This window comes from Callionymus lyra, chromosome 2 (genome assembly GCF_982586985.1).
Source record: "Callionymus lyra chromosome 2, fCalLyr1.hap1.1, whole genome shotgun sequence".
In the NCBI taxonomy this organism is placed as follows: Eukaryota; Metazoa; Chordata; class Actinopteri; order Syngnathiformes; family Callionymidae; genus Callionymus; species Callionymus lyra.
In genome coordinates this window covers 15,543,401-15,687,579 of record NC_141819.1, presented here as the reverse complement: position 1 = coordinate 15,687,579, position 144,179 = coordinate 15,543,401, and the positions used below count along the sequence as shown (strand labels likewise).

The 144,179-nt window shown below is 39.8% G+C and overlaps 8 protein-coding genes across 12 annotated transcripts in view; 5 read left to right on the top strand and 3 right to left on the bottom strand.

Annotated features, from left to right (window-relative positions):
• LOC148085465 (nicotinamide riboside kinase 2-like) overlaps positions 1 to 336 on the top strand; it is a 2,617-nt gene extending 2,281 nt beyond the window's left edge. Inside the window, exons 7-8 of one of the 2 annotated variants that reach the window (XM_087782587.1) lie at positions 1 to 3; positions 82 to 336. The exon at positions 1 to 3 is cut by the window's left edge and continues 83 nt beyond it. In XM_087782587.1, coding sequence (XP_087638713.1) covers positions 1 to 3 — 3 coding nt within the window. In that variant the 3' untranslated portion in view covers positions 82 to 336. Of the gene's footprint in view, positions 4 to 78 lie in introns of both variants that reach the window. The other variant, XM_087782586.1, reaches the window with a different exon arrangement.
• A 3,325-nt stretch (positions 337 to 3,661) lies between these two features.
• On the top strand, positions 3,662 to 6,843 carry loxl5a (lysyl oxidase-like 5a). Its single transcript, XM_087781886.1, has 6 exons — positions 3,662 to 4,448; positions 4,698 to 4,806; positions 5,748 to 5,885; positions 6,081 to 6,237; positions 6,299 to 6,394; positions 6,724 to 6,843. Exons 1-6 carry the CDS (start codon positions 3,662 to 3,664, stop codon positions 6,841 to 6,843), a joined length of 1,407 nt encoding a protein of 468 aa, XP_087638012.1.
• A 4,647-nt stretch (positions 6,844 to 11,490) lies between these two features.
• Positions 11,491 to 21,260, top strand: mydgf (myeloid-derived growth factor). The gene is made up of 6 exons (XM_087783678.1): positions 11,491 to 11,717; positions 13,159 to 13,209; positions 13,293 to 13,354; positions 13,672 to 13,753; positions 18,606 to 18,669; positions 20,686 to 21,260. Exons 1-6 carry the CDS (start codon positions 11,556 to 11,558, stop codon positions 20,763 to 20,765), a joined length of 501 nt encoding a protein of 166 aa, XP_087639804.1. The 5' UTR covers positions 11,491 to 11,555; the 3' UTR covers positions 20,766 to 21,260.
• Positions 18,238 to 37,239, bottom strand: LOC148085462 (uncharacterized). The gene is made up of 4 exons (XM_087783677.1): positions 35,923 to 37,239; positions 27,255 to 28,087; positions 22,823 to 22,934; positions 18,238 to 18,429 (listed from the first exon to the last, which is right to left on the bottom strand). Exons 1-2 carry the CDS (start codon positions 36,946 to 36,948, stop codon positions 27,341 to 27,343), a joined length of 1,773 nt encoding a protein of 590 aa, XP_087639803.1. The 5' UTR covers positions 36,949 to 37,239; the 3' UTR covers positions 18,238 to 18,429; positions 22,823 to 22,934; positions 27,255 to 27,340.
• Positions 37,240 to 47,041: 9,802 nt separating this feature from the next.
• Positions 47,042 to 77,456, bottom strand: tnfaip8l1 (tumor necrosis factor, alpha-induced protein 8-like 1). Of its 2 annotated transcripts, none has more exons than XM_087783676.1 (3): positions 77,376 to 77,456; positions 51,535 to 51,814; positions 47,042 to 48,696 (listed from the first exon to the last, which is right to left on the bottom strand). In XM_087783676.1, exons 2-3 carry the CDS (start codon positions 51,804 to 51,806, stop codon positions 48,408 to 48,410), a joined length of 561 nt encoding a protein of 186 aa, XP_087639802.1. In that variant the 5' UTR covers positions 51,807 to 51,814; positions 77,376 to 77,456; the 3' UTR covers positions 47,042 to 48,407. The 2 variants fall into 2 exon arrangements, with proteins under 2 accessions (XP_087639802.1, XP_087639801.1); XM_087783675.1 differs by lacking the exon at positions 77,376 to 77,456 and adding an exon at positions 73,744 to 74,143.
• A 241-nt stretch (positions 77,457 to 77,697) lies between these two features.
• On the top strand, positions 77,698 to 85,724 carry cope (COPI coat complex subunit epsilon). Its single transcript, XM_087783674.1, has 10 exons — positions 77,698 to 77,826; positions 77,978 to 78,040; positions 78,122 to 78,222; positions 79,319 to 79,471; positions 79,705 to 79,758; positions 81,045 to 81,126; positions 81,415 to 81,570; positions 83,796 to 83,864; positions 84,541 to 84,615; positions 85,518 to 85,724. Exons 1-10 carry the CDS (start codon positions 77,725 to 77,727, stop codon positions 85,569 to 85,571), a joined length of 909 nt encoding a protein of 302 aa, XP_087639800.1. The 5' UTR covers positions 77,698 to 77,724; the 3' UTR covers positions 85,572 to 85,724.
• A 1,483-nt stretch (positions 85,725 to 87,207) lies between these two features.
• cers1 (ceramide synthase 1) lies at positions 87,208 to 111,758 on the top strand. The gene is made up of 7 exons (XM_087783673.1): positions 87,208 to 88,263; positions 104,129 to 104,288; positions 106,466 to 106,646; positions 107,518 to 107,679; positions 107,773 to 107,920; positions 108,001 to 108,164; positions 110,134 to 111,758. The coding sequence occupies exons 1-7, from the start codon at positions 88,015 to 88,017 to the stop codon at positions 110,174 to 110,176; spliced, it is 1,107 nt and encodes a 368-aa protein (XP_087639799.1). The 5' UTR covers positions 87,208 to 88,014; the 3' UTR covers positions 110,177 to 111,758.
• Positions 111,759 to 111,802: 44 nt separating this feature from the next.
• ncln (nicalin) lies at positions 111,803 to 119,188 on the bottom strand. Of its 3 annotated transcripts, none has more exons than XM_087783666.1 (15): positions 118,933 to 119,188; positions 117,825 to 118,015; positions 117,150 to 117,294; positions 116,982 to 117,076; positions 116,103 to 116,183; positions 115,916 to 116,019; positions 115,745 to 115,833; positions 115,539 to 115,678; positions 114,362 to 114,588; positions 114,094 to 114,181; positions 113,993 to 114,031; positions 113,744 to 113,907; positions 113,612 to 113,665; positions 113,458 to 113,536; positions 111,803 to 112,769 (listed from the first exon to the last, which is right to left on the bottom strand). In XM_087783666.1, exons 1-15 carry the CDS (start codon positions 119,105 to 119,107, stop codon positions 112,707 to 112,709), a joined length of 1,734 nt encoding a protein of 577 aa, XP_087639792.1. In that variant the 5' UTR covers positions 119,108 to 119,188; the 3' UTR covers positions 111,803 to 112,706. The 3 variants fall into 3 exon arrangements, with proteins under 3 accessions (XP_087639792.1, XP_087639793.1, XP_087639795.1); XM_087783667.1 differs by having other exon boundaries at positions 113,744 to 113,904; XM_087783669.1 differs by having other exon boundaries at positions 114,410 to 114,588.
• Between the last annotated feature and the right edge of the window lie 24,991 nt (positions 119,189 to 144,179).

Genomic DNA, 144,179 nt, shown 5'->3' with positions numbered 1-144,179 from the left:
TAGGTATAAAAAACAAAAAAAAACGATAGTTTTTGAATTGATGAGTGACAAGATTTTAACGGTGTTTGTTTCTTACAGCAGGAAGCCTTGGTCTGACCTCCTGTACACACCATTGTAAATAAAGGATTATTTTTTTTTACTATCATGTCCTTATTGTATCTTGTGTTTGTATATAGAGCAACGATAACTTATGACTGCGTTTTATTGTCTACGTGCAACATTGTGTTAAGTTGATGTGATTGTAGATAATTACCGTTTTGTCAATCGATTTTTCTCCTGGACCATCTATCAATGACTTTTTTCTAATAAAAAGAGAAATGTTTCTCCTGAAATGAGTATCTTGTTTTTATAGATTTTTCTGTGTTCCTTGAGCCATTCTTTGTCAAGGAACTAGTTCCTTTTTTGCTTTTAAATAAAAGTAATGCATGATAATATTCAACTGGCAGAGATGACGGAAGCATCTATGACTTGATCTAGGTTGTGGATGTAGGTCACAGAGGTGCCATCGCACGGTGAAAATGATCTCTATTACACTGTTAATGTTGGCTTTACAACACTCAAAGCCCGGTCACATGTGAACGTATAAAGTAATTATAGGTCACAGTCATTATTTCCTCAGAGGATATACCCTTCAGTGACACATGATGGTGAGCTTACACGCACACATGCTATAAAGGGATCAAGGTCGTCTACATCTGAGTTTTGAAGGTGAATTATAAATGAGTGAACTTTGATGCAGATGATAACATGCTGGTAAATGCATCTAGGTCATCTATTGCAGACTATAAACTATACTAGTGAATGTTCGCTCCAGAGTAACTATATTGTATTTAATGGGTGTTCTATGTTTTTCCATCCCACTGTTTCAAATGCCACCTGATAACTTGCACTTTCTTGCTTTTACAAAGACAATGTATCTTTAAGTGACATCCCTTCAAACCCTGGCAGGAGTCGAGCTTTTGTGCAAGTAAGTTGACTTTTTAGTTTTAACATCCGTCTATGTCAAGTGGTAATTACTAAGTTAGTGGTAACTGTCTAGATGTATATAAAATAAATCCACTGTGACAAACAAATTAAACCACTAAGATTAACCTGTTTTTAAAGATAAAAATTAAATCTAATCTGATGTATTTTAACATGTAATTTTATTTTGATATGGCTCAAAACACTTACCAACTATTATGTAATTACTTATTCGAATCTGTAAATGGTCGATAATATAACAAACTAACGCCTTCGACCTCTATAGTATCGCATTGTCCCAATAAAGGTCACCTTGTCCGTGACAAGCTGGTTTAAATAGACTTGGTCACAATAAAAATTCTATTTATAAGGTTTTATGTCTGAGGTGCGAAAAGTATTTGTGGAGTTCATGCATCTTAAATGATAGAAATGTATTTAAAAGGCATGATTTTTTTCAAATTTTAGCATGGAACACGTGTCCGATTATGACCTTTTTCCCCAGACACACATTTATTTAACTTTTTTTTTTAATATGTTATCAAACCGTATCAGTGAATAGAGAATTCTATAAGGGATTTAAAGAGGATACACGTTTATTTAATATTTCATTGACCATGGTTGATCAATAAAACAACTTTATTTAACACCGGATTAGTGAACTGTTGTTGTATGGTATCAGGGGAAAGGTCGTCTAACATGTGCACGTGTGATGGACAGTGATTGACAGGACAATTGTGCTGACGTTCTAACAGGTGGATGTGGATGAAAACATGACCGCTGCTAAAAGTCACAGCAGTGTGTGTGTGTGAGTATGAAACACACAAGCATGTTCTGTTCAGACTGACAGCATCTGAACGTGTCACTTATTCAAGCAGCATTTAGGTGAGAACAAATGTAATCTAGAAGTTTTCTACGAAAGGCCTCACCACGTGGGTCATGTGACTGAGGAACGCCCATCTTTGGTAGAAACATACAATCAATAAACAGCAGAAAGTTACACTTTATTACCTTAAATCTGGCCCCATATATGTCCATATCTTTCAGACATGTTTGTTTTGAAGTTAAAATTGCTGCTTCAAAAATCGTATTTACTGTTTGTTTTTTATTATTATTTTGCGGGTGTTTTAATGTCGAAAATGTTAACATAAACACAATACATATTTAAAAACAACATTTGTATTCAATCATTTTAAAATCATTATATTATGTTTTGATAATTAATAGTATTACATTTTTTTTTAAATACATCAATCAAATACCGTTTTTTGTCCACTAGATGGCTATTCATGGAAACTCAAATCGAACTTTAACATTATGTACGTTGTGTATAATTTACGAGGAAAATTTCAATTTATCAATTGCGTTTAAAATATCCCCTAACTGTAGTGTTATAAATATATAGTTCTATAGATTTCTTTATTCTTAAAAATACTTATTTTTGGTGAATACAGAGTTTAGCTTTTGTTATTATGTATTTAATTGAACTGCTTAACGATAGTTTCTGTTGGCGTTGGTCTCAAATTGGTCTGATGTTCTCCACCATAGGAAGCTATAAATATATGAAGACGAGTCGAGTGTTCATTCATGGTGTCAGATCCAGGACAGAGAAGATAAGGTCACGAGGGTCAACATGCTGGATGGGTGTGTACGAGTAAAAGATCAGCTGACACTAATGCAAGAACAACCCTCTGAAGCCAACACACTCTGCTTGGAACCGGTCCCTGTAAACCAGGACACACACACACACATGAACACACACACAATTCCTTCCTACTCCAGTTTCTCACACTGAGTCATGGATTCATTGGGAGTGTTTGGACGCTTGTGGTTTATATTTAGAGCTTCACTCCTGTGCTGATTGTGTTTGACTTTGACATTGTGTTCTCATGTTTGACATCAACGCACCAACTATAGAACTACAAGTGTGACATATACAAAAGAATGATGATGTGTGTTTTCAAAAACTCACACAAAGAATGATTCAACATCTATAAAAAAAGATACGTAAAAAAACACAATGGAAATGATTTGTTTTGACTTTTGAATCAATGATACAAGTTATTAGAGAGAATAACATAATAGTCAAATTATTTCAATAATGTTCATTCATGAATAGTTTTTGTAAAAAACAACAAATACTTGTGTAATTAGGTTATTTTAAAACTATAAGTTAAGTTAAGTTTCCACTTCTAGGTTGGAAACAATAGTGGAATGTAAGAACAATATGCATAACTTTAAAAAATAAACACATTTTTAAGAGAATTAATAATAAACGAGGAAACTAAAAATCTAATCTAAGAAAACTTATGAACATTAAACTTTTAAAACTCGACCAATTTCGCAACAGTTCAGACTAAGAGGACGTGCAAGTAAATATACATTTTAAATTTAAGAAAATATCCTGGACAGTTTTACACCGAATTGATTGATCAATTTAAATGTTTTTCCAATTCAAAGTCTGATTTTGAGGCTGTAAGAATTAAAAATGTATATTCAAAGTCCGATGGCAAGCTTCCACAAACGCAGTGACGTAATGTTTGTTTGACAAACTTTTCTCCGTTGCTATAGCTTCACCGACAATGCTATAGCGCCACCATGTGGTCATATTACATCACTACCTTGATCTCTAATACCTCCTCCTCTCACATATAATGTCTGCGCGTCAAACCTCCGTCCACAGAGCTTCTCACCTGCAGCGATGGACAGGGTTGTCCTCCTTCTCCTCCTGGTCCTCAACATCCCGGTGGGTTCTGGTCAGCAGCCCGGGCGGGTCCAGGGGGGTCCCTGGAAGCATCACACCCAGTGGGAGAACAACGGGCGGGTGTTCAGTCTCCTGAGCACCGGGTCTCAGTACCAGTCTCCAGCACAGTCCAGGAAGAGAGCCCAGCTTCTCCTGACCTCCAAGAACAGCCCGGGCAGAGTTGGACCCCCTGTGGCGCTGCGTGGACCCACTCGGAACCAGCTCAGTGGTGGGGTGGACTCGTCGGTCCTCGGTGCTGATGCGGGTCAGTACTTGCTCCCTTCTACAACAGCGGGTCTTCAGTCACCCCAAGTCCTCAGGAACATTAGCAGAACTTTTCAGGAGTTCTCCGGGAGCGGGGTCCCCAGAGGAGGGAGGAGTAGCCCTGGAGGACCTGCAGTCAACCGGGTCCGACCCACGTTGATACCCCTCCAACTTCCAGCCAGTAGAAGAACCGCAGCATCAACAACATCTAGACAAGTCCAACCTTCACCACCACCATCACCCTCAGACATAAGGAGAGAAGGTCCATCCGTGTCCCACACACCTGTGTCCAGCAATTCTGTGGAGATCCATTTCCCGAGGCCCAGACTCGAGACCCCAGGAACCAGCAGTCCGAGGAACCAACACAACAATCATCACAGAAATTCTGTCTTCTACAACATTTACCCGCCAGACCTGAGAAACCAGGTCCAGGGACGTCCTTCACCAGGTCCTGGCTATGGAACCAGGTTCTTCTACAATGGTAAGAAAGTGTGTTCCATCCTTTATGTCTGATGGACAATAATTTATTTGTTGAGGTTTATCTTTTATCACACCTGGACCACTTGCATCCCTGGAGACTGCATGTGTCATTTTAAGAAATACAAAACAATATGTATATTATTTATTAAAAGTTGACATATTTAAACAGTTACCTGAGGTTCTTAAGTATTGATTTAAAAGCATTGTTGTTGTTTTTTTGACAAATGCACAATCCTGTGTATATGTGCAGGTCTTCCAGATCTGGTCCCTGATCCGTCCTACATCGAGGCTGGGTCCTACATCCAGAGAGTTCAGATGTACGCGCTTCGATGTGCTGCCGAGGAAAACTGTCTCTCCAGGTAAACATTTCTTCATCACATTTTTCCTTGTGTTTGAGGCAACTTTGCTTTAAAAGTTTTTTTTTCATAATTTTTGTGAATTTATTCACAGTTTCAATTTGAAGTATTTAATGTATTTAAATTATTGGCTCACTTCCAAACACTATCAACTTTTTTTTTTTTACATTTTTCTGTTCGTTATTTACTTTATTAAAAATTCACATATTATAGGGATTTTTCGTTTTCTTTCTCTATTTTAATATTTTATTTGTTTATTTATTTTACATTTAATAATTTTTTTTCACAGACATTTAGATACAAAACATTTTTTCATATTAAATTGTAAAATAACCTAATCATAATGAAAAATAAATATATATAATATACGCATACATTTGTTATTATGTTATAATGATAATAATAACACATTTTATTTAAAAGAGCCTTTCAAGAGACTCAAGGTCGCTTCACAATAAAATCACATAATACAATAAAATAACATAATAGAATAAATTCACAAAATACATAAAATCACACAATACAATCTTCCATATTATTCATTAATTTATTTTGAAATGCAACAATTTTCAATGCATCTTTTGACATTTTTGTTTAAAGATCCTTCTTTTCTGTGCCAGAATTGACTAGAACCTGCTGAACAATCGTTTCCCAAATTTGGTCTCAACAAAAGCTACTGAAATATGTGTTTCATGGACCGTTCATATCGCGATTGTGCACTAACTCCAGACCTTCTTGGAACCTTCAGCTGTTCCTAGACTAGAATCTGGCAACAACTCAAAGTTCCCCTCTGACCCCCCTGCCAACCTAAAAGTGTGAGCGCTGGACCAGGACTCAACAGTCACCTCAACATTCAGACTCAATCTGCTGATACTTTCATGTTTGTGTGGAGAACAAGCGCAGTCGGAGGAATCAAGTTCTAAAGTCGGCCATGTTTCTTCCAGGTCGGCGTACCGTCCAGGTGTGAGCGACCTGGACTACAGGGTCCTGCTGCGGTTCCCCCAGCGAGTGAAGAACCAGGGCTCGACCGACTTCCTCCCCACGAAGCCCAGACATGAGTGGGAGTGGCACAGCTGTCACCAGTGAGTCTTGACACCCCACTGAATACATGCATCAACATAAACAAACAGGACCAGATGTCTCTCATCCTCACTCCAGTTCCAGAGTCAAACTCATGTATATTATTACACAAAAACAAGTGTAAGAAAAAGGTGCTGAATAACTGTCTCCAGTGCCACCAGGCGCCGTCACTTGTTTGCTCACCTCTGTGTCCACAGACACTTCCACAGCATGGAAGCTTTTAGTCACTATGATTTACTGGACGTCGCCAGCGGACTCAAAGTGGCCGAAGGACACAAGGCCAGCTTCTGTCTGGAGGACACGTCGTGTGACCCTGGGGTGCGACGGCGCTACGCCTGCACTGCACACACCCAGGTAGAACAGGGTATCATCGTTTTTACCTCCAGACATCTGAACTCGTTTTCGTTGACAACAGGGTCTGGGTCCCGGTTGCTACGACACGTATCACGCCAACATCGACTGTCAGTGGATCGACATCACCGACGTGACACCAGGAAACTACATCCTCAAGGTCAGCATTTGTCCGGCTCTGTGGTTGACATGAAGCTGGACTCACTGGTGACAGTTGCAGAGCAGAGATCTCTTGACAAACTACTGTCCATCATGGATGATGACAGTCATCCTCTGAACACTGTCATCAGTGAGCAGAGAAGCAGATGGAGTGCACAAATGCTCCTCCCATGATGCAACACTAATAGACTCAGGGACTCATTCATTCCTTGTGATATTAGACTGTTTAATTCTGGGGGCAGGAGTTTAAAGATGATTCTATTCCATGTTGATCTTTGTATCATTTTTCTTTGTTATTTTTCTTTGATTTATGTTCTTTATCTTTATCAGGTGACGGTGAATCCCTCTCAGCTGGTCCAGGAGTCGGATTATTCCAACAACGAGGTGCGCTGCGACGTCGGATACCGAGGAGGCTACGTTCAAGTACACGACTGCAGACTTCACGAGTGACTTTTATCCATGTTTATATGTCATCAAATACCCTTTGAGTGATATTAACTGACATTTACGTGCACTATTTAATGCATTTACATATTCATGTATCACAAATATAATTGTATATTAGAATTATTCTATTAAACCTGTTGTTTCTATTCATTTCATGAGTTCTCAATAATGTATTGAAAAGGTGGAAAATTGTCAATTACATCTTAATATATATATTTGTTTTCATATTTACCAAAGACATTAAGAATTTGCACATGTTTTTAAAACTAAAAATTCTTATTTTATGAAGCACAAATTCCATTAATTTCGTTATTACAGTGATAACAAAGATGCTATTAATATTTTTGTACCATATGTATTATGACAAAACTATAATCCCTCAAACCTTCTGGAGGAGCCAAGGTCTCAAGCAGACTACTAGATTCAGTATAAGTGACACAATATCAATGTCTCTGTTCTTGATGTGGAAATAGTATCATCAAATGATACAAATAAATGCATTAATTTAATCACTTAATAAAATAATTCCATTTATATTTCTGTCCTTTTTATAAGAGAAACATTTGAAGCTAATATTTTCATACAAAATAAATGAATAAATTAAAAAGCTGGTGCTTGTTTTTGAAGTGAGAATAAAAAGACTTTATTGTAGCTTCTCGTGTGTCTCTGTGTGGAAGTTCATCCTGAGCCTTCATTAAGAGAATTATCTGACATCATTCCACTCGAACAAACATTCCTCGCAGCAGCTCGCTGTTGCCGTCGTGCTCTTTAACCGCCGGTGACTGGACTGAGAAAATATTGACTAACCGGAGAAGTGTCTCGCTCTGTTGACACGAAGTAGATTGATTGGTGGCCAACACTTAATCTGCAGTAATGGTTTCCCCTCGGTTAGCTCAGTGTCTGAGCCGTTACACCAGAAACATTTAAACTGGAAGTCACAAGGAGTTCTTCATGTCTTTTTCTAAAACTACTGAGAAATGTGCCAAATTTAAGGAGCTCTGAGGGGAATAGAAGGAGCTACAGTTAATCTTCTGAGTTTGGTGAAGTTCAACATGGAGATTAAAGTCAATACAAAGGCAAAAAGGAAGAAATCACAGCTGCAATCTGAGGCCCCTCCACCCGCTCTCTCAAGCCCTCCAATCACTTTCTCAAGCCCCTCCTTTGCAGATGGGTATCACTTTTAACACTTTTTTTATTTTCGGATCAATGGTCTACAGATTCTTCTTCTGACGGATGCTTGCTTCAGGACTTCGTCTGTGGATCAGAATCTACTTATGGTTCCACGCACACGGCTCAGGACCAGAGGAGAGAAATCTTTTCAGACTGTTGCTCCTAAGCTTTGGAACGATCTTCCTCTCTCTTTGCGCTTGATGGAGTCTACTGACTCCTTTAAGAAACATCTTAAGACGTTTCTATTTGTTCAGGCTTTTCCTTGAATTTCTCGAACTCCTGTGTTGTTCTCAGTATTATCTTGATCTTTAAAGTATGTACTTTTTTGAGTATTGTTTTGATTGTCTAAGCGCTTTGTGACCCTGGTCTCGAAAAGCGCTATATAAATAAATATTACTTACTTACTTACTTACTTACATCCTCCTCCACGACTTGTCTTATGTTTTATAATGTTATATATATATATGTTTATAATTACTGTCATTCCCAGGCTTCAGAAACTGATTTTGGATTATAAACTCCAGATCGTATTGTGAGACTATTTTCATAAATTAAGAGATTTTCCTCAGTTGAGGAAAACAGTTTTTGGTCAGTTTTATTTGCAGTCTTGTACTAGAGACATGTCTTTGTCAAATATCCAGTTTTCTCAGGCTCAGTTTAACAGACTGAATTTACCATCAATATTTTGTTATTTTTTAAACGTACTTTCAGATATAAATGGACTCAACTAAATCTAAAAATATGTGTGTTTAACACCCCTTATTTAAATAACTATATTTAGGTTATTTAAGTTTGTAATACCATACTCCCTCAAAAAGTCTGCCACTTTAAATCTTAACCGTCTTTTATTTTCCACATCTCTCACAAAACTGTTGCTGCTCTTCAAAGTCTGGATTGAATGTGAGGAGAGTCATGAGCAGAATAATAATTCACCAGAGGACTTCTCCCTCAACCTGCCCATGTGAACTGATGACTACTTGTGACAGACGTCATCAGAGGGAGGAGAGGGGGAGGAAGAGGAGGAGGAGGAGAGAGGTCGCAGTAACAGCAAAAAGAAACGAGGATAAACATGTCCACCATCACACTGACCACAGTCTTCCTCGTGTCCAAACATGGCCCTGGACGCGGGAGGTGAGCGGCCTGAGGCGTGTGACGGACGCTCGCTTGGTGGTTTTGGTCCAGACCGGTGCTGAGCTGTCAGTCGCTCCGGCAGGAGGTGGCGAGGAGGAGAGAAATTCCACAGATGTGCAGACAGCAGGGAAAGCTTCCTGTGTGACATCAGCGGCACCAGGACGAAACCATTCTTATCGAAGGAAGGAAATCTGTGAGGCTCTGTATGCAGAGACACGACTTTCTGATTGACAAGTCATTCGAAAATAACTGCTGACGCTGCACTAATCTGTGCGCTGATCTCACACGCCACTCATCCCTCACATGTAAACAAGACCCTAAAAAACAAGAAGTCCTCCATTTGGGACGAGACTATAGTCGTGATGAGAACAATGGACTCAGATTTTAAGACCACACGGCCCAGATAAAAACCGAATTCTACCTTCAGAGTCCACTCTTATCTTTTCTCAATCCAAGTGTTTACAGTTACAGAGGATTATTTCCTAGAATAATAAAACAATTTAAATTGTTTCAACTCACATCTTAATCTGGAGTGTATTACCGTGTACTCAACAGCTACACATCATTGAAACAAAGAAGTTGAAGCCTCAATATTAAAGAGATTTACCCTCATGCTGCCATTTTTTCTGACGGTTTGTTTACTTACTTACTTGTCCTGTAAATATCATGAATAAATAAATAGAATGTTGACATTTTCTTTTACAATGTAGCATTGATGAATAAGCCAAAGATGAACAAAGAGGATGTTGCTTATCCGGTCATTGTTATTTTTGGATGAAGAAAACAAAATAGAAAGATGCTCTGGAAGGTTTTGTTTTGTGCCCTCGTGTCAAGGGTAGAACGTCTAAAGAAATCCATTACTGTTTGTGTACAAGGGATGGGTATTTATGTTTCCCAAGGGGCCACTTTATATGCTTTGACTGAATAAATAGGAATGAATAAACCATTCTAAATGAGTTTTTGGGGAAAATAATTTAACTGAATTAAACTTAAATACCTAAATAAACTATAGAAATAATGTTAAGTAGTAAGAAATGTCAAAAACATCAAATCTTAAAGTAAATACATTACAAAAGTGATCAAATAATTCACATTTAATTAAGATGTTTTAAATAAAGAATTGAACAACTAATGAGTAATGACATATATGTATTTTTTTTACAGTAATACTTTAATAGATATAACCATGATCAGGTTGTACTATTTGACTGCTCAGCTTTTTTATATTCTTACATTCCTTGTTTTCCTGACCCAATCTATGTCACATTGTCACAATGTCACATTGTATCATCAAAGATGACCAAACTAGTGGTACAGATGCTCAAATGAGGAAGAAGATAAGACGAACCTGTGCAAATGATGACACTGCAGTCTGTGTCTTCAAGTTACCAAAAGGTGTTGTTAGTTTCAGGTCCATGTTCTGTGTTTTTGGGAGGTTTCCCTGAACAGAGACACCAAATGCTTCATAGACATGTAAGTAAACTGGTAAAATCACACATACATGTAGAAATCAAGAACATGTTCTTTTTTTGTCTGCACGTAAAATGCGATAAGGGGCCCAGAGAAACATGTCAAAAGTATCACTTATATGTCAAACATGTACTACTAAATAAGTATATTCATCTCAAAACATTACTTTTTTACTTTCTAAATTCTGAGGACACAATTCAAACATTGACTTTTGGAACAAATGAAGAGAACAATGTCCATATATCCATGTGTACTCATGAAGCTGCCATGTTTTAACAATCATTTGTGTTGTTAAATAGCAAAATAAATGCTTTATTGTAACATATTATGAATGCATGAATGTTAATTATATAATAATAATAATTAATGACTATGGTTTTAACACTGATATTGCGTGTGATAAGCGCGACATCTAGAGGTCATGCACAAAAGTTGAATTCATGATACAATGAATCCCAAATTATCACTAATAACGTTTGTTGTTGTTATTCCACTTTCTTATATCTAAGTTAATTATTTTTTGTAGAACAAATATAGGTCGAAGTTGACGTAAGTATAAAAGATCCAAACAATTGTATTTAAAATTAAAATTAATAGTTTTTCTAACTTAAAAATACCTTTATATATCACCTGTGACTGTAATACATTTTAATTAAATAAAAACGACTAAAACGTATATCCAGTAAATCGTAACAAGGTAATTGAGTAAATTCAATGCGAGGTTAATGATCAACATTTTTGCCTAGCTTAAAATTCCACTCAAAAATAGATGATTTTGACTATTTGTTTTATATTGCCATACATTTATTGTTTATTTTATTTTTATATAAAAGAAAAGGTTGCATCTAAGTGACGTCATCAGCAGTCGACAGTGACGTCTCCAAAGCGAGTGCGTTCTGTGATCGGTCCGACCAAAGATCGGAACCGAGCATAATAAGGACGAGATGAAGGGACCAACCCAGTCTGTTGCCATGTTTCTGTCAGCTGTGCTCGCTTTGGGGACGGTGTCGGTTCTGGTACCGGTTTCTGCTTCTTCGGATGAGAGCAAAACTGTGGAGTTTAATGTGAAACCAGGCGGAGTCGTGCACTCGTTCTCCGAGAGTATCGTAAGTCGAGAGTCTCCTTCACGGTGTTATTTTAGACAGTATCGGTCAGTAGAACGTGTATCGGAATTAAGGTTTATTGTCGCTACAAAAAACTACAACTCGATGGAAATATTTGATGACGTCAGAACCAATCAGCGACTGCTACGTTGTTGCCACAGGGACGCCATTCATTGGCTCTTACACACTGCTGCGTCTGTTTCTATTTACTTTTTTTAATTGAATTTTTTTTTTTTTTACACGATGAATTACTAGTAATGTTTCAACGCGTTAGCTCTGTAATTTCGCGTATAATTATCTTTATTATAAAATAGTTTGAATATTTCCATAATATCTATTTTAAAATATAAATAACCCAATAATACAAATTTAACAATAAACCATTTCCGGAAGGAGACCTCCTGAGGGATCAATAGAGTTCTATCTATCTAATACTACAACTAATAATAATGATAATAATAATAATACCTGTGTGGTTACAGTGTAGTATATTATAGTATAGTATATACTATATAAATCATGTTTAAGAATTCTGAATTTGTCATTAACGCCTCATTTGTGCATTTTTACTTATTATGCTATATTATTTTAAATGCTTTATGAAACCCCCGCAACTTCTATTTTGCACATAAGATACACTTCATTTTGTTTCCAAACATCGTATGTTTACCGTACACCAACGTGACTTTAGATATATATATTAGATATTATCGTTTTTTAATCTAACTAGAGAGTTTGTTAGTCATTTACATTTTAATCTTACAAAATATCAATGTAAGATGTATCATTTGTTTGTATTGGACACATGTGTGTAAAGACACTTCATTTCACTATGATCAAGCTTTTATTTATTATTCTTATTTGACATTTGTGGGACAGTTTATACCTTTGTTAAGTTACTCCCTTTCCTTTATATATTATTATTATATATACAAAATTGCATTTTCTTGTGCTTTATGGGGAGAAAAATGAAAACGTAAAAGTTTAAAATAAATACTTATTCCATTTCTTTTTAGATTAATTTTACCTTTTAGATTGTCCTACAGTAAGATAGTACAGATGGTACCTGTCCCTGCTTCTTACTGAGAGGCTACATGTTTAATACCAGAAAAAATTGTCTCAAAAACCTCCTTAAAACAGACAAAGAACGATAGAATCTGTAGTTCCAACATAATCTTTTATTTTTATTTTATTTCCGGCAAGTGGCTGCTCTAAGCAAGTGCTGCGTCCACATGTCCTACAGGATTTACTTCCGATGAACAGAGAAATAATTTAATTACTTAAAACATCCCGTTTAAATCCTTGTTAATACTCAACAGGCCTGCCAGATGTTTAAGGGTGTTTGTCATCTGTCACCACTGTTTAATTTGGATTAAAATACTACAATTTGTCAGTAGAAACTGAGGTTCCTCTTCCTGTTGTTGTAACTGTAATGTCTTCACAGCGGGAGTACGAGTGCTCCTTCACGTATGCGTCTCAAGGAGGAACCAATGAGGTCCGTGTGCGGCTCTACACTTTCTACACTTTCTTATGTGTGACATTTGTGTGCTAACGTCTCTCTACACCTGTGCCAAACAGCAATGGCTGATGAGCGTCGGCCTCAGCGATGATGACAGGCTGTTTTCATGCTCCGTCTGGAGGTGAGACACACACAGACACACACAGAAACACACAGACACACACAGACACACACAGACACACACAGACACACACAGACACACACACACAAACGACACAAACGACACACTCCGCTCAGCTTCCAGCTCAGTGACCCTTTCAACCAGTGTGTCAGGAGTATAAATCACAGCCATCTGTTTCTGTCCCCCGTCTGTTTTAATTCATCCCATCACGACAGGGCGGACGACAGCTGAAATGAATCTGTGTCCGTGTCCAACCTTGTTGAGTTGTTTGTGTACCATATTTGTCACCGACTTTTTTTTTTTTCTCTTCCTCTCAGGCCTCAGGGAAAATCCTACTTGTACTTCAATCAGTTCAAAGTAGAGCTCAAAGGAACCAAACTTGAATATGCCAACGCTTATGTGAGTATGAAAGACTCATTTGGATTTAAAAAAGAACAGCAAATATATGTTTGCAGAGCCTGCTTTCAAATGAACCTTTAATAAATCATGTTTTCTTACATGACACAATGCTATATAAAACTGTAAAGTATAATAATTATCTTTATTTTCTGCCTAACACAAGGCCAAAACAATTACTAATGTGTTTTTGTTCTACAAAGATGTGTGTACCTCCCAATATCTGCCTTTTTATTGGTACTTCTAAGCCGTTCCCCCACAATGCCTTGCAATATTGAACAGACCTTACATCATATTCTTTGACTGTAATTATGCAGATCTGATGAGTTCAGAGTCACTATTATTTTTTTTATTATTATTCATTAATAATTCAACTCCAAATATAATTTCCCTCCAACTTTTCACTGAGTAGGTAAATCTTATTTAAATGCATGACCGTAATTATTTTTGTTTTAATGAAGCGTGAATTCAAATGAAAAGGGAAAAAAAAACCCTCAGTGTCAAGGCATAATTACGCTTGTTCATATCCTCATGAATAACATTTTTATTCTTCTGTCGTTAATTCTGTGTTTTCCAAACGATGGCTTTTTCTTATTCCATGTTTCCACTGGCTTATGTCGGTGTAATGTGGGCTTTAAAAATGAATTGGTTACCCCTGGTTTAGCTGTAAGAGTATTTTACAGGCACGAGGCATCTCTCTGAATTACTTGGCAACCAGGTGTTTTCCAGAGATGATGAAGTATAAGCACTTAAGAACATTATTAAAAAAATAAATCCTTCGTGATGCAAATGACTCTGAGATTAAAATCTCACGCATCAACTCCTCTGATCCAGTCTTTCTCTGATGCCGTTTAAGACGCCTACTCTAGGCTTTTAGAGTTTTTAATCTAAGCAAGGAATTATTACTTTTATTACAGCTTCCCAACAGGAGTCTCTGAACTGCATATTGTTGACATGGTCGCCATCATTTTATGAAATCACTCATTGGTGGCTTAGCTTAAAGCTGCATCGTGCTGTGGCAAAAATACTTGCTTATCAGTTTTATCTTGCCCTTTAAAGTATATACTTTATTGAATATTGTTTTGATTGTTTAGGTGCTTTGTGACCGTGGTCTGGAAAAGCGCTATACAAATAAAAATTACTTACTTAGTTGCTTAACTTCCATTAGCTGAGGTTTGCAAACAAGAGACCTAAAGTGACATTAGCTATTATAATAAGAAGTGTTGTTTCTCTGTAACTATGTTTGAAAAGTGCGAGGGCAAACGTGTTTGGGCTCCTCAGCTCTTTCTCCTGTTGCGTGATGAGTGGGAGCTGAGTCGGTGTCGGACAGCAGAAAAGCTCGCAGGACTTTAGTGCCTAACAAAGACAAACCGTTGTGTGTTTGCTCCCTTGATATCCCTCGCAGATGCTTCGTGCTTTTCTGTGCGCACCGAGATGAAAGCTTCTCCCAAACGCTGAATACATTTTCAAGTTTTTTTAAGGCGAGTCTGCATAAATGTCCCCGAAAATCAAAGTGAAACTCACAGATGATGAGCAGTTTTGCATAACCAGCAGCGAACAAAGACGCTGCCGTGTAGCTGTCGGGACGTTTCTGACCTGCAGGCTCAGTTTGATGCATCATACCTTTGTTTGTCTGGGGAAAAACTGGTTTACATTGAGAACTGTATATTTTATGTTGTGCACTTAAACAAACTCTACTGTTTAAATACACCAGGGGAGCAGACTTCACTTCTTATGTTAGGATTCTGTCGCTTCGTCCGACGATTGTTGCCGTTAATCTCCCGAATAAATGCTGTGCATGGCTGGTTACAAATAAATATATATATAAGTAGCCAAGCAAGAGGCCCGTGAAGTGATTAGGATAAGAGTAGCAGTCACGCTAATGTAATGGTGGGAAAAATAATGTAATGTAATTTTGCTTGTAGTGCAAGAAGTTTTAAAATGGAGTGGAGCAGGTTTTGATAATAAGATTGAAAGTCTGAAACCTGATTAGCTACTGATTAAAAGCTCCAATAAGCCATAGACGTGACCCTGGTCCAGAAAAGCGCTCTACAAATATTACTTTTACTTTTATATATTACGTTGTGAGATGATTCACACTTGTATTGAAGCTGGAGTCGAGCCTCAGATATAGATGGATGGATGGATGGATGGATGGATGGATGGATGGATACTTTATTGTTCCCCAGAGGAGAAATTAAATTGTCCAGCAGCAATATCACATCCAACCATACAAACATCCATAAATACATGTAAAAACAATCAAAATAAATGCATGAACACAATCGAATAAATAAATAGATACAATAAATACATGCAAACATATAATCAAACATAAATAAATAATTAAAAAGTTGCAGACAAAAAGTAAAAAGTGCATGTCAAGCACGAGGGTAAGTTCTATTGTAGCATCTTATGGCACAAAGTATGTCTTAAAACATTCCGTTCTGCAGTGCATGGAGAGGAGCCTGTTGCTGTGGTTACTCTTCTGAGCTGCCAAGATTATCTGATTCGAGGTCAACAAATAACAACAACACTGGATGGAAATTCAACTAAACTAGATCAACTAGATCATCAACATCTTAAAAAGTATAAAAGTTGAACTTATAGTCGAGTGTGCTCAAGGACATAAAGCCTAGAAAGATAAGTATATTTAACTGACAAGATGTCGTTATATAATGTTTATTAAATTATTTAAAGTTATGGACTATTTATGCTTTTTTTTCTGAATAAAAAGCCGTTTTGGTTCAACTATGAAATTTGTTTTATTTTTTATCAAAATCAAGTTTTCTGCTAAGAACAACAGGCTCAAATGTCAGGTTTAAAACCTCATATGGTGTAGGCGTTTACAGCAGCAATAAGGTCTGGGGAAAAAAAAACACTTTTATTTTTTGAATAAAGAGAAAATACCTTGTCTACAGCTTATCCAGGTATATTGTTCTCAACATGTTCCTACATAATAAGGTCACTGTGAGTTTTAAAGGTTATTTCATTATTATTTCATACAGTGTTCTAAACTTGAGACCCCCCCCCCCCATTTAGAATGTGTTCATTCCTTTTCATTCAGAAGAATTATAAAATGGTGGAAAGAATTACATTTTTTAATGCATTTTCAAAACCCAACACACGCATTTCACGTGCAGTATGTGATTCTGTACTTGCCTTTGTTGTACACTAGGTGGCCTAGAGATCAAATCTGACGAATGTATCTGAAGTACACAATTAATTCTCATTGCCGAGGATCGTCTTTTCTTTTTTGTTTGAATGAATACTTCAAAATATACCTTTTAATAATATTTCCCTCAGGTCTGGATGTCACTGTCAGACTGTAGAGAAGTGTTGCGTAACTGAAGGTTGTCTGCTGTTGACATTACATTCCAAATATAGAAACCTTGTTATGTGCAGTTTCTGCTTTTTTATATTATGGTACAAAAGATATTATGTAATTTATATCATATGTTTTGGTCTTTTTTATTGAATATGATAGAAAATATATGTCAAAACATAAGTTATTTTCCTGCTATAATCCCAGTTCATCTAAAAACATCTTCAATAGATATGGCTTTAAACAGTAATTTGAATATCAAAAAGCTAAAAAAAGAAAAGCTATAATAAAAATAGCCAAAGACATTTTATTCAAATGCTGGGGGCGTTTATACATGCGACCTGAATCTAGATTTTAGTGGATATTAAAATGTTTTGTGGTGCCTTTGAACTCATAATTTCATACACGTTTTTTAAACATTTTATTCATATTCTATTCTTTAGAAATAAAATATTAAATATGTATATCTTTTTAACAGTTTTAAATCGATCGATAAAGGATATACAATTTGTAATTGAATGGTATTTGTGTCAAATATCAGGCTTATCTTATATTATCAACTATTTTGTTCAGGATATTATTATGGGTACATTGACTTAGGTCGGGTTATTTAGTGCGTTTAAGATGAGAAAAGAAAACTTAAATATGTCAGAGGTTTTAGCATCACGACGTGATCAAATTGCTCTTTACTGAACCTGCTTCAGACTCTTGTCTCTGAGCAGCTGGCTCTCCTGTCAGCTGGTTCGCGATTCAGACATTCATTTACCAAATAATTTGCAGAGCGGAGATGTCTGTGAATATAAATGCTGCTCTTGTCTGAAAGGCGTCCTTGATCTAGCAGGGTTTAGTGAAGTAGCCCGTCATTATAGTTGTTCTGAGGAACCTGCCGCTGAAAATTGCTCAGTCGATCGTGATTAACGTCGACGTCGGATCCTGGGAAAAGTTAAATCGAGGCTTTACAACAACACAAAAAGTTGAGGAGTTTCCTAAGAGAGAGAAGTTTTTTCTCTACTGATTTTGAGGAGAATAAAAACACCTCCACTTGCAATTTTCTTCCTTTTCTTCTCATCTCCTTGACCGGTACTTTGTCGCCATGGAAACCTGTCATGTGCCACCGTTCATTTCAGCAAAATGGGCAAGTGAACAAAAAGACAATGCAATCAAGGAAATGTGAAAACTTTATTTCTGTCTCCCGGAAGGTTGATGTGAGAGCTCTTAAGTGAGTGGAGTCACTCGCTGGTGCCTGGGATGCGGTTGTCACGGCAGCGAAGGCAAATGTCTCTGCGTCCCCCAGCAAGGACAGGCCTGACACGCCGTCATTAGCGAGTGATTCCTGCAGCGGCCGCGCTGCGACCTGCGAGCGAGAGAGAGATACAGGGAAGGGGGAAAATAAAAAAAAAAAGGTTGCTAAATGAAATGACAAAGATACCAACAAAACACGCCCACAACTTTATCTCTTTGACCTTCTCCCACATCCTCAACGGTTGTTTGTTTGTCTCACTCTCTCTCTCTCTCTCTCTCCTCCGACAGTCGCAGACAGGACAGAGGGACGTCCCTCTGAAGCCTGAGGAGTTTACTGTGGGAGACTCCACAGGTGAGTGTCACTCCTGCACTCTTTAGTCATTCTCCTTCTCTCACTCACTCACTCCCTGCTGCTCTCTATAGCAGCTGTGAGTGGCTTTTTATTATTTTGTCCCCGAAGCATTAGACATTTTTCTTGTTCAGTTTCTGCACATACCCCCCCCCCCCCCGGGGGCTTCACTTCCACACTGATTAGCGTCGTTTGACAACAGCTCGCTCTGGACGACGATGTGCTCTGACTGCCTACCGTCTCCAGGAGGCTTAGAACCCAGACGCCGCCTCACACTCACACATGACACCACCTGGGGGAGACTTCCTGTTATGATTTATGAGGACACCAGGGACACACGGGAGTGGCGCCCGTGAAGGAGTGACGATGAACAAATTGGACATTAGTGTGACGCGTCGCATAATGACTTTACACAGTGGTCTGGATGTTTGCACTGATCACTCTGAGATGGTGACGACCAAAAATATAGATGTTGTCGTCGTTTGTCTTCACGTGTGGGACAGGTGTCTAAATTAAGATAATGCTGCTCTTAGAAGGACACATAATAAGGGATGCGTTTTTGCAAAAATCCAGCAATACGGTACAAATCACGATACAGGGGCAACGATACGATATATTTGTAGTATTGTCAAGTACTTGACTCTTGTGTTGCATAATTTACAGACCACATGACTCTTGATGAAGTCATAACCCCTTTCTTTTGTTTTGAAACCAAATTATCATACATACCAAATGTATCCTCTCATCCTCAGTCATCACCAAGATTTCATTGTTGGCTGCTGAGGACGTAATGTCTACTACCATCTAGTTTGGTTTCAACACAAAAATGAACAAAGGTGGTGAATATTTGCGTGTTGATTGTATATAGCAAATTGTTGTATTTTCTACACCCTTAATTGATGTATAACCATACAAGAACAAAAAGAAACTATGGTAAAAAATAAATATTATTTAAAAGCACAAAAAAGTATATATTTGTCATCGAAATTGCCATTTAATATATCAAAGCGGTATTTTTAAAAGAAAAAAACCCGCAATATTAAAGTAAATTTTTTTACTTATTTTCTTACACCTCTACTCATAATATAGTGTATTACAGGTTACTGCATTCAAGCCTGCATGTCACTTGAAAATGACTTTGGCAGTGGACAGTGGTCCACATGTACACCTGCTTGAAGATAAAATAAAATGAAATGTTAGAACTGATGGTCATAATGTTATGGCTTATTAGTGTTGGATATGAAGCAATAGGCACCATGAGTAACGACTTAACTGGGTCATAATATCAATGTGTCTCGTGCTGGGACAGATACTGTCGCACTTGTGTTGTTTGTGACTTTTAGATGGATAGACTTTATTAACTGTGATCTAGTTAGCAAGTTGCTAGCATTGTATCATTCTTTGCTGCTCATTACCTTATAGGGGTCGCAGGGGGGGGCTGGAGTCTATCGCAGATTCTATGGGCAAGAGGCGGGGGACACCCTGGACAGGACGCCATTCTGTCGCAGGACACACAAAGACACACAACCATTCACACACACACTCAAACCTATGGACAATTTCCCCGAGTTCCCAATCTACTTCTGTTTGTTTCTGGACTGTGGGAGGAAAGCGGAGTGCCCGGAGTAAACCCATGCAAGCTATAAACTCCAAGAAAGGTCACAAGTTTGCTCCCTCCTGACCTGGAATCGAAAACCGACAACCTTCTTGCTGTGAGGCGATCGCGCCGCCGTTCTATTAAAGATAATAGAAATGCTAATCGTTCTCCATCAAGGCTGGATGTTGAGAATGAAAGAGAGTAAAGTGAGCCAGGAACATTTGGCAGCCTCACACACACCGTGGTTTTTATAAGAATTTAAGTCACAAATCCCTTTTTTATATTCATCACCAGAAGGTAGAGTCGATTTTTGTCTCCGCCGATATTAACTTTGAAGCCGGAATTAGTGGGAAAAACTGCCGACTCTGCAGATTTATCTCCTGCCATTTTACAAATGTCTGACTCTCCTCTTCCACCTGCAGTCACACACAAGGACGGCAAGTTCAACGCTCAACTCTCCAAGCTGACGGCCATCGGGCGGACGCGCCACGACGAGCTGTAACCGTCCGGGCGACTCCCGATGAAGGACGGAGTCGGGAGAGTTCGGCTCCCGGGGCGACAGGCAAACATTTAAGTAGGATAATGACGGGGATGTGTCCTGGGAACACTTTAAATGTCAGCTCATTACATAAACTCTGAGTTGTGAACATTAAAAGTTCATCTGGGAATTTGCTACTTTGGCAACAGAAGACATTAACTGGGACTGAAATTCTTCCAGCAGAGAAAAGACCTTCCCGAGCCGCCCGGCAAATTAACAGAATAATCCATACGGGGCCGAGGATGTATGGAGGGTCGATGTGGGTGGGGGGGGGGTCGGGTGTAGATGGCATATTTAGAGCGGTGTGGGGCTTATCTATCTCCTTTAATCCACATGAAAGTGAGTAATCCTCGGTGTCATCACTCAAACAATTATTCTTTCCTGGAGCTCACGCTGTTCGCAGCGACTTCATCCCATTTTCTAAATAAATGATTCTTCTGATTGATCTTTCCCCGAGAACGCTTGTTGACTCTGTGCTGGCTTCAGAAGAGGATTTAGCGTCAGCACATGGGCGCGATTTTTAATGAATCTCGAGTCGACATCGACACCTCGGGGGTGGGTTTTTCCATCGGCGACAGTTTGGATTCAAGATGTTGAGCTTCGGTGGTCGACCAAGTTCACACCAAGTCAGACACACACACAGATCTGCATATGAAGATAATGTGACGCGATTTAAACTAATGAGCTTTTGAAATGAAGCTTATTCTGTAGACAAAACTAGACATTTCATTCAACTCTTGGCATCTTTAGTATTCTGATGTTCGGGTTATACTGTGTCCAGGTCTGATGATTTTGAAATGATGTTCTCCAAGCGCCGTTACAAATGGTGTCAGAAGTGGGATGGCAGTCGAGTGTCTCTATCCAGAGGTGTGATGGAGAAGCAACAGTCACAGTCTGTGATGGAGAACTGAGACGAAAGGTTCCTCTTACAGAAGACCTGGGAACGAGTGGTCACAGGACTGAGCGAAGGATGGAAAAAAAAGAAGTTTTAAGCCTTTATTTATTTCAACCTGCATGGAAAATAGTCGACCAGCGGATTATCTTTATTATGAAAGAGTCGACATGCTGTGTCTGCATCTGATCCTGGGTTAAGAGGCAGAACCTCTAGAATATTATTGAATTAATTTAGCTTTTTTTTTTTCTTTAAGTTAAACTAATAATTATAAATCATGCTGACTGCTACTTGTTTAATTTGTTACTTCTATTTAATTCATTCTTTGATAAGCTCTTAGTTTTTTGTTTTCAACATTGTGTTTATTAATTAAATACTCACACAAGCTGCATGCGAGATGGTAAACATTTGTCCCTAAAAGTTTTTCTTAAAGAAAATAAAGACCAATCAGCAAATTTAAGAAAACGATAGCTGGATGTGTAAAAGGTGTAAGAAAAGTAATTCATAAATCGGATGTTTTTCCTGGATAAAAGCTGGCAAAACCGTTTTATTTTTAACCGATGGAAAAAGTGGCGTCACACGAGTCAGCGTCTCAGACTGCATTTGATGACGGAGATGCCTTTACGAAGAGACGACTTCCGGAACTGACAAGAACTGGACTTTAAAAAGTGTATAAGGAGAAAACGAGAGCCACTTAGTGCAGCAGATGCTGATTATCTTGTTTATCGAAACCGCGGGTGGGAGAACGATTTGTAAATTGAGCTCGAAGAAAAACACTGAAAATAATGAGTGACATTTGTCCGTCTGAACTGTCGGAGCATTTAAAAACCTAGTCAAGTTCTCTCACATGTTTCTGGTCTGTGGTCGACGCCGCAGAACCTCAGAGAAAACCCCAAGACAAGCACAGCGAATATGCAAACTCCACAGAGAACACTCCCAGTGGGATTTGAACCCTCTTATTTTGAGGTAGAAAAACTAACCGCCGCGCCGCCGTCCTGCCCTTGTCGGAGCCGAGGCCTGAAATCTGCTTCGACATCATTTGTTGAGGCATTTTAAGGTTCGTCTCCTGTTCCACACATCCATCTCCCTCAAATAAACCCAGAAGCAACTCTTGATCTGCGACTCGTACCTTGTTTGTCGGGGCGTGAGGGTCACTCTCTGGGTCGAGGGGATACAGGAGGGGGCGGGGCTTGTTTCCCTCTGAGGCCCCAACAGGAAGTGAGGTCGTCCGAGTGCCAAATCTTTAAAAAAAAAAAGCAGGTTGTTAGATTGTTTTCATTATAAAGAGCCGTCGATCGCGAGGTAATGATTTGTCGTGGGTGACTCGCTCAAGAAACCGTCGCCGAGAATTCCATCTTGTTGTGTCAGTCATAATCTGATTGAACCTCCCACAGCCTCGTTAAAAGAAGAGCATGAAACGAGCAGAGATTGGACGGCGTGTGAAGAGGCATTAAATATTCCCGACGCTGTCAGGCTGAGGCTGACATGCTTTTTTGTTTGTGAGTGTGTGTGTGTGTGTGCGTGACATTTCTGTGAAAAATCGGTGACTTTACTGCCGAGTTTCGACTTCATACAAACTCAGATTCAATCTTTTTCAGCCACGGACGGATCTTTGCAGATGTAATCTGTGCTCCTGGTTCTGACTGTTCAAAACTTGATCTTAACCTGAGAAAAATATTGAAATGAATATTCATTCAACCTTTGGGTTCGTCAGAACTGCAAGTAAAGACTTCAAGAACTATCACATAATTACACGTTTTACAGGTTGTTAACAGTCCAACTACTTTATTGCTATGTTAGTGAATAAATCTTTCCATAAATTACACATATTTATCTTATGTCATAGGAGGTCTGGAGCTAATCTCTGCTGAGGGTAAAGAGGCGAGAGACACCCTGATGATGAATGTTGGATTGATAGATGGATGGATGGATGGGTAAAGTGATGGATAATGGATAGATGAAGTGATAGATGGATGGATGGATGGATGAAGTGATGGATGGATAAAGTGATAGATGAATAATGGATATATGAAGTGATAGATGGATGGATGTGGATGAATGTTGGATTGATGGATGGATGGATAGATAGATTCATACATGGAGAGATGGATGATGGATGGATATGGATGATAGACTGATTGATAGATGCATGGATAATGGATAGATGAAGTGATAGATGGATGGATGGATGGATGAAGTGATGGATAATGGATAGATGAAGTGATGGATGGATGGATGGATGGATGAAGTGATGGATAATGGATAGATGAAGTGATGGATGGATAAAGTGATAGATGAATAATGGATATATGAAGTGATAGATGGATGGATGGATAGATGAAGTGATAGATGGATGGATAGATTAAGTGATAGATGGATGGATGGAGGAAGTGATAGACAGATAGATGGATTAATAGATGGATGGATGGAGGGATAGATGATGGATGGATGGCCCACAAATATAACTTATCGTTTGTAGTTATAATTGTGATTGACAATCAAATATTTGGTCAGACCTCAATTAAAGTACTTCAAAAATCCGAGGTTTAATCAGGTTTGATTCACTATAATTGGTTGTCCCAGCATGCATTGCAGGAGTAGTAACCTACTGTTTTTTGTTACCTTTAATGATGTAATATTTCCATTTCATCATGTTTCTTCTCATGTAATAAAAGTCATACTTGAAAAAATGTTCTTTTATTTTACTGAACTGGTTTGATGCGACTGAACCTCCTGCAGTGATGAAAACACAGAGCAAGTATTTCACGGCTTCAAGAACGTCGTGACAGCGTTGCGTCAGTCGAGCCGTACAAGAGACCATCAGAAATCCCAGCGGTTGGTTTTCAAAACCCTGATGTCGTCCAGCAACACTCGTCAGGTCAACCTTTCTTCTCTTAAACCTTCCATCAACAAGGTTCTCCAGGCGGATAAATGTTTCACCAGATAAATCCCCTCCATTGTTTTATCTTGAGTTCCAGAGATCTTTGCTGGGAGGATCCTCTTTAATCCAGCGCTACGTATGGGGGACGTATATGATGTTGATCTTTGGGGCTTATAGAGATATATAGTCCAGGGATTTACTGCTGTTATGTTAAGCCAGGAAGGAAACTGGTTAATCTTGCAGAAGAGCTTTGGTGGAACATGGCTGAGGAACCTAAAGCTAAATGTTTGATGGAGCAGCAGCACTTTGAACAAGCACATCATGTAAACGCCCAGAACCTCCCACTCTCTCCCATCGGGGCGGACGGACTCCCCGGCGAGCGATGAGTCCGAAGCGAACAGGAAATTTCTCCCAGGATCGCTCGCACGTTAAACACATCACATCTGCCGTCGGTGCAGATGTTTACGGGCAGATTAACCCACTCAAGGTCACTTTCACTGGTCCAGGTTTGCACGACGTCACGTGATATCAAGATGAACTATTGACAGAAGTATTACTATAAAACTTTTTTAAGGTATTTGTTGATGAAAACTACTTTGGTAAAAATACTTTCTGATATAAAGGTTTTTTGGGAGGTATTATTGACCAATTCTAATTTATTGAACTCACTTTATCAGATATATATATAGAGATATATATATATATATCTTTATGAATAACTATTTGAATCAAACTGGCTTTGGTTAGAATCCTGATATTCCAATACAGTAGATTCAGCTAATTATGGTCAATCCTTAAATATTACAAAGGTATAATATTTATAACAATTGAATATTGTTTTGATTGTTTAAGAATAATATTTAAAATTCTATGTAAACTAGACACACGTAAACATGTACACCACTTGCAATTCGTTATCCATCCATCCATCCATCCATCCATCCATCCATCCATCCATCCATCCATCCATCCATCCATCCATCCATCCATCCATCCATCCATCCATCCATCCATTCATCCATCCATCCATCCATCCAACTCGTATTATTTTTCTACATGCATTTACCTGTATTCTTGACATCAGTTTAAGTCGCGTTGATAGTAATGTGCTCAGTGAGACAGCAGGTGGCAGTAACACTTCAGAACTTTGTTCAGCAACACAAGCGAGGAAGAATCAAAGCTTCCGCTTCACCACAGAGAGTGACAACCATCCATTTTTCTACCTTATTGGGGATCGTGGCGGGGATGGAGTCTATCCCAGTTTCTTCGGGTGAGAGGCGGGGGACACCCTGGACAGGATGCCGGTCTTTCGCACGACACACAGAGACACACAACCATTCACACACACGCTCATATCTACGGACAATTTCCCCAAGTTCTCAATCAACCTCTGTATGTTTTTGGACTGTGGGAGGAAACCAGAGTGCCCGGAGTAAACCCACAGCACCGTGCAGCCTGTAAATAGTATTATTATTGTGAAATAATGTTCTAACGTAGTATCCTGATGTAAACTACACACACTCATTTACACCCCTCGCGATTCATTCTCACACATTTTAAAGTTCTACATTTACTTTATGTGTATACTTTGATATTACTTTGTAATAGCGTTGATAGCAATTACCTCAATGAGACAGTAGGTGGCAGTAACACTTCAGAACTTTGTGAGAGAGGAAGAATCGAAGCTTGTGCTTCACCACAGAGAGTGACAACCAACCCTTAAACGTCAGCCCTTCCTTTTTATCAATATTACCCTAAAAAAAACCCAAAAGAAATAAGTTTATCTGCTTTTACTGCTAGTTCAGTATTTTGTTAGCAAACAGATACACATGGTGATCACATGACCTTTGTGTTGGAGGTTAAAATGTGGAGTAAATTTAAGTAAATAATAAAGTAATTAAATTAAATAATGAATAAAGTTAATAATGAATCCTTCATAAAAAAAATGTATCTGTTTTTTGATTTTGTCTCAGACTTAAAGTTACAAATTAATTTTGAATAAATAGCAGAACTAAAGCAAAGATAAATGACGAAATAAAGATCTTTAAGAAGTAACATTTAGATGATAATATTCTTTAAAAAGTACAGCATAAAATTGTCAGTGAGTCGTCGTGATCAGATTCATAGTCTTACTACACGATGATAAACGCGGTGACGGGTCCAGATCGAGGCGCCGCACTGAAGTGTAAATATAATGTAAATGTAGTCTTTCATGTACGTCACGTGTCACACAGGTTCAAACCCCGCTGGAGACCAGCAGTGACTTCCCTCGGCTGAGCTCCGGCATCAATTTACCGAGCGTCTCTCGCGCTGCATCTCTTGACATTTGGAAAAGGAACAGATGGAGATTGTGACCGGGTCGCTCGGACCAGAGGCGGCGGAGTAGATAGGATTTCTGAAACACCAGGGGCCCGGTGAAGGATCCGACGAGTGGCCAGCTGCCCCCCCGCCCACCAACCGACCCCCCGCCTCTCTTGACGTGTCGGGTCAAAGCTGCTCACTTTCCTGCAGCCGGGCCTACATAAGAGCTGCTCTGTGTTCACTCTCGAGCAGAAGCTGAAGCTCCACGACGATGATCTTCTCCTTAAGCTAAACCTCTTCCCTGCATAATTCCTGCTCGACTGAGATCCCACACTTCGGTACCATCGACCCAGACCCTCTCGCCGGCAGTCGTACTCACCGTTGGTTCCGTCTACGACGAGGGTCCTCCTCACGCTCGTGGCCGGTTTCCTCCGAGACGTTCCTTCTCTCGGGACCACCACGTCCTCACACTGTGGTCGAGAGAAGTCTTCTCTTCTCGGGGTACGGGGGAGCCTTACGGGGCTCCTTGTCGGAGAGCCGGTGGTGCGGGTACGGCGGGGGTCTCCGACCTCTGCGGCCAGGCGGCGCTTTTTTGGCGTCCTGCGGGGTGGGGGGCGGTCTCTGGGCCGGCCCCGCCGAGCGGGATCGTCTTTGCCGGTCCAAGGTTTGTGCGGCGTGTGTGGGCGGGCAGCTGGTGGATGGACCTCTGGGGGAGTCTTGGGGGGTCTCTACGATGACAGACGGGGTGAGGGTGGGGGGTGGAGGAGGTCTCGGAGGGGAGGACGGGCTCAGGACGATGGAGGGCGACGCCTCGGGGGAGTGAGGCCGGGAATGGAGGTTCACCGTCAGGGGGGAAAGTCCCGGCGTGGGGGGCCGCACGGGGAGGCTTCTTTGGGTGGACTCTTGAGGTGGATTTTTCAATTTCGAGGGGTGCGGGAGCGTTCTCCCCATTCTGGGCGACCCCCCGACACGACAGGTGAAGCGAAGACCCTGACTCCGGTCCAGGGACAGTCCGGAGGGACAGGCCAGGGCGCGGGGCGGAGAAAGGTTCCGGGTGAAGTCACGTCTCCTGAGGGCGGTCGCGGGTCTCGGTTCGGGCCCTCGGGGGCACGCCGTCTCCTCGCCCGAGCTGCTGTCGCCGCCGCCCGGCCACGCCCGCTCCTCCTCGGGCACGTCGATGGAGGCGGTGAGGTCGTCGATCTGCTGGACCACCTGGAAGACGCAAAGAAACAGCTGAACATGGAGCCGACGTCACGTATTCAGGTCAACCTTCAAATCCTTTTGTTTTTTTTTCATGATTACCGAGCGGAGCGACGCGCAAACTGGAATTGTCTTTTGGAAATTGAAGATGGTATCGGCCGCATGTGGAGGCGAAGCGGAAATAATTTACAGCCACGTTTTCGAAATCACTGACCAGACAATTTTAGTGTTTGAGCGTCAGTTGGACTGAACTGGTTCGACTCTTCGGCTACAGAACGTTCAGGATCAAATGATTGAAGCACGACTGTTGGTATTTGCAAAATAGACAAAACAACAACAATCTTTACAGTCAGATGAAAAAAAAACAAGAAAATAATGAAGAAGTTATTATTATAATAAAAAAAAAAGAAAAATACTGTGCATTGCATGAGCTCTCGTTCATGATTATTTATACGATACACTCAATCAAACGAAAACAACTTTAATGATTCAATGATTGTTTCGCAGGGTCGTACCTGCTTTACTTTTTTATAAAGTTTTGCAATTAAGTTGTGAAAAATACAGCGATATCTACCAAACATCATTTCAATCGACTTCAATTAAACTTACAAGTCTAAGTTGAAACTGTGCTGAAGACGTTTCATCAGAACCTTAAGTAAGTAAAGTAAGTCATTAGTATTCATAGAGTGTTTTTCCAGACCAGGGTCACGAAGCGCTTAAACGATGAAAACAATACTCAATGAAATATATGCTTAAAAGGTCAAGACAACACCGAGACAAACACAAGAGTCTCGGAAATGAATTAAGTGGAAATAACTTTGAAAAGATTAAGAATCTCAGAGTTTCTGATGATGTAATGTTTTCAAACTTTGAAACAGGATCTAACTGGATGAACAATTCAGATTATATTCATTATTGCAGAAACAATCAGACTTTTATGAGATGTTTTGACTAACAATAATTAAAAAAAAACAATATATATATCGGCTGAATTATGCTTTCACTTAAACGTTAAGTAGTCTTGCCTGATCTTATCAACATCAGTTAACGTTCCCAGTTGTGTTGTCTTCGTGTCTTTTCGGTGAATTGGTTGAGTTCTGTGTTTTTAAGTCAAGAACGAATCCATCAAAACCTTCTTTTTTTTTTCTTCTTCAACAGAACAGCAACTGTCTTCAAACAACAACCATTAATCTGTATGAATTAATGCTGAGCCTTAAAGATAATAAGATAACATAAGAAATCAATGGACAAGAAACTCTCACGCTAAAGAAAAACAACTTCAAGTCCAAACAGTCTGCGACGTGTTGGACATAAAACAAACAGAGCACATACTTGTGGATATAAAATAAATCAAGGATCTGCAGGTTGTAGAGAATCTGTAATCTGGGATAATCCTGACGTTACCTCGACCACACGCGTGTGACTTGAATCTTCAAGAACCGAAACGATCTGCTTGAACAAACAGATTCAGCGTCTTTTTCTTCTTCTTCCGTCTCCTCTTCCTGCCTCGACCGACGGATGATTTAAGAACCTCATGACTCACGCCTTCCATCAGAGTCCACCCATGAATCCAGCATGACATCAACAATGTCCTGGTCTGTGTAAAGTCATTTTAAAATCCCTGATTCCATTCACTGGTTCATCCTTCACTTCCCCTCCATCCATCATCAGGAGGTCTGACCTACACCGTCGGACTTCTCCAACTCCAACTCAAGACTCTCCTGCCTTTGATGTTCTTAAGGTTCTTTTTTACAAGGTTTGCCTTAGAACCGGTACCATCTCTTAGATCTTCCATCATCTCAGATCACAGCCTCCCATCCTTCCCTGTGTGTGTGAAGACAACAAATAAAAACTAATCTCTTCAGGAATTGAACCTGAGAATGTAATATTTGAAGTGTACCACCTTATTGAACCAAACAGGAAACAATCATCTCCAGGAACATCTACACAACGTCTCCCAGGTTCTGTGTCGATTCATTAAGATGCCGAGTCGTCTGCAATAAAATACATTCTTTCTGATGTGGACACGTTTGCAACATCAAACAAAATAATTGAAGCGAGATAAAAGGCAACACTCCTAGCAAAAGCTGCATTTGAAAGTAAGATTTAAGGCCACGGAAGAAAAAAGAACGACACAGAAGTGAGGAATAGTTTTCGATGTTATGTTCTGGTTCTGTATTAAAGAAAATCAAACTTCTTCCATTGTGAGGTTCATCTTTTCCAGAGCCATATTTATTTCTACTCTTAATGACTCTGAGGGACATTATAGGACATCAAAAAACACAATTTTAAATTGATTTATTTGTTGTTTTTTTTATAGCGTCAGTTACACTTTAACATGTCTTTTAACACATGATAGAACATGTAATTATAGATATATATATTTTTCCACGTTAATGTAAAGGACATTTTATTAGTCAACCTACTCATAACACTCTGTAAATTCTAAAAATTAAAATACATTTTTTGTCAAATTAAATATTGAAGTCTTCCTCTCCAAGATGCAGTAAGTCTCTCATCATGACCATGTTTTCAACTTATTACTTTATAAAGTTCTCCCCCGTCTGAAATCTAGGCGAACGAGAGGTTACGAGAGCGGAGTCCATTATGACATACGGTGTTTTCCGGACTATAAGTCGCTCCGGAGTACAAGTCGCACCAGCCATAAAATGCATAATAAAGAAGGAAAAAACATTTATAAGTCGCACTGGAGTATAAGTCGCATTTTTGGGGGTAATTTATTTGATTAAATCCAACACCAAGAACAGACATGTCATCTTGAAAGGCAATTTAAAATAAGAATAGAATAGAGGCAACAACAGGCTGAATAATTGTACGGTATGTTACGTTACACGACACAACTGAGAACATGCCTGGTATGTTAACATAACATATTAAGAGTTATTCAGATAACTATAGCATAAATAACATGCTAAGAAGTTTACCAAACCATCCGTGTAACTCAAAATAACTAAAATCCAATGAAATCTTCATCCTCGGTGTCACTTTTAAACAACTCCGCTAACTCCTGAGGTAGAAGATGCGGCGCTTCCTCTTCTACGTCGAAATTATCAACACAGGCCTACAGCGCCCTCTTGCGGTTTATTGTGAAAATAACATGTGAAATGATATACCGGTAATAATGTGTTAATAATTTCATACATAAGTCGCTCCTGAGTATAAGTCGCACCCCTGGCCAAACTATGAAAAAAACGTATAGTCCGGAAAATACGGTAATAATGGCTTCACCCCTCCCTCCAGCCAGCTGTAATCGCCCGCGCTTTGTTTATACAACAAGTCCTTAGGAGGTGGAACATAGAAACATAGAAAACTGGATCCAAACCTCCACCCTTCCACCTCCATCGACCACATTTATCCACCAAGTCATTTGCACATGTCGAGATTCTACAGTGACTTTAATCCCAGCGGAGCTCTGCAGCTTCACAGGAGATTCCGAGGGTTTGACCTTCTCAGGATAAGCGAACCCAGATGAGCGTACGACAAAAAGACACAATATTCATTACCGAGAACGTCGGTGAAATCCTTGTCATCACAATATTCTCCGAGATTATGAGAAAATATTGGGATTTAAATTGTACTTAAACACGTTAGTGGCGAGTCAGAGTCGGCTCACATCAGCACACATTTATTTAAATGCATGCAGCACCGGGAAGGCATTAGTGTCCGTGCTACACACACACACACACACACACACACCCGAGTGGGATGGAGAGATTGGAGGAAATTACACTGGGGAAAATGTTTGACCGATCTCTCCACCTGCTCGGCGAGCGCAGATAAATCCGTGGCCCCTGCTGGACGGGATGAGTTATTGTTTAGTTCTCCGTGTTCAACAACATCCTGCTGATGTGGAAGGATGACCTGCTTTTTGTGGCCCGTTAGTGGAGGCGCTGCCTGGCACTTTGAAGTTCGCCTCGCGCACGGCTGCTGACTTTGGCTGCTTGTTAATGTCAGGAATCACTGGAGATAAAAGAGCCGAGGACCCGCGACTCAGGCTGCGACTCTCTGGAGGGTTTATTAAAAAACTCGCTTTCTGACCCCTTTAGGTCCTCGTGTCGCACGTTTGTTTTCGGGGTGCTTGATGTTAGCGACATGTCCACGTGTGGCCCTATGATGGCTCCTATCTGGACGACTTGTTTTTTAAAGAATAGTGGTCCCCAATCCCTGGTCCGGGGACTGGTACCTGTCCGTGTATCATTTGTTTCTGGTCCGCACAGAAAGAAGCAGACTATTACTGTTAAAGGTGTTTGTTTTTTTTTTTTAAAAAAAGGTCATTTTCTCTGAAGTTACACGTCAAGATACTTATTTCAGTCAAGTTTACTCAACAAATAAACTGTTAACTATTGTTAAAAATGTTTTTATATGAAGGTCCGTGAATATAACCCCAACGTTAAATGGGTCTGTGGTTCTAAAAAGGTTTGCGACCCCTTTCTAGTACATTTATTTCTGTCTTAAACTTAATTTCTAATATTTTTTTAATGTAATTTAATACACATGTATTTATTCATGAAATATTTGTATCTAATTTAATTATGATTAAATCTAATTCTTATGTGTAAATAAAGACTCTTACTCAATATTTATTCTCTTGTATTATGAATTAAATCCCAATTTACAATTTTTTTTAATGGTTATACTGTTCTCCAAAAATTATACATCTCATATCATAATCTTTAAACTATTTATAACCTAAGTTAATTATCTCAAGTCGAATTTAAAATATCTCTAGTGAGGTTGAAAACAATAAATACATTCATTGATTGTTTTTATTGTGATCAATCGACGAGTAACTCCTGTGTACCATGAGACTAACATGGAATATTGGTCCGAACAGTGTCATAACTATTGATGCATATGAAGTAAATTTGATTATATTTTCGACCTTCACTTGTATCTGACATTTATTTCAACAAGATATTCAAGAAAACAACAACAACATTCATGATCTGTCATCGTCCTAAACTTGTTTGAGCGACAATTGTCCGGCGACAGTGAACTTTTGATTTCAAACGTTTGGTAAAGCAGAAATATTAGTCCTTATTTTTACCCGCAAAAAAAAAAAAATCAATTCAAGGATTTAAAAATGGCTCGACTGGTGAGAAGACTTGGCCGTGATCTCTCCGGAATGTTATGAATATTACATTTCAAAGACAATTTCTTCTACTCAGGTAAACTTTTCAACAGGTTTATTAGGAGTGAACAGAACAGTTTCTAGGCTAAAACATAAAAAAATAAAGAAGAAATCAACTAATTCCTCTTTGTTTAAACCTCCCTCTGTGTCTGCAGTGGTCAGTTTCTAACCAGAATATAAATAAGTAAGTAAGTAAGTAATTTTTATTTGTATAGCGCTTTTCCAGACCAGGGTCACAAAGCGCTTAAACAATCAAGATAAAACTGATAACACAACAGGAGTTACAGAAAATCAAGGAAAAGCCTGAACAAATAAGAATGTCTTAAGATGTTTCTTGAAAGAGTCACTAGACTCAGGAACTAGGAACTTCAGGAACCATCAGTAGATTCTGATCCACAGACCTCAGAGCCCGAGCTGGGGTGTAAGGCTGGATCAGATCACTGATGTAAGGAGGAGCCTGACCATGAATAGATCTGAAAGTAAATATGGAGATAACTGACTTCAAGTAAAAGTTAAAGATGCTTCTTATTGGTTTAGGTTTAATTTTCCCAGGTAAAAATCCGACTTGATTCCGTCCCAACAAATCCCCTCTTGAACTCAAATTAATAAATTAATATGGTCTGTTGCTATGAAAACAGGTTCGTAGTTCTTCAAAGTTGTCCCTTCTTTAGTCAAAGTTCAACTTCAACACATCGTGTTACAAGTGAATCCCGTGAACTCTCGGGTCATAATGTAAGTTTTTAAAAACCCGACTTCTTCACGCTCCTGTTGAATGATCTTCTAATTCACTGGAGACTAATTGCTGCCAACACTTCACAAGCTCTCACCTCCTGCATTAGTAGAATCTGATGTGCGAAGATTACCTGGCACCAAGACAAAATGCTTCTTCTGCACTTTCCCTGGGTTATTCTTCTTCTCAGCAGTTATCCTAAATAGATTTAGCACCTTATCGCCTTCTCCAGCTCCGTCTCTTGATTGTGTTTTGCTCACTGATGTCGTAAACGCCGCGACTAAATGTAGTAGAAATGATTTCACGCTGCTCAGCCTTCGTTACTTATTTAAGAATGGGGGCTGCGGCGGAAAAACCAAAGCCAGGCTTTTGAAATAAATATGAACTTCTGGGTTTCGATTACCAGCGTTGCAGGATGACGGGGGTCATCGGCTTCAACTGTGACCGCAGAGATCTTTTTTTTTTATTCGTCTGAATGAGGAGGCGACTCCGGGACGTAAATGGATTATGAAAAGCGTCGGACGTTCTCCAGCTGCGCCGCCAGCAGAACGTGTCCACGAGGAGGCAGCGATGGGAGAACAGAGGATGAAACTGTATCGACTGATGTCATGCCGACACATCATCTCGGAGCTCGAACCAACAAACCTTTGAATTAGCCTGCATGGATCAGAGGGGGGCGGGGCTTAATCATCTTAATGATCTTAATCTTCTACATATTTTAGAGGGTTATCTAATATTAATGAGGATTTAAATGAAGGGGTAGTAAGAGCGAGGGTTGGAATTAGAATTGAAACTAGGGTTTAAGGTTGGGATTAGAAGAAAAGAAAAAAAAGGCTTTAGGATTAAGGCCGGGTCTTAATTTAGAATAAGGTTTAGGATTAAATTAGGATCAGAATTATGGTAACGATTACTGTAAAACTAAAACAAGGGTTAGGATCAGGATTATATTTAGGATTACGTGAAGGATTATGTGAAGGATCAGGATTAGAATTACGACTATGGTTAGGATTACCATTAGGGTCAGGGTTAACAATTAGGTTTAAGACTAGAACAAGGGTTATATTTATAATAAGGATAAGAATTATGGTTAACATTAAAAATAAGGTTAGGGTTACAACTAGGATTGACACTAGAACAGGAGTTAGGATTAGGAAAACGGTTTGGGTTAGGGTTATGATTAGAGTTAGTGTTAGGATTAGGATTAGGATTAGAATTAGAATTAGAATTAGAATTAGAATTAGAATTAGAATTAGGATTAGGATTAGGATTAGGATTAGAATCAGGATAAGGATCATGATTAGGATTTGAATTATTGTTAGGTTTAGAATTACAGTCAGGGCTACAATTAGGATTGACACTAGAACAAGAGTTAGGATTAGGGTTAAGATTAGGGTTAGGATTAAAATTAGGATCTGAATTATGGTAAGGGTAAGAATCAGGATAAGTATCATGATTAGGATTGGAATTATTGTTAGGATTAGAATTACAGTCAAGGTTAAAATGAGGTTTGACACTAGAACAAGAGTTAGGATTAGGAATTGGGTTAGGGTTAATATTATGGTTAGGGTTATGATTAGGATTAGGATCTGGATTATAGTAAGGGTAAGAATCAGGATAAGGATCATGATTAGGATTATAATTATTGTAAGGATTAGAATTACAGTCAGGGTTACAACTAGGATTGACATTAGAAAGGGGTTGGGATTAGATTTAGGGTTAGAGTTACAATTATGATTGAGGCCAGAACATGGGTTAGGATTTTCGAAAACAGTCCTTACTATTGACGGATTGTTTTTAAATGTGAATCTTGTTCAAATGATTTTCATTTCTTCAGACAGTATGCAGAGGAATGAAGAGTGTGTGGGTGGACGGAGGAACTTTCTTCCAAAAGGTGAGACGCACCATTAATGAGATGGATAAGACACAACTTTGTACAATTGAAAAATGAACAAAGATGTATCTTACCTCTTTCATTTCCTGCTGAACACTCCTCAGTGCTGTCAAAACCTGCTCCAGATTAACCATCACCCTCTTGATCTGGTCTCGCACCACTTTCACCTCGCACCCAGGTTTTTGTCTCTCAGTGCCGGTGTTGGGTTTGCTCCATGTTTGGTTTGGGGCCGTGATGTGCTGTGAACTGAGTCTGGGTTTTCTCGGTCCCCGGACGGTCGTGGTGAAGCCCAGGCCTCTCTGGTGAACCTCCGTGGAAAACAGAACTCCGCTCAGCGGGCCGTTGAAAACCTCCACGGGCGGATCCCTTAGCACCGTCAAGTCTCTTTGGCTGTGTGAGGTCCGGCTGATGGTGCTGAAGCTGGACTTGACCCGGTGCTGCCGGTCCAGTAATCCCTGAGAGTCCGGGCTCAACCAGCTGGATGAATGCAGGTCTCTTTGGTGAAGAGTGTGACTGGAGTAGTCCCACACTTTCCTCCTTCTGTCCTCCATGCACACCACAACAGGTGCACTACACTCGGTCTCCTCGCCAAGTGGCGATGGAGGGGGCGGCACCAGTGGGCCGTATTTCCTGATTGTGTTCCTGTCATGCTGGACGATGCTCAGGTGGTTGCCGGGGTCCCTTTCTAAAGCCTGGTTGCCGGGTTTAGACGCGGCGCTGGTATCCACCTCCTCCCTTTTCGGATCAGGGTTCAGGTCCGTATCCTTCGCGGGGCTCCCCCCCCTCTGCTTCCCGAGACCCCCCGGCAGAATGTGATGCCCCCTGAGCACCACCGGCAGCATCCTCGACATCCCGATGCCATTGCAACGACTCTCCGCCTTCTTCAGCTTCTTCCCCTGCAGGGAGAAGATGCCGATCCCCCTGGGTTTCTCCGGCGGGGTCACGCTGTTGGGGAGCTCCGACGACTTGGATTTGTGAGCCCCGTTGTTGAGCCCCAGGTCGCTGCCGTGGTGGGGCTTCAGTGTGTTGCGCAGCCACGGGATGAACTGTGGCGGCTTGAAGCCTCGGTGCTCCCCGGGCGCTCTGCTGTCAGTGAACATGGTGACGGACGATGTCCAGCAGCATCACCGAGCGGAGTAAAAAAAAAAAAAAGGAACAGGAGGAGAACGCAGCTTTTCCTCGTGAACCGCCTCCTACTTTTTTCCATCAACGCCAGACTCTCGCCGGTGAATCTGGAATCTCTGCAGCCTCCCTCTCCGGGTGTTTCCAAAACTTTTATCCGCACATGCCCAACTCACCCCTGCATCCTGCTGAAGGTTTTTGGGATTCATCACTCTGTTCCCTTTCGTCTTTTCTTCGCCGGCGTGGCGGTGCCTTCGCCGCTACCACTGCTGAAGTGCCCCCACGCCGGGCTCCTCGTCGTCTGCCTGCGTCTCTCTCCGGTTCAGCGGCGAAGGAGGTTTCCTGTCTCTACATCTCTCTCTCTCTCTCGTCCTCCCGCCTCTTCCCCCCGCACTGCGCTGCACTGCTGCCTCCCATCCTTTCTTCCTCCCACACTCCCCTCTTTAGAGCTCTAACTCCACATCCTCTGCCTCCTTGTTACCCTCCGCCGTCATCCGAGGAGACCCCTCTTCTGTCATTGCCACTCTTTTCCTACTCTCGTCTTTTCATCGCTCCCTCACCCAGTTGAACTTCAATCAAGGCAGCGGCAAATATTAATCCCCGGTTAGCCAGTGCACAGGGCCACGTGACTCCCCCCCCCTACACTGGCTCCTCTTTTTCATCTGATTACTCCTTCCTCGGCTCAGCCCCTTCACAATTAAATGCTGCTTACGATACCAGAGGGGGTTTAAAAAGTGTAGAGGATGGCAGCGGAAAGAGGGAAGAGTGGAGGTGGTGGTGGTGGTGGGGTGGGCAGAGAGTAGGGGGGCATAATTGCGACCTACAAGACCAGAGATCAGCAGTTTGATAGGAACTATAAGCTGCCCGGCTGCAAACATCTGGCTGCGTGTGGCTCGGCTTATTCTGTCGCTTTACATCCCGGTTGTTCCTTTCACTTCTGAAAAACTTCACATTTGTTCCAATTACACGGGGACAGCTGCTATATTTGGGGCTCCTTTTTTTTTTTTTCCAAATGAAAATTGTACATTTCATGTGTCTGACAAGTCCGTAGATGCCTTCTTGATGCCTCAGTCTCCGGGTCTTTTTTTTGGCAGATGCACAAAAAAAAGAAAACCCTGACAGTTTTGTTTTCACGCTGCAGACAGAGAGTCAAAAGCATCTGTCAGGGGTTGACAGTCAGCAGACGCGTCAGTGTCCTGTTAGGAATACGACATCATGCCGTTTTTTCATCGTCCTGGGACAGGTGGGAGATGATTGTTTGTAGCTGTAATCTGCATGGATAAGAAGATTCCCGCCTTCCAACGCGGCCCGGGTCTCGCTGCCCCGACCGATGCCCGGCTGGTCTGGATAAAGAAGAGGAAAAACAATGAAGAGTAATAGAGCAGCGTCCCATAATCCACCAGAGCCCCTCGGTCGGCACGACACGCCGTCTCTCTCACAAAGCCAGTGGTTATTATCAGGAGGCTTTTTTTCTGCGTTTCAAAGTTGAAAAAGGTTTGGAATAAGAAAGTTCAATTACAGGACAATTTGACTGTGAAACTCTGGTCTCACGATGAACGATTATGGCTAATGTGGCCGACTTACTGATGAGTGAAGGGTTGGCTGCTGTCTCCGTGGTCATCAAAAGGCAATTTGGTGAAACTCATTGTGGCGCAAAAAAAAAAAAAAAGACGGCTACGCCATACTGTTGAGTTGGCAGCAAGAATAAGACTCTTGTACTAGGGGTCCCAGAGGGGCCGTGGCAAGTTTAGAGGGGAAAAAAAGAAAGAAAAATCCAAACAGAAAATGAAATAGAAAACAATTCAGTGTATCTAGGGTAGCAAATTTAAAGTGTCTCTAAAGCACAAGATTTATGCTCATAGCCTGGGATCTTGGACTGAAAACAATATTAAATTATAGACTTGTTAATGTTTTTTCATAACAATCCCTTATGTCAAGGCTTTAATACAAGAAGGATGTTACAGATGAGCAGTTTGGAGGTGTTTGGATGTTTGAAGTGTCTTTTTGGACGAAGATGAAGACAACTGAGAGCTTGATTCTAATATATTAACATGGACATACATTTTTGGCTATAACGCCAAAAAGGAACTGATTACTCTGAAAATAATCTCAACTCTTAGTCGACACAAGACAGAAAATAACAGGAAATCACACGGAAATACATTGATGTATTGAAGCAATAAATACTGGGGGACTGCCTTCTTTTGAGGTGGCTTGAAGATTTGCCACAAATAGCCTATCAAAAACTCATATGCTGTGTCTCAAATTGCACACTTCTCTAAGTGCACTTTTTTAAAGTACACTGTGTTAGATTAAAATTATTATACACTATACGTATACGCCATACTTAAATTAACGCTAAAAGATCATCAAAATATAAAGTATAAATTACTCGCTTCATCTAAGAGTTTAAACGTTTGAATACACATTCACAATCAACATTCCACTCAGACTGATTCACTGTCTCAAGACAAGCTTGAAACAGAATTAGAGATACTACACGAGGACACATCCGGGAGGGGGGGGGGGACTAGGAGACGGAAAACCCCACCCAAGAACATTTGAATGATTAGAAAAGGAAACAAATTAGGAAGTACTCTCCACAGGGGATCGTGGCACAGGGAGCTTGAAGGAACCAATATGGCGATAGGGGGAGGACCTCCCGGCCCCGGAAATTTGCCTTAAATATAGCGATGTTTCTACAGTTCGAGACCTTTTCTCCTGGGGCTATTGACCTGTATAGTCGCCTGGAGAAAGTGCATCCGATCGATCGTAAAGCTTGTATTTTGTTTGACTTGAAGCGGCGAATAAACGACCTGTGACACACTCTCAATTGACCATCTTTCTCCACAAAGCGAAGCATTAAGACCCGGGAACAGGAAGTGACGCCGTGTTGGAGCGACCGGAATGGACTCCTGTTTTGACCTTTTTAAATGGTGCCGTGACCCAGATATTTTGATTATCTTTTAGCGTTAATTTAAGTATGGCGTATACGTATAGTGTATAATAATTTTAATCCAACAACTGTGAGAGAGTGAATTTACTCAAGTTTTGACTGGGTTCAAACACTGCTACACACTTAAAAGAAATGACTCGACAGCTTCTTCTTCTACTACTTTTTAACACTGATTGAAACCAGTTGTTGGAACTCTATCATCAACACTTGACAGCACTTTTCTCCAGTTAAAACAAGTTACTAAGTTGTGTTTCATTGTGTTATTATTGTTGTTGGTTTGTTTTGTGGTAAAATTAGTGTTTTCTCACATTTACGTCGGTATCTGCTCCGAAGACGCGTCATCAGTGACGTAGCTTCAGTTTATCGTCATCTACGTCACTAAGATGGCGACTGTTAAGGGTGGAAAGTTTCCATCGATCCACACTCAATTCTCATCGCGACGGCATTGTGCACTCAAAATATTTAGTGCAAGTGCAGAAGTGCGTGAATTCTGACACACCCCTGGTCAAAGACGTTCAAAGCGAGATGGTTACAATGAAAGTAACCAGGCCTCCTAAATCATGTCATGTCAGTCGGCTGGTTGGTGTCCATCATCTTGACTTTTGACCTCCTAAAAACAGGAAGTCACAGAGGAAACACAAGACCATTTCTGCTTGGACTACATGAAATTTCTGCAACTGCAGAGCGTTGCACTCTGTGGTGAGTTATTGGTAAACATGCAGCAGTTTTCCATGATCGTGGGATTTTTGTTGCTGATCTAAGAAAAATACTTTTGGTATCATGTCATCAACTGGACCGGCGGGAGAGAAGAACGCAGGGCTTTTTATTTTTGTGTGTTTTGTAAGTGAGCGAAATCGCTGCTACGTGTTAGCTCGACTTGTTACGAGCTCAACCACCGCCTCAAACCTATCGTCGGAGCTCTAAAGTCCACTTCAAATAATCGCCGGCAGTCGGGGTCGCCTGAGCCTTCATTGTATTCCATCAGGCGCCCACTTAGCGGGCTCCCATAAATAACACAGTACGTCGAACACACACAATCATCCGAGGAACTTTGTGTGGAATGATAATGACATCTGTGGAACGTCTGCTTATACGTGAGCGAAGGCTTTATGCAGGACTTGTCGCGAGTGTGTCTGGTCATCGAACAGCTCCCTGGACGGGTCGTCTGTTTGCTCATATTCCAGGCTCCGGTCACATTTCCTGAAGCACGGAGCGACGACTAGACGGCAGATTATCGAGCAGCTTATGTAAGTCGGTGGGAAAGATAAGTCGGGAATCGATGCTTTGACAAAGTCCACTGTTTGTATTTTTCCGATGCCTGCTACGGAGCCAACGCAGGGGAGGAGAAGATGCTGTCTTAAATATGAAAATGAACAGATGCCGTGTTCCCTAAAGTGTCCAGTGTAGCGTACACGGCTGAGAATCCTCAGGGCTTCGGCGTGTGTAGCAGAGTGTGTTACGCCTCCTATCGTGTCTACCGCTTGTGTTCTTGTTTGCTTTTGTATTCCCCTCTGCTGTGTGAGCTTCATCCTCAATGAACGCGTCAGTCAGGTGTTCCTCAGAGGACCGGGTAAGGAAAGAGGAGGAAGGGAAAAGAAGAAAGAGGGCCGAGTCGATGAAGCAAAGGAGATAGTTGAAAAAAAGAGAGGAGAGTTTTTGAAAGAGCGCTAACTTCCAGTGCCACGGCGCCAGAGGGGAGAGTGCTTTATGAGAAAAGGAAGGATGTGGAAGGACTGCAGAAGAGAGAGTAAACGCTTCAGATGTTCGCAGTGACCTTGTGTTCGAGGGCTTCGACTCCAGAGCTTCCATGGATTCACTTCTGTAGGTTTAACTTCTTCTTTTTTTTTCACGTCAACAATGACTTTGCTTGAGGCCAAATGTTACCGGATACTTTTCCGTTGGCTTGGTCCGGCTAGCCAGGGTCAGAGGCACAACAGAGAGACATTTAAAACTTTCTTCAGGAACAATTCAGTCAATTCAGCTTCAACTCCAGATTTTAAAAGTCCATAAATACCGATGGAAAATTACTGAGCTATTGTGTTCAGTGTTATCAGGTTTGCTCAACCACAGGTGTTGTTATCATTGCTTGTTTTTTAAAGAACTGTTTAGTTTGAGTTGGGATTGAAATATGTTGGAATGTCCTTAAAGGACACACAACGCAACAGTAAGAACATTAACCTTCTTTTTGAAATTCAAGACCATCTGTAATTAATTTTTTCCAGTTGATATCTTTGTTCTGGTCCCTCGGATCAAGACCAGTCGATGGAGTATAAAGATGCGACGGTTCTTACTTCAGAGTAAAACCTGATATTCTATGAAGAAGGTTCTGTTAAACTCTCCTTGTACAAGCAAAACTATTGTGGCTCTGAACCTCTTCGGATTGCAAACCTGATGATAAAAATCCTTATGTAGACTTTTTTTTAATATACGTATATAAAACATGGCATTTTGATCTAAAAAAAAACAACTTCTGTGATTCAAGTTTTAACCAAATTAGTGAAAGCAGCTGTAGACGTTGACACATTTGAAGAAAATCTGCCACATTTTATACTATGACGACTGTAAGGGGCCGTCAAGCCAAAAGAAAGAAGGGATGACAAAAAAGAAAAAAGGCTTAAAAAAAGATATATACTAAATAAACAAGGATCAATCATATTATTTTAAGAGTTTAAATATAATTCAGGGATTCTTAATATAAATGAGATGTGCAAAAAAAATGTTTTTGTCAATTACATGTTTTTAAAGTATGACAAAAACACAACCAAGGAAAATAAACAAGATTTTGGCTACACTTTGACCCAGACTACGGTGGTTCTCTACCTCAAAACTCTGTAACAATGAAGGTAGTAAAGGTGGTTGAATTCTTGAAGTCTTTCCAGGGTTTGTCGCGACTTAAAAGAATGTTGTGAAAGTACCAGGATGAAGCCAAGACCACACAACGACTACAGGAGCTACAGTATCCAACACTCGTACATCATTTTATCCAGATAGTACAGATCAAGCGTTCACAGTACCTGCTCTTCTTTTTTTTCTTTCTCCCATGATTGCATTCAGTCTTTTTTTTTCTCCTGCTCATCAAGGCTCAAAAGCTTTTCAACAGGATAACATTTAATCCAGAATTTTCGCCAGTGGAACTGAACCAGCTCTTCTGTTCAAACACAAAAGCCCCGTGGTTTGTTTTGTTGCACCAAACCCACAAGTCAAACAACACACACCCCGTTTGTGTCTGCATTGATGGGCCGGCTGACTTTGCGGCGTTGTGCCAAAACCAAGTGTGTGTGCGTGTGTGTTTTAGTGTGTGTGTATCCTCTCGGGGATCAACTTGAAACATCCTGCAGCCCCGTCAGTGACACCGAGTCGGTGCCGAGTGGAGAGACTTGTGCGTCATCTCTTTTTTCTTTTTGCCCTTCTTGGAATGCGGGAGCCGCTGCTTTGTAGTCTGGTAATTATGTAGAAATGGTAATGACGCCCCAGTGGAAGATCGCTTTAGCAAGTAATCCAGCCTCGTTCACATCCACTGATAATCAAGTCGTGACAGTCGTCGCGAGCGCCAGTCGTCACCGAAAACAAACACGGTTTGGAGTCGTCCGTGGAGGAAGTGACGGGAAATGATACTTAACGGGATTTATTTGGGACATAAAAAGGTTTTATAACAAACAAAGTAAAAGTGAAGCTGCGACGTTCTGATGGATTCGCTTTGTGCATTAAGTTTCTTATTCTCTGGCCGTGACCTGAAAACAGTTAAGAAACAAACATCATTTGAGCAAGAAGAATACATCGTTATCAGGGGGTTAAATGGTGTCTATCTTTTTGGGACAACTTTTTTTTTTTTTGTCAGTTATTGTTGCAATAAAGTTCGTTTAGATTTATTCCAGCAACATCCAATGGGACACCCTGGAAAGTTTTCCAGTTTATCACAGGCTGCAAATACACGGACAACCATTCACATGCAACATGTTTAACTTGTGCTATCTCGGCCTGAAAGGCTCGAAAACAAATTTTGTTTGTGGTATCCCTTGTGTTGTCTCTGGGTCAAGGTGACCCGGAAACAGATGTGTTTGTGGTATCCCTTGTCTTGTCTCTGGGTCGAGGTGACCAAAAGGCCCGAAAACAAATGTGTTTAAGGTATCCCTTGTGTTATCGCTGGATCATGGTGACCCAAAGGCCTTAAAAAAATGTTTTTGTGGTATCCCTTGTGTTATCTCTGGGTTAAGGTTGACCTGAATATCCGGGAACAAATGTGTTTATGGTATCTCTTTTGTTATCTCTGGGTCAAGGTGACCCAAAGGCCCAGAAACAAATGTGTTTGTGGTATCACCTTGACCCTGAAATAACACAAGGATTAAAAATCATAAATATTGACCAGTTAAAAAAGGGAAGGAACAGATTAGATTAGATTAGATAGATGAGTGAGATTTATCAGAAGATCTGGTCACAGAATCAGAGCTGAGCCAGATGGCAACGCTGGTTCTTCCCTCCGCTGAGAGCCGTAACTTTGTTCCTTCTGCTATGCGTGTATCGAATTGTATCTGTAAAACAGATTTTTAATGTAGCCATTAACGGCATGATGGTGTTCAAACAAGTAAACCATTGTGTTAGATTGTGTTTTCAAAAATGAGGTGAAAATATAACTAGACTCCATTATGACCGACCTTGGAGACAGTCCATTGACGAGAGTCCAACTCCTTGGATTACTCAAAGTAGACAAGCTCAGGTTCTACTCCGAGTCTATCATGGATGACAAGGGGGAGTTCTAGACCGCCCCAAACTTTACCACGCCAAGACCCCCAACACCATTGGCCTATAGCCACTAGCAAAAAAAATGCATATGCTTCAAAAATATAAAAAGAAAAGTCAACTTTTAGAGTTTATTTCTCTACCTTTCAATATTTATTATTTTAAAGTGATAGTTTAACCAAAAATCAAACTTCACTTATTTTCTTCTCACCCTCATGTCGATTTAGGATTGGGATTATTTTCTGAGTAATCTGTTCCTTTTTAGAGTAAAAATGTTTATTCATTTTGATGTAACGACTGAGCGCCAAGGACGAACGTCCTCCCAAAAAAACGCTTAAAAACATATATGGATCTTCTTAGGCATCACTAGCATCATGAATCCTCAACGACTTTGTGAGTCATTTCATTTCTCGCTTTAGATTTTTAATTTCCCGACGGAAAACTCACTAAAATATCAAGAACTTGTGCCACCTGCTGTTCTACCGAGCTCATTTGAATACAAAGGTATTCATTTATCTAAATAAAATGTAGAAGTAGGAACATAATGTTGGGTAAACATCAACATTTGGGTGAGAATTAAAGATAATTTGCTTCATGGTAACAATTTGTAATTATATATAATCATACATTTTAGTAAAAGTATCATTATTTATTTTCAGTTCATCATTGGAAAAGCTCTAACCAGACAAAAATCGGAGAGTATTTTTTTCCACGTGCACAGCGACAGACGTAATGGCGTGGTCATCCTGAACAAGGGTGCTTAGAAGAAAAAAAAAAAGCCCATGTTGAGATAATGACCATTAGAGGATAATAGAGCCCCGGGCGCTGCTGCAGCCTTTCAAGTGTTCCGCTGGGCGGATCATCAGATGAGCTTCAGGCCAAATTATCATCCCGGAGCCGGAGGAGCAACAGAGTCAATGACAGATTAAACCTCAGACTGGAGAAGGAAACTCCGCCGCGGACTAATTTCCTGTCCTGCCATTGACTGCTGCGTGGGCCTGCAGGAAGTGGAAACGAATGACCCAGACAGGAATTGTTTGTGGCTCAGATGGTGTTTACTTTAATGGTTCCCCCAACAATGCAGGGAGTAAAGAGGGAGGGAGGGATCGAGGTGAATGGATGGGGTCAGCTATAATTAGGGCCGAGCTTAAAAACCCGACGCGAGATTGTTGTGGAGAAAAATGAGGCCTTTGTTTTCCCCGGGAAAAGAACGGATAAACACTTCAGCTGAAGGATTGAAGGAGGCGAAGAACACCTGGTCCACAAGTGAACGTCTCAAGACCCTTTTCTTCAGGAGTGGAGGCGGGACGACGGTTTCCTTCAAATCAAGTTGTGACGGTCATTCAAAATCTTTTTTTTTTAAACTATTCTTTTTATTATTCTATGAAATTAAGACATTTATATTTTGATCACATCTTTAATAACCTGTAACGGACAAGATCCACTACATACATGATGTTATGCAAATAAAAAAAACTAAAAATGTTCTCACTAGCCAGAAGAATTTCATTTTTTTTTATTTGTATAAAAAAATTGGATTCTAACATTCAAAATATCCAGAAATACAAAGCGTAACAGGATTGTATATTTATCTAATACAACTATATTAAGTATGCATTACATAGAAGTGAAAAATCAAAGAAATGTAATGAGATTTTAATAAAATGAAAGTGTAATATGAAATTATATATACTGTATATATATGGTGCTTATTAGACTTTTAATATAAGGAGAAAATGGTAAAAAAAATATATATATATTGATGATGACATCAGAATATGCATTATGTAATGCTCTTGTAACCTTTCATTCGCTGAGATTTCAGACTTTATGGAGTAATTACTTCAGGACGCAGCAAATCCCTCATCATGACGATGTTCAGAGATTTCATTTTAAACATCGAGAGAGTTTCCCTTTAAGTAACAGTTTTCATCCCCAAAGACAAAAAAGTTATATTTTAAACGCTTGTGAAGCTGCAAATGTTTCAATGGATTCAATTTGTGCATTTGATTAAATTTCTTTTTCTGTTGGCGCGTCCTGAAAAAGGTTGAATAAACATTGTTCGAGCAAAAGGAATACATTGAATCAAGACGCATCAAGACGCAGGAAGTCCCTCATCATGATAATGTTTGGAGATGAATAGTTCATTTGAAACATCGGAAGAGTTGCCATTAGTTGCCCTTTAATCAACGGTTTTTATCCTAAAATAGAGATTTTTGATCTTTTTTGAAAAAAACTGAGAGCACATCAGAGAACAGTTTCATCTAATGACCTGATTTTATATTGAAGAAAACTTTCATCAGTAAATTGAAGTGAATCATCAAATGAGGTGGAAAAAAACAGACGCAAAAGAAAAAAGTGGAGACAAAAGAGGCAGGTTTTGTTTTAAAAAAGTAAAATGTATTATAACTGTTGTGAATGGATACAATAGAGAGAGACAAATAAACTGTACATGAAAAGATCACAAGTCACAAAAAAAATAATAATTAAAAAGCAACATTAAAACGAAGCTTTAATAAGCGCTTTAGTTTGAAAAAAAAACTTTTCCCTCTGGGTTTTGAATGAAAGCAACAGCCGTAGAAGATAATGAACGTTGAAAAGTTGGCGTGAAACAACGACGATGGCTTCTTCAATTCGAGAGTCATAGTCATCGAGTGCATGTGTCTTTTGTCAAGCTCTGAAAAGAGAGCGTTTTGATGAGTCGTTTTTTTTCCCCTTCTTCTTCCTTTCTCTTGCCTTTTGTCGGAGCTGCTGTGGATGAAGTTACCGAAATCCTATCTGGAAAAGCACCGCACTTATTACACGGCTCAATTTCCAATTCTCTCAACGGTTCACACGCAAACAGACACACACACACACGCATGCATGCAAACGCTCGCGCCCAACAGACGGAATACAGAATCAGGCCGCGGCACAATCCAATCTCCCAGTCGGGCTCAGCGATACAAAAAAGAAACAGACAAAGAGGAGTCGATTGTTTGACGTTTTCAGTCGCTGGCGTCGCAGCTTCACACGAAGCAAAACAACGACTCGTGTATCACGGCTGAAGTGGATCGGCCCCGCACCGGTTCCAGGTCATAATGATATAACCCCCCCCCCCCCTCCGCCCCCCACGGTGTGTGTGTGAGATCAGTGAGAATTTAAGATGAAGCTCTTTAGCGAAGGGGACACTTGAGGCGACGGTTGCCGAAGAGGAAAGACGCCCTGAAAACATCAATGAGGGATTTCTTGCACCTGATGCCGAAATAAAAAGCGAATGGGGATTTTGTGAGTGCGATTCCCGGGCTTGACCCAAATATCCCGGGGTCAACGCGGCGGCCGTGGAGCCAAAAACCAGCAGAAAGCCAAAGCGGGTTCAAGGGGGGCGTCGGGGGACGAGAGCCGCTACAAAGTGGAGTTCAGTGCAAGACCAGTAAATGCCTCCTAAGCGGGATTACTCATAGTTCACATAGTTCCGTGACGGCGGGACGGTACAGTACAGCGCTTGGTCTGGGTCGAGTGCAAAATCATTTTTAGGGAAACAAACAAAACCTTCATATCTTTGGATGCGTTAGCTTTAAAATGAACTTCTGTCACCTGGAGAATAAAAAAAAACAAAAACCCTCTGAGCTGTTGGGATCTAAAGAAACATCATTGGACGTCGGTTTACTTTTGGGTTCACTAGCAAAGGGACTTTCAAAAGCTACTCAATGTAAAAAAAAACAAAAAAACAAAAACTTTCCTGAACTGTTCCTGGAGCAGAGGTCAAAGGTTGCCCTCGTCCAGCATGTTGTTGACGCTGTTGCAGATGCGCTGCAGGTGAGCGCGGTACACCTCGGACGGCCCGTACAGGGCGGCCAGGAAGTCGCAGTCGGCGAAGTGATTGAAGACGTGGTTGATGCGCGAGTGGCTCTTGGTGGTCAGGTGGCGCTTGACGGCCTGGTGCAGCAGGTCGCGGCAGTCGTTCAGGATGGCGCTCATGACCCGCCGGTCGAAGGTGAACTCGATCTGGTGGAAGCTGACGGCCGTCATGGCCAGCGTGTGGACTTTCTTCCTGGAAAGACAGAAGGAACGTCGTCAGGATCTATTTTCTGACCGAGGGAGACAGAAGCTCGGGGTAAAAATAGAAACTGCTGCCTGCTGGGTTTTTTTGGATGCAAAAGAATTTCTCAATCCACGATGACGCTTCCAAAACATCGGAAGAAGAAGGAGAAGGAAGGGAAGAAGGACAAAAGCAAGAGATGAGTAGAAGACTGGAAGGAGGGAGACAAATGAAGCTGAGAAAAAAAATTGGAGGCAATGAAAGGAGAAGGAAGCGAACAAGGCGAAGGAGGCGAGGGGGGGGAGAAACTGATGACAGGAAGATGAACGATGAGGACGGGCGAGAGAAGACAATTAAAGATGAGGAGAATGAAGGGGGGATTAGTAGAGAATATGATTGAAAGAAGGATTGGGATGAGGGCGAGCCAGGGATGGAAAGAGAGAGAGAGAGAGGATGAGAAGCAGGGAAATGGGAAGACAAGTGGACCATCTTTGAGGGGAATAGATGGAGAAAGAAAAGCAGAAGAAAGGAGGGAGGCTAAAGCAGATGAAGACAGAAAAAAAGGGACTAGAGAGATGGATGGAAAGGAAGTGAAGATGGAGAGAGAAGGTGATGGTTGACGGAAGAGGAAGGAAGATAATAAGAGGCAACACTAGAAAGAAACGAGGGCATGTGAGGACAGAGTCGAGCCGGAGAGAGGAGAAGTTAGGAAGGGAAACGGATGAGGAGATAAAAAAAAGATTGCGAAGACATAAAGAGAAGAAGAAAGCAGTAAACAAGCGGAGATAATGAGGACCACGTACTGTATAGACAGTCGGAGAAAAGGTCATCTTTTACAGCAAGGACAGAAGCGGGGGAGGAAACGAAGGGCAAGACGGACGCGAGGTGGTAAGAAAACAAGTGAAAGGAAGAGGAAAAGAAGCAAGAAGACGTGAAACGAGAGGGTGAGGAAGAGAGAGAGAGAGAGAGAGAGGGGGGAGGAAGGACATGGAGGAGACGAGTAAGGAACGCAGGAACGTAAGAGGAGATGAAGGGAGGTAAAGAGAGACGAGGGAGACGACAAACCAGAAAAGACAGGGAGAGAAAAGGGAGGTGATGAAATGAGACGAGCGGTGAGAGAAAAGGAGGAGAGAAGATAAATGAGGAGGAGACAAGAAAGTTTCCTGCTGGTGTAGACGAAGCGACGGGTCTTCATGTGTCGCTCCAGACCATAATCCAGTCTCTCAATAATCCAGTGAATTATTCAATGATCTTCTCATGGTTTAACAACAGTCGGCGAGAGCAGCTTCCAAGAAAACTGCTCTGAGACCTGCGGCCCTCGGACCTGCTCATTAGGATCCGGGCGTCCAGGAGAGTGTTGCTGACCAGCAGTCTGAGCCGGCAGCTCTCGCCATTAAACAGGAACGATGCTCATTAACGCCTCCCACACCAGCCCAGCTGACACTTCTCTGGAGGAGAACCATATCAAACATCACTCCTGCTCCTCCTGACACAGTAAACAGTTATTGTCTCCTCGTGCGGAGGTGGGATCTACTCTCCAGTGTCACCGCCGCCCCTCACGGGACCTTTATTATGACCGTTTGGACCAGAGCTAGTTTGTTTACCACTTAAGAAGCTTACGAGCAAAACAAACACTAGCACGACGCGAGGCTACTTTTGTCGTGTTAAGATCTCCATGAATGCGTTTCAGGACAAATGAATGAGTAAGTAAGTAAGTAAGTAAGTCATTTATATTTATAGAGCGCTTTTCGAGACCTGGGTCACAAAGCGCTTAAACAATCAAAACAATACTCAATAAAAAAATAAACTTAAAAGGTCAAGTCCTCATTTATGGAGGAAAACTCTTTCACCGCCATCCTTCTGACACATGATCACAAAAATACATCTATTGACAGAAGCTTACATTTAAAAATAAGCTTTTTACTGCTACAATTACACATCGGTCTCTTGGGATTATGTTGATTTTATGGCTGTCGTTGCTTTAGTTTTGTCCCATTTTCCCCAAGATAAATTGCATTTTTTAATATTGTGAAGCATTCAAGATAAATGTGTGTTTCTTATATACAACATGGAGGTAACCTTAGAATGACAAATTTAACATAACTTTATTTAATACTATAATACTGTAAGTAGAAGTATTTTGGCTGGTCTGTTACAACTGAGAAGCATGGATGCTCTTTGCACTCTGGTTCTGATAGACATGTGTTTAACCCTTGTGTTATCTCAGGGTCAAGGTGACCCGAAGGCTTGGAAAAAAACATGTTTGTGGTATCCCTTGTGTTGTCTCTGGGTCAATGTGAACAACATTCACCACTGCATATGTATTTATGGAAGCCAGGGAGGTTGTTCACAACACGGGATACCACAGACACATTTGTTTTCGGGCCCTCGGGTCACGTTGACCCCGAGTGTTAAGTATTTTAAATCAACACTGCCTAACCAACTAAAACAGAAACACTTAGAAATACAAGTTTGTAACCCAATAAACTTCCAAAAATCGAGTGTAACGCCGTGTCTCACTCCCTCCCAGTGAACTCATCGCTGCAGCTGCATGCGTTAATTAAATATTGTCTCTAGATGTCGGTTCTTTGAAACGACTGAAAAAGTTGTATTTATAATAATAACAATGATTATAGTCCACGAATCACTTCCAACACCAAGTGGATGTTCAGGTACAGCTGCTGTGATTGGCTGCAGCAACGATTATGAGAGCTATTGTAATGACAGTATTATTATGGTAAAGCCAAGTCCCAGATGGTTCTATATTTTCTAATCTGGATAATCCTTTGAAGAGCTACGGCTATTTGAGACGTGCATCATAATTAGACGATGAAGGAGAAAAAAACAGACCTGAAGTTCTCCACCACAGCGAGCTCCTCGCCGTTGAACTGGTTGTTTCTGTAGAGGACGCCCAGCTTCACCACCATCTTGATCAGGTTCTTGATGATCTTCTGCGACTCCTTGCGGTTGCGCGTGTACTCCTTGGTGACGCGGTACAGCTCGTCCAGGAGGTCACTGCTGGTGTCGTCGATGAACAGGTTGGCCATGCTCTTGGTGGCCATCTTGCTCATCAGCTTCTTCTGCGCCTGCAGAGCCAAGTTCTTGGTGCTGAAGGAGTCCATGGTCCCGTCTGGAGGGAAGACGAGAGAGAGAGGAACCGTTGAGAGACTATGTGATGACGCCGGTTTATATACCGCAAGCAGTACCAACACTTTAAATAAAGGATTCCACTCTGTGATGCATCAAAGTAGAGTGTATCAAAGGTATCTGCAGTAGGATGTTGAGGCCAACAACATGTTGAGCTGACAGGAAACACGTTTAACCTTCGGGTATTTTGGAGAAAAAACAACCTTATATCATTATAAACCAACTACTACAAACACATTTCAATGTATTTAAAATACTTTCCACTGAACCCTGCTACTCTGGCGTTTTAAAATAGTTTATTTGATCAATATAACATCTCTCAGTACACACTGGTGATCCAGTGAAACTGCGAATGGCTCTTCTTCAGGTGCCAACAAGTGACAACATCTTTATTCTCTTACACTTTTAAGTTTTTATTTTACCACATTTCCAGGCTACAAAATGATAATTGTAAGGCAAAAGATAATCCATCCCACTTTACATTAAATCGTAATTAATTAATCGTAATCCTGTTATTAATAAAACACTGTACATACAGGAAAAACTGTAAAATATTTTAAAATCCACTTGAAAAATTCCTTTTGAGACAGATTTTCACATTTTATGAAGTATATTAATACATATTATATTTGTATAACATGCATCTACATTAACTGGCTGACATTTTAAGATGAAATCCCTGTAACCTCCAGTACTCAGTTCTTATTTCATTCTTTTATTCTGTGCTGCCGCGACACATCAATCCCATGTTGTGTTCACAACACCGGGAATGAAAGTTTCTGACTCGGATTCCAACTAAAAAGCACAAACTGTCAGATTAAAAGACGAGAAACTCAGAGTGCGGAGAGAAAACTTCTCTGAAGTTCAACTGATCCCATCACGTACGCTCAACCTTTGATCATATACGTTGATTCTTAGTTACTTATCCAGAGATATATGGACCCCCGAGCGGCCATGTTTGTTTTTTAGATCTTCCAATAAACTAGTTTCAAGACTAGTGATATTCATGCATCTTTTCGGGGGTTTTATCCGCTTCCCTGGACACGATTGAGTCACTTTAAAAAGGCGCCGTCGCCCACCTCCGCTCTGGAGTAACCGCCCTTACACTGTCGAGTTGTTGTGAACAAAAAAAACATTTGGGGTTAAAACTGCGGAGCCAACAGCAGAGTCAGTGATGAGATAATGAGGTGAGGCGGCGCCTCACTGGCTCCCGGCCAACAAGGTAGAGGAATGGTGTCTGCTTGTCGGGGGGGGGGGGGGGGGGGGATTGGACGGGCTCTGATAAAACCAAACAAACCGTGTCTGAAAAGAGCGATTAAAAAGCAAGGTGTTCGTTTTAAGAAAGCAGTCGTCGCAGAGAAGCCACTTCAAGCGCCGCTTGATTTATGTACGATGCCGTCGCCGCCGTCGCCGCCGTCTCTGCGAAGCGGCGGTGACTCAGTGAAAGGTTGTGTAAACGATAGAAGCTCGGAGAAAGACGAGGGGAGGGAGGAGGGTCAGCGTGGCTCCCGGCGCTCGCACTTCTATATTCAAAGAGAGGCTGCAGCACGCCTCATCACTTCCAACCACAGTCGCCCCGGGTTTGCCCCTTTGGGGGTCACCGCTCAAGGCATCTGTGTCTGAAACCTCTCTCCTGCGAGACCCTGATCCGGAGAAGACGTAGCCATTAGCTAGAGGGTGACGACGGGTGAAGGGAGATAGTGAGGAAACGTTGCAGCGTGTTAGGTTTGGATTGTTCAACCTTTTTTCTGATTCCAACAAGATTGACAGCCAAACTACTCCCTTCAAATTAAGACGAGAGCCCTGAGGAATACACATTTTTGACTTGCTAATATTTGGAATACTCCACCGTGTTGGCTCCGACTGCCTTGTAGAATTTGGAAAGAAAAAAATTAGGCACAAGTGTGCGTTTGATTTTCAAGTCCAATTCCATGTTGAGTTCTTGAGCTCAAGAAAGACGATCATTGAGGAATGATTACAAATTATAATACTCCACATTTATTCATGTAGCCCTTTACACAACAACAGAAAGTACTTTTTAAATCACATACAGAGAAACCAGCTAAACACACATGTTGTTAAGAATCCAGCTGTGTCATGACTGAGCGCACAAACCAAAGCTTCTAAGCCACAAACCAGACCAACAGAAACAGCAGAGCACGGGCATGTGAATGAGGTTAGTGGCAGGTTATTGGAAATACTACTTCTTTTCCCCAGAGAAGTACGAGCGTACTACACCACGGATTGTATTTGCGAGTGAGTTACAAGTCCAGTTCTTAACAAGCTGAGGCAGCGGAGTCTCACCTCAACACTAAACCCCAGAATCATACACCGTTGCGAGGACAATAAAGTTAGAAGAAACATTTTGGAACATCCTCTACAGCAGGGGTCACCTACTTCACATGTGACCTGAACGGCCACACAAACTTTTAAAAATAACTTTATACACATTATTATGGGCGATAAATAATACCATTGAAAAGCCCTATTCGCACAGGATTTATAATTACCTTTAAAATGTCATCATTGATTCTTCATTGATTATTAATAGGGCAACTAAAAAGGAAAGAACTAGATCAAAATAAGATGTTATTGTATGACAAATATTCTTTTGAACACATGGGCTTCTCCTTCGGTGTCTGCGAGCCACGTCGGTGACCTCTGCTCTATGATGAGAGTGCAGAAGAAAAACCAGGAAAAAGGCAAGAAGCCATGACAAAATGGTTTTGTCAAAAAGCCACCAAAGGCAGACTTTAAGCCTCCAGACGGCAAACAGCAAACATGACAGAGAACCCGAATGACGTTTCCCTTTTTCTTGTGGCGGAAAGAAACTTTTTGTGCTGCGAGACAAAAAACACTTGCCATGAGTTTGTACATTTGGACTCAAGCTTTCAGAAAAAAATCCAACTTATTAAACAGGTTTGTTCATATATTTAAGCATTTCAGTTAAAGCACATTTTGTGTTTCATGCGATCTTGGTTCCGATCTCTCAGTGTAGCTGTGCTTTCTAACAGCTAAATGTGTTGGAAAATAAAAGTTACCAACAAGGCAAGGTTAACCGTTTGTGAAGTGACATATAAGGTCGCTAAGGAAGGTTTTTGTAAAGCGCCTTGTATTTATTTGCACAGTTTTATTTATTTCACTCATATTTTCTCCCTATTCATGTTCCTTTTCGCTGTTTTTTAAGCTAGAATCACCTCAAGCTTGTTATGTTGCGGGAGCAGGACTCACAACCATTAAGCTCTCGCTGAGCACGTCCAATATTTTTCAGTCCAATTTCCTTCGACACTGACCATTTGAACCAAAAAGAAAAAGTGATGGAAAGGGTGAGAAAACGAGTCCGTTACCATTAAGCAAATGGTTTCTCTCAATTCACCCTGGGAAAATTGTCACGTTGAAATTATCCCACCACGTGGAAATTGTTGTAGACATTTGCATTCCAAATTGCGTGTGAAGATGTTACATTAGTTGATCAGACGGAACCGGAGCGAGCGACTCGCTCCTGCTGAGCGACGTGCGGTTCTCCTACTGTTGAACTAGAAAGCAGCATGTCTGAAGATACAGTGTGACTTTCATTGCTCTCTTTCTCCACACTCGCGCTGCAACGCCTCTCCAAGAATATCAATAAGACTCCTTAGAGAGCGTGTCAGCAGGATGCTTCCCAGGCAGGAGATGCACGAGGGCGGGCGAGCAGGAGAGTCAGAGGGATGGAGAGTCAACATATCAATCCTCGAACAGTGAGGGAATGTAGGAGGTGGATTAAAGTTCATTTGAACTCCATCTAATGTTGCACTTCACTTGCTTTTTTTTCACATTGAATGTATGTTTTTAGAAAAATTTCTCACATTTGTACATGTTGAATATTAAATCGAAGTTCTTACACTGAATTTATTTACATTAATTTTTTTTACATTATTATTATTATTTTTTTTACATTGAATCCATTTTCATTCAATTTCTCAAGATTGATTTACATTGATTTTTTCAAACTGTATGTTGTTTTAATTTTACACCGAATTTATTACACTGAATTTATTAACATAGATTTATCTTTTTAAATAAAATATTTAGTTTATTTACATAATTTTCTTTCTTAAATTTGATTTTCAATTGATTTTATTCATAGATTCTCTTACATTAAATAATTTACAACTTGTGTTTTTTTCATTTAATTAATTACACTGAAATTAGTCAAACATTTAAAAAACAAAACAAAGTTAAAAAGAGTACCGTGCTTGAAATGTTATGTATTTTCAAATTCAAAGTCTGATATTAAAGCTGTAAAAATTCAATGTTAGAAATGTATCTTCAAAGTCTGATGGCACACGTTTAACTTCAATAGATACGAATTTTACCTTCCAGGCAACATCTCAGTATGTTGGTCTAATACTTGTTGAAATATTTCCACATATTTAGTCAAACAAGAATGTTATCTCTCAGTTCAAAGGGTTGCAAAGACAGTCCCAATATAATAACTCATGAATGTTTAACCGAAACATACGTAGGGACTCCAGCTTAAAGGTGGGGTAGACGATCATCTAAACGCTGTGAGGAAGCAGAAAAAAAATCTAAAAGCTTCACTGATAAGGATGATTGATTGATTAATTACAACAACAAATATTTTAAACAAGCTTTCTGGAAAGTTTGGACCATGTTTGAACAGAACTGTATGCAAACCAGTGATGAAAACTTTTTGTTATTGCAACATATCATCCATTTCATTAGCAGCCGTGAAGATTTTTAGATGATTTTAAGCAACTTAGTGAAAAAGAAAATCTGCTTTCCTACACGTTTCAGTGCTGAAAAGGGAAACATTTCAATTTAAGGTTGGACATTATCAAGTTAGTTCGGAATATTCAGTTCCAGAGCCGAAGACAGAATATAAATAGAAAAAATAAATCGTTTTTTGCCAACTTACAGATCTTAAGTCTACACACCTGCTCCTGTAGAGGGCGCTGTTAGAGATATGTTTCAGTAACAGAAAACCTTTTTTCTATTTGTGGAATTAAGCTAAAACAACATGTCCGCTGCCAAAAAAGCCCTAAGCTCATTTAGTGAATACGTAACCGTATTATAAATTCAATGAATATAAGCAAAAATTATCTCAAATGTCAACTGGAATGAAGCTAAAATACGAAGTTATGAGACATTAATTGGGCACAAAATAATTTTAATTCCTCATCATCATCTTTTGTAATTTGACAATTAAATGTCCAAGTTTGGATCATTTCTTAAAGTCCATCTTGACGAAATGCGAGTGGGCGAGAACAGGAAGAACAAAATTATTGATTCCGCTTCACTCGAGGGTTTTTATGTCACCGTAAGTGGCTGCTGAGATGTTTCACTTTTCATCAGAGCCTCACCAAACGTTTCTCCGCCGGCCCACTTGGCAATGTTATGCAAAGATTTTACTGCCGTTCGTACTTGCTCACTGGACCTCTGCCAATAATGGAAAACAATTTGAAATGTTTTAGTGGAAATGGATAGTAATGTCACTAAAGGCCTATTTGGATTCACTTCCCATGTTGTTGAATCAAAGCTGCAAACCAATAAAGTTGATTTAAAAATATCGACGAAACTATTACGGAACGAAAACTGCCATAATTGCAGTAAAACAACATTTTACAACACATGTGGTAAATGACAATATGTCCGCACTGACGCTCTTAAACCCTGAAATGTTTATGCAGTCGCTGAAGGACCGAAGATATAAACGAGGACTAACGGAAACAAGGAATGAAGGACATTAAAGGAGATTTAGGAGGAGATGAAAGGTGATAACAGTAGAAGTAAAGATGGATGAAGGAGAAGTTGAAGAGGCCATTTTTTTCATTGCAGTTGCACTTATACTTTTACTAATGTGACTTTCACACGCATCAGGCCAGCGCAGCATTTTCTCTGAGTTAGCTGCTGATAAAAATAACTGAACAGGAGCAGCTTAAATATAGTTTCTTCAGCTCTTTTGAAGAAACAGTAGGTGAAGCTCAGGTCTGACAGTGTGGTGTGCAGTACAGGAGCACCTCAGGGGACAGTACTAGCCCCTCTACTCTTCACCATCTACACATGAGACTTCTGCTACAACGCCGAGCTGAGTCTGGTCCAGAAGTATGCTGACGACACTGGTGGAGATAGCTGACAACTTTAAGTACCTCGGTGTGTGGCTGGACAGTAAACTGGACTGGTCCTAACACAGACCATGTGTATAAGAAAGTTCAGAGTAGACTGTACTTTCTGAGGAGGCTCCGGTCATTTAACATCTGCAGGAAACTTCTCTGCATGTTCCACCAGTCTGTGGTGGCCGGTGTCCTGTGCTATGCTGTGGTGTGTTGGGGTGGAAATGTATCTATTTCAAACAAGATCTTTTTGTGTGTTTCAGTTCTCCAAGTGTGAGATTAAATGAGTATTTTTGCGGTGAAATCGTCATCATACCGAGTCATCTCTACACATTCAGACATAAGCTCAATCCTTGTCTATTTAGTGTAGCTAGCAACTGAACCAGCAGCTTAAAAAGGGACTTTAAGAAAGTGAAAATAGAGAATAATAGTGATTTGCACCACATCAGCAAGTGTTTTGAGGTGACCTAGATATCCGCGATCGGGCCGCACTACCTGAAGTGACCCGCTCTCAAACAAACTGTACTCCCATAACTGCTGATATCTCAACTGAAAATGCACAGATGACACGCCGACAGTAGGAAAGATCCGTATCAACAAAGCTGACCTGGATAACACGCTGACGCATGGATTCAGTTGAACAGCTTCTGCGGTGAGGAGGTGGAGGAAACCAAGGCTACACACTGAAAGAAAGCTTGGGGACATATTGCTTCACACATTTCTACTTGTTGTGAATATAATACTTCTCGACGTTGATCATTAGTCTGCAAAACTATCCGATACTTCAACAAGCTGTGGAAATACCCTTATCCGTGACACCTGCTACCCTCGTACTAGTTTAACTCATATCAGGAACAATAACACCAGCCATTTTGTTTTTTAACATTATTGTAACATCTAAAATGTATAAAACGTATCATTCTAGTTTTGCTTAATCAGGAATCCTTTATTCTTCCACAATTCCATTTCCTTGTCATTATGATATTTGATTCTACGTCATTTTATTGTTGGATAAAGAAAATTTGACTCTGAAAATAATCCCAACTATTAGTTGACATAAGGATGAGTTGAAACTATCAAAGTGTTTCCTTTAGGTTTTCAATGAGGTACAAGTACTAATAATAATACATTTTATATGTTTTTCCCCTTACATTTAATTGATCTTAAATGGCTACAAGGTAAAAACAAGGAATGACACAAGACCAGGTATTGTTAAAAACAATAAAACTTCTTGTTTTATATTAAAAAAATATATAATTTTAGGACAAGATATAAAAGTCTAAGGGTAGCACTAAAAGTTTTACTGTTTATTGCTTACACCTGACATCAAGAAGGTACAAAACAACAATGTTAACGCTGCAGAAATATTTCTACAGCTTTTATGGCTTTACAAGTCTTATCGTTTTACTTTGTCTGCACTTTATAATTTTTTTTTCATCAAACAGACAAAGGTCAATAAAATAGCATGTAGCTATTGCTCAGTAGAGTAGGGATTTACTTTTTTGTTTTGTTGCCAGTTAAGCAAACTAAAAGTGAAGGAAAAGTAAAAATCTATGGGTATAAGAATCACCATTTTATAGAACGACTGTTGGTTCTTATTTCAAATGTATCCAAGTATTTGTGTTTAGAATGTTTAACATGCCTTATTTTGCATTGTGATCTCAGAAGCCTCTGTCCAGAGGCATCTATCAAGTCTTTCTATCCATCTATATGTTCTTCTAGTCACACAAACACAACAAACTGAAATATAAAATAAATAATCTTCAAAATAATCAAATTAATTTTGTGAAATGCATTATACAACTGGTAAAATAACTGATCAACTTAAAAAGGAAGATCTTCAAAACAAAGAAATTAATAAAAACTACATTTGTTTAAAGTAAGTTTTACTAAAACTCAAAAAGTGTTTCTTAAGGATCAATTCTGAAGAAAAAAGAGGATATTGTTCACACATTTTACTTCATCTTTGTGTCGACTCAAGTCAAGTAAAAATCGATTTTAAAGGTAAACGGATGAAGAGGCACAAAAGGGAAAATGTAAGAATCAACTTAATGTTTTGACTCTACCTTTTAGTCCTGAATAATCATTTCCACTATTTAGACTTTGAATTAAATATGGATCTTCATTTCATCTCTTTGCTCTCCCATGTAGAGAGAGCAGAGGAGTTCACAGAAAAAAAAAAGGTCCTGGTGGATCTCAGGGTGATGAAAAAGGCTCTTTTGATCAGGAATTCCTACTTTTCTGTGAGCCTGAGTGGCAAGCGCCAATTTTTTTTTTTAACAGTTATGTCGTCCAGCGTCTGGAGACATCTGGCCGGCCCCCCGACACAGCGGCGTCGCCCGGGATGAAATCTTAGCCGATTCGATGGAGAATGAGACATGACAGCTGAGAAAGCTGCTAAGTGCCGCAGCAAAAATCATCATTGCCGCTCAAAAATCAAACAAACCAACATCTGCACGCATTGATGGAAACACATTACTGACAGGCCGGGCATGCCAAGCAGCCAGAAATGTGTGAAAAACAAAGACGTATTGCAGCAGCAAACAGCTGCTCCGCATAATTACGACAGCTAAACACAAAACTTGGAAAAGAAGAAGACTGTTTATGAAGGCTGGCGAAGACACGAGGGCAACAGCGCCACACAACTACACTTACACAACTGGAACTGGATACGGTTATAAGTCTTGGAAAATATTCAATAAATAAATGAATCAATTCCGTTCAGAAGTTGACAGGCTTTAGGAAACTTTGTCGCTTTATTCTCTACAGGGTAGTCGAACACAAACTCTGACATTTGAGCGGTACTTGGATCAGTTTGTTTCACATCGCTGAAGATATTTTAGTAGCTCTTCCTTTCTTTTATTCTGTGTGTTATCTTACTTCATCTATTTATTCTGTGCTGCACCACAGAAAATCCTATCATGCGTTTACAACACTTGTTTTAGAATCATAATCAGAAGCTTTTTACCACATGTGGTATGAACCTCACAGGCAAATAAGCTTGCGATTCAGACACTTCAATATCTTCATGAACATTGACGAATGTTGTACCTGCTGTTAAAGTTATTCAGTAAAATTATACAGTGAATTTGATCCTCTCATTTTTATATACGAGATTCTGTAATGACACCACATCAAATTCCTGTGTTGTGTATGCAGCACCGGCAATAAAGGTTTCAGATTCCGAGTCTAAATTCTTCAAGTAGAACAGCCAGGTGTCAGGGGGGCAGCGGCGCTCATTGCTTCAGCGCAGAATGTTAATGTCAACACCGCAGCAACATCACTACGATGGTGCCGTCAAGTGACTGCTTTTAATTATGAGCAAATTCAAGAAATTAAACATGCAGCGATTCATTATGTATTTAACCCTAAAGCATTTGATAAACAAGTATAATGAAGACACAAATGAAACTCACTTACAACAGTGGAATAGAATAACTAAAGTGATAGTTCACTCAAAATTCACACTCATTTTCGACTAATGGTTGGGAATATTTTTAGAATAATCTGTTTCTTTTTAGAGTTATAGTTTATTGTAATGTAACAACTAGAGTTCAGTTGATGAAATCCCTCCAAATACCTCCATACTGCTCGTCTGTAATGTCCATCTTGTATTGAAGTCTCAACAAAATGAAATAAGTCTTTATTTTAAGCTCGTTTGTGGCAAACTTTAAAGAACAAAAAGCTATTTAAGCGTCTTTTTGACAACTGAGCATCAAATGCTTCATTAAAATGAACAAACATTTTTGTCTATAACTCAAAAAAAGGAACAGATTAATCTGAATACAATACCAACCCTTAGATGACACGAAAGTGAGTAGAAAATGAGTGAATTTCTGGTGCACTAACCCTTTAAAACATACAATAGATGAGAAGTTTTATAAAAGCCAAATGAATGATTGGCATTTTTTATTAGAAGGAAAATGTGATCTTCACATTCATAATAAATTATTTATAAAGAGTTGTCAAATGTTGTGTAAGTGATAAACAAGATGAGGAACTCGAGGAATATACGGACACATTGTTAAGAGTGAGAACATAATACGAAAGTAGAGAGAGGTGGCCTTGGGTTTCCGTTGCGGTTTACGGTTACGTTCAACAAAGCCTTTTTCAACTGCACATGATTTAATGGCTGCTGTTCAAAACATGTTCAAAGCTGAGAATCAATCATTGCTTTCAACACTGTAGAAACACATAAATCTGTATTTATCAAATTTCCTCAACCAGTAGATTTTTTTTTTTAGGTATGTTGAGCAAACAATTCTGAGGTCATGGTGAATCCCATATTGATTTTGTGAGAATTGATCATTCAGGGCTTTAAATGTTAAAAGGTATAAGCACAGCTTATACAGTCCTTTATATAGTTTCTGTTCCATTGATTAATATTGTCCAAAAGGTGTTGTATTTTGAAAGAATATGGCGCTCGTTTTCGTCAAGTTTACTCAAAAAATAAAACTGTAAACCAGTGAAAACGATTGAAGCACAAACTATACAATAGATCGTTCATTTTCACCGATTAAAATAAAGGTCACACAACCTCTTTGGCGGAGGTCACAATCACAATAAATGGATTTGAAATGTTTCTAAAGGCTGGTATTATGGGTACATTTTTTAGACAAAAGAAATGGTATGTGAAGTTGACTTGTTCATATAGCAATAAAGAGGGTACTCTCTAACTAAGAGCTTTAATAACAGGGGTGCTTCCATATTATTCATGACACTTTGGAGGAAAAAATAATTTCCCCATAGTTCATAGTTGTGTTGGCATTTTGTTAGCACAAACGAGGAAAATATGCTACAAACATTTCCATTAAAGTCTATTTATCTCCACACAAAGAGAAGCCGGTGTGAACTTCAATCTTCTAGGGAGTTTCAAAAGGGCCAATGTTCAAATGGTTAATCTGGGGCACTGAATGAAAGTGTTATTCACACACACACACACGCTCACTTTTAACCCTCGACCGACCGCCGATTCTGCTGCAGTAAATGTGGATTGCTGTGTTTGATGACCCTTTTTAAATGCAGGCCTTTCACGAGCTGCGGGCAAAAAAAAAAAAAGTGACACCGGGAAACACCGACTGAAGCGTTCTCGCTCCGACGGAGAAGGTTTTCATCGCCTGAGGAGAAAGTAAGTCGACATGAATCGTCTGAATTAATGACAGGCTGTTGTCAATCTAAGAGGCAGAGGTGTGACATGTGACCAAAGAACAGAAATGGATACGATGTATCACAGCAACGTGAGGGCAAAATTACAGAACTATAAAACTGGCTGCCAATCTGAGCTGCATGGTGGAGGCTGATAACCGGCAGATAAAACCAATAAAGCACGTATGTACCTTTGCTCGGCGTTTGACTGACGGCGGCAGCGGGAAATACCCTTAACAAGAAGTCGAAACTTTCCCTGACACTTCATCTTCTTAGGAGGGAATGGTCGGTGGCAGCAGGAAATGTCACGACTTTCACTCTTCAGGGATCAGCAGTCACACAGATTGGGGCAGCGTGACCCTAAAAAAAAAAAAAAGGATCGACTCCACGAGCAGAGAATCTTCCCTCAGACACCGGATGGAAGCGATCTCTGGTCTCTGTAGTTGTAGGGATTTACCTCCCTGACACTAGGAATACAAATCAAGTCATTGAAGACCCACAGCTGGCAAAAAACGCTCCACAAAATACTTATCCACAAGTACCTGAAGGCAACCACATGCTGATGCCTTTCCATAAATTTGAGTAAGCATCTTGGGAGACTTGCTGTTCCATCTCATTTAAAAAACATGGAACTAGTTGATTTTGGAAGTCAATATGAAACCACAAAGGTCTGACAAAACAAACAAAGGTCTATTCAAATTGCAGACGGCAGGCGGGTGTTTCGAACACTGGATACACAAGAATATATTTGTAGTATCAAGTCCAGTACTTGACTCTGGTGTTGCAGAATTTACAGACCACATGACCCTTGACGAAGTCATAAGTACTTTCATTTGTTTTCAAACCAACATATGTCCAAACATCAGCTTTAAAGGTTGCTGAAGTCAGCTGTATCCTCTCGTACTCAGTCACCCCAGGGATTTCAATGTTAATTTAGCTGTGGAGGATGTAATGACGGTCGCCATCTATCGCCCGGAAGTTTTACCGGAAAAGTAAAGCGAACAAAGTGTGTGAATATTTGCATTTAAATAGTAAAAAGTGACATTATTTTACACACACATTATTAAACTATAAACCCATCTACCTGGTCTAGAAAAGCACTCTACAAATATTACTTACCTAGTTATTTACTAGCTAATTTTCAAAAGCACTTCACTGTGGATTGTTTTTGATTGTTAAAGCGCTTGTGACCCCGGTCTAGACAAGTCCTTTACAAATGACTATTACTTACTTATTTCATCGAATTAATTTAAATAAATAATTATTATTTCCCTTCAAAGTCATATTTATTTCTATATCATAGTTGTTTAATAGTTTATGCATCAATAAAATATTCTAAAATAAATAAATAATTTACAATTAACACGCGAATATTCACTGAGTTTTATCATTTTTGTGTTGCCGCTTTTAAAGCTGATGTTTGTTGATATGATGGTTTCAAAACGAATGAAAACAATTTCGACTTCCTCAAGAGTCATGTGGTCTGAAAATTCTGCAACAACAAAGTCAAGTACTCGACAATACTACAAATATATCCTTGTTCATTCGGTATTGCAATATACCACATAATACTGTATCCTTGCCCCTGTATCCACATATGCATTATATCGTCAGATTCTTGCCAATACACACTTCTACACAAGGTAGACTATACAACTCATAAGGCAGCGCTACATCAAACTCATTAGTTGTTTAAGATCTAAGCCTCTGAGGATCAAATGCAACTGAGATTTAGTCATTGATTGACAGCCGACTCTTCCACCACATCACTGGCTAAACTTGATAAAGTCCCATCATCCACGTTTGTAGAGAACCAAGCCATTTCCTCATTAAGTGTGTGGTGATGGGGATTTCTTCTAAGAAAGGCGACTCTCTTAGCTCAGCTCAAGTCAAGAGGAAGGCGATCGTTCTGAAAAGGTGACTTCGTCCCCTCAACTGGCTTCTCACAAAATGAAGGAGCCAGTTGATCCTATTTTGAAACACAAATCAAAATAAGGGCCATTTCTCAATTTCCATTTTTTGAAAACAAAATTGTAAAAGCAATTTAATGGGGCCTTAAAAAAACACTGCATTTATGAGAAAAGCGGTTCGGTTATTGACATTTTGTCACCTGCAGTCTGCGTGGAATGATGTTGCAGGTTGTATTTCTGTCAAACTTCAGTTTGGTGTCGAGTCATATCCTTTGATGAGGAAACGAAAGGCTAACTCTCAAGGACAGCAACATGATTAGATATTAAAAAACTAAAAAAAAACCGCCAGAATATTGTGTCGGATAATTCTCCCCTTCAGGAAACATTGTGATGTGCACAAAATCTCCTGACACTCATTTCGGAACATCTTCGCTACACACCTAGTTGTAATAAATTGGTGATAATGTCCCATTGCCAGAGACTGTGGGCTATCATTTCTATTATTCATTTACCTAGAATACCTTTTTTTCCCCCCAATTTAGCTAGAATACTGCTTCAGATATTGAAAATTCCCTTGACTTTTGAATTTCGTACTAACATACATTGGATTATTCATGTTTTTCCAGGAGCACGGAAATCCATTATAGTAAAACACCTCAAATATAACATAAAAAGCGTCTTTTGGTTTTTAAAGATATGTTCCTCATATTGAAAAAAGCCTGTTTTCCAATTAGTGTTTTAAGATTTAAAATACAACTGATCCATTCCCCAAACTGCATCCAAAAACTAACCATAACAACCATGGTGTGTATATGGTGCGTCTGTTTTTGTTGTTAGCATATAAATAAAGGTTATACTAACTACTACCTTTAAATAACCAGAAAATGCAGTCATGTTGTATATTTAGCATTTTAATAGTTTTTCTAGATTCTAGTTACTTCGTGGCACCTTCGCTCATATCTTACTCAGCCAGCCCCGACAAAGAGAGTGTTTCACGGACAAATCTCGCCATCGCCCGGCGCAAGCTTTCGTCTTCATAAAGGTCAGAACTGCTTGTGATCCATCATGAAATCGGAACCAACGAAAATACCAATAGCTTGTCCTAAAGCCTTCTGGTAATCCAATAACATAAAAAGGTACTGTTACCTGTTGACTTTATTTACATGTTCAGGACAAACCAAATTTAAAAAGAGGAAGAATATTTACATCACAGCAGCATGTGTGTTTCGACTATACAGTCATTTAAATAATTTTAACAAAAGTAAGATCATCTGTCCCTTATTGGTTAATATTACCTTAAATTCACATTTTTTTTAAAATAAGTAAAGTTAAGGTTATTTGTAAAGCGCCTTTCTAGACCAGGGTCACAAAGCGCTATAACAAACAAAAACAATACACAGTTAAAATATATACTTTAAAAGATCAAGACACATAAGACAAACACAGGAGCCGGGGCCCGAGCTGGGGTGTAAGGCTGGATCAGATCACTGATGTAAAGAGGAGTCTGACCATGAATAGATCTGAAAGTAAGAACCAAAATTTTAAAGTTGATCCTGAAAGAAACTCTCAGCCAGTGAAGAGTTTTAATGATCGGAGAAATGTGAGTTCTTCTACTAGAGCAGCTCTGAATTCTGGCTGCAGAGTTTTGTATTAACTGCAGGCGAGACAGCTGCTTCTTGTTTAGACACAAATATAAACTGCTGCAATAGTCTAAACGAGAAGACACAAACACAAGGATTACAAGCTCCAGATTGTGTTGATAATCTAGTGGACCTTTGATGTCAGTAGGAGATTATTAATCATTAACTGTAGCAAATAAGGGTTGTAAAATAGACATCATCACTCTCGGATGGAAATAAACCTGGTTAAATCTTTCCGTTTCTGCAGCACGACCTCCTTACATTGTCGTCACTCGGAGACATCATGCGAGAAAGAGATGTTTGCGAGTCCTTACCAAGCAAACAAACTCATCGATTCAAATAAATAACCATTTAGTGCGGAGAAAATTAACTTCGCGGACCTTCGGGACAGAGACCATGCCCCCCACACACAGAGGGAAAGTTCCCCCATTCATTCAAGAAGAGTGGAATCAGAAATGGGCCCAGCTGCATGATATAATCAGGCTCCACTTTGGAAAACAATAGACAATCCAGGCCGTTATATAAAACTACATCCGTGCTTTGTGTGCAGAGAGAGAACCTCTCGAATCAAGTGCGCGAATGGAAAAGCCCCGCTGTCAGAGAATCGACAGCAGGATTTGAGAATGCTCAAATTCTGTCTTTCATCAACTTTTGCAGTGTTTGTCTCAGCCCCTTCTCCTGAGATGTTGCGTAACACAAGAGGTGTTGACTACAAATACGGAGAATCCATCGCTGGGAAATGTGCGGCGGCTGCTAACAATCGACACATTGTCCGATGTGACGCCGCGGCGGTCGGAAAAAAAAGAAAAAGTAATAACATGAACACGTACATGGAAATGGATGCAAATCTTTTCGTATGAAGGAGATAATCTGTCGCCCGTCTCATCTTCCCACACAATCGTCATCCGTGCGGATCTGTGGAAGCAATCACGGTCTTTTTAGCAGACCCTGCTCGCGCTCTCAAATCTGCCACAGCCCTCCCAGCAATTAATATTTAATACAGCAGCTTACAACAGATCGCGGATTAATAATTCAGCGCCACTGTTTGGTCTGAAATAGACAAGAGAGCCGAAGCGGAGCGCAACAGGTCACGGCCCAAAAAAAAGAACGATCCAAGAGGTGACACGTGTAGAACACGACAGTGGCTCCTCGCAGATCGCTTTCATTTAGCGACATCAGTCGGCGTTGGGCATGAGTAATAAGGCTGGGAATACTGCCGCTACACGACGGCTGCGCCGCCCGAGGGCCGACACAGAAGGCACTTGTTCCGTCATTGAAATGCACGAGTCGGCGGTTGTTTTACGGTCACGCTAGGCTAATTTCCCTTAAACACACGTACGTCTAGAACAGAACCGCAAACATGGCGGTGACTCATTCGTCTCCGGCGTAAACGCCCGCGTCCGTACAGTTTCATTAGCACCTCGACAGCGCCGCGGGACATAATCACCGTGTTTGAGCGATGACTGATGTCTGGGCTACGACGTTTTTTTTAAATTTAGGCCACCGTTAAAAACTTGCTCCATAAAGGTCTCACCTCCTGCCCCCTGAAGCCCGATATGTTTAATTGGTAGAAGAAAACTGCAAACATAAAAAAATGTCAACCGAGTACAAATTAAACTTTATTAAGGCTCATATTTCAAGTGACGTCTTTGTTGAGGTTCCTCGTCACACCTCTGCAGACAAGAACCTTTTACTCTGAGGTGTTTCAGGTCTCCAGGGAAACCAGAGGCCACCTGCATGCTTACATGAACTTTGCAGCACAGTAAAAAAAAGAAAGAAAAAATCTATTGTTCTGTCAATGAGTTACATGTAATGAGAAAGGAACAAAGGCTATGGAATTTATATGGCACAGTCCAGTAGGGATGTCACAGTAACAGATATGGTGAATATATATATATATTTATATATATATTAAGATCATATGTTTTGCTAGTCATGTTTATCATTCATTTCTAAACTCAAGTCTTAAAGTGGAACTAAAACAAATGTGTATATAGTCAACAAAAGTAAAAATAATACTGTAATTAAAAGAAAAACATAAGGAACTTTTTTATACAACCCATCACATTTAAAACACCAGTTTGGGTTGTTGATTTTAAGTTAAAATACATTTAGAAAAACATTAGTTTAAAAAAAAAACCCACTATTGCTGGAGTTTTAGTAGCAGAAAACGTTCTCACAGTAAGTGAGGTCCTTGAAAGGACATTTTCTTTCACTGGTTGTGTCAGATTGAGGTTGAAACTCTGAAGGCAACAACTTATGTTTACGTACGAAAATAGATGAATGTCAAATACACTTTCACCGAAAGCTGAAGCAGGTTCACACTCGTATGCAATCGCGTGTCACGGAACAACAATTACATTTAACTGGAGTAAAACATTGATGTGATTTAATGACGTTTCTTAGACGAATCAACTCAGATGACGGAGCATTTAAGATGCGTTTTACAGCGAATCTTCGTAGCAAGTCATCAACCACAACAATATTCTTGTCATCTTTTTTTTTGTGGACGATATGTTCCCACAATGCTGATCGAAGCACTTTTGGGAGGGAACTTAATCCGCAAGTTGTGTTTACAACAAGTAAACTAAAGTGGTCTGCTGTTTTAAAAGATGTTACCAGTTTGTCCGACAGAATATATTATACAAGGCTCATCATCAGGAGCGATTAGCATCACTTTAAATAGCTATAAAGAGTACTTGCTTTAATGGCGCTCCACTGTTAGCAAAACATAATAAAAGAATATTGAAGAAGCCTTTCCAACACAAGCTCTTGGCTGGAATCGCTGCAGTTATTAATTATCAAGATTTATCGGCTCTGTTGAGGAAAACAAAAAGAGATGCTCATTAAAACAAGTCCGCGACCAAATCTAAAACAAAACACCCCCTTGTTCACGACGCATAAATCTAAACAATCGTCATATTGTTGTATTATTTAAGCCCTCCCCAGTGACATGTTGATGGAATGAGCCATCCTTCTTTGGAAGGTCTGGGGTATAAAAATACAATTTATCCCTCTACAATGTTCGCTCCGGCTTTCAGATCGTATTAAAGGAAATATTAGAAGAATTAGCAGGGGTGGGTGGAAGCAGAAAATTGATTCAAGTGTTCCGAGAAAATATTTTAAGCCGGAAGGAAATTAACACTTTTATAAAAAAGGACAAAAACCTTTGAAAAAAAACGTTTTGTTCAAAAATAAATAAAGACCCTAATCCTTGTTAAATAGCTAAACTGTATTATATCTGTGACAGATTACTCATCAGGTTCATTTTATTATATGATACAGTTTAATCATCTCACTTCCTGCGACAAAAATCAAAACAGACTTTCGTTACCAACATTTCCAACAGAATATTTCTACATACAATGCATATGTATTGAGAATTAAGGCTAGAAATGTGAGGATTTTCTCAGAAAGATATTGAAAAAGTACTGAAAAGTTAGGTGGGTGATCCTGGAAAAAAGGGTTTGAATAACCTATATTTACTATTCAAAAGTTCAACCTCCTTTCTAATGCAAGCCACGCCACAGGTTTGATAGACATATCACAATCGATTGGATTTTCATTGGATGGTTTAAAATGAGCAGATACTGGTTTTGAGTCATTAACCTTCCACCTTTTTCCTTAAAAAAAAAGAGAAGAAAAGTCACCCGCTGATAACTTCACAGAGAACCTTAAGTAATAGTCAAACCCTTAAAGGCAAATTGTGTGATGTAATAATAATAATACCTTTAATTAAAATACATTTTTAAAAGAAAAGGAACAAAACTTCTAATACTCTTTTTTTTTGTACTTCAATTGACTGGTGAGCTGCAGAGAAGATTGAAATGATCTTCAGTTCTTGAAGGTGGCATCATGGATGAATGTCATAAGTGTCTTTCATGTTTGAAATATGAACACTCTCTCCTGTAGGTTTATGATTAATAGCGCTGAACAGTAACCATTAAAGTGTTTTTTTTTATCTTTTCAGATGAGATCATCTTGCTGACCTTTGTTTTTTTCATTAATTCACCACTATTTGGGTGTTTTTTCATTACTAGCTACTTTACAAAGACATTGAAAGGACATTTTGGGATTAAGTATGATCCCTCTTTGTGAGGTGTCTCAGATAAGTGAGACACCTCACAAAGAGGGAAAAAGAAAAAGATAGACTCCTTTGAGTAAAATAAAAGGTGCTCTTGTAAGAAAGACTTTCCAAATACTGAACGTCTTGTTTCCTGTTGCAAGACTCATTTTATGTTACTTAAAACGCCTGACAAGGTACGTAAATAATTGATTTTGGCAAGTGAGAAAAAAAAATCAAGCGTCATCAATATAAACCAATCCTCTTCTTAAACTTACTCCGATTTGAAATCACCGTTCGCCATCTTTCTTCACCAACAACAACAACAACAAGAAATAGAATGAAATAAATCACGTACGGAGCCGGCCACTAAATCAAAAGCACTAAAAGGTCTTAATCACTCCCACATTGAGTCGGCGAGGCAGGACGGGTGGCACTGAGGTCATAATTCACTCGACATGTCTGGTTAAGGCTGTGCCTGATAATGTGAGCTGCTACCTGAGCAGCTGCACACTGACGCCATTCATTCACACACTGGCCTTGTTCTGCCGAGCAGCTTTACAATGTAAACACCGCGATGTGTCACAAAACATATCAGTGTTTGCAAAACACATGTCATGTTCAGAGGAAAAAAAAAGATGACTTGTTAGGAGATCAACATGGCTCTTATAATCTCTCCCATTCATTCCAATCTCATTTCTATGCCTCTCGTTTAGACGCTACAAAACAACTGAGCTTTCAAAGCCGGCCGTGTCCAGCTATCGGGAGGTTGCGCTGAACATTCAAGGTCCAAACAGTCAAGCCCGATGTGGACGGCTTATAAACCTTCAAAAATAATGTTGGAATATCGTCCTTTAAAATGGACGAATAAAAGCTTACAAAACACACAAAGAAATAAGTGGCAGCTTGTGTAATTGCTAGAAAAGCTAGTCATGACCTCCACAAACCAGATGAAATGAATAAAATAAAACACATATTTGCTGCAGAGTTTACAGTTGGTGGAGCTAGCGGGTAAACAGAACCACGTAAGAGTGGGCAGTTACCACAGAAACACTTCGAGACCAGGCAAAACAGATAAACACCGGCCAGCTTCGCTGGAAATCAACAAATCCTGATCGCTGGAATGTAGATTTAAAATAACAACTTGGATGATAAATAGTCAGACCTTGTAGATAAATTATTGAAGAAGTGAAAAGGCTCTAATGACACATCACCACCTGCCACGTGTTATTAATAGCTTGTCAATAAAACACTTCCATAAAGCCACAGTTAATGTTATTAGACCCAAAAATGTAAGTCCAATTTTCCCTCTTAATCAAACCTGTGCCGCTTAAGAACGATCAATAAACCTTGTTTCATTTGGGTTTTACTGGCGAAGGAGAGAATGTTTATTACATCATACTTTTTCATTTTAACAAATGTTGCGACTACTGTTCCATAAAAAATATTCAAAAAGAAGCATATGTAGTCACAACTTTATTCATCTGCTAAACCCTTCCCCACATCATCATCTATTTTCACCTTCAAAGCCTTTTCATTCAAATGTTTTGAGAATTTTGCACAAAAAGCTGCATAAACACTTTAATTATTCGTTCCTCGTTTGCCACACTTTGAAATGAAAATTGCTCACTATTGCAGTAATAGCTTTGTTTGTACACACTAGGAGCCACACTAATGTTCTTAGAATGGTATTTGGCATTCAGAGAGAGCAGCGAGACAAAGTGTTTGTCGTCTCCTTTTGGTGCAAACTTGAATTAAAAAGATAAGGGATAAAAAAAATCATTTGGCTTGGCTGGAAGAATTTAATACTTGTGGAATGGAAACTACTATGTTTGTCTGGGTTGGCAGTTTTCTTTTTATAACATGTTTAAGGGATGGTTTTAAATATGTAAATAGAACATGTATGTAAACACTATGTCATGATGGTATATGTAAATTGTGTGTAGGTTTAGTTATAAAATGTGACATGATTCCAGATTAATATTGGTTTATTTTCCATTTGGAACTTTGAGTTCCAAATGTTGTTTCATCTTATTTGTAATTACGGACTTGAAGGTTTTTTTTTAAACTTTCTAATAGCAAGAAAGAAGAAAAAAAACATGAATTACTTATTGCGTTAGAAACGGGGGTTATAAAGATAAAAAATCCTCAAACTAATCATTTTTATTCCACTTACGTTTCGTAAGAAACCTTTTGAATCTGTAGCTGGGACAGGAAATGTGGCCCCGGAAACATATTTTTGTTAACACAAGGGAGGAAATGATTTCAGATTTAAGACGCGAGGACACGAGTTATCAATCGTCAACTGTGGTCAACATAAACTACGTAGTATCTATAGATCTTAACCGTACGTCTTTAAGGAGTAATGACGTTGGTTTGGTTATTGGTCCGAGTATTGTTCTGTATTTCTTTTTATTAAGCTACGAACAGCAGCTTTTTAAAAGCAACAACTGTGTCGCCCCTACAACACAACAAAGATGGCTTTCTTCAAACTATTTTTAGGATTATAAATAAATAATCGAATTCAACAGTTAGTACAAGCAATTGAAGGTCAAATAATACCATGCAGATTAAAATGGTGAAAACCATAAACATCTCAATTGTAACATAGAAGTCACACAACAATTTTTTAAACATATGTATACATAAACATACATAAACGTATTCTATAAACGCATTTTAATAATTGTTGTTTTTTTGTTTGTTTTAGCATTTTACATGAACAACAAGAACACGTCATTCCATCTTGTTATCACTAACAGTTTTGTTCTTTTTATAAACGTGAACAGCTGTGACTGGAAACACGAAACAATGTTCTTTAAACCTTCATTCACTCGAGATAAATATGTGAAACAACAACTAATAATGTTGTTTCAAATCAAAGCGTGAAACGTTACTTCCGCTAACTTTACACAACAAACACAAACACAGTGAGCTGATGCTAAAGTAGCTAAAAAAAAAACACCACAATATTTGCTAATGTTTGTGTTTAAAGGTGACGTTTAAATCCTCCAGAGATGCTCCATTGGACCAGGACTCACCTTTTTCCTCACGAGCTCTCGGGCGACACGATGACAAGATGAACGCGGTATTTAAAACAAAAAAGCCCCTCAAGACTCGCTCATCCTCGGGGTCGTCGAGCCTCACAACATGTCTGTCGCTGCAGCCTCGGTCTGGATCTCGAAGCCTCAATTATTCAGAGAGTGTTTTCTTCTCGGTGGGATCGGTTGCTAGTACAGCTCGTTGTAACTCGAGTAACGTTGGAAGGAAAAAAAAAAAAGAAAAAAGTTTCAAACTTGAGGCAGACCTGTGAGTCGTTGATTGACGTACGCTTTGGACCAATGGCGAGGCGGCGGCGCAAGAAGGAGGGAGGAGGGGGGCGGGCTCTAGGCTCAAGTCACACCCGAAGAATAAAGAGCATTGACAGCCAGAGCGTTTCCCTTGACTTCCCTTCTTCCTCCCTCCTCCTCCTCCCTCGACCCCCCATCTGGACTTCCACTAATTATCCCGGGCCAAGCTCAAGGTTGGACGCTTTCCCAAAGGAAAATGCAGAGAAATGAACAATAAGAAGCCCCTGGAGGAATCTATTGATACAAACAACCTAATATAAATAAGTAATTTATGTTTATAGAGCGCTTTTCTGAACCAGGATAACCAAGCGCTTCAACAATAAAATAAAATATATACTAAAAAGATCAAGATAACATTGAGAAAGAACAGGTGTCAGAAAATCAGGGAAAAACCTGAATGAATAAGAAAGTCTTAAGATGTTTCTTGAAGGAGTCAGTAGACTCCATCAAACACAGAGGGAGAGGAAGATCGTTCCAAAGCTCAGGAGCAACAGCCTGGAAGGATTTCTCTCCTCTGGTCCTGAACCGTATGTGCGAGGAACCATAAGTAGATTCTGATCCACAGACCTCAGAGCCCGAGCTGGGGTGTAAGGCTGGATCAGATCATTGATGTAAGGAGGAGTCTGACCATGAATAGATCTGAAAGTAAGAACCAGAATTTTGTTATGGATCCTGAAAGAAACTGGCAGCCAGTGAAGAGTTTTAAGGATCGGGGAAATGTGTGTTCTTCTACTAGGGCGGGTCAGAAATCGAGCTGCAGAGTTTTGTATTAACTGCAGGCGAGACAGATCCTTCTTGTGAAAACAGACTGTTGCAATAGTCCAGACGAGATGACACAATAATATGACTCCCTTATGATGCTCATTTATAAATCAAAAATACTTGAGAATGAACCTAAAAGAATAGCGATTTATTGACATATGACACAATAAAATGACTGGAAAAAACCTTTTAAATGTAACTGAACAAATAATAGTTTCATCAGAAATTTTTTCAACATAAGTAGGTACAAATAAAAGTCATAGTTTAGAGAAAACCGATGCGCAACCAATTCCATTATCAAGTGCACTGTTTCTGTGTAATTTATCTTACTCCCACTGCTGCAGGAAGAGCCGAACCCAGCTACATACAGCAGGAGACAGGGGACATCAGCCCACATATCACTGAGTTCTGCTGGACGAGCCTGATTTCATCCTAACTTGGACTCCAAACAAGGGAGTGTCTAGGTTACAAGGCTGCAGCATTCCAGCATTTATTCCCTCACAAAAAAAGTTGATCATAAATAAATCAGAATCAGAAACTAGTATTCCCAGTTTTCTAAATACAGTTTTGTATTTTATTGGTGTTAGTGCAGAATGAAATAATGGAATAAGAAAACACACAATACATGCAATAGACAAACAGAACCATTGCAGCCATTCTATTGTGCCTATTTCATAATAACACGTTCGTTTTACAGTTAGATATTGATAGTGTTCGGAGTTACCATCAGGATCCATGAAGCGTTTGAAGATTTGCAACTCTCTGTGAGGCAGAAGAAGCTGCAATGCAAGCTCCCAGTCTTGCTGGCCAAACGCTATCATCGTACTCTAAATGCTAAAAAGGTATCATAGAAATAAATAAAAGAGAGTCAAGGGCCTTTTGAGTTTCTTTCTGCTAGCCATGCCCTGTACAGCAGTGGTCCCCAAACGCCAGTTTGTTTGTATTATTGATTATTACTGTCTGAAATGTGTTAAGATGGTATTTTCTCTAAAGTAAAATAAGCTTGTGGCTCTTGACATGTTTATTTAAAAAAATAAACATGTAAAAAAGTAAAAATTAGTGAAACACAACTCTCTACGATATATTTTTTTTTACCAGGTTTTATCTGAAGGTCAGTCTGTAAATATATGCCGACATAATACCGTCCCTGGTACAACAAATTTAGTCGTGCGATCCATAGTTTAAGCCGAGAGATGGTAACAACTATGATGTACAAGTCTCCCTCACGGTTAAATAATGGGCGTGTAGATACTTCCTAGAATGCATAACAGTAGGAATGCTTAGGCATGAATCATGAATGATGAACATATGCTGGAGACACTGTTTTACATCTTGTTTTTCAACTGCTCCTGCTGACAAGAGCATTCTTTCTTTCCTCTTTCTTAAAACGAGTTCCTGTAGCTGCACTTCCGTACACCAGGGGGTACACAATTACAGTAACATGAACACACACAACAAAGGATGGAACACTATAAAAGTTTTAGAAGAGGGTTTGTTGGTGATCATCTTCTTTAACACAGGCATTGAATACATTTACCCCAAATTGAGACATACCACCAGATTGCCTGTTTGCAATTTGTATTAAAAAAAAGGACAGATTGTGAAAATTGTACACATTTTCTATTGATCTTTGGGCTACTTTCTCTTGCCAGGAGTAGTTAGCTGAGATGGTTCATTCAGAATCTATTGAGGAACTAATTTTCTGTCCTTTGGTAGTTTTCCAGGAGATAATGGCTGGACAAGGGCCAGATCTCACTCTGAATGGTGAACACTTAGAGACTCTTTTAGAGCTTAAATCTTGGACTTAAAAAAAAAACATTGTATCATATACAATTATGAATCTGCAACAGCTAATCGGTTGAAAATATATATATATATATATATATATATATATATATATATATATATATATATATATATATATATATATATATATATTAATATAATTAAAAAAAAATAAAAAACATTATTTTATATTTTCTCGTTTATATATATATATAAATTATTAAGATTAATTAAAATGTCAATTTCTCATGAAAGTGGGTTACATTATATGTGATTTCAAAACAGTAAAAATGACAACTCTATATTTTGTTTTAAAAATTCTACATGGTCAGCGGATGTTTTTCTGGGACAGAACTTATTTTAGGATGACAACACCGGAATTCCCGAGGTCAAAATACACTTCTGGCCTATTGCTTTGTTTATTGTTTTAGCAGCACTTCCGTGCTTTATCTCACGTGTTTGTTTGCGAACGTGTGACTGACAATAATGTCCCCCAGACCCTTAAATCTGTTCCAGATCTGTAAACCCTTATAACTGCAGTGCTGACATTGACCTCGTACTCTCTCTAGTGGTTCCTCGTGACATGCGCACGCAATTATAATAAATAAATATGTATATAGTTCATTGAGGAATAGAATAAACTGCCATGAGTTTAATATCGATGGGATTTTTCTTGATGTTCTAAATAATGTTTTAAAATAAATTGATTCATTTAAGGGCACGTATGTGTCATTTGGCCTATACATTTAAGAAAATAGAAAGTAAAAATGTATTACCTTATGAAGGAGGCAGGTTCAAAAACCTGAAACTTGCAGGAGGTTCTGTTTAAACCTCGTCTGAAAATGTCGCACTTTTAAATTACTTTAGTCATTAAGTGTATGTTGTCGATCAAAATGAAAGTCATGCTTTATCGAGTTCAGCCTTGCATATGACGTGAGTAAAGCCATACTTATTAAATGAACTGAGATTATAGTCACATCATAGCCAATTTTTATCTAACAGATCGCGTTAGTGGTTCTGCAGAAAAAAACATTATGTACTACATCTCCCACAATGCCCCGCGCACAGCTTACCAACCGAGTGACGTTTACTTGCGACGTGTCAGGAAGCTTGTTTGTATCCAACATGGCGGCCCAGCAGACTGATGTGGATGAACTATTCGATGTCAAAAATGGTTATTACATCGGCAGTTATCAGCAATGCATCAACGAGGCTCAGAAGGTGAAGGTGAGTGAGTATAAATACATAGTTACTTCGTCAAGAACCCCTTTCTGTAGGGTCTGCTTGACGGCTAATAGCAGTTAGCTTTACCGGTAGCAAAACACAAATACTCATCCAAACTGCTCTGAGAATAATGATATAAATGTTTCTTTTAAAGCCTTCAACGCCAGAGAAGGAGGTTGAGAGGGACATGTTTTTGTACAGAGCATACATAGCCCAGGTAAGTGAACGACAGTCCCATCATTTTTAGATATTCTACCTGTAGCTCAGTGTAAATACTGTGTTTTGTTGTCTGTTTCAGAGGAAGTATGCTGTGGTCCTGGATGACATCAAGTTCAACTCTCCACCTGAGCTCCAGGCTGTCCGGATGTTTGCCGAGTACCTCTCCAGCGAGAGTAAAAGGTAAACCCAAAACAAGTACAAGATTCCAGTGACATGAGAATCATTTCCTGTGATAAATATTAAGATAATAATGAAGTATTTGCAATACTGAGTATACAGGGTTCAATATTTTAGGTTTGACCTTTTTGTTGAATCAGACATTCAAAATGTCATAACTTGCTTAATATTTACCAGATATTAAAAAAGGTTGGTATCATTGGAAGGCTTGTTTAGCAAATAAAAACTGGAAACGTTATATATAATAATGATGTTAATCGTTTTTAATAATTTGGCACTCAAAATATACATAGAAATAAGCAAATTAATTGCCCGGATCGAACTAATACGCCATAAGTTGTTCAAATATACAGTAATGGAAACATAAATCACAGTTATGGTGTGTTTTAATTGATTGAATCAGCGACAGTGCTATTTCTTTAAATATGGCTTTTCGGACTCTACTTGTGAGTCAGAATACAGGCGACCGTGCAATCGGCGGGTCCAAAAAAATGATGTGCCACTTGATCAATTTTAAAGATAAAGATATAAAGATATTTGGCAGACTTGCAGATACATTTATAAAGTATATTATTATAGGGATTATAATAAATATTTTACTTTTATATGTTTTGCGAGGGAGTTTTGTCGAGTGAAAGCTTAAAAAATGTTGTCAGAGATTTGTGGAGATGTGTGAGCTAGGACATTTGTTCTACGACAACAATATTTTAAATAGTATTTACAGTATGTTTAACACGGAAACACTAAAATAATTAGAAAATATCTGTTTTCCATATTTAATTTTGTTATTAACAGTTATGCAGTTTATTGAATCTGAGACCAGAGTTTAACACCAAGCATAGCAACTCTTGCATAGTTTATATAGTAAGTAAGTAAGTAAGTAAGTAAGTAATTTTTATTTGTATAGCGCTTTTCCAGACCAGGGTCACAAAGCGCTTAAACTATCAAACAATAAATAAAGTATATACTTTAAAGGGCAAGATAAAACTGATAACACAACAGGAGTTCCAGAAAATCAAGGATATATTATGTATAAATAAAATAAAATCACTTATGTTTAAGTTGAGCATCATCAGTAATGAACTTTCATGGTGTACAGGGATGCAATTGTTGCTGATCTTGACAAGAAAATGTCTAAAAACATGGATGCTTCCAACACAACCTTTCTCCTGATGTCTGCCTCCATCTACCATCACGAGTTAAACACTGATGCTGCTCTGAGGACTCTTCATCAAGGGGAAAGTCTGGAATGGTAAGAAGTGAATAAAAGCTTTGAATTAAACCATTTTTTTAAGAAGCACGTTAAAGTAATGGTCAGATTAATTTGTGAGAAATCAATGTAAATGTCGGGTAATGCACTGAACAAATGCATAACGAACAATTGAATACTGTAGACGGCGGTTTTTATAGTATCATATAATTAGAAAATTCATGTTTGAGAATGAAATGTATATATTTCAAACATATTTTTGCTTTTTCCACCAGCATGGCCATGAGCATCCAGGTGCTGCTAAGTCTTGATCGTGTGGACCTGGCGAGGTATGTGTCTCTTATTTGTACAATGCAAAACATGTTTTAAAGAATGTTCTTGATTCATTACGACAATTAAATCATCAAGACCTACATCACTTTTCCAATTGTATGTTTATAATAGGATTGTCAACTCTTACACATGTAAACATTTACATGTATATCAAATCATAACCGTTTAGAAAAATCAATTACTGTGTACTCTTTTTTTTCTTTCTTTCCTTCTCATACGCGTTTATTTCTCACTAATATATACATGCCTGCAAGTGACGCCACGCTGCTGTTGACCCATCAGCCGTGTGTGTTTTGCTTGTATGATGTCCGGTTACCCAACGAATAGAAGCTTTGGTTACACATGTAGTAAAAAATTGTAAATGTTGACACTGCTAGTATACAGTGGAGGCCAAAAAGTTTGGACACACCCTTTCAGTCAATGTGTTTCCTTTATTTTCATGACTATTGAGATTGTAGATTATCACTGAAGGCATCAAAACTATGAATGGATACATGTGGAATTATGTACTCCACAAAGAAATCTGAAATACTTGAAAAAATGTCTTGCAGTCTAGTTTCTTTAAAGAAGCCACTTTTTTTCAAGTTTCAAAAGGGGCCTGGCATGTTTTTTTTTATTTCACCGGTGTCGTGTCTTGTTTTGTGGATTTGTTTTAATGAATTTGGGGCCATCAGTTGTGTTGTGCAGAAGTCAGATTGGAAAGCATTCGACAGCCTCATTGGACAACTATTACAATTCATATTAGAACAAGAACCTATCAGCTAGATTAAGAGGAACCAGTGACCATCATTACTGCAAGAAACGAAGGTCAGCCAGACTGGAATGATGAATGAAACTTGAATGATCCTGTTGGGTGTGTCCAAACGTTTGTCTTTGACTGTATATTTATTCAAACATCTAATTACGGGTCACCTGAATGACACCTCAGCTGGCGTGCACAAGCCTCAAAAGCCTCAGACTTAAAGCCTTGTGATGTTTTTGCAAGTAATAGATTTTGTAATTTGAATTCAAATTTTTCTTCAGATTTCATTTCAAAAATGCGTTATTGTGTTAGGATGGGAAACTCCAGACATAAGAAACTTTTGGAATAAAGGCAAATAGAAGAATGTTTAGTAAAAGGAAGCAGAACAAATTTTAAATGTCATTCATTAGCTTAATTTGTTTGCCCCAATCTTCATTACCCATCCCATAAAGATTGATGTAGGACTTTAAACATGGGTTATTCAACATACTGGTTTGAAAATACGGCTTTTCTCTGTAATTCACTGTAATTGTTCCGCAGGAAAGAGTTGAAGAAGATGCAAGAGCAGGATGAGGATGCAACCCTCACCCAGCTAGCTACAGCATGGGTCAACATTGCAGTGGTGAGATATAGACACCCAAAAAGATTGTTCCCTAATAAGACACTGCTAAATTTAATATATTTTATTGTATTTTTAGGTTGACATACTAATTATTAGTTCTTTGTGTAGTAAAACATGAAAATTACTTCTCCTGCTGGTTATTTTGATTTTTCATGCAGTTTCTAAAAAGAACAGAAAAAAGGTCATTTCAGTTAAACTACGTACACTTTCTTTATCTACGAACACACGTTTAGGAGCATTTGTCGCCATGAACCATTGACTGAGCTCACATCCTGTTTGTTGTCTCAGGGTGGGGAAAAGCTACAGGATGCCTACTACATTTTCCAGGAGATGTGTGACAAGTACTCATCCACATTGCTGCTCCTCAACGGACAGGCTGCTTGTTACATGGCTCAGAACAAGTGGGAGGAGGCCGAGGGAGTTCTGCAGGAGGCACTTGACAAGGTCTTTTCTCTTTCATGCTACCTTGTCTGGAAATGTCTTTTCTTGCACATTGACATGGATAAGCAAACATTTTCACACCCAGACGCCCAGGTGCTCTCCTACAAATATAAGACTTTAGATTTGTGTGTAAAAACTGACTATAAATAAAATAATTAATAATCATAATCAAATAAAAAAATGTCTTCATTGAACATATGAACAAAAGATAAGTGAATAAGTGATTTCTGATTTTTTTTCCCCCTTAAAGTGGAAGTAATTTACCATAGCTACAAAAAATTTTATAATTATTATTGATTAGCAATTTAAAATTATTTTCAATTTTTTTTCTATAGAAGTTTATTGAAACGGTTGAAAAAAATCCTTTGGAAAATTAGGATTCTTGTCACCAGACAGCAGCCGACAAAAGAACGAAGGGCAAATAACAAAGTGCACACAGATGTTAACGCAACTTTTCTTCTATTTAAGAAATGAATATGAAAAGCTCTGGGATGCCTGTTCGTAATCTTAAAAAATGTTCAACCTCATCGTTGTTGAGCTGGAAGCATTTAGGTTATCGTTGACTCATTGATGCTGCAGAACATTTTTTTGCTACATTCTAGCTATGATAAGCTAAAATAATTGTTATTATAATATAATAATATAGTAATTATAATTTGCTTTGTTTATAAATACTAAACCGCATTTTTGTGTTTCTTAATTCTAGCAGCAGGTGGCGCCACAGTAAATCGTTACTAAATAGATTTCACTGGCAAGCCTTTGATTACACTTCTTTCTCTGACTAGTCTTTATCAAAGCACATAAAGTATCCTTTAATTATAAGACCTATCGTGTATCTACAGTGTGTTAAAGCCAGTTTTATTAAGAGGTCTTTCCGACTACTTAATCTTTCATTATTTAGTGATATTGGAAACACTGAGGTATAGTTGGCTTGAAGTTTTATTTCACTTTCACAATCCATTTTCCAGATTATTTGACACGGCGGTTATCTGGCAGAGGTGTTCCACTCAAAGTTAGATTAGATTAGATTGACTTTATTAATGATCATACATGAATATCAATGATCAGCCAGACTACTGCCAAGCAGCTTGATTAATGTAGATGTACATGAGACATATTCTCCTTTTTCTATGGGATAACATAGTGAAATGCATACTATTGTATTTGATTGTATGTCAGCACTCGCCTGTTATGTTGATTCTTTTGAGGAGGAGGTTTTTCTGTAACACAGCAGAGACTAGTTTCTGTAATAAGAAAGTACTCAGTCTGATCTTTAACGTTTATATTCAAATTTCAAAGCACCCTTGACACATTAAGGATTGTCTCTGACTATTAACAAGAGTCTTAGATGGAAATATAAGATCCATTCTTAAACTGGCAAAGTTCCCAGGCGGGTATGTGCTGAGGCTTCTCGGGCCTCCTGAGGCCACGACACATGCTTGCCAGAAAAAGAATGTGGCCTCATGGGGTCACAGCTGTATCGCTGCGAGTAAACAATGAGATATTCTATCTTATAAGTCCTGCTGTTCCCTGTCCTCTGGAAACTGATACAAAACTATAGTTTAGTTTATGTTTAGCCTAATTATTTGTATATTTCTTTATTAATCCATGCAATTCATTAACCTTTTTTGTACATGATAATCGTCCAATGCTAAACTTTGATTGTTGTTCTTGTAGTTCAAGTGAGCATTTTTTAGTTTGTTTGTACAAAACTATTCAACATGTATTTCTTGATTTGCTTTTAAACAAGAGTTCAAGTTGGGTCAATGTGAAGGCTCTTGTATATACAGTATATATATGTATATATATATATATATAGGGGAAGAGTGTTGTCATTTTCCTACAAAAGCTAATTTGTGTAAACACTGAGGTGTGTATCCATTAATTCCATTACTTTACAATTTTAAGTCATGAAGAGACATGCGTCGTACACTTATAAGTAGACATTGACGTTGTTATTACCTCTTTATCAAGCTCATCCCAAGACTATTTTCTTAACAATTTCTTTTTTGCCCTGTTTTGTACAGTCGACATTTTGTGTAGGAATAAATTGATTATTTGAGGTGTGTGATTTTTATAAAGTAGGTTCACAATCACAATTGGAGAATTTGTTCTGGCATTTCATTTGAAATGAAGCAGCTGAACCTGCAGCTCAATCGCTGACCTAAATATACTTACTTCCCTCATTCTCTTGTTTTCTTTCTGTGTCTTCATCCTTCCACATACAGGACAGCAGTCACCCTGAGACGTTGATCAACCTCATTGTGCTGACTCAGCATCTGGGTAAAGCCCCCGAGGTAAGACTTTGGACTTGAATGTTGTGAAGGAAAGCATTAAGGGTACCATTTCCACTTTCTTTCGATCCCAAGCTCGGTCCAGAACTCTTAGTCTGGCCTCAATTGAGTGTGTACTGTGACCAAATCAACGCAGATGCCCTCAAACCAAACTTTTTGATTGGAATTCCATGCTATCATGAAATGTGTTGTCCGTGCATGATATCTACAGAGCTTTGTACTGTCCCTTATGCCGTGTAGATGATAAGATGAAAAGCCAATCATCTCCCCCTTTGTTTCATGGACTTGTTAGTGATATAGTTTACTCACGTCAAAACTATTGAAATGCTTAGACTGCTACACTGCATTGAAACGCTACAAAGCTTTTACTTATGGAACAGTTGAACTTTTAAATCATTTCTGATCATGTCACATAATGTCTCAAATTCACAATTGTATGAAACCTTTTTTTTATTTTTTTTATCTTTATTTTCTCACCCACAAATACTTTGAAGGTAGAATTTAATCAGATCAAATCATCTTTGTTTATCATGTGTGTGTTCTCTATTTTACTTGTGAACACCATTAAATTACATTATTCACATTGTATTATTCATGTTTGTTGTGGTTGATGGTTATTCTCTGTTGTGTGGTTGAATATATTTTAGACTAAAGTGTCCTTTTTTGTTTGTTCCTCCAGGTAACTAACCGTTACCTGTCTCAGCTGAAAGATGCGCACAGATCCCACCCCTTCCTGAAAGACTACTTAGCAAAGGTATGCTTTCTTATTGTGGCTTTATTTAGTTTGTTTGTTGATCCATTTTATTTCTTGCATCTGAAGTTTAGGTCTAAATAAATAAGCACACAAAAGGATTTTGTCAATCTGCACAGATGAACACTGTTATCACGATTCACTTAGTCCAACAGACAATGTTTCATACATTTTATCTTGTTCTGACACACTGAATGACAAATTTTGATTGTGTTAACGTGTGCGTTGCTGGTTTATGATAACAAAAACAGTGTGACAGTTTGACCATGTAGCTCAGAGACAAGAACACCTATTATTAAGCATTTGCTTACTGTTGAGATGAAAACACGGACAAAATGAATCTAGTTTCTGAGGCCCAGTTAGAACAGCAATACAGTACATTTAAACGCTATTAAACATGAGCCATGGAGGTCCTGCAATGGTAGTCCTGAAGGTATGACACAGAAGAGCTGTAGACTATTGATCTGGATGTCCAGCATGTTGTTGTTTAACCAGGTGACTTGTTGTTTGCTGTGAAAATAAACTGAACTGAACTGAACTGAACTAAAACGCATTGAAATTGTTGGTCTGCTTGCTTCATTAGCAAGTCTTGCCTCTCTTGTCTCTTTGTGCAAAGTTTCCTTTGCCTTTGACGTTGCTCTGATCTTTGATCGCCTCACTGTTATAAAAGTCAAATCGATATAGATAAAATCATTCCAGAACGACCTGTTATAACCTTTACCAGCAGATGTTGTTGAACTGAAGCCAACCGGGGCATTAAACCGCTCTTTATCTTCATCTTTAGCCTCCGTCACAGATGTATTTGCACAAGAGCACAGTTGAACATAAACAAGGCATGCTATGACCAGCTGCACCAGTGATCTTTCCTCTTATTTCTAATGTCTCTCCTTCTGCTTCTCCTGCAGGAGAATGAGTTCGACAGACTAGCCATGCAGTACGCTCCCACTGCCACCGCTTAACCCACCTGGCTAACCTGAGTATGAGTTCAAACGTTGTGTGATGAAGAAGATCGTTGTGTCGTTTTATTGGTGAGAGAAAATGCAAAGACAGATTTAATGAGTGTATTGCAAAAAACATTCCTTTTGAGGTTATATTAAATGATTGATACACGGTGTCTCTCTCGGAGTCTATTTAAAAAGAAATCTTCTTGTTCTGTTCCTCCTTGATTGTCTATCTCCAATCTGAAATAAAGCTTAACCACTTGTGTTAGAATGTTCTCACGTGTGTAAGACCCAAGATAATGAACTGACACTTTGGACCATAAAGGGATCTTATCTGTTTTCACGAGATTAAAAAGTAGTGTATTTGTGCAAAAAAAAAAACCCTATGGAACCCTATGAATCTTGAAATTCAAAATTGGATATTTAAACCCTTTCCGGCATGAAAACTTGCTTCAAAGTTTGAACGGATTTCCCAACTCGCTTCAAATGTCATACGTTTGAAGCAACATCGTTTCTTACCGTACAATTCACACAATTACTAAAATTGTGGCTTAATGAAAACATTTATTTTTAAATATATTTACCTCTGTCCTTTTTTAGTGCCCAAGGTGGATTTCAGTAAACCTCCCCATTTATTATATTCATTTTTACTTTTGACTTCTAATTTATGTTTCAAACTAGTGGTCCTCAAACTCCGGACCATTATCGACCATTAGGCGTTTAACACCGGACCTCTCAGGAGGGGGAAAAAAACATTTCATTTATAATGTGTAAGTAAGTAATTAGTGTTTTTCTAGAACATGGCCACAAAGCGCTTAAACAATAAAATAATAAAAATAAAAATACTCAAAAAATATATACTAAAAGGATCAAGATAACACTGAGAAAAAGACAGATGTCCCAGAAAATCAGGGAAAAGCATCACGAAAAAAAAGGTCTTAAGATGTTTCTGGAAGGAGTCAGTAGATCCATTAGGCTCAAAGAAAGAGGAAGATCATTCCATAGCTTAGGAGCAACAGCCAGTTGTTTAATACTACCTGAAAGGTGTTTTCTTAAAAAAAAAGAAAAAAGATTTGCCATTTTATTTTTGTTGTTTTATCGTAGACATTGGATCAAAACTTACAATAAAAACAAAACAATATTCCCTAATTGTTTACACTTTTTCGGTTGTTGCTTGTCCCTATTTTATTTGTTTTTTACCAGCTTGAATATACAGAATTCTAAGGTATTCATTCCCTCAGTTACACCACATCTCTAATCCCCGAGTTCCCTTTGACTTTAAACTTTAAAGTTCAAAGGTCATTTCTCTCTTTGACCCTCATCACTAAACACCTTTGCACGATCTCTCGTCCACGTTCCTCGAGAGCAGCAACTATTTCAGAGAAACCCCCCCCCCCCCTTATCGAGGCGACCCCTCCAGAGAGAGAGAGAGACCCTCTCCAGAGAGACCATTAACCGTCACGCTCGTTCCTGGCGCGTCATTTCCACTGTACTGTCTCTTTAAGTATATTTTAATCCCGGTCGCGCAGACGTTTTTTTTTTTTTTTTTTTTTTTTTTCTTCAAAGCCACCAGTGACGTCACTGCGCCCGCCCGCGCCTCTCTTAAAGCGTCGCTGCCTCTTCTCCTCAGAGCCACTGGGCGAGCGAGCGAGAGAGAGAGAGAGAGAGAGAGAGCGGCGGGTGGCGCAGCCGCTTCACGTCTTCTTCGTCTCCTACCGTTGTGTGTGGAATTACTCATCATTTTTTTTAAATTTTTTATTAAATCTATTCCTCGTCTTTTTTTTTTCCATGAGCCGTGTTCCCGCGCGTTTTTTCTTTTTAGCCGAGTAACGGTTCCGGTGATGCGACGTGACGTCGCGGCGTAGCGGCATCGCATGTGCTGTCCTGGAAGAAGAAGAAGCAGCAGAAGAAGAAGAAGAAGAAGCGCCGCCGCCGCGCCTCATGGACCGAACCGAAGCCGTCTGTTCGGTGTTGGATAATCTTGTTTGAGGATTTAAAGTGAGTAGCCCCGACAGTGGATGCTGACCCCCCCCCCCTCCCCCGTACCCCCCCTCTGGTCGCATCACTATTGTGTTACTAAGCTAACGGCTAACGGGGACCCGGTGACTAGCAAGAGCGGAATGAGCGCCTCAGACCATCCGCTGATGGCCCCCGTTATCTGCTGAAAAAAAACATTATTTTTAAAAATAATTGTGTGGTAATAACATCACACGATGAGTATTTGAATTTTTGCGATTTTTTTTTTTAATTCAATGATCCACTGGACCGCGGGGCCCATGTCGTAATACGCTGAAAAACAAAGACTTACTGCGGAGGAGGATAAGCTGTTTTAGATAAGATTTCTGACCCAGGTGAGCGAGCAGAAGCTTGTCCAGATTAGAGGCAACAATCTGGACCGCCCCCCCCACCACCACCACCTCACCCTCCTCACCCGCCAGTCTCTGCCGCAGTCACCGTTAGAATGAGCGCTCACCCCGGGAGCTCCGGGCCGGCAGAGGTGGAGCCCATGCCGGGCTACCTGGACCTGCTGAGCAGAGCCAGCACGGTGATGCTGGGCGCCTGGAGAGACTGTAAAGAGTGTGGCCTGGAGCTCTCCAGAAGGTCCCTGCTGGAGAACGCCTACTTCACCTGCACCGAGATAGCCCTGTTCTTCTTCTGCGCCTTCCTGTGGACCCAAGTCAGGAAGGGATTAACAGAATGTCTGTTCGAGGTAAGTGACCCCCTTTATTTCTCTCCTCTTAATGGATGGCTTTAGTGGGTTCAGGTGCTATAATTAGAGTCCCTCGGCGTGGGCCCCAGGAGGTCCCACCTTCAGCAGGTGGTGGGACTTCATGACACATTTCCTTCACCTTGTGATCCAAATGATAAAGCTGGCTGCCAAACAGCTGCAACACTCCGCTCGTCCCTCTAACTCATTCATGATGGGGATCACATTCAAGATTCAAGTGTGCCAATGTAACACAATCTGTGGCCCCCGCTGAAGCCATTATAAGGGACTCGTGACATGTGTAGCGACACAAGAGGACCCCGATGGATCACCGAGCTCACATAATACTAGTTTGAATTTTCAGAAAAGATTGCCACAAATGTTTTTTTTTTTTTGTTTTGTTCTTCATTAAAGTTTTGACCTGGAGAAACGCATACAAAAAGCTTGACATAATGGAGCGATCGTCTTCAATAAAATATCTATCGATCCATCCATCCATAAATAGATGGATAGATACAACTTTATTGATCCCTCTGGAGGGCTCCTTCGGGAAATACAGAACAAGAACAAGGTTTCTATAAGAAGAAAGTGTAATATGACACAATCCAAGTCTAAAGTTAAAGGACTAGATCAAAGAAAAGATAACAAAGACAAAGGATACAAAGGTTAACAAAGAATATCATCATCTTTTTGCGACACTCCTGCCCCCCAAACTCAGAATTAAACAGGGGATACAACAAACACGGGTTTTCCGGCCTTCGGGTCACCTTGACCCAGAGGTAACACAGTGGTTAAAATGAATTCAGAAGGATGTTTTTTGCTCTCTTGTGTTGCGCTATCCCTTGAGTTCACATACTTTTAATAATTTTTCAAATGCTTAAAGAAAGGTTCAAATATATTGATACAAGTAGATGTAGGTCAATAATATTAGGTTTAAAAAAAAAAAAATCACTATATGGTTGTAACGGAGCTTCTTACTGGAGGTCTGCACTCTTTTGTGTGCTTTTTCTAGTTTCATTTATATTTCAGGAGCCTTTATGTGCCCTCAAGCATCGATGTCTCTGTGTAGTCCCCAAGACCTCATTATCGACAGTACATTCTTTGAGAGTATACATGGGACTCTTTCTCAAGCAGAAACCTTAACAGAACCAGTCTCAATACCACTGTTTTGCCCAAAAAAAAATCCTGTTTTTTTTAGGAATTTTCCTTTACTATAGCATTTTAATAATCAGTCGACAATAGTTTGAACCTAGACAATATAAATTAACACTTTGACAGCTAATGATGAATGATAATGTTATTTATGCTCTTTGTTGACATACTGTACATCATACAGAATATACCAAATATGACAAATTAAAAAGTGGTGCATGTTACTAGTGAGCTAACGATTCCGAAAGAAAGAAAGACTTTTTTTTTTTAACAAATTATATATAAAGATAAATAAGTAAAGAATGTCTAGAGAATATATTGAAAATGTTTTGGACAAACAATGAAAACTATATGTGTTGACCGCTGGAACTCGACTTAAAGTTCCTTTTCTATGTATTTTGTTTAAGAACAATACACAAACTGTGTGTTTGTCGAATGTTTTTGTTAAATGTACACGGCAAAGCACACAGCCTATCTTTGTGCAAGACACAACAAACACAAACATATAAACACATAATTATATTAAACACATGATGCATGTATGCTGAATCAGAAGTTTTGACAAGGTAGACTAATATGTAGTGCTTTTAAACTTGAATACTGTTTTTTTTTGTTTTAAGTATTATTGAAAAAACTCTTAGAAGGTGTTTCACGTCATCTCTCAAGTGCACTCGGATAATAATAATGGAGCATCACAAACAAAATAAGCTCCATTTGAACAAAAAAAATCAAAAAATCATCCATTAATGCTCGTGATGTTCCTGGATCCACACTTGTCATTCTAGTTTGTGTGTGTTTTGTTTGCAAAGTGTGTACAAAAACATGTTTTACAGTGCCCGAGGTTGTATATTCACAAACGTCCTCATAAAAACGTTGTTTTCAAGCACCACTTAAACACCCAGAGGGAATTGCATGTCCTGCCTTCACCAATTTACAGTTGAGTGCATCCATTTTGTCGGTGTGCAGGGGTGAACCCCCACTCCTCAAAAGTGGCCCCTGGCTCGTTATCCCACCCCTGACAGCGCTGGGGGAGGACCACGTGGGGTGGATGCTGCACTCACGGTGATGCCACTTTGCTCCAGGCAGAGGAGGCAGATGTGACCTTTAGGTCGGACCTGTTTGTTTTTTCAGAAGAACATTCATCCTCCGTGTACATAATTTTGTCCAATGGTTGTTTATTGACTTTGACTATTGCTTTTTTTAATAATATTCTGGTGAGGCAAAGGTGACAGTAAAACAAGGGTTGTCAGAAAATATCCATACGGTGATATATCAGTATATGTTTTTTCCCGGCGATGACTGAGGATGAGAGGATACAGTCGACTCAAGCAGTTTTTAAAGCTGATGATTGGACATGTTTTAGTGTCAAAATGAGTGATAGTCGCGGCTTCGTCAAAAGTCAAGTGGTCTGTAAATTCTGCAACACCAGAGGAAAGTAATCGACAATACTACAAATATATCCTTGTTACTACAGTGTCACTGTATATGGTATTGTTGCCCCAGTTTCATGATGTATCAAATCACCAGATTTCCAATACACAACCCTAGTAAAAACACAGATTTCATGGAAGTGAAGTTTGTGGAACGACATTTTTTAAATTCTAATTTTAGTTGTTTTTTTTAATAATAATAATTATCTGTCTATCAAAAACGTTTTGTTTCTTTCTGTGTTTATAATATCATTGCCAACAGATTTTGCTAATGTTTACACTGTGGTTCATGACATAAATGTCAACTATTTCAGTCATTTCTACATAAATCTTTTCTTAATCTAATCTCATGAATGTTAATTTGAGCCTGGGTGGTCTGGGGGACAAACATGGTCCTCTTTACTTACTGTACTTTACCAATAAAAACTGACATAGTAAGTGTTTCTGTCAGATATTGGACTCTTTTATGTAGCATTTTATACTCCACATCTATTTTTGTAGAATTATAATAAGGTTACCATTCAATTATGCCTATTTTTCTTGGTCAGGTTGTTTAGCCTGACGGCCCCTAGCAACAGTCCTAGTAGCTTTGCATTTTCAGTGAATAATGGATGTTGTTTCTGAAGAAACGTATATTAATTGAATAGAAGGCTTAAAAAAAAAATTGACCACATTCACCATGTCGTGAACTCGGATTTGGTGAATAGAAAACACTTCACAACATTTAATGGAGATGAGGACGATCGGATCAGGGTCGTGGCACCAGTGCTGACCCGGGACGAACCATCATCGTTGTACATCGCTGCGGTTGGATTCCCGATGAGCACACATTTACTTACAGTCTTAATTATCCATACAATGCTGTCCAAGTGAACATTAAGTCAACCACAGTGCCCCGAGTCATTCGTTTGGACGAGTGCAGTTTTATGGTTTCCGAGTACACGGCTGATGTCGACGCTAATTTGCAGAAAATGAATGAGGTGTTTGATTAAAAACACAGGAAGTCAAGAGGATACACAGGTGGTCTGGAATTAGAACACGCATGTTTGACAACAGCTTAATAGCCTTCAACCAATAAAAACTTATTAAAGCTGATTTACAAGAGTCATTCGTTTGGACGAGTGCAGTTTTATGGTTTCCGAGTACACGGCTGATGTCGACGCTAATTTGCAGAAAAGGATTGAGGTGTTTGATTTAAAAACAGGAAGTCAAGAGGATACACACTGGAATTAGAACACGCAAGTTTGACAACAGCTTAATAGCCTTCAACCAATAAAAAGCTATTAAAGCTGATTTACAAGAGTAGTTTATGATTTTTAATTCCATCGTTCTTCAAATTTGTTTTTCAGAATAAGAATCAGAAACTATTATTGCAAACACAACATTGAATTTTTTTTGTGGTGGCAGTACATAATGAAATAAGATAACACACGAAATAATAAATAGAACCAATTTGTTTTGAAATAAATGAGCTGGGTTTGGCCCCCAGGCTTTGAGTTTGAAGCACCTGTTGTGGTTACACCCCAGTTTCTTTGCTCACCACGCACCGGCACATGTAGATTCTGAATTTTAAAATGACGCCTTCAGAGAAAAATGCAGAAAATCCCAAAGACATCCATAAAATAAACACGATTCGACTTGCTAAATAAAAAAGGGATCGTCTTGGGATATATTTTGGTCGACCTTCACTATGGAAAGACAGCTGTGTATTTACCTGAATATTGAATGTCACCAAGTTAGAAATACATACTCAAGTTGAAGTAAGTTATCGTATAAACCAGTGTTTTTTTTTTTTGTCAAGACTTACATAATAACCTCAGTGTCACTATTCACGACTTACACATTAACAGGTGCTGGTCGCAAGAAAGAGAACAACATGAAAATAACGTTTATGGTCTTGAATGGTACTTGCACCGGCAATTACTGTCTCGATAAAATGGCTTTTACTCAGACCTCCTGTTGACCTTGAACACTGGTTCCAGGTGGAGTTTCTATGATCTCACCGTGAAACAATTTAAACTCACTAGTTCAGAGTCATCAGTGAAGAGGTTCTCATGTTTATCCAGCGTCACTGACTTACAAAAAATACTTTGTCAGATGGTTCCAGTGTGGGAGAAAAATAACAAGTAATATAAGTAGTGGAAGTCTTTATTACAGCATATAAAGATATAAAGACACCGTACCATGTAACTTAGCAGACTTTGGTTTAGAGGAAGTGTATTGTGGTGAATGGGGTTATTGTATTTGGCAACGTTCATGAGACTATATTAGGCAAAGATTTCTTGAGAAATTCTATTAAAAAGTTGAACTTCATGACATGAACCTCAGTGTAAACATTAGCAACATGTGTAAGCATCTTGTAAGCAATGGTAATAAACATAGTAAGACTTTTTTGATAGGCCTTATTATTACTATCAAACAAATACAATTAGAATTTGAAAAATGTTGCGCTCAACTTCAATTCTTGTGTGTTTTTTGGGGTTTTTAGTAGGGCTGTGTATTGGCAAGTATCTGGAGATACATATTGTCATGCAGGGGAAACAATACGATATGTTGCATTACTGTAGTAACAAAGATATATTTGTACTATTGTCGAGTACTTGACTCTGTTGTTGCAGAATTAAAAGACTGAATGACTATTGACAAATTTGTAACTGCTTACGTTGGTTTTTAAACCCAAAAAATACCCAGAAAAAGCTGACATAGTCCACTGTATCCTCTTGTCCTTAGTCATTGATATGGTTGATTGCAACACAAACATTAACATAGGCTGTGAATATTAACATGTTAATTGTAAATAAAAAAAATAACATAACATATTTTAACACTGCTCTTGAACGTCAATACTGTATCGTCAGAAATAACACTGCGATGTTTTGTCGTATCGATATTTCCTCTCAGCCCTAATAGTGAAATAGAACAATGTCAATCATACCATTTAAAAATAAATGCATTAACAAAGGTTGAGCAGGTATAAACCATCACACCGGTGTCTTATCTTGAATAATGTAAAACCTTCCAGAGGTGCTTCTGATGAATGGTGGTGGACTGGAGTGTGTGCTGCATCAATAGTAAGTGCAGGAGGAAACCGGCACAGGAAAGAAAGGAAGAGAGAAGTGGCCTGCGAAAAAATTGTCAACTCAGCACGCACAGCCAATCATTAACAACATAGCAGGCATTCTCACACATGCTCATATGTGCGGGTCAAAGGGCGAACACTTCCACAGATCAGCTCGTACGTGGCTCTTATCGTGGACCAAAGTGAAGGAGGCCCTGCCACACAAAAACACTCCGCTCACTTCAGACCCACCAGGAAGTCTTTCTCGCGGGTTTATAGCCGGCTCTCATAAATACCACTCTTCACTCCTCATGCCCACCCTTTCGCCCACTCGCACAGTCATAAGTGAGCGAGGCGGCACCCCTGCCAGCGCCGCCGTCTAGGCCAACGCCGAGACCGGAGCACCGCCCGCGGGGTCTGGATGTGAAAGTTTTGACAAGGTACCCGGCCGCAGATCCCAGATCACGTTTCACTTGGCCGCCGCTCATTGTTGTGCATTAGGACCACAATAAGAAACCTGACGCCGGAGTTGTGGTTGAGAGAAGTGCGATCCATTGAGGGAAAAGTGCCCACTAAGATGTTACCTTCTTGTAATTCTGAGTAGGACGGTAAACACTGACTCATTTGTTGACCATATCATCGGCGTTAGCTTTTTAGAGGCATTGATCACCAGCGATATGAAACACTTTGTATCATCAGGAAGAGTAGATTTAATTATGTGCAATAGTTCTGTAGAGATGGATCGGCTTTGAATCGAAATACTGTCAAATAAGTAGTTTTGTTGAAGTACATTTTGTTGTGAAAGTAGCTTACGTGGGTTATCAACAAACCTTTTGTCCCGGATCGACTTCGTGAGCGCTCAAAATGTATCAACGCTCATCTCTAAAAGCATCAACACTGTTAATTGAAGTGTTTTGAATTATGTAATGCACTGTTCATTGTCAGTCCAAACATAAACACTTTTGTTTGACCAAGAACATGTCAACAAAAACCCATTAGAATAAGCTCCTGAAATAATTGTTCAAAATTCTCACATTATTCTCATGAACATGACCTTTTTAAAAATCAAAGTATCATTTCTATGCATTGAAGTAATATTCAATTTTTACATCTCTATAACATTTACATTATCTGTCTATTACACTGTTTAGTGACATCACATACAGCTTATGACATCACAATAAAACTTCTCTACACAGAACAAAGAGGTGAACTATACAACCCCGTAATACTTTGTATCTTTAAGATTCGGATCATAATAAATTAAATATGTAAGTGAATAATAAACCCAACATTTATAATCAGAATTTAAAGACTTTTCATTGAATACTAATAAATACTATTATGACTTAAACAGAGTGCATTGTTCGTTTGTTATGAGGTGGTAAAGATTAATTCTAATATTTAGATCTTTAACGGAAGAGGTTAATATTTATTTGCAGATTAATATGAATGTCTTTAAAGAAAGAAGATCCTAAACTTGTAATATAAACAGGAAATGGGGCTGATGTCATTAACGCTAATGCTAAAAATGTGTGAAGAAGTAAAATATATCTTGTCTTTTCCTAAAACTGTGACGTTATTCTTACTGAAAATAAAGGATAAAATATGTAGAAGTAATCATGGATTATGGATTTAAAGCTGTAATAACAGGCTGAAGTCGATTGTCTTTGTTTAACCTTCGTGTTGCTCCGTGACTTATGATTCTCCAAAAAACAAAGAGTCAAACATCATGTTCTCCGGGTCAGAACAGCAGTTAAGTCGTCCACCTCGGATCATTCGGTTTGCTGACTGCAACAGTCCAGCTTTTCCTCGGGTCAACAGGAATAAGCTTTGGGTCTGTGCCGACTGCAGAGCAGCTCTTACAGGCCTCTCTGTCGTTTCCCCTCTTCCTCTTTTTTTTCTGTTTTTTTCTGTCGTACTTATTTCCCGTCACAGAGACATAAGGGACATGGTTTCAGTCTTGGCAGGACTCTCCTCTCTAACAAGGCCTCGCTGTAGCTCTGATGCAGAGACGCTCAATTCCTCTGCCAGGTCGACACAACATCTTTCAGACAGACTCTCGTGTTTGTGTCTTTCTTCCGTCGCACCGTCTGGTTATGATCACGTCTCATTAGTCAGCCACGGATTCATCACAACGTTCCCTGTTCGGTCTCTTTAATGTCGGACTCCATGATGTTGTCGTGTACTTGTACTTGGCTCACCAGCTTATTTACTCAGCTATGCAGCTCCTGCAGTTCAAACTTCACAAAGAAGTGTGTCAAGGAGAAAACACTAGTGTGTCCCTTCAGATTGTTGTCAAGAAAAAGGATTCCGGTGCGTGTCAGATTTCACAGTTTTGAATGATACACGAGTGTACTCTGCTCTTCCCGGATGGCCTGGATTGTAAGAATGAATTAAAGATGACAGCCGTATGTCACCCTCAAGTCGGTTACACGCTTGTGTTTCTCCTTCTTCACCCACGAAAAAAAAGCAAACCTACTACAGATGAAATATAAAGTGATAATAAAACTAGGAATCAACACTCGCCTGAGATCAAAGATTAATCAAACCATACCTTCGACCTTTGAACCTAAACCTATGATAGCAACATAGTGACACCCTTCGATTTGTTTGTCAGTGTTGTAAACACAACGTAGGATTTGTTGTGGCGTCAGTCCAGAACAAAAGAATGAAATAAGATAACACACAAAATAAGGAATAGAAAAACAGAACATGATTATAGCTTTACCTCAGTCGGACAATTGAGGTAAAGATGAAGTCAAGATCCGCTGAGTTTGACAGGAGGCCAGGGCGCATCAACATCTTGTTTCATAGGAGAGACTTTTCACTTCCTGCCAAACTTAAACTCGGGTTGTTGTAGGAAAACATCTGGCTCTCACTCTAGTGCCCACATTTGTAATTATAATGATGACCACAGGGCAGAGATGTTCGCCGTCTCCTGCTCATCGACTCCTAAAGAAGGAGGAATTCTTTAGTCCAGGGGTCTCGCACTCAACTGGTCAGGGGGTCAATTCTGATGGGCCACATTGATTTCCTATTGTATGTGTTCTATTATTTAAAATATATATTCAATCTATACTATATAATCAAATCTATTTAAATGTTGAAATTTGACGACCTTTATTTCTTATCCATCTGACCTTGAACACAAAGAGTCCTTCGTCTGAAAAAGCTTGTAAGATACATCGTAGATCAGGTCTTATTTTTTTTCACTAGTATTTTTACAGTTGCCTAAAAAGCAGGGATGATATCTTCCTCTAGCTTTAACCGTAAATAAGTGAAATTAGGATATAATTGTTACACGTCTCAGCAAAAGGTAGATAATAACGGTGAAGTACTGTCGCTCTAATGGCTACACTTAATATGTATCATTTACGACTCATTTGATTTTGTCAACCTGTAAAGTGTGTCTCTTGCACGCTGGCACAGATCACATCCCGAGCAGATGGGATTAAATAAAGAGATGGTTTCGTAGTGTATTTCTATGAAATGATCCGGATCGGTTCGATGGCGTTCGAGATGATTTGACTTTTGTGGTGATTAGCAGTTCCATCTGGATATAGGAATGTTTTTATGGGTTTGTTTTTTTTACTTGTATAGCTTTTTACTGGTGCTGTAGAGGACTATTAAATAAAACCCTGTAAAAAAAATTGACTTAAAAATCGTAGCATACAATCTTAATAATTTCTTAATATTATGCATTATTTGTATTAAGTCATATCAGATAAGGCCCTTGACAAAAACATGAAGTGCTACTTTTAATCTTGATCACTTACTGTGGGGAAGAACTACAATCTCTGCCTGCTGGAATTTGTTCTAGATAGATGGATGTTTCTGCATCATTTTCATAATGAGTCTGCCGAGTCAAATCTACATGGATTGTGTTTTTTGTGATGTGACCAAGTTGCTAGGTGGCTCTAATCTGTGGTCCATTACTCGGGTGAATCCTCTCTGCTTATAGAGTCACGAGCCGGCTTGCAAATGAGTTTGCTCAGCGCTGACAGCACCGCATCTAAATGTGTGTGTTTTTAATTTAATCGGTATACAAAAGACTCGGCGCTCGGGCCCCGCCGCCATCTGGAGTGACGTAACCTTCCTTGGGGCTCCACAATCAGGAGGCATCGGTGCTGAAATCCAAGAAGTTTGATTAATCAACCGGCGCTGGCGTCATCCAGAGTGGGTTAATAAAATCCTCATGGGATGCTAGCTATGGGAAGAATCAGTCGCCCCTTTACGTTTCCACTTTCTATGATTTTGACCTTTCTTTTGATCCCCGATCCCTGCTGTTGAACTTTGGAAAAGTTTATGCAGTCAGTTGTGTTCGACTAGTTAGATAGATTGACTTCATTAATCCCTCTGGAGATCTCCTTCGGGAAATTGGGACTAGGAATTTAGGAGTAGGTTGTTCCTTGTTTTGAAGGCTTTTTCTTTTTCGATTGGTTTCTTTATAGAATCACTACCCAGTCTCCTCTTGAGCCAAGTGACTCTTCTGTTTTTACCTTATCACTAGCTTAGATTTCACCACTAACAAAATATGCAAAAACAAATCCTTGTTTTTTTTCATCGACACATTTTCAAAATATGTCTTGAGTATTGTTTAACCATTTTTAAGAAAACGCTTTTCAGACATCACTCAGTGTAAAATAGTGAAAGTAAAAGGCGTAACATTGCTATCACAACACACAACTGGTTTTATGCATCCATATTACTGCAGTATTTTGTTGGATGGATGGATGGATAGATGATAGAGGATGGATGGATAGATGATGGATGGATGGATGCATGGATGGATAGATTATGGATGGATAGATGATGGATGATGGATAGATGATGGATAGATTATGGATGGATGGATTGATGGATGGATAGATTATGGATGGATGGATAGATTATGGATGGATGGATAGATGATGGATGGATAGATGATGTAGAGATGATGGATGGATGATACATATATAGATGATTGATGTATAGATGGATAGATGATGGATGGATAGATGGATAGATGATGTAGAGATGATGGATGGATGATAGATAGATGATTGATGTATAGATGGATAAATGATGGATGGATTGACAGAGTCACAATAGAAAAGGAGCACTTTCTACTTCTTCTTTAGAATGTTTTATTTTTCTGAAAGATATTTGGTTGATACTGAAGTTTCACATCATATCGTATTGATATCAAGGTTTCTGGTAAGAAATATCGAGATATGAAATATTGTCCATATCGTTGAGCACTAGATGACATGGCACAAGACTTACTTGTTTTCCTAAATTACCTTTAATGGTAAAACTTTCAAAGCAAAATCCTACTTTGTTGTATTTAGTTTTTTAAAAACTGTAATGGAAAACCAGCTTCTGTCAAAAACATTGATATTTTATACTGATTCAGAAGAGTGGGAGTTCAAGGGATGAGCGTCTGAGACGGCTCTGTCTGTCAGTGTCTTCACTGAGACGACGTCTGGACTCGAAACAACGAGGAGGCCAAGAGTGACAAAGAGAGGAAGATGTGAACTGAACCCCACACAAGCCCTCGTGACTCACAGTCCCAGTTTATCTTCTTACACAACATGCCAGGGCCGCCCGACTCACTCTCTCAGGCACCGTCCCTCAGAGGGTGAGGTGGGGGGGGGGCAGTTGGCGAAATGGGTAACAGCTGCAGATAAGTGGGGATGTAAGAAGTGAATGAAAGAGAAATGAGAATGGACTGTGGGGGACGAGCGTGTTGGCCACAGGCTTTGTCGGCATCTGCGCTCGGTTGCCGGGGCAACGTTTGTCGGACGTCAAGACTCGTGTACTGTTGCTTATTCCTGCCCAACGAAGATGATCCCTGTGTGGCGTCTCCGTCTCATAGACTGTGATTTTAATGTTGACAGAGCGGATGCGTGTATTTGGCTGGTCACAGAAATATAAAGTATCGGTCATTACAGTCGTTCATGTTGTATCTCGTTTCCTGGAAAGATAAAGGTTCATTAATTAAATGTTTTCTTGTTATTTTAGTTAAAAACCTGTAATGCATAGATGGATGGATAGATGGATAGATGGATAGATGGATGGATGGATGGATCGATTGATGATGGATAGATGGATGGATAGATGGATAGATGGATAGATGGATAGATAGATGATGGATAGATGGATGGATAGATGGATGGATCGATAGATGGATGGATGGATGGATCGATTGATGATGGATGGATGATAGATGGATGGATAGATCGATAGATGGATAGATAGATGGATAGATAGATAGATGGATAGATAGATGGATTGATAGATGGATTGATAGATGGATGGATAGATGGATGGATGGATAGATGGATGGATGGATAGATGGATGGATAGATAGATGGATAGATGGATGGATGATGGATGGATAGATAGATGGATAGATGGATGATGGATGGATAGATGGATGGATGGATAGATAGATAGATAGATGGATGGATAGATAGATAGATGGATGGATAAAACTTTATCGATCCCTCTGGAGGTCTCCTTTGGGAAATTTTTTAGGAAACCGTGTTGGGAAAATGTCAACAACATGATCTTCTCAATGTACGGGAAACACTGTGTCATATGTGTTACTGATGGCATAACTGGATCCTTTTGGCTTAAGCATTTTTCCTTCATAATTCCTTATAAAATGTTGCATCAGGAATAATTGCTACTAGTTTTTATATCATCACTAAATCTTTGAATTAGCGACTGTCGAACTGATGTTGTCAATGGATGTTTAGAGTCTTTGGCAGGAACGTTTACGAAGGAGTGTTTTATTCAAACGACCAACAGTGAACGCTGAGGTGCATCAAAAGAAAAGCATTAGGATCCAGAGAGAGCCTCTCCCTGCGTGGCTGCTCCTCATTGAACTCGTTCACGGACCGGCCGCCCCGGTCCCACGGGCCGAGGGCCCCGAGTCCCTTTGAATTCCCGATTTGAAATGCAAATGTATAAACTGGGGATTAGGTGCCAGCTCACCTCGTGAGCCGGACTCCGTGAGACGCAGACGGACTCCGTGAGACTTGTTTCTCGGGACGGACCCTTGAAAAATGTGAAAATATGATTTATCACTGCGTCACTTGTATGTTGCTCCTGTGACAAGGAAGTTAAGTGATCGTTGCGTTAAATGTTTTTAGCAAAAATGACTCCTTGAGTTTAAAATGTATTTCTGTTCAACTTTCAGGAAATATTGACAATAAAGAAAAAGTACGTAACTTACTTGTACTTGAGGCAGGGAACCCAAAAGTACAAGCATATTAAAGAATAAACTGCGTTATTTTACAAAAACAAGAGCAATCAGGTGAGGACGACAGGAAGTCAAGATGACAGACACACACAGAGATCAGGGCTTCACAATAAAACCAGGAAGTGAGACATAAGGGCACGAAAAAGACAAATACATGTTGAATGTGTTTTGCTAGTGTTCCATCAGGATTCAGCAAGGTTTGGAAGCTTTCACTGTGAAGAACGAGCAGAAAAAAACTAGAAAAATGTATTCGATAAAACAGAAAATATTTGATCCACTAGAACAAACCATCAGTCATGTGACTGTAGTGAGAAATGTGTCATTATTAATACATAGTTTTAGGGTTACTAGATTATATCACTACAATTTAATTTAGGTAATACTATTAAGCTAATGATGCAGGTGGATAGTAGTGTTCAAGCATCATCAACGTCATGGGTTTATGTGTTGCGCAGAGTAATATCTGAAACCATGTCATACATGAACAAATGCCTTCAGGGCTCCGGCCCAACATACCGTGACAAAGTAACTCAATTATTGTTCATATTTGGAGGATTATGGATTGGACCTGGGCTCGTTTCAAATCCTCGTCGGTTACTTTATTTTTCCACGAGCGAACACAAGTCTTAGGTCATGTACAGTAAGTTGTGTCATTGATTTGGTAATATTTACATGAAGTCTTGGCTGAGGCGTGCACTATCTGTGCTCAGTATATCTACTGTGCTGACTTCTTCTTTTACGGCGTTCCTACTGATATATTGAGATGTTTTCTCAGACCTAATTTGGAGTGAAGTGAGGAACCGAAAGTGTGATTCTAATCGACACACAAGCTCCTCCCACTCTCTTCCGGACGAGGTAAACCTGAGAGAAAGTCCATAGAAAACAAAGTGGATCAGATCTTATCGACATCTTGCTTGGGAGCCAAAGACTTGTATTATATATTTAGTGTCATCAAAGAGTCTCGACACTTTATTGTCTCTGTTTCAAACACTTGTTGATGAAAACAAATCCTCCATTTTAAACGTGAACTGGATGACAGGCGGCCAGTTTAGGGGCTCACAGGAAGGCGTTTGCAGTTTCCTGGAACAGTGTGATTCAGCCGACGCTCGTGCGTGGTAGGAGGGGGTAGATTCGTTGGGAAGTCTGCAGGAGGTGCTGGTGGGGGGGGCTGGCACTGCAGTGCTGACAGCTGGCTTCTATAAATAAATGTCACAGCCAGGGGAAGACGTGCAGAGGCAGAGACAGATGTGCAGGGAATTCAACAGTGTGTAGCGTCTGGAGGTCAACCCGGACCGACCACCGACCTGGGTCATGTGACCCACCTGTCTCACCCCCCTCCCGCCTCCCCCTGTTGTTGTTCTCTCAGCTTCCTTCCGTCATCAGAGGCCGAGATGAACTTGAGTCCGAGGAGATTAAAGAGAGGAAGAAGCAAGACGGGAACAGATGACAGATTAAGAAAGTCGGGTGCAACTTCCTCCGTCGAATTGTCACGTAATCAGCGGATTGTCGTCGTGCAGACTCGATCACTCTCTGGTTTTCAACGGTTCACCAAACCACTAGTCTCCCCCTTACACTTCCTGCAGGCTGGTGTCACGGTAGCGAAGCTTCTACGAGGGTTGCTTCTACCGTGTTGTGAGGTCGAGGCTTCACTATCAGCCGACATCAGCAGGCTTCTCTCTCCGACTTCCCCTATTGCCGCCTGCAGCCGCCCGAGTGCTCCCATGAAAGACGCTTCTGTGGTGCACGGCCACGTGCATGTGACGCTGAAACAAGAATAGGAAATGTGTGTGAATTCCATCTTCAAATGGGTTCTCTCTGTTAAAATAAACCTGCACATTGTTGCACCTATTTTTGATTCGATATTCTCACTCATTGTCGAGGTAAAAAGACGGCAGTGGAAGTTGCTCTAGATCTTTGAGTCCAGTTGTCAAGAAGGAAATTGCAGTATTTATTGGGCCTTTAAAAGTTAAGTTCCGTTTATATGTTTTGTATGGAGTCACCAATTATTGGGTATTTACAATAATTAATAATTTCACCAGATGATAAACATAATATTGAACATTATATGTTACGGACTGTTATAGTCCCTGGGGTTCTTTGTCCTAGGTCAGGGGTCTCCTATATTTATTTAATTAACTTTAAATCAACAATAATAAAATGTAACGCAAGTGCATGAAAAATACATCTATCCATTGACGCTGAATCCGTGGGATGATTCCAAATAGAGGTTTTCATGTCTTATTTACTCTAGTTTACTGGCTTATTTAAAATAACTAAATAAATAATACTTTAGGGCCCATGCCAAGCGGTTTGGGACCATTGTAAGGCCATTTTAAGAAATTCCCATTACGTAAGAGACCTTAAATCAATTAATATGATATTTTTTATGATGATCAAGGTTTGTTTTTTCATTGAGCCAAGACAGTATGTGTTTATTTCAAAACTTTTTGTTTTTAAAAAACCCTCATACATTGTCCTCAAAAGGATATAAGAATTAACAAGATTGTAATTTAATTTATATATATTTTTTTGAATTCTACATTTCAAACACAAAGACAAGTGATATGAGGTAAATTGCAGCTAACACAGTTACAAACACCACATTACTTGCCCCACCGTCACAGCAGGGGGCCCTCAACACTGAGTCTGGTTCTGCTCGAGGGTTCTGCCAGTTCCTCGCCAGAAAAACAAAAAATATGATGTAACGGGTTTCATTTCTAATAATTATATACATACAACATTACATAAACATTAACAAGATAAGAGTTTGTTGTTGCTCATATGTTAAAAAAAAAAGAATCCACGTCACAAAAACACAACAGGAAACGAGTATTTAGTCCCAAAGTGTGTATTCATCACGGTATTTCTGATTCACTTCAAGTTCAGGACAATTCAAACGTCATCTTTGTGATGTTTCTGAGCCTCCAGAGTGTCAGTATTTGTGGTCTGTGGTGGTAACAGCTTCTCTCCTCACAGCCTCTCGCTCGGTGGTGGAGGCTGCTGCCCAAAGATGCTGCCAAGATGCCGGAGAGTGCATGGAAGCTGGTCTTCTACACCATGTCGTGGTCCTACAGCACCTACCTGCTCTTCTTCACCTCCTACTCCTTCTTCCACGACCCTCCCTCCGTCTTCTACAGTAAGTGTCAACCACGCCAGTTCAGGGAAACAGGAAATGACTTTACCTCACACGGCGGTGTCGCGTTTCATAACAGCTGTCATGTTCTGTAGCCCACAAACTTTAATCTCATCCAAGCAACGAGAGCACCTGACGCCGCGCACGAGCCGATCGATAGACATGCACTGAGTGGAGAAATTAGATTCAAATATCAACGTGTTTATCGTGTACGAGGGAAGCTTGCTGTTGTCGACAACTGTGTCATTTTAATAACACTTATTCCGCGATCAATCGTTTAAAAACCTTCACTCGTTCCAGGATCGATCATCAGTTTATGCTGCATCTGTGATCGTCTAGTGATGTCTACTCAAGTAACATTTGTTCTTTTGGTTCATTTAACGCTCTTAAAATATCTTGTAGGGTCAAACAAATGGTCAACGACGAGACGCCTTATCTTTAGCTGATGGTTTTAGAATGATGGGAGATTTAACCCTTGTGTTATCTCGGGGTCAAGGTGACAAATGTGTTTGTGGTATCCCTTGTGTTGCCTCTGAGTCAAGATGAATGATAGGTGAGCCTGCAGCTGGTGTGTTAAACAAACCATCAATTCGTCGAAGACCCTCAAAAACACCAACAACCACAGTCCGATTAAAGCGTGAACAGCCTCCTAACCGGCCACGATGGATTTCATTGAAAGCTAAACTATAAAGGAAATGGCCTTTTTTTGTGGTTCTTTTGAGGAATTGACGGAAAATAAATGGGAAGAGCCGTGAGTTGCTTCAAGTTTCCTCATTATCTCTGGTGTGTCGTTTAAAAGGTTAAATGCGTTACAATTGGACACAATTCTTCCCCTGTGATCTGAAGAAAAGGGTGTGTGTGAGTTCGAGCTTCTGTTCTGGAGGAAATTGCAAAATGTACGACTGAGTGAATCTTGTCTTTGTCGTCACAAAGACTCAAGAGATCCGGTCTTCCTGGAACAATCCTGATGTTTATATATTCACGGTCCAAGTCATGGGTCCAACATACTGTATGTATCTTTGTACTGTTCCAGAATAATAATCAACCTTTACAATGCTTCTTACAAAACACTGAAGCTACTGCTTTTAAAGTAAAATTTTGAATCTTGACATAAAATCACTAAATTGGACGGACTGGGCCTTAGGTTTGACACTAAGGTCACCTAAGGTTACCTTATATTTTATTTTTGATGAATGTATAAATTAATTTTAAAACTTAAAGAAGGAAATAAAGACACAGTTTATCCAATAGAAATAATTCAAATTACAAATAAAAGCAGGAGTCTCTGGCTGTGTTTAATTAATACAAGGTTATAAATAGTTTAGAAAGTATAATGTTTTCGGTAAAATGATTTGGTTAATAATGGGTTAAAACTCAAAAGAGGTTCTACCAGATCGTGGGGGTTCAGTTCCAGTCAATACTGCTGGTTTTAACCATCATGACATTGGTTATGGTATCTTGGTATCTTGACACAAAAAAAAAGCTTTTTTTAAGATGGTTATTTAACCCTTGTGTTGTCTCTGGGTCAAGGTGACCCGAAGGCCCAGAAACAAATATGTTTGGTATCTCTTGTGTTGTCTCTGGGTCAAACATATCTACCACAAAAACGATTTGTTTTGAGGCCTTTGGGTCACCTTGACCCAGGAAGTCTAGAGAGCTCATACGTGCAGCTCTAGACTCCAGCGATGTCGGAGGGCTCCGGTCCAAAACCCATTTTCTGAGTGAATCCAGCAAAGAGTGTCTGACGCTCATCTCTAATAGCTGCTTCACCTCGAACAGCTGCCAGGAGAAAGTGGACTCGGGTCTGCAGTCCTGGTGTCACGCTGCGATCCTGGAGCGAGAATAAAGAAAGAGAGGAGCATTAAAGAATTAGGGAGGATTTCTTGGAGGCCTGGTTGGTACTGGACTCTTTTGGCAGCGTCCGGGGTCTGGATCCGTCTAACAGCTTTCTCCACTTAATGTTTAATGATGGAAGGGCCGATCAATAAACATTACACCCGCCCCAAGTGTAACCTCATCCCAGCAGAGACAAACCTGGCTAAAAGGACCGAGGTACAGGAGAAAGTTTCCGACCAACATCCGATAGGTTACTGAGACGCGAGCTTTCACCTCAGAGAACCCTCTCTGGAGGGTAAACCTGATCCCCCGCCGCGTCTCCTCATGACTCGTCTCCTCTGCAGACTGGAAGAGCGGGATGTCAGTGCCTCTAGACATCGCCATCGCCTACCTGATCCAGGGCAGCTTCTACGGCCACTCCATCTACGCCACCGTGTACATGGACGCGTGGAGGAAGGACTCGGCCGTCATGGTGGTCCACCACATCATCACACTGGCACTCATCTGCTTCTCCTACGCCTTCAGGTACACCCTCCAGCATCGAGTCCATTTCCTGAGGAGTTGGAACAACAAGCTTTAAACATTAAAAGACAAAAAATAAAGTATTTTAAAGGGATTTAAGTGATATAATGCCAGGTTTTTATGGTAGATAGGCTCAAATTGAAATTGTTTAATATAAGATTAAATTAATAAATGTATCTTTATTTCATATTAAACATTCTACATGTTTCTATTCAAATCAAATATACATTTATTGAACTGTTTCAACCTCATTACCCGCCGTAGAAGCGAACGTTCCCACCTCAGTAGAATCAACACCATGTCAGGAGCTGAAGGTCGTTTCATGTTACGTTTCTGCTGTGAAACCAAAGATGGAAAAGAAGAATTTCACCATAACATAAGAAGAATAAAGGACTTAACTTCATAGTTAACAAATAGCCAATAACACATGAGGCGAACGTTTAATACACACATCATAACTGTGTTGCTGTGAAAGATTTATTTTAAATATAAATCTTAAAACATGAAAAAAAGTACTTAATACATTATATTAAATATTTAATTGACATTATTTTATACAAATAATACATGAACGCTAAAGATATTTAATTAAATTGTTTTGTTTTCATAGGTTCAATTTAACGTGAAATGTTGCTCATTTATATTTATTTTATTTTATTCTATTCTACACTGTCAACACCACAGAAACTGTGTCGTGTTTACAAAACTGTCTGTAAACACGATCCGATTCTGTAAAACATTTCTACATGATCTTTTCCACCCTGACCTCATGTAAGAACAAACGCCGCACTTGTTCCCACGTCTGAACCGATCGATATATATTCAGCTGAACACATAAATGGCGTCCCGTGACCTCTGACCTTTGCTGCTGCAGATACCACAACGTGGGGATTCTGGTGTTGTTCCTCCACGACATCAACGACATCCAGCTGGAGTTCACCAAGCTCAACGTCTACCTGAAGTCCAGAGGGGGGGGCTACTTCCTGCTCAACGACATCCTGTCCAACATGGGCTCGGTCAGCTTCAGCATCACATGGTGCGGACTCACACTCACACACGCACAAACACACACTTTCTTGCAATGGTTCTGGGCCGTTATTGACTCACACGATGTGTTTCTGCCGCTCAGGTTCTGGTTCCGTCTGTACTGGTTCCCTCTGAAAGTGTTGTACGCCACATGCGTGTCCAGCCTGCAGTCGGTACCAAACATCCCCTTCTACTTCTTCTTCAACGCTCTCCTCCTCGCACTGCTGCTCATGAACATCTACTGGTTTTTAGTGAGTACACACACACACACACACACACACACACACACACACACACTAACACACATGTGCTCTCTCTCTCTCTCGTGCAGTTCATTGTAATATTTGTGGTGAAAGTGCTGAAGCTGAAGGAGGTGAACGACGTCCGGGAGTACGAGGACGAGGAGGGCAAGGCGGCGGCGGCAGCTGGTCTGCTCAAGGACCGCCAGCGAGAGAACAGTGACCACGATGCTGGACATCACAACTCTGCCTCGGCGTGAGTCAAGCTACGCACACACACACACACACACACACACACACACACACACACACACACACCAGCCTTGAAACGCTCGCACCATTAGACCAGTCAAATATTGTTTAATCATCTCAATCACCTATCGTCTTTTTTATATAAAGTCTGACCTGGGTGTTTATACCTATGATTTAACTGGCTATTATAAAAATTAGGATTATACAAATAGGTCTGTTGTTATGGAGTAGCTAAGCTAACAAGCTAAGCTAGCCAGTATCTTCTTCTCATTCTTTACAGTCAGTCTTTACAACTTCAGAGCAAATAAATGACCCTGGCTCCTGAGAGGGTTTGAGTTATGATCCAGTTTCATCCCTTGTGTCGGCTTTCGAAAACAAATGTGTCTGTGGTATCCCTTGTGTTGTCTCTGGGTCAAGGTGAACGGCCTCCACCACTGCCTAGGTAGTTATGGTGGCCAGGGAGGTCGTCCAACTTGACCCAGAGACAACACAAGGGATACCACAAACACATTTGTTTTTGGGCCTTCGGGTCACCTTGACCCAGAGACAACTCAAGGGTTAAAGAATTGTTGTAATCGACAGACATGAAAGCACACACATGCGCTATAAGATCAAGGGCAATAATTAAATTATGGTAATCATGAATTTAATTTTTGCTCAACATTTTAGGAGCTTATGCTATGGTGGGAAAAAATCTAAATTTGTTTGGTTAACAATGGGTTGAAAGTGTAGACGTTAACAATGCTATTTAAAACATACACAACAATCAAGATATGTTTTGATACATTTCCCAGAACTCACAACTCAATGTGCAGAGATTAAAAACACACCTCTGAGGGATCATCTACACAAGTATCATGTGTGTGTGTGTGTGCGTGTGAGTGTGGATTGTGAAATCATTGACTTTTTGTGTGGATCACACTTTCCCCTCTGGAGTCGAGGCTCGGACCTGGAATGTTTACACGTTCTCTGCTCCGACCTCGTATAAAGCTACGCTTTCATTGATGACAGGATCTGATCTTTAACTTCACAACGTGTCGGATCTGATCAAGCGTTGCTCAATCTCAGGTGAAGAATGTGTGCAGCGGCCTGAATTCAGATTAGAAGGAGGAGATAAGGCAGATACTCCTCACTGGACCTTGACTGTCATGTCATGACACACACCAGTCTTCACGCCCGGAGAATCTTCCAGTGCGCTGTTGAGCTCAGAGGTTTAGTGGTCGACGAATGCTGAGTGTATGATTTATGTCTGTGGCGTCTCACAGGATTCTCATCAGAGCTCCTGAACTAATGCATGAATCCAGTCATGATTGAATGTTACTACAGAGGAACAGATGATTCAATTGAATCTGCAGGAAAATGTTCATTATGGAACCTAAAATGAATACTATTTTAAGCTCATGCTGAGCAGATGTTTTTCAAATGCTCAAAAATGTTTCCAATTACATGCAACAAATGTAAAATATACATCATTATGTGAGTATATATCATTGTGTCCTTTTAAATTGGACGACAATGTATTTTTTAAGATCAAATATTTACATTCCTAGCATTTGAAAACTTGTATTCATTGTTTTGACTTTCAGCAAAAGTAAAAACAAGTTTGCTTCAGTGTGAGGAATAAAAAAAAGGTATTTATTTACATTATATTGATTGTTCAGAAGAAGAAGTGCCAAAGTTTTCCAGGACTGTGTTAGAAATGTTGTGAAACTGCTCACTGAGCAGATAACACTTTAGGAAAATGCATACGTCGACAACAATTGTTCTCGGTTCCTTTATCAGCATCTATAGATGCACGTATCTATCCTCCTGGTTGTCACTGCGACCTTCGACCCCGAGACCCTGAAGTGCGGCCATGTTTGTGTGTTGTGTATGTGTGGAGGGGAGGGGGGGGGGGGTCAACGAGCAGATGTGATTGTGACGTCTCTTATCAAGCCTGGACTCTGCTCCTCTAACCTCTCTCTGCTCCACAGGAAACACGCTCAGAACGGCGTCACCAAGGAGAAGCATCTATGAGCGGCTCTCTGGCGCCCCCTACTGGTACTCAGCCAGCCGTTGACGAAGAAGAGACCCCCCTCCTCCCCCTCCTCCTCTACCCACAACCCCCCGCGGATCGATCACACTCCGGAAGTGGCGCTGAAGGGAAACGTGTGAGCCTCGGGGGACATTTGATTTAGAATCACTTTTAGAACATTTCGTGTCATGTTTTTGTTGTTTTTGTTTCGTAGACCACTGTGAATGTCGTCAGCTGACGTCACCGGAGCGTGACGTCAGACTCGACACAGGTGTTTTATATCATCGCGCGACAAACTAATCGAGAGGTAGAGAGTGCGTGCGCGTGCGTGTGCGTGAGTGAAACGCTGCAGGTTTTTAGTATTTAAACGTCATGTTTCTTTTTATGTCGGATGATCAAACGGACATTCATTCCTGCGGGTGACGCTGTTTTTTTTTTTTTTCTGTCGCAGTATTTTGACGTCAGTCGCGCTGACATGACGGCAGACGAGCTGGTCGCCGGTTTAATGATGGCAAGTGGCTGGAAAATGATTCGACTTTTGGTCCGAGAATATCCTCATGATTTTTGTTTTCTTTCCTCTATGTATATGTAACAAACGGATCCGGAAATGAAGTGAAAAATCCAAATCAGTATAAAAAATTAAATAGTTTACGCGCATCACGTGGTGTTCAGGAAATGCATGGCATCGGAATGATTTCGGAAAATATGCAATGAAATTGAAACTTTAAAAAAAAATATGCTTGCGCTCAAAATAAGATGTTGGAGAAAAATGTCTCCATTAGTGCGGATGAGAAAAAAGAAATGGATCCATTTTCATAAAGTCCTCGATCAAGTCCACGCTCTTGTTTTGAAGAACCGCATGTTTGTTCTGCCAGAACAGTCGCACACGTTCGTCCAATGAATCCTCGACTGTCGTCCTAGAAACTAGTTATTCTTCTGAAGTTGCTGCTGTTTTTTCTTCTTTTCGTTTCCTCATGATCACAGTCCAGGGACCAGAAGCGTGACGTCAGGAAAAAAGTTCGCTTAATTCGTTTTTCTTGATATACAAGTTTTATGTGTAGTGGAAGTTGTTAATTTAAAGTTTCATTGAATAATCAAAATATTTTTTTTTTGTTTTTAAATCCCTAAATGAATCTCACCTCTTAAAATAGTACTTCCAAAGTTTCTCCACGTGTATTTAAAATACTAGTGAAAAGTATTTGCCACACTAAAGTATTCAAATGAAAAGGTAGAAATTATAACTTTTACACTCTTGATTTTTGTGCAATAAAATTAATTTAATTAATTTATAACAAGGGAAAAAAAAAAACTTCCTGAATTAACATATTGACAGGTTGACTTGGTTCAAAACAGACTTTGATGTTTGACAAGTAGAGTCAAGATGAAGTTTTTCCTTCACTCACTTGGACACAAACGCCCAGATTGTGCCAAAATCATGGTGTTTGGATCTGTTGACGAGGTTACTATTCCATTTTTAATAGATCAAATTTAGAAAAAGGGAATTAGGTTTGTTAAAATGTCTAAATTGGTATAAACTGACAAAATGTAAACTTTTCTTTTTTGTTCACACAACATTGTCTTTTTTTTCCTTTTCCCCATGAAATAAAACCGAGTGAGAACAAATCATGTTTTTTCATCTTTTAGTCTTTTTATTCATCACATTATTCATTGCAAAGATCAAGTTTTTGTGGCTGAAACTCTTCCACAGAGACTCGACTCCAGCAGACGATTCAATAAATTAAAGATTCATGTTTCCATCGATGGTTAATGTATATAAAAAAAAAAAGGGCAACAACATATTTCCTGATTCAAGACATGAAGTAACATAACACACGGAAATAACTGGAGTGGTTTTAATACTCAATTTCAACTCGTTTTGGGAATAGTCATGATTTTTCGCTTCGCTTAACAAAAGGTCACAAAAACTGCTGACGCTGATAAAAAAGTTGTAAACGCAGAGTTTTTATCTGGAAGTGATGAGTTGGACGCGTCTGATTAGACGCCGTCGGGTCGTTTGAAAAAGATTAAGACACACGAGGTCACGGCGAGAATGTCAACGTTTTACTACATGATTCTATTCTCGTGTCTATTCGTCTACGTCGGAGATTCAAGTTAAAAATTATTAGTCAATTTAGAAAAAAGCTTTTTTCGCTTCACGATGGAACAAGATTCGACATCACTTCCTGTTTAAACCAAAGAACCGTTTAAGATCGTAATCTGCGAGCGAAGGGAAGCGTCGACCCGGCGGTGACCCCGGATTCCTTTGATCAGCCCAGTTGTTCCGATTATACAAAGCGTGTCCTCCATCTTTTTTTTTCCCATCTCACCGTCCTGACTTTAGCTGCACCAAAAAACATGAAGTGACTCATGGAGGGTCGTGGATTCCGTGACCTCGGGGTGAGTGACTGGTGGTGACGTGAGGTCAAAGGTTGGCAGGACTGGGTTTGACATCATAGTTGGAGGAAAAAGAGTGGGAACGGCAGCTGTTGCTCTTCTGGATTCAAACTCTGGGGGACGACGACGAGGAAGACTTCAGTGGGTCTTGGTCTTGGGTTGAGTGACCCGCCGGGCGACGTTGTAGAGGAGTCCGAAGTTCTGCAACATGACACACAAGAATGTTTAGCACAAATAAAGCAGTTCTTCCGGCGAGTTGATGGACTGAGGAAGTACTGCAGCATCAGAAGTCAACACTCGTCAAGTAACAATCCTGCCAATGACGGTGAAACAGTTTTAGTTGGTGTGGCAGGACTTACGACTAACATTTTACATGTTTTTGAGACACTTGTGCCCAAATAATGGACATAAAATTCCAGCCATTGATTTGTAGAAAACGCTACGTTACGTCTACAGCTAAATGAACATTGAAATCCTGCGAGATCCCGGCGATGACTGAGGACGAGAGGATACAGTCGACTCCAGCAGCTTTTAAAGCTGATTTTTGGACATATTTTGGTTTGAAAACAAATGAAAGTAGTTACGACTTTATCAAGAGTCATGTGGTCTGTAAATTCTGCAACAATACTACAAATAAATCCTTGTTACTACAGTATCACTATACATTGTATTGTTGCTCCTGTGATGCGTTTTCTAAAACACTAGGTCTCACTCCCTCTCAGTGAACTGATCGCACATGCGTCACATTTCTTGAGGTCAACATAAATACACAACATGTTAGGATAAAACAGCTGAAGCTTCTGTAACAAGAACTGCTGTGATTCACTGCAGTTAAAAGACACGCGACTGAAAGTGCTGACGTGGGCGGAGCCTGGATGGAGGGTCTCACCTGGATGGCCAGATACATCACACCCAGGTAGGCGGCGATGCAGACGGCCAGCAGCAGGTCGAAGATGGCCGGCTTCACTCTGGGAATAAAAAAAACGGCGAGGAGTCAGCGCGGCTCTCAGAAGAACTCTAATAATAACTGTAATAGGACTCACCTGTACGCGTTCATGGTCTGCTTCAGCTGGTCGTAGAAGACAAACTCTGGATCTCTGTGGACCATCAGACCCAGAGATTATTTCTCCAGTCGAGCCGCAAACTTCAGAAAAAAACGTCCAGAACTTCCTCACCTTTTGTCGGCTTTGACGTAGTGTTTCTTGACGTCCTTGAGGTAGCGGCCGAGGTGGTACTCCAGCGTGGACACCACGTTGCTGTCCTTGTCCACCAGCTGTGCGGCCCTGGGCTGCGCCGTGAGCCAGTCCACCACCGCCGACAGATGCTCCTCCTGCACCTGCTGCGAAGAGCAAAGTCTTCACTGAGAAAAAACACTTCCTGCGCGGCTGTCGGAAGATAAAAATCGGCATAAAAAGGTTATTCACCATTTGTTCTGTGAAGATCTGCAGGTCCTCTGGCGCCCCCTGTGCGTGAAACATGTCAAACATCAGCCCATGAAACATAAAATTCAAGTCACTCTCAGGACCTTCTCTGTGAGGTTGTAGATGACTCTGGCGAGAGCTTCTGCCACTACTTTAGTGTTTCTGGAGAGTTTGTTCACGTCGACGTGAGGCCTGGAAGAACAGAAACACACCAGCAGGCATCAGAAACACCGACAAGAATCCATCGACACAGAAGATCAATCAAGAAGAAGCTGAAAGGAAAGCAATTAAAGCAGATCAACCCCCCCCCAAATAAAAGTGCCAGCGAGAGAAGAAACCTGTCCACTTAGAGACATGCAGTGATGCACCCACCCAGCAGGGGGCTCTCCCGCTCCGTGGTGAGCGAGAGGAGACACTGACCGCACGTCCATGATGCTGGAGCGCTGGGCCAGGCGGTGCGACGGCAGGTGAGACAGTGTGAAGGCGGGCAGGCGACGGATGCCGAAGCGCTCGTGCTCCCAGGCCAGCATGTCGTCGGCCAGGTTGATCTTCTTGTGGACCATCGAGAACTTCACCTCTGGGTACTGACTCTCAACCACCTGCAGGGAGAGAGTAGAGAGAGGATGAACTCGCGTGGGCAGCATTTCCTCTTGTCAAACACCTTAATTTCCTGTTGCGTCAGTCGGCAAGAATATGGCGATACAATATAAAGTGATACTGTAGTAACGAGGATATATTTGTAGTATTGATCGAGTACTTGACTCTGGTGTCGCAGAATCTACAGACCACACGACTCTTGACAAGGTCGTAACTGCTTCCATTTGTTTTCAAACCAATATAAGGTTCAGCTTTAAAAGCTGCTGAACTCGACTGTATCCTCTCGTCCTGAGTCATCATTAGGATTTCATTGTTCCTTTAGCTGCAGAGGAGGTAATATCTGCTGCCATCTAATGACCAGAAGTGTAATTGCAACACAAAAAAGATCAAACGCTGTGAATATTCCAACGTTAATAAGGATTAAAAATATTATAAACACCCAATTCAAAAACCAACAAAAGAAATATGATTAATATAAAATATGATTTTTAAATCAGAAAACAATATATATCGATAGTGCTGTTAAATATCGATACAGTATTGTGAAAATGAATATTACAATATTTAATTATATTGATATTTTCTAACACCACTAGTTGTGCGTCACATGAATGAGTATTGTGTGAAGATCATCCCTTTTATTCCACTTTTCACCATTATTGCCTGGGAAATGTACACAACCTTAAAAACATTGGCTAGTGAGATGTCAATCAGATTGAACTGCCATTAGTCCCGCCCTCCTCTGTCAGAGCCATGAGGAAAACGTCAAAGCTGAGTTTGAGGCTACATTTGGACTTTTAAAGTCAAAACTTGATCACAGCATTTTGAAGAACATCAACCCCATGTAGATAGATCAGTTGAAAAAAAAAATAAAGAAGTACATGAAGTACAATGAATTGTACATGGTTGTATTAGCATTAGCAAGAAGATTTTAACTACAATGGTTTCGTACCGTCTCCAGCTCTTTAAGTAATGAGAACTGTGGTGTTCCTTCTTTAGGAGGTTTAGAGACGTGGAGGTGCAGAGAGTCTCCGTTCCCCAGCGTGTCCAAACACAACACGAACGCTACGTTGTCCTGCAGAAGACTCGAGTCTGAAAGATCAAACGTTGAACAGATGACAAACCTTCTCCACGAATGTTTAACCGTGAAGCTCAAACCTGTGTGATCCAGATTGTCCTCCAGCCAGCGTTTGGTTCCCTGGTAGTTGAACTTCCCTCCACCCGACACGAAGAACAGCAGGTTGTAGCTGAAATCACATGATTAGGTAGAAAAGTTATGACTTGTCTTGATCATTTCAACTAAAACTAGTTACTTGTACTAAAACTCACCCTGCATGCGTCCTCTTGTACGTGTAGAGTTTGGAGAAGAGACGAGCGAGCTCCAGCAACATGGACACGCCGCTGCCGTTCGAGTCTGCTCCGTACGACAACCACTGCACACAAACCACACGGTTCACTCCATAACTACATGAGTTCAGGAGGAAGGCTGGAGATGGTACCAGGAAGAGAAACGTACCGGGGCAACACCAAAGGAGTCGTAGTGAGCGACGACCACGATCGTCGGCAGGTCTTCGCCTCCGACACCCGCCAGTCGCCCCTAGAAACACAGAATAACTTTAGTGTACATCGACTTACGAATGTATGAAGGATTAAAAACGGTTCATTCAGGTGTTGCGAGTTACATAATGTATGCTTTAACCTCACTTTGAATAGAAATGCACACTTTTCAAAGACATTTAAAATCAAGAAAAAGGACAATTTCTCCAATTTCGAGAAAGTCCTACATACAATTAATCAGTACGTTTTTTGTAATTACACCATTAATTAGGGGTGTTATGAATATCACAATTTATCACTGTATAGATATATTCTTTCCATGATTCTTGCTATTCCCCCCTCATTTTAGGCTTGCAAATCCTATTTTATGCGTTACCATAGTCATCATATGTTTAATAGTTCATCATCGTAGCTAAAGAAACATTTAAATCTCTTGAAATCCCGGCGATGACTGAGGACGAGAGGATACAATCGACTCGAACAGATTTTAAAGCTGATGTTTGGACATATTTTGGTATGAAAACGAATGAAAGTAGTTACGACTTCATCAAGAGTCATGTTGTCTATAAATTCTGCAACACCAGAGTCAAGGTCTCGACAATACTACAAATATATCCTTGTTACAACAGTATCGCGATACATTGTATCGTTATCCGTCTATCGTGATACGCATTCCATCGCCAGCTTCTTGCCAAAACACAGCCCTGGTGTTGATAAAATTATATTTTAGGTAAGAACAATTCATCATGCAACTTGTCCGATTTAATTTATATAATACAAGTACTGTACTGGCTAAATGAGGCGATTTTCCTATTCAACATGTTGAACTCTAACTCACCTCTAGACTAGTGATGGCCCAGTCGCTGACAGCTTTGCTCTGAGCACCGCTGGTGACCATCTGGAAACCATTGGCCGTGGCTGTATGTACCAAGACTGCACAGAAAAGAACCGTCAGTACAAACACCATCAAGCGAAAGATGCAACAACGTCTCTCCAACAAACTCACCCTCGGCTGCAGATAATGCTCCTTGTGATGAAGAAGAGGTGAGAGTTTGAGTGTAGATGGACAAAAGCTCTTCATCCTCCATGGCGAAGTAGACTGGGACGATGGTCTCGGTGGACAACATCTCAGGCTCAAGCTCCATGAACTGCTGCAGAGCCCAGAGGAAAAAGTGGTTAAACAAGTTGCTCTAACTTTTTTGACATACAGTCTCTTGTGAGGAAAGCCTTCATTACATTTTCCTTTTTTTTAGGTTGTTTATAAACAATGTTCAAAGCCAAATTTTCCCATCGTTAAAAACTTTAAAATTCATTTTGTTTCCAAAAATCCCGCAAAGAAAGGCTGTGGTAGTTTTTCGAGTAGTGCTTTTGTTACACTGAACGCTTAATGAACCCACTTAGGTGGAAGGTCAAGTCAGTCCCAGACCTACTAATCTTTACAAAGTTAATCTGGTGAAGAATTGTGTTGCACAATTCAGAGATTTAAAATGATTGTGCACAAAACGAGTTGCACAGATATTATCAAACAATCATTTATTTTCACAATAAGAGCAGCGGGAGGTTGTTTTGCTGAAAGTGTTAACATTCCAATTTTCTTTAAAGTCTTAATCCTGACAGTTTCTTGATACTTCAACATCCGTCGTCTTTATCACTGGACTCTAGTAAATCAAGTTTGAAGTACCTGCACTATGTCCTGAGGCATGGCAGACATGTTCTTGGGCAGCATGATGACCACGGCCCCGGCAGACTGGCGTAAAGCTTTCTGATATTTGTCATAAGAGAAGTCCGCCAGTCGCATGATGACGCAGCGGCGACTTAGTACCTCTGCCTCCACAGTACGAGCCTCAGTGTTCAGGATGGCATTTCTTGTACCTGCGAACAGCACAGTCAACAAAATGGGTTTTATGTTATTGATAAAAAAAACAAACATATTACAATTCTGCATTTGATGGATCTATTGACTCCTTCAAAAAACACCTTAAGACCATTTTATTTGTGCAGACTTTTTCCTTAACTTCTGGGACTCCTGTGTTTGTGTTATGTCGTCTTGACCTTTTAAAGTATATATTTATATGCATTTTAACCGTGTATTGTTTTGATTGTTAAAGCGCTTTGTGACCCTGGTCTAGAAAGGCGCTTTACAAATTACTTACTTAAAAATAACATGAAAATACCTTTGATACTTAAAAAAAAGTAATAAGATGGTTCAATTTGTTTTTAAACGGCATTTTCGCTAGAGGCCCAAAAGTAAAGAATGTTAATCGAATGTTTTTGTGAGTGTAGATATAAATGAAGGTCAAATACACACCCTGTCAACCATCTTCAGAAAAACACGTTTAGACATAAAAGGTCAATGTGAATTCCAGAACACCAACATGGCATGTTAGAATTAAATATAGCCAATATTTTTAAAATATTTTTACGTGTGAATCCATGCCTTTATTTAAAAACATATGTTGAATACTAAATATCGAATCTGGTGAATAAGTGGACGATTGAAAGAACAACATGATTAATTCGGAAAAAACAGCTTAGAGACAATAAATCGATTAGATCGTTTATTTTTATTTAAACCAGTTATGGCGAGTTTAAAAGCTCAGGTTTGGACAAATGTTAGCATTAATAGAAAAATGCTAACATGCTAATAGTAGCCTCCTAGCTATCAGGGGGGTCCATGCTATCCGTACAGTCTACCTTCACCGGTGACAGTTTTCATCCGGCTTAAGGACCACCATTTTACAGTGTTTATCGTCTTATTTTTTGACCATTATCCACCAGACACGACTCACCGTAGGGCTGTCCCTGCAGGTCATACTGCTGCATGCGGTACACGGTGAACTCATGCGCCGCCTCGGCCGGCAGCGGTGACACCAGGATGAGCACCGCGGGGATGAACACAATAAAAGTCAGAGGGAAAGAAGACTTGAACATGTTGTCGAACACCTCGCTCGCCTCTTCGAACATCGTGGCGACTGTACTTTGATCACAAGGGCGAAGAAATAAAGACGAGGTTCAGCGTCGACCCCCCACTATCTGTAGCTGACAGCAGTGACAGCGGAGCAGGCATGTGCGAGGACTACTAAATCACATTGTTTATATTCCGTGGCGAGACGCGCCAGTTTTGCAAATTTGAATTTACTCATCCCAAATAAAATACAGAATTACAATCATTGTTTTCTTTGTTCAATTATTTTTATGAAATGTTGTGTGGTTTCCAAATGAACCGAAATACAATTGCATCAAGGGTCCTTCAGGCATTTTCAGATACAGCTAGAACGGGGCGTGTTCGTGTCACCGGGTCAACCATCCGGGTCACTCGTGTCCGTTATAAACCACTAACGTTTTATTTGATGACAAGGAAGCAGAGTCACATGGGATCAAAGATTGAAAATGCACCTTACGTAGCCTTGTATTAAAGCCTGATCAAAATTAAATTAAAGGCTTGTTCAAGGACATATATACATGTTGGACACTAGATGGCGCTCCACTCCAATACATGTACTTGTAATGGGTGTTTGTGTGTACAAAGATTAATGGATTTATATGAAACTTTACAGGTCTAGTAAAAATTCTAGTGATTATAAGTATTATGTTAACTGTGTAAATATTAAGAAAGTTACGGATCATTAAAACCCGATCATTATGTTTGAACTTCTTGTCATAACTTGCTTAGTATTTAATCCATTTAAAAAGGTTTGGTATTATTGGAAAGCTTGTTAAACAAGGAAACGAAAGGAGGAAAGGAAAATGATAGCATACTATTTATCTGTAAATCTGGACTCCAGGTACTTATAGACATTTAGATTTATTATGGTGGTAATACATCAAACAACAAAAACGACATCAAAAATACATTAAAAAAAACGTTTTCTTTTACCCACTTCCATAATCCTTTGCACAGTTTACCTTGTATACTGTAGTTAAAGTACATTTCATAAAGTTTACTTAAGTACACATCCGTATAGTATTTTGAAGTAAGGTAAGCTAGAACTTTATTGATCCATCATTAAATTGTTTATATATAAAGTATAATATGTCAAAAGTAAACTTCAAGTATACTTCTTAAATTTCTGTGTTAACTACCTGATCATACAGTACACTTGAATATACTATTTTTGCCAAGGGATGTCTTAACATAAGCTAACAAGCCTTGATCCACAATCCTTTGATGTATGTTCTTTATACTTGCACTTTGTCATCCTTTGTGCTTTGTTCTTTAAATTGAACTTTGTTCTTTTTATTTGCACTTTGTTCTTGTTTTAATGAAACTATTGTCTGCTTTTAACTGAAAACCCAATTTTCCGAAGGAGATCTCCAGAGGGATTAATAAAGTCTACGTAATCTAATCTAATTTTAAACTGCAATACTTTAAAAAATAACAATCACTTCAGAATAAGAGCCTTGTTTTCATGTCGATGCACGAGAGCTCATCATGTGTTTTAAATTAACTTCAATGGTTATTATTGAGATAAAACCCTATTTCCTGGAGTAAAAACAAGTCTGCGAGCTCAGTTGCACTTAGAATGTAAATATATGGTCGGAGTCATTTTAATAAGAAGCAGAACCATCGTAATAAAATTGCTCTCGACCCGGTGTAACCCTTCGAATACATCCAAATGGCACAAGAAGTATAAAGATATAAGAGCAGGATAAAATGTAATGATAAAACGTAAGAGCGAGAAATCAATTCCGTCTCTCCCTCTTCTCTCAAGCCCAGGACCACTCGGCTAAGTGGGAGATTAATGCTGATATGATGTCTTCCCATCCCACATAATGGACCTTGGCGTCATTATTTCCTGTTGCATGAGTGTATCGTGGCCCGGCTGATGACTGCACCAGCAGCAAAACAAGGTTTAAAAACCAATTTGTCAAATGATCGAGGGATGATGAACGGTTCTGATGAGACTCCAGCAGGTAACAGGGATTTGTTTTCGGCTCGAACATAATGATGTTTTTCCTATTTTTTTTTCCAAGATGCAGAAAATTAATTTTAGTCGGACGCATATTCTCCGATGCTGTATTTACATTCGAAGTCTGGTAAAATAAACACAAAGAAGACACACACAGACGAACACAGGCGCAACAATGCATGAGCTGTTCCGTGTCCTCATTTCTTTCCACTGCTCCTGGGAATGTCCTGAATCAGGCGGCCTTTGCTCCCGACCCCCGGCCGCAGAAAAACACTCTCTCTGTGCGGCCGCACAAAAGGTGCAGTCAGACAGTGTGTGTGTGTGGGTGACAACTGTGGATTAACACAAGATTAGCTACCTAGCAATGAGACAATTCAACGTAGCTCCCACTCACATTTTGTAACCATTCCACAAAGACGACGACGCACTCGTGGCAGCCGTGGAGTCGTACGGAGGCATGAGAGGAAGACTTTTGATCTTAGGAAGTGTTTGTTTTGTTTGGACCGAAGCGAGAGTTTGGCCATAGTTGAACCTAAAAATAAATGTATCCAAGTCTAGAAAAAGGTCAATGAAACCGTTAGCCTTTGTGTCCAGTGTCGGGAGCTAAAATTGTGGAAATGTATTTAAAAGTATTAAAACTGTATGTCAAAGTATCTTGATCCACACGATACATGTTTTCAATGTCATTCCATGTATAAATCTACAGTTTTCTCATTCTTATACTCATAAAGAACTTGGTTAATATCTTCAAAAGTCCTACATAGAATAAGTGCCGAAAATTAATTCATCATTTTAAAATCATGATTATTATTATTACAAAGACACTGTTTCTTTAACTTTTGCTGTACAGCAGTGGGCGCTGACCTTTAGCGACTGAGGACAACTTTAATGAGAAATTGATTTGTACGAAGGAGTAACAGGACCTGTTTGATACAAAAAATATATATATATAAAAAAAAAGTATGGTATAGATATAAAGTATAGTACCAATTAAAAAAATTCCATCCTCTATTTCTATTTTAATATTTAAAAGTCAGGGACCAAACCTGCTTTATTTGAAGCGCAAATGATCCGACAATAGCATTAAAAACATTGTTTTAGACCGAGCTTCATTGTGATTTGTTTTTGGTATAACTCTTTCTGGCACCGTCAGCGAAAACAGAAAGAACACATGTATTTAATCTTTTCAACAATAATGTAAAGTGAAATAAGACAAATCTTAAATTGAAATGTTTACTTACTAGCTCTGCTAGTTGATAACTAAGCTAGCTGTCCTCATTCTGAGGTGACCCTGACATCCCTGTAACACTTATTATTTTCTATATCTTGAAGATCAGAATCTAAAGTCTGTAACACTCCAGTTGAACAACAAAGTTAAGGACTTTTTTACGATGGTTTTGAAAAAGTGTCTCATTTGGAGTGAAACTGAGGTGGTAAAACTAATTTTAATTATTTTAAACTAGCGTTTTTTCTTTAGATTTCCAGACTAGACTGTCCATCTAGTGTCATCAGTTCATTATAAGATGGTTTCCTCGCCAGTGTTACGTGTCAACAAACCCAACAGAGACGGTTTCTCGGCTCCTCGGGTTACAGCCGCCGATCGTCCAAACTCCCTCCATGAAGCCGGTGGACTCACGACCGGATGAGTCGCAGGACGTGCGGCACGACAGCTGAGCCGCCGCCCGGGAGGCTGTGAGCCTGTTTGGTCGTGAGGGGCAACAGATAATGGATGACGAGGCCCGTTCCATTAGGTCGAGCTAATGTGGTCAGAGGAGGTTTGGCGTGGCTCATCCGCCTTCAGATCCACTTTCACAGACACTCACTCATCTCGGCCGGAGGATTCGACCTCTGTGTCCTCCTGCTATTGTCTCCTACGACCGTTAAACCTCTCCCGGTGTTTTCTTCATCCTCATCTCGTTCTTTTTTATATCTTTTTATGTGTTGAATTCAACCGATGAGAACGACACGACGACTTCCTTTTGCACAAGAAAACAGCGAGTCCATGAATGGAGTCTGTGAGCCAGTGCAGCACATGTGGCAAACCAGGGCTTGTGAAAGACTGGATGTGTCACGAGTGACAGTAAACTGTCATCATGTACATTTACATGTGAACTGGGGCGTGTGTGACGGTACATTTCACAACACACTTCACTTGTTTAATTCCACTATAGAGTTTTAAATGTAACGTATTCTGTGGACAGAGAATGAGACGATGACAAAAAGTAGCAAATGAACTGATCCTTGCAGTTTTAAAATAGAGTAAAAGATGAATATATTGATCATTTCTATTAAAAAAAAACAATCTTTCTGTACCTTCTTTAAGTGTTTTGAGAAATGGATGCTTCTTTTATTGTTAAACTCTTATTTTAATTGATTCATTTCATTTTATTCATTTGTTTTTCAATTTATTATCGTTTTTATTTTTATTTTTATGTATGGTAATCATTGTTTTGTGAGCTACTGTAAAAACCTCCATTTCCCTGATGAAGAATAAATGCTTTTCATATCGTCATCAGAAAGTATTTTATCACTATTCATATTTTGATATATTCTCATAATCAGAAGGAGAAAACCTTTATTGTAAATGTTGTAACACAGGAATTTGTTGTGGTGGAATTACAGAATATGAAATTTAAATGAATAAAATAAAAAAGATTTTTGGTAAAATAAAACCATAAAAGTGATCATTTACCATTTCTTTCAACTTTCTTTTTTAATTCTAGCTGTTACTTTCTTTTAAATGATTCACTTTTTGTTTCAAGTTAAACTTAAACTGTTTTTATTTTTAACCGAATTGTACTTTTCTTTAATCTTCGTACTTTTAATTCCTGTCTGTTCCACCCTGCCTGCACTCTCTTCTTGATCAAAAGTAGATTCACAAAATTCACATTTTTATTCTTACGGAAAAAGAAAATGAACTTCTGCGACTCTTTTACAGAAACAAATTTATTAAAAATCGAATACAAACAAGAGACTTTTTTTTCGTGTTGACGTACACAACAATATTTACATGGAAGCATCCAGAAGTTTCTTCTCGCGTGGCTCAGATCGTGGACATCTCAACTTCCTCCACAGGAACCGGGCGACGCTCTCCCCTCCTGCTCCAGCAGACGGTTGCCACGACGACCGCGCACATCATCACGATGACAGAACCCAGCAGCACCGACCTCACCAGATGATGGTCCGGCCCGGGCTCCTCGAACACCAGGTGGGTCTCGTACGTCGACGCGCACCTTCCACCTTCCATGACCGCGCACAGAAACACGCCGCCGTCGTCCAGAGTCATGTTCATCAACGTCAGACTCGTGTCGGCGCCAACTATCTTCTCAAGTCTGGTGTTAAGGTTCACGACCTTGGTGTTGACCTTCTTCAACCAGTGTCTCTTGTCCCAGTGATTCCAGGTGTAACATCCTACATGCAGGTTGTCTCCCGGGGAGACCAGGGCGACGGCTGGAGGGCCCGGCTCGGGACACACCAACAGGTAGAAACGGTTGATGACATCATCGTCGCCCTCGCAGGTGTAGTGACCGGTGTGTTCGTGGGTCAGCGACGGAAGCGACAGCGTGTCGTCGTGACTCTCTCCTCCATCTTTGTCGTCGTGACTCTCTCCTCCATCTTTGTCGTCGTGACTCTCTCCTCCATCTTTGTCGTCGTGACTCTCTCCTCCATCTTTGACGTGGTTAAACATCCTCCACACGTGGGTTCGGTTCCCGCCGACGTCGGAGCATCTCAGCTCCACACCTTCTCCCACCGACCGGTACAGGAAGTCGCTGACCACGTCCACGTGGTAACGACCGATGAGGTCGCACGCCGTCCGGCGGTTCATCTCCGCGCAGACGTAGACGAAGCCGTCGCCGGGTTTGTCGGCTCTCACCAGAAGAGACGAGGAGTTCGGCACCAGCGAGTGTCTGTTCGCCGAGGACGTTTCGTTGATCGAGATCAACGTCTTCTCGTGTTCAAGGAACCACCGGAAGGCGCTCCGAACGTTACACTCCAGCTCCACCGTTTCCCCGACAACCAGCGTCACCTTGTGGTCTCTCATCAAAAGGTCGTCGCAGACGAGGATGGAGGAGTTCCTCTCCAGTGTTACGTTGCCCCCGGTCCAGCACTTCTCCTGGTACCGACCCGAGTCCGAGACGGTCAGATTGATCCGGTACGACGCTTCCCTCTCCACGCCGGAGCTGAGGGGCCTCGAGGAGTTCCACAGGAGGGTCTCGACCTCGGCTCTGTATCTTGAGATCACGCAGAAATCAGCTGTTGGGTCCAGGATGAATCGATGAGACCCCCCCGCTCCCTGGACGATGTCAGCTCGGACCATGTTTAGCGTCAGCAGCAGCAGCAGCAGCAGGATCTCTGCAGCGACGGCAGCCATGTTGTTGTCGTCTGTGTGACTGAAGCCCAGAGGGTTCACGATCTCAATCTCACCTCCGTCACCTATGGTTCGTTCGTGCGAGGAGGAAGATAAGGAACGCTACTTCCTGTCGAGTTTATCAGGTGTGGGGTCAGAAGTGCTGAAACAAACATCACCGAGTATCAGTAAATAGATCAAAAAAAGAGTTTAAAAAGTAATTTTGAAGCAAGTTTAAAACTGTTCAGAAGGCATCAGATAGATAAGAAGTTTAAAGTGGAATTTTAGCTTCAAGACTTAATGACTTTTCAGAGCATTTACCTGAGTTGACGGTAATATTGAGAAAGTTAATGATTTTTATAGTAAATGTGGTGTGAAGTGCGTGTTGTGGAAGGATAGTACAATAATAAAGGAGCGGAAAGTATGGAATAAAATAATAAAATTATTCCTGCAGGTCTTTCCTTGATTCTCTGAGACTCCTGTGTTTATCTCGGCGTTGTTTTGACTTTTTAAGTATATATTTTATTGGGTACTGTTTTGTTTGTTTAAGCGCTTTGGTCTAGAAAAGCACTCAACAAATAATACTTTCTTACTTACTTATTTTGCTAAAACTACCTTTTTCATTCCGAAACTAATTTCCACTAAATTTCCACAAGTCATATTTAGAGATGGTAATGAATAATAAATAAATACAAATTACAATTTTAGGTTTAAATGACCTTTGACCTAATGAGGGCAGCGTAAATATCTATGCAAATGTAAGAACTTGTTTAATTGTATTTAAAAATGTGTTTTATAAAAATACACCAAAATATTATTTGCTCCTCCATGTTTTAAATTGTGCAAGCACTAAAATGATACGTTATTATTAAATGATTATAATAAGTAATTCTTCTTAGGAATTGATATAATTTAAGGATCTGCATTTTCATCTAGTTTGTTGCACATAATGCAAAATATACACATTAACGAAGACATACATTTATTTGTTTTAATATTTAAGACAATTAAAATGTCCTAAACTTGACAAGTTGAATCATAGGTTTGTTATTAAATTAAAATTTGAAGGGATTTTTATCTTCAAAATAAACAAAAATACAAAGTATTGAAAAGGCAGAAACCTTGAGAAGAACCAGACTGTCTGGACGGCCTTCTATTGCGTTATTGTCTAGGAGGGAAGAAGAGAGTCTAGTCTACTAACTTCAGTTTTGTCCAGTATAACATGTGTTGTGTGGTGGTGTGATTGCTTGAGACCTTGGATCCTACTAGGGTTTGAGTGATGTCTTTTGCTGTCTTCAGCCTCTCATCACTCACAGTCATTTACACTATAGTTTATCATTTTCACTGCCTTATATTGCACATGACTTTTCTATTTTCAAATGTTTTAAGTCCTAACTTACTCTGACACTTATGGAATCCAAAGATCTGGGTTTTAAAAAAAAAGAAAAAACTCTCCTGCAAACACACCTGGTTGAGGCTGAGAGAACATTCGTTTTCATTTCTAAAAGGTTATCATTTGAAGCGTGAAGTTAACCAATCACTGCAGGTCTCTGCGTGTGTTATTTGATCGTTTAACAGAAAACTATTGATCTGTGCAGCAGAGATACTGGGTTGAGTTCCCGTCCTCTCGTCCATCCCTCAGTGAAGTGGAATATAACTCGGGCGTACGGTTACAGCGCGAGCTCGTCTGATTCAATCAGGAGATACTTACGCTGCCATTTGTAGGAAATGGAGATTTGTTCATTATCAGCATCAAAATACCCTTTTTATACTCGGCTAAGTCAATGAGTGGCGGCTCGGTCAGTTTGTACCTTTTCTTTTTCTAACAATCATCAGCAATTTGGTCTGGATTTCTAGTAGATAACTTGATTTGAGAGTCCAATCTTTCTTGTCATTCAGTTACAGTCTGCACCTCACCGTAAAAATACTTTCACTCGCAACATTAGGTCATTATTTCTACTAACATTAAGTCCTTTCATCCATATATATTTGTTTAGCCAAGATCTGGAGCTGGAGCAAAGATACACTTTTCTCTCCTCAGGAACCTCCTTTTGGTCTTTACTACACTGAAAAGTTCCCAAACCAACCGAGTCATGCAGTTTGGGTCGGTCCTCCACTCTTCAGGACATCCCCGAAGTATCTCACTGTAAGTAAGTAAGTAAGTAATTTATATTTGTATAGCTGTATACTTGACTTTAGAGAGGATTCCAGGTCTTCTGGTCAGGTTCAAAGATTGAGACCATAAGTGAGAGAAGGAACATGGATCAACATGCTCTTCCCTCACTCTGGAACAAGACCCCAGGATGCTCCTTCCTCACCTGGGATGGGATGTCTTCTCCAACCAGAGCCAGAAAACTCACCCTTAGATTTAGACCCTCTTTTTTTAATCCCACTGAGAGAATCAAATGCTCACCTGTTGAGGAAGTAGTGTCTTACTATTTGCCTCTGATTTCATTAGTATTATTTGACTATAGTATTTGGTTTAAGGCTTCAGCTCCTTTGAGTTACACGAATCACTATGTTTGTGTTGGTTTATTTGTTTCATTTTCGGTAATAAATAACATCTAATGTTTCATTTAATAACAAAAAGAAATCCCCAAATAAAACTTGCATAGTTTAACACTGTCAGCAGGCGGCAGGATGAGGTAACGTCGCTACGCCTTTAGTAGCAGTTGACTCACATTCGTTCTGGTCATTTTGTAAAATTAAACGGAATAACCCACGACTCACGAAAACGTCATCCTTCTCTTTCCGTGATTCTTTTCTCCTTTGAGGTTAAGAAAGGTTTGGACCTTCAAATGTACTTATTTTGTTGGCTAATGCTAAGTAAACAGAACCAGGGGATTTTGAACTCATGCTGAGATTCTGGTCTTTTAAAAAAAAAAAGTACCTTTGGAAACATAAATGTTGACCTCAAATGAAAAGCTGAGTTAAGTGAGAAGGATGTTTTGTAGTTTTGAAGTGAGTTCAGTCGTGTGAAAACCGCGCTGACCTCTTTCAATTTGTTACCTTGACACTGGTTTTTAACGTCTCACCCAGACTCCTTTCCCTTCTCGGCTTCCACTTCTATCCCGACCGGACACGACCCCCCCCCCCCCATCACAATGGAGGCCTGTGCTGGTGTTGACCTTCTCCCTCACCCCTCCACGTCTCCCCCCCCTCAGCTGGGCGGGAAACCGCCTGTGCCAGTCTACTCAGTGCGAAAACAAATTGCGGCAGGTTGGAAGTATGCGGCGTAGGCGGGAGCTGTTAATGTAATGAACTGGGCTTCATGGAAATATGAGGCAATTAAACTCCCACGGTGCCTCCTGTTGGCCCGGGCAGACCGACCGACGGGGGGCGGTCGAGGGGGCGGTCGGGGGGGGGGGGACGCGAACGTCGGGCAGATGACGGCGAGAATAGAGGCATTCAGAGCGCCCGGCGGAGTAGGAAGTGTGCTGCCTCCGATTGAGCCGAAACACCAATTAGTCAAGAGGCCGTCCTGTCGCGGGTTCACACGAGGCCTGTGGGAGAGCCGTGTGACCATCGCTCACGCTCGCCATGTTTGTTTTGCTTGTTCGCTCGCCTGATTGGACTGATTGCTGACTGATTAGCTGCCACTTTTACGCTCGTTCAGACTCGAGAACCAGTCGAGTGTCAAGTGCTGCGACCTCCAGAGAATATTTTTACAAGTGTTTTTTTTTTTTTTTCTTAACCTCATCCGGGTGGAAAAGACTTGTTTTGTTTTTAAGTGATGTTTTTTTTCTAAAAAGCCAAATTTTTGGATGATGTTTTGAATACTAGTATGATCCGTCTTAAGAAGGATCAGCTCCTTTCAACCCTTGTGTTATCTCAGGGTCAAGATGACCCAAATGCCCGAAAACTAATGTGTTTGTGCTATCCCTTGTGTTGTCTAAGGGTCAAGGTGACCCAGACTGTCGAAAACATATGTGTCTGTGATATCCCTTTTGTTATCTCAGGGTCAAGATGACCCGAAGGCCCGAAAACATTTGTGTTTGTGGTTTACCTTGTGTTATCTCAGGGTTCTAGATGACCCGAAGGCCCGAAAACAAATGTGGTTTTGGTATCCCTTGTGTTATCTCGGGGTAAAGGTGACCTGAATGCCCGAAAACATTTGTGTTTGTGGTATCCCTTGTGTTATCTCAGGGTTCTAGATGACCCGAAGACCCCGAAAACAAATGTGGTTTTGGTATCCCTTGTGTTATCTCAGGGTCAATGTGACCTGAATGCCCGAAAACGAATGTGTCTGTGGTATCCCTTGTGTTTTCTCATGGTCAAGATGACCTGAAGACCCGAAAACAAATGTGTTTGTGATATCCCTTGTGTTATCTCAGGGTCAAGATGACCCAAAGGCCAGAAAATAAATGTGGTTTTGGTATCCCTTTTGTTATCTCAGGGTCAAGATGACCCGAAAGCCCGAAAATAAATGTGGTTTTGGTATCCCTTTTGTTTTTCAGGGTCAAGATGACTCGAAGGCCCGAATACAGATGTGGTTTTGGTATCCCTTTTGTTATCTCAGGGTCAAGAGGACCAGAACGCCCGAAAACCAATTTGTTTGTGGTATCCCTTTGTTGTCTCTGGGTCAAGGTGAATGACCTCCACCACTGCATATGTATTTATGGAAGCAAGGGAGGTCGTGAACCCTGAAGCAACACAAAGGATACCACAAACACAAGGGTTAAGCTGGGGGAATAGGTCATGTGTGAGGGCGGTATGAGATGAACAGAATGTCTTCAGTCACCATGACATCTCAACTTCCTCCACACAATAAGCAGGAAAGTTGCCTAAAAGAAAATGTGTGTTTCGCTCAATTTTATTTATTTATTTGCAAGTTAATTTTCACGCTTCCTTTTCTGTCCAGGGCAAAATATCGCACCTCTCCTGCCAGAAAAGTCCAGGACAAAATCCATCTCCCTCTCCTTCACAATTCTCTTTTGATTGTACAGAATCTGTTAAAATGAAGGGAGAAGATATTAAGATTCGTACCATATGCTTAGTTAAAAGTCCAGCTTTTCCACTTGTCAGATCCTCTCGCTTCATCAAATCAATATTCATGTCCAGATGGCAGCTTTATTGTTTCGTCGTGAACGGACTTTCACCCTCAAAACTGAGGCGTCCATTGGTGGAGACGACATCATCAATACAATCACATTATACATTTTATCCGCCGTCATTCCTCAAGTGACACAGTTTAACTTCCCCTTTAACATCAAATTAGTCTGAGGGAGATCAAACTCAGTGGTGGAATCTTCCAGGAAGCTCTTCCCTCGCTCCGCACGGAAGCTTTAACTCCAGACCCATCTGCTCACCGCCTGCAGGAAATGAAGACACCGCTAGAAAAGCTCAGGGTGTAAAGTTTTATAAACGGGATTGGAGTTCTTAGAGGATGTTGAGATGCTTTAGCTTCTGTTTGAGATTCACTTTGAGATTCTTCACAAACTCTAATGTCTTTGTAAATGACAACAACTCATCTCAGTTTAGCTGAACTCTAGAATGATCAATTCTGCATCTAGAAAATATGAATTAATATCACTTTACAACTATACCTGTATCAGGGATTTGAACCATACATGAATAAAGTGTGGCAGGGGGCCATGTGAGGCGCTTTCACTGTATTAATGTGTAAAGTTAAATTATAAAACATTTAAGTTTGACTCTAATTTATCTCAAATATTTTAGTTGTTTCTCTTTATTTCCTATTTATTTCAGTATTTTGTACCTCAAAACAAATTGAATGTATATTTAAAAACCTATATCAAAATATAGGGCCTTTAGTTCATATTAACCGTTGTGTTTTCTTTGGAGGCCGAAAACAAGAGTGTTTGAGGTATCCCTTGCGTTGTCTCTGGGTCACCTTGAGTTAAGATATATTTTTTCATATTTCATATATTATTTATATTTGAGGATATTTCAATAAAATAAAAGAATAGACGATAAATGAAACATTTACCTCAGATTTATAATGTAGGTTTTATATAGCTTTTCCATTTTTCCATTGTATTAAGGCTGTCGTTGTGAGATCCTATACTTGGCCCATTGGCTCCTCACACGGTCCTGGCCTATAAAGTGGCCCCTTAGGAAATTTAACTTCCAACCCTAAACTAAGCTTTCCTCCTTTTCCGAGACACCTATCATCATCTGTTAAATTTTCGTAAACCCACTTCCTTGTCTGTCTTTTTTGTCTCCATACAGTAAATGACTGTTGAGCTCTTTGTTGTAAACACATTTTCAAATGATCAGCAACTAAAAATGGCATCTTATACATAGTTTTTTCCCGGAAGATTGTCTTCTCCTAGTGTTTGAATATTGTAGCTATCAAATCGCACATTCTACATTTGTGCCATTAAAGTGAATTTACATTAATAACAAAACAAAATAAATGTTCTTGTTGTGTTAGGTTACAAATTATAAAAAATAAGTGATGTCAAAATGATACTCATTGTTGCTTTAAGAAAGAATGATAAGCCTTCCTGAGAAACACAACATTAAAAAAATGTTGTGCGTAAAAGGTTTCACAATAACACCGACAAAGATTTACGACCTTCAGTATCATATTTCGCAGTATTTACTATTCAAACAACAATTCTAAAGATTTGAGATGTTGCAAGAGCTCGGTGTTTCACTGGAATGTGTGTACACATGCTCTGAGTGTGTGTAGCAGGAGTGAAAGAATGAAAAAATGTAAGCGATAGTTTGGATTTTGGTGTCGAAATGTTTTCTCGATAGGAGTTGAAAACCAGCCCCTCTAACCGTCCGGATTCAAATCTGCCACTTGAAATGATTTAAAGTCACAATTTGGGCTCAATTTTGGAAGGAATCCCATAAAGGGATGAAGTCACACTCACTTTCCTCATGGAATATGGCTTCAGTCCTAATGGTGTGTGGCGGTGAAGCACCCCTTTTACTTCGCTACCCAACCCCAGATGTGGCTTCGACAGAAGTGGATCCGCCAGAAACCCTTCAGAACCAAGAACATCTGGGCCCCCTTCAGCTCCGAGGGCCACCAAGGGCTCGTGAGAGAAGTGGAAGATTGTGTATAAAACCTCTCAGAACATTTTCAATATGTTGGCTTAAGGGTTGCAGAGTGTAATGAAACTCTATGTTATAGTTCGCCAGAGAGGGCCAAATAAGACGGCGTTCTCCGAGGCTCTCCGGTTTCCTCCCTAAGTCCAAAAAACATCTCTAAATGGTTCATCTGTACGTACCCGTGACTACGATCCTGATGGATCTAAAGCGAACGAATAAAGCTGCCGCACCTCACCAGAAAAGATGCATATATATCTGAACGTTGTCAGAGAATATTGCTCGGGTCTGCGTGTCCTCTACTTGCTCCCCCACCACCTACCTGACCACGGCTTTGAAGCTGCGCCCTGGTGTGTCTTCCAGATGTGGCATCCAAGGAGTGAAGAGTTCACTTAATCCCTCTGGATTCAGCTACTCAGCGGCTCACACGTCCAGACCTTCCATCTGCTCCTCTCCTTCGGGTCCTCCTCTCGGCTTGATCCTCTTCCCCTTTTCCTGGTCCGAGTTCACTGACCCCCCAGTCCTGGTGAGTCCTCATTAGGAGCCGACATTAGTTGGTTGTAAATATGATCATGCTAACCTTGATAACCAAACCTTATTTATCTTTTTAAGGTAAAGTTGTTTCTACAAAAGAGTCCTAGGGTTACTATTGCCATTATTACCTCCACCAAGGAGGTATAAAATCATTGGAATTTGTCTATCGAAATGGATGAAAGTTAATATATTCTCTGGTAATAAATGTAACTGCCAGCGAAAGCAGAGTGGTAGTAATGAACGGTTTTAAGTTAAAAGTTCTAATAAATAGTCAAAGATGTATCAATAATAATAGGATATCATAAATAGATAAATTCATTGAGTGTGTGATTCAGTTTAAAAGTCCCGGGTTATTGTTTTATGTGTTTCTAGGGGTTTGTGTCATCGACGTATCCACATTAAAATCTCGCACATCGGCAAATTTTCATCCTATTTGTGAGGAGTTCCTAAAGTTTAATTTTTCATTTTATTTTGAAACTTGTTTGGTATGTTTTTTCTGTTTTCTGATTCCCACGGCGCCTGTTGCTCTCACAGCAGCTGAGCAGAGCTTAAAGCCACCCCCTCTGCAGCAACAGGCGCCAGATTATAATCGTCACTCTCTGCTACTTAGGTTCTCTACAGTCTCCTCTTGGATTATAGTTCTTTCTTTTTTTTGTTGTTTTTGTCCTCCTTGTGTGTTGTTTTTTTTCCACTTTGAGTTTCCTTTCCTTTCCTTTTTATAATTATTTATAAACTATTGTGGATTGTTTACATTTTTGTCTGTTGTTTGCTTTTTTCATCCGCTCTAGTCCAAGCCCAACAATATATTTGGTAGTTATATGTCTTTATGTCTCTTTAAAATAGTTTTCGAAGGTCACAAACAGTCAATTTACATTTTGATAGTGTCAAAACTAACCGTCCGGAACCATGAATCCTTCTACGGATTCTTATCTTTCAGCATCGACAAAAAGCCTCAACATCAGATCCACATTTCTTTTCGCTTGGTGTGTTTTGAGCTCTAGTTTTACTAGTAAATAAATGTACTATTAATCTTAAATTATTAATGTCATGTAAAGCTAGAGATGTGTTTGCACTCACAGCACCTACACTATTTTTCTTATTGTCCTAAACATAATTTATCCTATTTATTTTCTTTTAGGAGTTGCTGTAGATGTCTTTCGCTGACATTCCCGTCGTCTTCTTCTCACTGAAAGGATGTGTTTACAAGGATGTGTTATAAGATACGATTTTGGCTTTATTTGTCCCATAATGGGGACATTTAAGTGGTATTGCAAATACAGGAATACAGGCCAACATTATATAACTATGAATACTATAGATGTATAAAGACCTCATAGGTCAGTGAACCATGTTCCTGAAATAATGTAACAATGACCTCAAAAGGTTAATAAACTCACCAGTATGACCAGTTCCTGAAGTGGTCTATCTCAGTAACAACCCATGTGTATTACCCATAATTCCCCAAAGATTCATTAGTTGGTTATTTTCTGGGCAACTGAAGCCACATCTCACCAACACGTTGTGTTTTGTGAAAAGATACTACGCCTTAAAGAACGATCTCTTCTGATGAGGTATATTAAATTCTTCATAGATCTGCTGACTCGACGAACACGAGGCCACCTCATATATATAAAAAAAAAAAAACAGATCCCTAATGCCGGGGCGAGCTCGTCGTAAATGTACACATGTGACTCCAGTTTAGAGCCAGGGCTGCGTATTATGGTATCCCTCGCGAGGAGGACTATAGGTGGAGCTCCGGCAGAAGGACCCGTGGGCACGAGGCTTCGCACACAATCCTTCTCTTTAAGAGCTTCCAGCTATAAGTCTCCTGAGTTCTGAGGAAACACATGCATCCATTTCCACTCCCATAAGAAGCATCCGAGTGTGTATTCGAAGCTACTTCAGACCTGATGTACCATCTGGGGAAGCAGCAAGAAAATAATCTCTTCTCTCCGTCTTAAAAAACCGTCGAGCGAGCGGTTTTAACTTCATCAAAACCACGTTTACGTCCACAGGAACTTCTGTAATAATGAGAGTTTAAAGAGAAAATGCCGGTGGAGACGAGAGCTCCGGTTGGGTCTGGAAACTGAGTGTGGGCAGGAAAACAGACTCGGTTGCCAGAGAGACCTCTGCATAGTTCACGTGTCGGTGTCTCTGTTCCCCGGGTGGTTCTGGGAGCAGGGTGGTCACATAACTAGCTGCTTGTCTGAGTTATTGTCTGTAGGTGCAGACGACTGTGTGTTTGAATGTGTGTGTTCCCGCCTCCGTTTCTTGCGTAGGCTTCTCTTTCCCGGCACAACACCAGGCATTGGCATCTTGACTGGCACACTGTCCTCGGCCCACCCTGCTCGCGTCAGAGACCAGCAGCCAGAATGTCTGCCTCGCTCTGCCGGGCGTTTTCTGCACTTTGGTTGTTTTTTTTTTTCACTCTGTGGCAGCCTGTGGTTTAGGATACAGTGTCTTCAGCGAGGCATGAATATTCAGCAGAATAAACAGTATATTACTCAAGATAATATAACTTTTATACGAGTATTGTCTTCCACGAAACCTTTATAAAGTTTAAAATGGCTGCAGCTGGAGAGAGTGGCTTAAATCAAAATGGCTGATGCTAATACAAACAACAAATACACAAAGAAAAGCTTTAAAATCTAGTACTAGAAATGTAGTAATAGAGGTTGAAGTGACATCATCTTGGTAAAGTATTTAATTTTTAATATGTAAAATCAACCCATGTGACTTTACTATTTACAGGGTATGTTTGCTAATCTGTTAGCCACATGCTAAAAGTTAAACACCTGTTAAACATCATTGTTGTTAACGCAACACTGGAATTTGTCATTCTAACATTACAGAATTTATCAATTAAATAATACAAATGAAATAAAAATAGATTAATAAAATAAAAGACAACACATTTAATGAATTTAAATAAAATAAGTTACATTAGCATAAAATGGCATTTTTAATAAATAATGAATAATCAATACTTTTAGGCATATACAATAAGTTAGTCACAAACGTGTAAAGATATATAAATGAAGAACGCATACATACCAAAATTATATTATCAAATATGACCCTGGCTTCTCTACAAGTCAGAGGAAAATGCTACAAAGTTGAGCCTTAGACTTGTGTTGTCTCTGGGTCAAGGTCAACAACCTCCCTGGTCGTTCACCTTGACCCAGAGATAACACAAGGTATACCACAGACACATTTGTTTTCGGGCCTTCGGGTCACCTTGACCCAGAGACAACACAAGGGATAAATTGCAAGGCATTTTCTTGGATTTTGAATTTTGGTCATTTAACTATGAAAATACAGACTGAACTTTTTAACTTGAGTCAAGAAACTGTTTTTAGATTTTCCTACTGAATGTCACATCCTGAAAATGAAAACTCTTTATTTTGTCCTGTATACGAACATAAAGTATTCACAATAACCAATGGGTAAAATGTTTAAACAAAACTAAGCCTGTGTATGTTCAGTTTTCTAATATTGTATATTTTTTAATGTTGTGTATGAATTATAAGTCAAATATTTAATAATTTTTCTATATTGTTTTATTTATTTTTGGGCGACCCAAAAAAAGGCCTCATAGCTGTGGATTGTGGTATTTTTTTTAGGAGGTAAAACAATAAATCAAGTGCTGTATTTGATGGAAACAATCAAAACTTGTACGGAAAATTCAATTCCTCCTCCTTTGTAAATAGGATTCCAGGCCAAGAAGCTCTTGTAATTGAAACATCTTCAGGGTTCTTCTGGTGATTGTCCTCAGCTGCTCCGCTCGCTTTCACATCATTTGTTTAGTTTCCAATGACTCAGTGGCAGTTTTAACTATGAGCTCAGCAACGAGGAAAACTGAGCTCATAAAGTCTAATTCTGCTCGGCGAAGGGACCGATCGCGCTGATAAAGTCCCTCTGAGTTATGGGAGGGACAGACGGCTCCAAGAACATTGCAGCCGCTGCAGTTCTGGCCCTTTAAAACGACGTTTGTAAGATATGATCTGGCTTTCAAAAGAACACGGGGGCTTAATGAACGCCGGCTATGTCTGGACATCTAATACGCTTTGAAATAGAGTCTAATCTTTTGCCGCTAATTATTTCAGATTCACGGCGGAGAGCAGCTGAAACCAAAGACAGACACTGGTGTGATATCCCTGCCATCTTTACGAGTCCATCAAGTTGCGAAGGGAATCGAATCAGTCCTCCGGCTTCGCTCACTTGTGTCTCGACATCGGGTCGTTTTTATACCGGGCGTCGGAAAATAAAATTCCCACGGAAGAGTTTAGTAACTGCATCTCCATAAACCATGAAATAAAAAATCTAATCGAGGCTTTTTTTTCAACTCTCCTTCCTCCTGGTCCTGCTTCACGGTTCATCCTGAAAATATATCTTTTTATTTCTCACCTTCCTTTTATCGAGCTCCATATCTCTGAACCACATGTGTCAAACCAAATTGTGACCTCAAAAACAAGATAGTGGAGACTGTATACAAGATTTTTCCTCTGGTCTGTTATGAGTGACTGGGTAGAGACTCAGAGTAGAACCTGCTCCTCTGTGTGTAGTCAGTTGAGGTTGATGTTACTTTTTTCAGATCCCTTCTAAATCAAAACTTTGGACAAAATACCCCAAACTTCCTGCTAGTTTATTCAATTGTCTAGGTCTCCTTGTAAAGCCCACATCTTTATTTATATACCTCAAACCTTCCCTGTTCTTATTCTGTTTTTATCTCTCGTCACCGTTAATTCCTTACATTAGCATAAACTCTCCGTGGCTCTCGGAGTGGATGTATCTCAAAATAAGATTTTCTTGGGGGTTTATTTCCCCTCTGGGTCAACTGTCACTCTGCCACGCCAGACTCAAATGTCAAGTGCCAAACTGCTGAAATGGGCCAGAATATAAAGCAGTATTTGACGGAGGGGTTTGGCTCTGATGACATTTACAGTCATATTATGATGTTAAAATACATGTTTCAATATTGACGCACAGTTAAATGTGCGAAATTGTTTTGTGTTATCTGTGATTTAACATCATATTTAATTCAAGCTTTCTATTATGAAAACAATAATGTGCGTGTTTTTTTTAAAGGAATTCCTGTCGTGTCAGGGACATGAACTTTATGAACTGATACTTTTGCTGACGTTTCACTGATGCGATATGTGGAATTTAGCAATTACGATTGAGATTTGTTTCACCAGACTGTGAGTGTATTTATACTCGTGGTCCAATACATGCGGTTGATGAAGTTTCTGAACCCTTTAACACGAGTAAGGCACTCATAGAGCGCAAACCCCAGCCAAGCAGCTCATTTATTCCCCCTATAATGTCATCATGTCATTGATATTGACAAACATTTAAAGATGATTCTTATTATGTAACAACGCTGCCTCTGATGGTGGTGATGCTGGCCCGGGTACTTACTTGTGGATGGCGGGACCGTCATAACTTAGCGGCGTGAAACTTGTACTTACTGATCACAAAAAAGTTCTGGATCTTGTCCACTAACCACGGAACAACTTTTTGACCGACATATTGCACTCCTTCTCACAGTGGTTTTAAAAAAAATGATGGGTTTGTTTCTTGTATTTCCAGCTGATGAATCGTCAGTAACGTAACTCTTTGATCCATCAGTGGCCGACAGTCTTGGAACCGAAGCGGAGCAGGTACCACGAATGGAATCTGTTTTGACGTACATGTGCCGCATGAACCGGGTAGGATCGAGTCAAGTTAAGTAGGGCCAAGATGAGCCGGTGGAAAAGGTCCAAAAAATGTTTCTTTGATATATTTGATAGATTCAGATTTTGTCATCTTGCACTTTCTTTTTATTGCACTTTGTTCTTGTTCTTGTCCTTGTGAATCTATCTTCTGTGTTGCTGTGTGCTGGAAAAACAATTTCCTGAAGGAGATCTCGAGAGGGATCAATAAAGTCTGTTTGTCTGTCCATCCATCCATCCATCCATCCATCCATCCATCCATCCATCCATCCATCCATCCATCCATCCATCCATCCATCCATCCATCCATCCATCCATCCATCCATCCATCCATCCATCCAACCATCCATCCATCCATCCATCCATCCATCCATCCATCCATCCATCCATCCATCCACCTAAAGATATATTGTCCTGAACACAGCATGGCCTGTAGAAAAAGACAAATCTTTCAAAATATACCAGGATCCAGATGGTAATCCAGACTACGTCTAAAGTATTAATAACATCTGTTTTACAAGGTATTTTACTCACAAAACAGGCAAAATATATGCTCCTTAGAGGACATGATACGTTATGATATGATAAAATATATATATATAATTAAACAAGGACATTAAAGTACGTAAGTTAGTTTGTTGGTAGTTAATAGATAGATAGATAGAATGATCTAACTTGACTCATTTTCTACTCACCTTCATGTTGACTAAAATGTTGGGATTATTTTCAGAGTAATCTGTTCCTTTTTAGAGTTATAGGTAAGAAAATAATCCCAACCCTTCAACATGAGGGTGAGTAGAAGTTTTTGGGTGAACTATCACTTCAAGAACATTTAGTTCAAACACTTAGTTTAAAGCAAATGTGATGGATCTGTGTCAGTCAGAGTTAAAACAAAAAGTATTAAAATCAAGTACGCTAGTGCAGAGACTTTAAATAGTATGAATAAAAGAATAAATATTGCATTAGAGTACACATTATACACCCCTCTCTGACTACTTGTTAATCAATATTTCCATCCAGTCGGATCGCTCGATCGTTCCGACATTTGTTGAGATGTTGCTCAGGCCTGTTTGTTTGGACGACAACAACAACAACAACAACAACAACAACAACAACAACAACAACAACACACAGTGAGCGCTGTGACAGTGTCGCTTTAAGAAACAAGTCATCAAGGAAGAAGCAAAGCTGCCAAGCATGTGTGCATGTGGACCGACAGACACTTGTGAGAGAGACGAGGAGAAGGAGAGCGATAAGGAGGAGAGACAAAGAGTGAGAGACTGAATGTTGCATTAGAGGCACTAAGAGCCACTGGGCTCTGCAAAGACTAATGCAATTGCTACAATCAGAGTCTCAGCGGAGGCTGTTGAAAAAAAAAAAAAAACTCGAGGGGAATGAAAGAGGAGAGGCAGGCTGGAGGAAAGAGGAGGAGGAGGAGGAGGAAGAGAGGAGGGCACAGAGGAGAAGTGGCAGCACAGCTTGTAGACTCTCATGCGGACAGAAGGTCTCCTGGGACAAGTGGCTTTGGTCTCTTCCCCCCCCCCTGCCTGGCTGGTTGGAGTGAGCGAGTCTCTTCGCTGACGGTGATTGAAAACTTCAACGACGAGTCGACTGCACTTCAAGTTTGCACAAGGCGACTCCTCCTCTGTCTCGCAGAACGTTCCACTTTTCCTCGACAACACCTGGAGTCGGAGCTCAGCCTGGGATCTGGAATGGCACACCGAGTATTAGTTCTGTCCGTCGGTTACTCCAATAACCTCACCTGAACTTTCCACCTGCTGACCCGGAGACGAACAGATGCAACGGTGAGTTCACTCTCAAGATCTCCATGATTTAACCACAGCCAACCCCAAGGTCAACACTATGTGGGTGTAAATCTAGTCAATGATGATGTCATTTGAACGATATTTTAAAGCCACCACCACAAAAAACATTTAAAAAATGTATCTAAAATGTATCCTAAAAAAAAAGGTGATGCAACTGGAACTTCTGAACACACTTTGTAGGTTTTTCTATTGTTGACAATCCCACAAAATGGTGCAATAATATTTGAATATGTTTTGATATTAATAATCTTCAATAAATTGTGTTTTAATTTTGGCCTGGAAACATCGTTTTAAACACCATGTTTTTCTAGCGTTAGTTAAGGTTTATCTTATCTTTTTTTCCTGTTACTTAAGCATTAAATAAGTATGGGAAAATAACCCCTTTTTAAAGTTAAAATTGAATGTATTTCCTGTAAATAATCAACTAAGTGTCGTAATTAAAAAGCATTCTTGAGGAATGGAAACCATTTTGGTCAAGTCTCAAATTCTTATCTTAAAAAAAAATCCCCAATTTGATTTCGTAAGTGTCTCAAAGATCTTTTTAAATTACATTAAAAAACAATGTCCAAAACCCAAGAGTCTGTTTTGTGCACAATACACGTGATGATCTTCTCGACTCTTTGAAGTCGACTTCTCTCGTAACAGAAACCTCTGTTTCAAGTTTCGGTCGATGAACTGACCCCAGAGTCAGGCGCACTGGGAATTTTTCAAAGTAATAGTTGAAATATTTGAGTGAACTCCAAGTCTTGTTCTGGCTGTAGCTGAATCCGCAAGTGGTTCCCCTGCTAAAAAAAAAAAAGAAAAAGAAAAAAAAAATCTTGATATGCAGATCAAAAGTAAGTAAGTAATATTTGTAGAGGGAGGATTCTTGGTAACAATTTGTGTTTGTTAGACAATGTGTATGTGTGGCATGACTTTTCATTTTGACACAGAACTCGCTTTAAAGTGTGATTCAGAGTTGGAGAATGAAAAAGTAAAGGGTTCCGGGTGAAAGAAAATCCTCTTTAAAAATCTTTACAAACTTGTTTTTTGGGACGTCGTGACAAACTGAAGTCCAACGGTTCTGCTCTCTGGCTGTGAGTGAAGACATGAGACATTTTGCTGCAGGGTCGGCTGATATCATCACTATTAAAATGTCACAAGGCTCAATTATGTCCGACTCTGCTGACCGAGCAGTGAAGCCTCAGTGAACACACCGCTGTGTCGCACGGAGCGCTACGTTTTAAAAACCAGCCATTGTGCGACGAGGAATAATAATGTATCATTTTGACTCGTAACAAAGAGAGACTCGCTCGGTCCGCCCGTCGCAGATGTAGACGGCTGTGGACTTGAAAACATCGTATAAGAAGTTAATGGTTGTGGTTTTGACGGTAATTTAATTGGGTCATTGTAAGAACCCGCTGTCTACGGTGTCTATTGAGCTCTAACAATTGAAAAAATGTGTCAAAATGTATTTGAAAGGATCAAAACGATGAATTGATGTGTAATGAATGTCATTCTATGTATATTATTACATTTTACATTATTATCTTTTCAAGAACATGGAGAATTTCTTCATCTTCAGTTTTCAACAAAAGTAAGTAAGTAAGTAATATTTGTACTAGTTTCAATATTCAAACAAACATTTTAATAGGTTTAAAATTGTAATTTATGCTCATCTCACAGAGTTACTTAAGGCTCTAAAGTTCCTGCTATTACAAAGAAATTGTTTCTTTGTCTGAATTACAGAGACCAGAGTACATCAGAGTACTCAAACCCCTCTTTAATACAGTTTAAATTTTAATGTGTTGTTTTAAGTGAGTATTAAATAGATGTTGGACTCTACTGTATCATCAGTTTTGTGATCTTAAGCCCCGCCCACTGAAAACACTTTGTTTCTGGAGATGAAATCGTGTTTACCATAACCACACCCACTCAGCTGTGATTGGTCAAACATCAAGGTTTTTCACTGCGCGTTGTCAATCCTGGAAGTCTCCACCTCCAAGGGACTCGTTGTATAAACAAAGCAGGACCTAATTACAGCTGGCTGGAGGAGGAGTGAAGCCATTGTTACGTCATAATGGACTTGTAACCTCTTGTTTGCCGAGATTTTAGGTGGGGAAGAACTGAATAGTATTTTTGCTAGCTTAGCTACTAGACAATAGTGGCAGCTGCATTGAGGTCAAATGTACCACCCTGTATACTTTGTATATTTTGAATCTTATTTCTGTAAATAATCAATAACAAAACTCTAATTTCTGATATTTAACTATGATGTGAAATATTCAACATTTAGAAATATATATTATGTCTCAAATGAAAGGTCTGTTGTGAGACGGTACAGATTATTAATCTGCTTTATGAAGAATGACACCTGGGTCACAACACAACGATGGTATGAATAGAGATGCTTGAGGTTGGAAGATGTTTTTATGGATGTCTTTAAAAAAAAAAGCTGGTGTTAAAATGGTAAAAATGCTAACAGGGTTCAGTAAAAACCCGTCATTGCAACATGAACTCCTGGAAAGTTGTAAAAAGAGCGACACAGATGGCGGTAGTTAAGGGTTAATAACTAAGTTAGCAGCTTTCATAGTGCTACATTGAGAACAAGCAGCAGCCAGGTGGACATTCAAGTCCACATTTGTTTTTCCTCATCCTCTGCTTCTTCGCCCCCGTCCTCAACAGAAGCAACTTCTCTTCATGTGGCCTCGGAAAGATTCACGAAAGCCACCGGATGGCTTCCATGACGACAAGGGCGGCACCTTCAAAACATTGGAGCAGATGTTCCTCGTTTAAGCTAGAGCTACTCATTTTGCCGTCGGTGGAGCGTCAGTGGTCGCGGCGTGTTTGCACCTGCGACGCCCCACGGTGGCCCCGTCAATGTGGCGTGCGGCCATATGTCCTCGCCAACCTCCTCGCCCTCGCTCTAGAGCGACGGCCAACTGCTCTTAGCGGATCTCAGATCCACTCCGGAATGTTCAAGTGCGGCGGACGGTTGGGTTTCCCGCACAGATTGACTTCAAGAAGACTTTCTGTCTCCGCCGCAGCAATTATAGAAGATCTTAAACGTTCGAGGGAGAGAGCGAATGAAAGAGGCTTTGAAAACCACTCCTGGCTCAGGAATCGTTTTTTTTTTTTTTTTTTCAAACTTTTTAACTGGTAAACACGTGTTGACGCCGGACTGGAGTCACGACACCAGCGAGTTCATGCTCAGACCTAAACCCAGATAGAAAATACTTGTCAATCATGAGATGAAAAGAGGATAAAATACCAACTTGCCTCCAGCTTTCTCTCCCGCTTCAGATATTTAAATCAAGTTCAAGCATGTGAGGGTTATCGAGTTCATAGAAGCAGCTGTTCATGCTGTTTTTTCAAAAATATATATAGTAAAAATAATAATAAATAAAAGAACACAATATATTTTTTTTATACTTTTGTAACAAGTATTTTATCATTTACGGCTTAATTTAATTGGAATAAATTCAGTTGGAATAAAATAATTCATTTAAAATGTTTAAGAAAAAACTTCAAGAACTTAAAAATGATTGTAAAAAATGAACAGTTAGGAGAATGTAGGTTATAAGAATTTTGAAAAGGTAGTTAGTAAATTTAAAACAAAGTTAATCGTGATATTCAAGAAAAGTTTTTTTTAAAATTCATATTTGGATTTATTATTAGGAATTTATTCCTTAAAAAATGTAA

Bases quoted from the DNA above. Each gene is read 5' to 3' on its own strand.
- loxl5a (XM_087781886.1), top strand. From the start codon at position 3,662: ATGGACAGGGTTGTCCTCCTTCTCCTCCTGGTCCTCAACATCCCGGTG. The intron at 4,807-5,747 runs GTAAACATTTCT...TGTTTCTTCCAG, and splicing joins GAGGAAAACTGTCTCTCCAG to GTCGGCGTACCGTCCAGGTG. The intron at 6,238-6,298 runs GTAGAACAGGGT...CGTTGACAACAG, and splicing joins CCTGCACTGCACACACCCAG to GGTCTGGGTCCCGGTTGCTA.
- mydgf (XM_087783678.1), top strand. From the start codon at position 11,556: ATGAAGGGACCAACCCAGTCTGTTGCCATGTTTCTGTCAGCTGTGCTC. The intron at 13,754-18,605 runs GTGAGTATGAAA...CTCCTCCGACAG, and splicing joins TTGAATATGCCAACGCTTAT to TCGCAGACAGGACAGAGGGA. The intron at 18,670-20,685 runs GTGAGTGTCACT...TTCCACCTGCAG, and splicing joins TACTGTGGGAGACTCCACAG to TCACACACAAGGACGGCAAG.
- LOC148085462 (XM_087783677.1), bottom strand. From the start codon at position 36,948: ATGTTCACTGACAGCAGAGCGCCCGGGGAGCACCGAGGCTTCAAGCCG. The intron at 28,088-35,922 runs GTAAGATACATC...TGCGTCTTCCAG, and splicing joins TTCAGCAGGAAATGAAAGAG to GTGGTCCAGCAGATCGACGA.
- tnfaip8l1 (XM_087783676.1), bottom strand. From the start codon at position 51,806: ATGGACTCCTTCAGCACCAAGAACTTGGCTCTGCAGGCGCAGAAGAAG. The intron at 48,697-51,534 runs GTCTGTTTTTTT...CTGTCTTTCCAG, and splicing joins GCTGTGGTGGAGAACTTCAG to GAAGAAAGTCCACACGCTGG.
- cope (XM_087783674.1), top strand. From the start codon at position 77,725: ATGGCGGCCCAGCAGACTGATGTGGATGAACTATTCGATGTCAAAAAT. The intron at 77,827-77,977 runs GTGAGTGAGTAT...TTTCTTTTAAAG, and splicing joins ACGAGGCTCAGAAGGTGAAG to CCTTCAACGCCAGAGAAGGA. The intron at 81,571-83,795 runs GTCTTTTCTCTT...TTCCACATACAG, and splicing joins TGCAGGAGGCACTTGACAAG to GACAGCAGTCACCCTGAGAC.
- cers1 (XM_087783673.1), top strand. From the start codon at position 88,015: ATGAGCGCTCACCCCGGGAGCTCCGGGCCGGCAGAGGTGGAGCCCATG. The intron at 107,921-108,000 runs GTGAGTACACAC...TCTCTCGTGCAG, and splicing joins TGAACATCTACTGGTTTTTA to TTCATTGTAATATTTGTGGT. The intron at 108,165-110,133 runs GTGAGTCAAGCT...TCTGCTCCACAG, and splicing joins CATCACAACTCTGCCTCGGC to GAAACACGCTCAGAACGGCG.
- ncln (XM_087783666.1), bottom strand. From the start codon at position 119,107: ATGTTCGAAGAGGCGAGCGAGGTGTTCGACAACATGTTCAAGTCTTCT. The intron at 116,020-116,102 runs GTACGTTTCTCT...GTTTGTGTGCAG, and splicing joins ACTCCTTTGGTGTTGCCCCG to TGGTTGTCGTACGGAGCAGA. The intron at 112,770-113,457 runs GTGAGACCCTCC...GTCATGTTGCAG, and splicing joins TGATGTATCTGGCCATCCAG to AACTTCGGACTCCTCTACAA.